Raw genomic sequence first — 144,179 nt, 5'->3', positions numbered from 1 at the left:
TCCTCACAGTTATTAGAAAATTCGGGGTGTGGTTTGGAAATGGTCTGCACATATCTGTGATTAAAGCATGTATTTCTAATTGCTACATTTCAAAATCCTGTACATGTTTGTTTTATGGAGATTGTTGTGAGGGAGTCAGCAGTGACACACATTGGGTGTGTGACTCTCTCTGGAAATGCTTTATATATGAATAATATTGAATTACAAAAAGTTTGAACTAGGCAACTGCAGCCCTTTTGTAGTTTGGTAAAGAAAATATATTCTTGGCTACTTAAGTAAAAAAAAGAATTAGACAGTTTTCACTTTCGTCCAACTTCATTTTTGTTTTAAAAACTTGTGTCGCTAGTTGCCCCAGGGCAGGAAACCACTTTCAATCGTTTTGAAACTGGACTGGAATATCCTGTTTCTTAGGACTGTCTCTGATATTTCCCTTCTCTCAGGATTAGCTGTTCCCCAAGCAAGGTGTGGTGACATCAAATGAGCATCTGAATGTACTGTCAATAAGATTTACGTTCACATTCTGCACATACCACTAGGATAATTATGAGATGCCAGTGGAGACGATCACATTGACATTACCCTTTCCATATAATTTTTTTAATGTCAATTTTATTTTGTTTTCAAGGTGAGCGATGTTAGCACTGGGGAACCAAACGCTTTTTCATTTCAGGTACCTGTACCTACTTTCAGCATCAAGTATTCCCAGATCAGGACTAGCTCAGCCAGCTGCAGAGCGATTGTTCCATGCACTGTCACTCCAGAAAATTGCCTTAGCCCCAACTCAGAGGATCATCCCCTACTGCAGCAGTGTGAAACTTTAAACAATCATACAGCGCAGAAAGAGGCCATTCGGCCCATCGTGCCTGTGCCGGCTCTCTGAAAGAGCTACCAATTAGTCCCACTCCCCTGCTGTTTCCCCATAGCCCTGCAAATTTTTCTTTTTTATGTATGCTTCTATTTCCTTTCCTAGCCAACTTTGCAGCTTTTCTCGAGTGAGATCACCCAATGTGGGTCCCACACCCCGCTAGGAATTTGAGTGATACAGTCAAAGCTCATTTCACTTAGCACCTTTACAGCTGACAGAGATACAAGACTTTCATCCCCTCGGACTGGGCTAGATTAAAACCCAGCTTCTAGGGATGACACAACAATGTTCTGCTCTCTCCCTTTAGGCCTATGTCGTCTTCTGCTTCAAATATTTATCTACTCAACTTCAATGTGTTCATGGATTGCTCCACCCAGACCCCAGGCATGGTCAAATTCCCCCCCCCCCCCAACCACCACCACCAATTTTCCCCCTTTTCTCCCCTCCAATCTCCAATGCAATGACAGAGAACTCCTGCTGAGGTTTGGTTCCACTGATGCTGGCAGTCTTCTGGTACCTGACCCAGTTCAGCCTGGCCACAGAGTGTTAGCAAGTTACTCAACCCTTGGTTCACAACCCTGCCATTGGGATAAACAAGTTGGTTTTAACCATGTAATTGCAGGCAGCCAACGTAAGGAGATTGGTCAGAAGCAGTAAATGTAAATGCCCCTTTAGTCTGCATCAACAACAACTTGCATTTATACAGCACCTTTAACGTAGTAAAACATCCCAAGGTGCTTCACAGGAACGATTATCAGACACCAAGCCACATAAAGAGACATTAAGACAAGTGAGTCACAGAGGTAGGTTTTAAGAAGCGACATAAAGGAGGAGAGAGAGGTAGAGAGTGGAGAAGTTTAGGGAGGGGATTCCAGAGCTTAGGGCCTAGGCAGCTGAAGGCACAACTGCTAATGTGAAACGATGGAAATCGGGGATGCACAAGAGGCCAGAATTGGAGGAACACAGAGATCGTGGAGGGTTGTAGGACCGGAGGAGGTCACAAAGATAGAGAAGGGTGAGGCCATGGAGGGATTTGAACACAAGGGTGAGAATTGTAAAATCGAGGCGTTGCCGGACCAGGAGCCAGTGTAGGTCAGTGAGTACAGGGGTGATGGGTGACCAGGACCTGGTGCGATTTAGGATACGGGCAGCAGAGTTTTGGATGAGTTTTGGCATCGTTAAGTACCGCACTACATGGTGCATTTACAAGCATAGCCAGCAGGGCAGACATCTTGTAAACATTAAAAATAATAATAGATATAAGGGGTGGAAGATTTGTTAGGTGACAAGCTGGAGTACACTACTTTTATATTGTATACCATTGCATTTGCTTTAGTGCAGTAAAATCCTACTAAAACTTGTTAAAGGATATCTAATTCCCTATTCCTGGGCTATACAAAACTTGAAAGTATTGAGATTTATCAGAATTTATGTCAGGGCACAGCTTTAAATTTTCCAATAATGTATATAAAACTGATCAGCAAGTGAACAGAGGGTCATTCCAGGATGTGCCCTTTGAATGAGGTTTAAAGCAAGGCCCTATCTACCTGTTTGGATGATTCAGATGAACTATTTGAAACAGAGCAGGAAGTTCTCCAGGTGTGAGGCCAGCATTCCTCCCAGAAGCAACACCACCACCAAAAAAAAATGTACTTGGTAATTCATCTCATTGCTGTTTGTGTCATATTACTGGTGCAGAATGACTGCTGCATTTGGCTACATTACAGTAGTCAGCACACTTCAAAGTAATTCATTGCAGGAAGTGCTTTGCAACATTTTGACATGATGAAGCACTATATACGAATTCAAGTATTACTTTTTATTCTAGGGTAAATTCACCAATCTCAGTGGCGAATTACAATCAAAGGGAGTGCGGATCAGAATTTTAGCCCTCCCTTCGAACATGGCTGCCTGGTGGGAGTGCAGGATCAGTGAATTTACCCTTATATTCATTTATTACAGAGTGCTAATCGTTCCTTTGCTTGAGCCTCCCAATTTTAATGAAACGTTTTTCCGCAGATGGAACAAAAACTGCTACTGTGCAGCTTGAAGGTTGATTACAAATTATTGTGGTTTCAGTCAAGAAACGGAGAGGAAGCTTTTGACTGGTTGGGAATAGCAGCTGGAGTTTAACTTAACCCAAACAGTTTGAAACAGCATCAGCTTCAGTGGCTGTAGTAAAGGTTTTCCTTGAGCCTGCTGCCCTTGATGAATTAATAACTCCATTCAAAATTCCTGACTGACGTATAACCCTGTAATCTACCATGTAAGGTAAAAAAAATTGAACAGCAATATTGTAACGTATAATCTGCACTGTATCTCAGAACAGGTGAATACCAGTAAAAGTCACATGACAAAGTGTCCTTCAATAGTCCTCCAGGACTCACCTCTCCCCTCCCCCATTCTCCTTTACACATTCCAGTTTTGTCGAGTGTAAGTTTTACATCAGCTTAGCTATGCAAAAGCAATTTAAAATGTGATCAGTATTAACCAGGGAACCTAATTTTCCATCCCTGTTGTTGCCAGCAATTAACATTCAGTGGGCCTAATTGCCTTGGCATTCCTAACGATGATGGAGAGACATTTGCTGAGCCACGTGATACAAGTGGCACAAGTCACATGACTAATGGTATCTGGAGCAGCTGATCAGTGTCAGATCCTGGAATGCAAAGCTGGAGGATGTCATCACTGGTGAAACATGAAGCAGCTCGTGCTGGAGCTGCTGTTTCAGCAGACACACAGAGCAGTCCACAAGGTTTTATATTTACCATGCATGTCAAAACAGCCTCTGTAAATAATCTGCAGTAACAGGAAGGAGATTGAGATGCCATTTCAGGCTGCTTTACGGAGAAAGAGTTTGTACTTCTATCAAGGGCACTGTTTCATTGACACATCAGCAGTAATGATTGAGTTTGGATAACCTTGTTTGCCCTCTGCTAATGTGTAACACGGAGTCAAAATGGAGTGTTTTCCAACTGCATATGATAAGGGTTCTATTATTCAAAAAGAAAACACTGACAAGGACTTTGTTCAGTTCATTCCTTCTAATACTTTAATCCTTTAAGGCTTCCTGTCTGTCATGACTGACAGGTAAAGGTGACAAAAATGGACATGATGACCTCCGTCATAATCTCCCCTGTCCTAATGTTGATGTAATTTGATTTCCAAACATTATGTGTCAATATTTTAGCTCTTAAGAAAGGGAGAAGGAAGATCTCCACTTTGGGTCTAATATATGATGCCTTTTAGAGGGTGAACTTAAAAACCCAGCACTATAAAGGATCCTTTCTTTAGCTCCACAACACATATGATTGCCATTACTTATCTAATGATATAATTCCACTCTAACTGCATTACTGTAAAATTCCTTTTGCAGCAGTCACAAGGGCTATTCCCTGAAGCAATAGAAAAAGAAATGAAAATTAGATGTCAACTTTGGCTCAAAGGTAGCTCTGAGTCAGAAGGTTGTGGGTTCAAGGCCCACTCCAGAGACTTGCGCTCTTAATCTAGGTTGACATTTCAGTGCAGCCCTGAGAAAGTGCAGTAGTGTTGGATATATTGTCTCTCAGATGAGATGATAAAAACAATACCTTATCTGCCCACTCAAGTTTGATGTAAAAGATGCCATGGCACTATTCAAAGAGGAGCAGGTGAAGTGCCCTGGCCAGCATTTATCCCTCAACCAACACCATTAAAAGCAGATCACCTGGTCATTTATCTCATTGCTGTACACATATTGGGTTCCACATTTGCCTACGTAACAACAGTGACTGCACTTCAAAAGTACTTCTTTGGCTGTGAAGCTTTTTGAGATGTCCTGAGATCATGATAGGATCTATATAAATGCAAGTTCTTTCTTTAATTAATTACTTGCCATTAAATAGCATGACGACTGAATTTGCTTTCGCGTTCCCACCAATTCTTTGACTAGGGTGTTCTTTAGCAGGAACTGCTGTTTAATCATTACGGTTTGGATTTTCCTTGATGGTTCAGTGATTTGGCTGAGTCACGCAGAACTGAAGGGTCACAGGTTCAATTCCCAACGTGAGGCTGTGATAGGGGTGCCACAATTGGTGCTGAGCACCTTTGGGTTATGGAGGAGAAAATTAGCCAGAATCGCGGCTCCTAATTCCTATCCGGTGATCCTTTCTAGAAATGTGCACGTCTGGTTATTGGGTGAGGACAGGATCAAGCTCGGCTATGATTCCCCCCTCCCCACATCCCCCTTGCAATGGAATAGCTTCCTGACAAGGCTCACACTTGAGAAATGGTTACTTTGCCAATGGCATCGAAGGGTAACCATGGTCTATGGCTGAACGAGGAGTCAATGCCGTCAGGAAAGGAGGGGAAAAAAGTGATAAGCAAAAGTCTTGATAAAAAGGTGGTCCACATTGGCCGTGGATCTCAGGAAAACTTTCAGCTCCAGACTGAATACTGCTTCAAAGGTGAATGGAACTTCATTGATTTCAAGTTTGCATTTCATAGCACAGCACAGATACTTTTAAGTATGGTATTGAAAACAAATTTACGTGGTGGCTGTCCAGGCTGTAAGCTCTGGAATTCCCTTTCTAAACCTTTCTGCCTCTCTACCTCTCTCCCCTCCTTTAAGATGCTCCTTAAAACCTATCTCTTTGACCAAGCTTTTGGTCACCTGTCTTAATATCTCCTCATGTGGCTTGGTATCAAATTTTGTCTGATAACGCTCCTGTGAAACACCTTGGGACGTTTTACTATGTTAAAGGCACTATATAACAACAACTTGCATTTATATAGCGCCTTTAACGTAGTAAAACTCAAGTTGTTGTTGCTGTTGTAGTGGGGTAGTGAAACCGGCCTAGGCATTCCAGGTTCTTGATCCTATTTATTATCAAGTGACTCCTGCTCTGCAGTTGTCAGGGAATCAGAGTTCAGACTCAGTGGCAGCTCCCCCTCTCCCCCCCCCCCCCCCCCCAGCAGAAGACTCCCTCACCACTCTGGCTCACTCTTGAAGATCAGTTATTTGGGTGATGCATCAGAGGGTAGCGGGTGCCTCTGGAAATGCACCCCAGCATGTGTCAGCATCTTCAAGAGAGTAGTAGGGTCAGGGGAGAAAATCAGAGAGAAATTGGTTTCTAATGACCCCTGTTGAAATTAAACCAAAAGTACAAAATAAATAGTTTTCATTTTTTCTTAACATGGCATAAATAGAATACTCAATGGGAATCTGGCAAATACTATTTGCAACCTCACTGGTGAAGAAAATCTCCATCAATCACTGCAGTTTTCCTCACCAAAAACATTTCAATGCTATTTACCTTCTGCTGCATACAACATGTAGACTACGCACCCCTCAGTATAAACTACAGTACAATTGATTTCCAACTGCTTGGCTGTGGCTTATTAGTAGCACTCTCGCCTCTGAGTCAGAAGGTTGTGGGTTTAATTCCCACTCCAGACGCTTGAGCATATAATCCAGCCTGACACGTCAGTGCAGTACTGACGGAGTGCTGCACTGTTGGATGTGCCGTCTTTCAGATGAGTCGTTAAACCGAGGCCCTGTCTGCCCTTACAGGTGGATGTAAATGATTCCAAGTCACTATTCGAAGAAGTGAAGGGGAGTTCTCCCCAGTGTCCTGGCCAATATTTATCTCTTAACGAAGATCACTAAAACAGATTATCTAATCATTAGCACATTGCTTTTTGTGGGACTTTGCTGTGTGCAAATTGGCTGCCACATTTCCTACATTACAACAGCGACTACACTTCAAAAAATACTCCATCGGCTGTAATCCGCTTTGGGACGTCCTGAGGTCATGAAAAGCGCTATATAAATGCAAGTCTTTCTTTGTTTCTTTAACTTCAGACACAACTGTGATTTTAATAAGAAACACCTCGATCAGAATGTAAAATAAAAACAAAAATGCACAACCAGCTCGTCAGCAACCAGAATAGGTTAACCATTAGAGTGCAGACCCCTTGTCAATTCTGAAATGTTAACCTGGGCTTTTCTCTTTTTAGTTGGTCGTGGACCTGCTGAGTATTCTCAGCATTTGACTTATTTTTATTTCCAATTTTCATCTGTTAGGGTTATTCTTATCTCAATCAGATATTACACGGTATTTATCTTTAACAGCACTTTTTTTGTGGCCTTCTGTTGACCTTGGATAGACAAAGTGATGGTAATATATTCTGAAAGTTGTTAGAGTCTGCAGTTTATTGCTTGCATTTTCCTCTTCACACCACCTCATTTTCAGGCAGGAAATGGGGGACCCTTAATGTTGGATCGCAGCCTATTTTGTTTTCCTCCACCCGATTTCTCGACTCGCGCACACAACGCCAGAAGCACCTGCCCAGAAATGTGCGGAGTTATTTCAATGAGGCGGTAATCACATGGTGATGCCAGTAAGGCCCATTTTCTGTCATTGGTGCCTCACTAACACAGGACATAAATCATGCTCGTGGAAAGTGGGTGACCAGCGTTGCTAGGTGACGGTGTAAAGGCAGAAGTGGATTTAATGTGCTTGTGCAATTTTTAGGAAAGGATTCATAAAATGTTTCTTTCTCAGCTGTTTTTGAGAATTTTTTTTAAAATTCTGTTTCACTCTCGCCAAGAGTTTCACCATCCTCCTTTGTGCGTTCTGCTTTGGTACTCCCATTTTTACACATGTCATAGCAGCGGGTCAAGAGTGGCATAGGCAGAAACCTGGGCGCGGGTTTCTCACCCACATTCTTGGTTAGGTGTGTCCCAGGGAGACTGGAAAAGAGTGGGAGAAAATAACTTGAAAAAAAGAAAGAGTGGGAAAGATGTAAAATTGTTATTAAGAGACTGGAGTTATGGTGAAACCCTTCATAAAATCAAAAGATGGCGATAAGGAAGGTCATTTTGTCCATCTTAGCTCATTCATCCAAAAAGTCCATGGAATCCCCCCATCATGATATCCCAAATATTTCCTAAGCCACTTTATACCGTCGCTTGTTTTGTTCCAATTATAGATGATCAGCATCCTTGATCCCAGCCCTTTGCATTTACACTGGTAAATCCAGCCCGCTTTATCCCACCGTCAGGATCTTAGGTCCAGTTTTTTATGGGTCTACAATCCTGCCACTGGGACGAGAGTCACATTTAGCAACAGAAGGACACTGGTCTCCTGGAAGCCAAACTAAACAGTGTCTATATAGAAATGGTTTGAAATGATTCCAGGGTTCTATGTGTTACATGTGGAACAGGAGTAGGCCATTCAGCCCCTTGAACCTGTTTTGCCATTCTGTTAGATCATGGCTAGAATCATAGAATCTTACAGCACAGAAGGAGGCCATTCAGCCCATCGTGCCTGTGCCGGCTCTTTGAAAGAGCGATCCAATTAGTCCCACTCCCTTGCTCTTTCCCCATAGCCCTGCAAATATATCCAATTCCCTTTTTAAAGTTACTACTGAATCTGCTTCCACCATCCCTTCAGGCAATGCATTCCAGATCATAACAACTCTCTGTAAAAAAAATTCTCCTCATCTCCCCTCTGGTTCTTTTGCCAATTATCTTAAATCTGGGTTATTGACTCTCCTGCCACTGGAAACTGATCTACTCTACCAAAACCCTTCATGATTTTGAACACTTTTTTTGACTCTCCACTTAACCTTCTCTGCTCTAAAGAGAACTATTCCAGCTCTCTAGTCTTTCTACGTAACTGAAGTCCCTCATCCCTGGTACCATTTTAGTAAATCTCTTCTGCACCCTCTCCAAAGCCTTGACATCCTTCCTAAAGTGTGGTGCCTGGAATTGGACACAATACTCCAGTTGAGGCCTAACCAGTGATTTATAAAAATTTAGCATAACTTCCTTGCTTTTGTACTCTATGCCTCTACTTATAAAGCCAAGGATCCCGTAAGTTATTTTAAACAGCCTTCTCAACTTGTCCCGCCACCTTCAAAGATTTGTGTATATAAACACCCAGGTCTCCCTGTTCATGCACCCTCTTTAAAATTGAACCATTTAGTTTTTATTACCTCTCCTTGTTCTTCCTTCCAAAATGCTTCACTTCACACTTCTCTGCGTTAAATTTCATCTGCCATGTGCCTGCCCATTTCACTAGTCTGTCTATGTCCTCCTGAAGTCTGCTACCATCCTCCACACTGTTTCTGAGTTTTGTGTCATCTGCAAACTTTAAAATTATGCCCTGAATACCCAAGTCCAGGTCATTAATATATATCAGTATCTTGAAGTACACCAGGAAAGAAAAAGCATTACATAGAATTGCGTAGACTTTGCAGCACAGAAACAGGCCATGGCTAATCTGTACCTCAACGCCATTGACCTGCCTTTGCTCCATATCCCTTGATGCACTTACCTAACACAAATCTATCAATCTCAGCCGTGAAAATTTCAATTGACCCAGAATCCTCAGCCTTTTTGCAGAGAGAGTTCCGGATTTCCACTTTCTACTGTGTGGAAAAATGCTTCCTGATTTCACTGCTAACTGGCCCAGCTCTAATTTTTGTGTGGTTGGTGAGATAATTGACTGAGCCCAACCTCCCTACTTGTAAACTTTCCAACAGGAGTCGCTGATTAATGATTAGGTAATTGCCGAAATTTAAGGTAATTTGTAAAAGAATCAGCTGGGAGATGAGAAGAAATTTATTTATGCAGCGAGTTGTTATGATCTGGAATGCACTGCCTGAAAGGGCAGTGGAAGCAAATTCAATAATAACTTTCAAAGGGGAATTGGATAAATACTTGAAAAGGAAAAATTTGCTGGGCTATGGGGAAAGAACAAGGGAATGGGAGTAATTGGATCGCTCTTTCAAAGAGCGGCACAGGCACAATGGGCCAAATGGCCTCCTTCTGTGCTGTATCATTCAATGATGTGGAGATGCCGGTGATGGACTGGGGTTGACAATTGTAAACAATTTTACAACACCAAGTTATAGTCCAGCAATTTTATTTTAAATTCACAAGCTTTTGGAGGCTTCCTCCTTCGTCAGGTAAATCATTCAATGATTCTAGGAGTGGGAAACCTGGCTGAATATTGCCCTCCCCAGATCAATGCACAAGTGAGAAAAATGTAATAAAAGAACCTAATTTTCCTCTAACAATAGATGGGGTGAATAATCTTACAATATATCCAAGCTTGGTACCTTCTGTAAATTTCACCTCAGCTTTTGAAAATGCATCATCAGCTTCCCCCATTGGCTCAGCAAGTTTATCCAGCGAGGAGTTGAGCCAAACAAACTGGAAAGGCTTTAGACTCAATTCCTACTTTGTGCTGAATTAACCAATGTCAGTAGAGGCAGTACAATTGAGTGGGGAAATCATAGAATCATAGAACGGTTACAGCACGGAAGGAGGCCATTCGGCCCATTGAGTCCATGCCAGCTCTATGCAAGAGTAATCCAGCTAGTCCCACTCCCCCGCCCTTTCCCCGTAGCCCTCCAAATTTTTTCCTTTCAAGTACTTATCCAGTTCCCTTTTGAAGGCCATGATTGAATCTGCCTCTACCACCCCCTCGGGCAGTGAATTCCAGATCCGAACCACTCGCTGTGTAAAAAGGTTTTTCCTCATGTCACCTTTGGTTCTTTAGCCAATCACCTTAAATCTATTCCCTCTGGTTCTTGACCCTTCCGCCAATGGGAACAGTTTCTCTCTATCAGCCAAATCAGCTATGATTCCATTCTGATCACTGTCCACCAACTAACCAATGTGTTTGTATATGGATGCAATTGGGCAATGCCCCTTATATCCTACCCCACCACCCCCCCCCCATTGTCACTCTGCCAACACTCATTCATAAGGCTAATATATAAAAGTGGTCCCCTAGGTGAGGTATCGGAGAATGGCCGGTGCATGTGGAACCGTACCCTGTGAGGAGACAACATCTTCATAGAATCATAGAATCATAGAAGTTACAACATGGAAACAGGCCCTTCGGCCCAACATGTCCATGTCGCCCAGTTTATACCACTAAGCTAGTCCCAATTGCCTGCACTTGGCCCATATCCCTCGATACCCATCTTCCCCATGTAACTGTCCAAATGCTTTTTAAAAGACAAAATTGTACCCGCCTCTACTACTGCCTCTGGCAGCTCGTTCCAGACACTCACCACCCTTTGAGTGAAAAAATTGCCCCTCTGGATCCTTTTGTATCTCTCCCCTCTCACCTTAAATCTGTGCCCCCTCGTTATAGACTCCCCTACCTTTGGGAAAAGATTTTGACTATCGACCTTATCTATGCCCCTCATTATTTTATAGACTTCTATAAGATCACCCCTTAACCTCCTACTCTCCAGGGAATAAAGTCCCAGTCTGTCTAACCTCTCCCTGTAAGTCAAACCATCAAGTCCCGGTAGCATCCTAGTAAATCTTTTCTGCACTCTTTCTAGTTTAATAATATCCTTTCTATAATAGGGTGACCAGAACTGTACACAGTACTCCAAGTGTGGCCTCACCAATGCCCTGTACAACTTCAACAAGACATCCCAACTCCTGCATTCAATGTTCTGACCAATGAAACCAAGCATGCTGAATGCCTTCTTCACCACCCTATCCACCTGTGACTCCACTTTCAAGGAGCTATGAATCTGTACTCCTAGATCTCTTTGTTCTATAACTCTCCCCAACGCCCTACCATTAACGGAGTAGGTCCTGGCCCGATTCGATCTACCAAAATGCATCACCTCACATTTATCTAAATTAAACTCCATCTGCCATTCATCGGCCCACTGGCCCAATTTATCAAGATCCCGTTGCAATCCTAGATAACCTTCTTCACTGTCCACAATGCCACCAATCTTGGTGTCATCTGCAAACTTACTAACCATGCCTCCTAAATTCTCATCCAAATCATTAATATAAATAACAAATAACAGCGGACCCAGCACCGATCCCTGAGGCACACCGCTGGACACAGGCATCCAGTTTGAAAAACAACCCTCGACAACCACCCTCTGTCTTCTGTCGTCAAGCCAATTTTGTATCCAATTGGCTACCTCACCTTGGATCCCATGAGATTTAACCTTATGTAACAACCTACCATGCGGTACCTTGTCAAATGCTTTGCTGAAGTCCATGTAGACCACGTCTACTGCACAGCCCTCATCTATCTTCTTGGTTACCCCTTCAAAAAACTCAATCAAATTCGTGAGACATGATTTTCCTCTCACAAAACCATGCTGACTGTTCCTAATTAGTCCCTGCCTCTCCAAATGCCTGTAGATCCTGTCCCTCAGAATACCCTCTAACAACTTACCCACTACAGATGTCAGGCTCACTGGTCTGTAGTTCCCAGGCTTTTCCCTGCCGCCCTTCTTAAACAAAGGCACAACATTTGCTACCCTCCAATCTTCAGGCACCTCACCTGTAGCGGTGGATGATTCAAATATCTCTGCTAGGGGACCCGCAATTTCCTCCCTAACCTCCCATAACGTCCTGGGATACATTTCATCAGGTCCCGGAGATTTATCTACCTTGATGCGCGTTAAGACTTCCAGCACCTCCCTCTCTGTAATATGTACACTCCTCAAGAGGAGAGGAGAAAATGGGTGAAAAAAAAAGAAAAATGTATTTCAACACTTTTGCAGATTTCTGAATATTTTATGTGAAATGTTTACATTATTGCTCTCCATTGATCAAATCCAAACAGAGTTGTGCACATCAGAATAAATACCATCTGGTCTGAATAGGAGCAGTTTTTCTTTTCTCGCCTTGAATTTAAAATTCTCATCCTTGTTTTCAAATCCCTCCATGGCCTCGCCCCTCCCTATCTCTGTAACCTCCTCCAGCCCTACAACCCTCCGAGATCTCTGCTCTCCTCCAATTCTGGCTTCTTCCGCATCCCCAGTGCTCCTTAAAACTTACCTCTTTGACCAAGCCTGTCCTAATATCTCCTTCTGTAACTCTGTATAAAATTTTGTTTGATAACGCTCCTGCGAAGTGACTTGGGATTTTTTTCCTACGTTAAAGGCACTATATAAATGCAGGTGGTTGTTGTAATAGGGAAGGTGACATCAGTTCAGATGTTATATTTGTTTAGGCTTGCAAACATTGTACATTGTAGATGTTTGAATAACTAATGAAGCCTTTCATGACATGTGTTACTACTGAGGGTTAGGAAGTATTACTGATGTGTAGGTTCATTTGTGTGATTATCGACCATTCACTGAAAGGATTTAGTTTATGTCAATATGTTATCGACAACAACAATGACTTGCATTTATATAACTTCTTTAACGTAGTAAAACATCCCATGGTGCTTCACAGGAGCGATTATCAAACAAAATTTATGAAACAAGGTGACCAGGGGAAGTAACTCTGTCAGATTTTTCCTTCTCCGAGCCCAGGGATGCTCAAGCTAATTATAATGGCCCACAGCTACCCAGGCTGGCATCAGTCAACTGACAATTGATTGAACTACAACCCACATGGGTGGTCCATATACGCACGAAGCCACCAGAGAGAGCTCCTTTTCAGCTACTGCTATCAGATATAATAGAGAATTTGGCAAAACGATAGGATTTATGCTGCTCAAAAAGGGACAAAATCTGGGAAACCTTTCTCCGATCATTTCACTTGCTTTAAGGTCACCCTGGGAATGTGGGTGGACAGTAAATGCAGCATTCCCTTATAAGGAAAGCACAGCAGTCGCTTCAGTGAAGGTTTGGCTCCTCCTCTGGAAATCTGAACCGTTGTGCAGTATTTGTCATTGTTGATATGGCAACCGGCTGTGCAATCAGCTGACTCCTCTCGTGATCTCACAGGAGAATTTGCCAAACTTGTTTCCATTCTCCTGTCATCAAGTCGATGGAAAATCCATACTGAATTCAGAGTATTTCTGTGACTATTTCATGCTATTCACACCACCCCCTCCCTCCCTCGAGAATTGAAAAGCAGGGAAGTTATGTTAAACTTGTACAGAATCTTGGATAGACCACACTTGGGAGTACTGTGCACGGTTCTGGTCACCATGTATAAAGAATATAGAGGCACTGGAGAAGGTGCAAAAAAGATTTACAAGGATGATACCAGAACTGAGAGGTTATAACTATCAGGATAGACTGAACAGGCTGGGGCTCTTTTCTCTAGAAAAGAGGATGAGGAGTGACCGAATAGAGGTCTTTATGACTATGAAAGGGTTTGATAGGGTAGACGTAGAGAGGATGTTTCCATGTAGGTGAGTCCTAAACTAGAGGTCATAAATATAAGATAGTCACTAATAAATCCAATAAGGAATTCAGGAGAAATATCTTTACCCAGAGAGTGGTTACACTGTGGAACTCACTACCACAAGGAGTAGTTGAGGCGAATAGCATAGATGCATTTAAGGGGAGGCTAGATAAGTACATGAGGGAGAAAGGAATAGAAGGATATGCTGATAGGGTTAGATGAAGAAGGGAGGGAGGAGGCTCGTGTGGAGCAAAAACACCGGCATGGACCAATTGGGCCGAATGGCCTGTTTCTGTGCTGTAAATTGATTGAACTACAACCATCTTCAGCCAGAAGTGCCGAGTGGATGATCCATCTCAGCCTCCTCCCGATATCCCCACCATCACGGAAGCCAGTCTTCGGCCAATTCGATTCACTCCACGAGATATCAAGAAACGGCTGAGTGCACTGGATACAGCAAAGGCTATGGGCCCCGACAACATCCCAGCTGTAGTGCTGAAGTCTTGTGCTCCAGAAATAGCTGCGCCTCTAGCCAAGCTGTTCCAGTACAGCTACAACACTGGCATCCACCCGACAATGTGGAAAATTGCCCAGGTATGTCTTGTCCACAAAAAGCAGGACAAATCCAATCCGGCCAATTACCGCCCCATCAGTCTACTCTCAATCATCAGCAAAGTGATGGAAGGTGTCGTCGACAGTGCTATCAAGCGGCACTTACTCACCAATAACCTGCTCACCGATGCTCAGTTTGGGTTCCGCCAGGACCATTCGGCTCCAGACCTCATTACAGCCTTGGTCCAAACATGGACAAAAGAGCTGAATTCCAGAGGTGAGGTGAGAGTGACTGCCCTTGACATCAAGGCAGCATTTGACCGAGTGTGGCACCAAGGAGCCGTAGTAAAATTGAAGTCAATGGGAATCAGGGGGAAAACTCTCCAGTGGCTGGAGTCATACCTGGCACAATGGAAGATGGTAGTGGTTGTTGGAGGCCAGTCATCTCAGCCCCAGGGCATTGCTGCAGGAGTTCCTCAGGGCAGTGTCCTTGGCCCAACCATCTTCAGCTGCTTCATCAATGACCTTCCCTCCATCATAAGGTCAGAAATGGGGATGTTCGCTGATGACTGCACAGTGTTCAGTTCCATTCGCAACCCCTCAGATAATGAAGCAGTCCGGGCCCGCATGCAGCAAGACCTGGACAACATCCAGGCTTGGGCTCATAAGTGGCAAGTAACATTCGTGCCAGATAAGTGCCAGGCAATGACCATCTCCAACAAGAGAGAGTCTAACCACCTCCCCTTGACATTCAACTGCATTACCATCGCCAAATCCCTCACCATCAACATCCTGGGGGTCACCATTGACCAGAAACTTAACTGGACCAGCCATATAAATACTGTGGCTACGAGAACAGGTCAGAGGCTGGGTATTCTGCGGCGAGTGACTCACCTCCTGACTCCCCAAAGCCTTTCCACTATCTACAAGGCACAAGTCAGTAGTGTGATGGAATACTCTCCACTTGCCTGGATGAGTGCAGCTCCAACAACACTCAAGAAGCTCGACACCATCCAAGATAAAGCAGCCGGCTTGATTGGCACCCCATCCACCACCCTAAACATTCACTCCCTTCACCACCGGCGCACTGTGGCTGCAGTGTGCACCATCCACAGGATGCACTGCAGCCACAGAAGGACAAGGGCAGCAGGCGCATGGGAAAAACACCACCTGCACGTTCCCCTCCAAGTCACACACCATCCCGACTTGGAAATATATCGCCGTTCCTTCATTGTCGCTGGGTCAAAATCCTGGAACTCCCTTCCTAACAGCATTGTGGGAGAACCGTCACCACACGGACTGCAGCGGTTCAAGAAGGCGGCTCACCACCACCTTCTCGAGGGCAATTAGGGATGGGCAATAAATGCCGGCCTTGCCAGCGACGCCCACATCCCGTGAACGAATAAAAAAAAATAAAAATTCTATATAATTCTATTTAATTCTTCTTCCCATGCCCCTCTTTGTACTCACTCACATTGGGATACAGTTCCATGGACTCTGGACACCCTCCAGTAGAGTGTGAGTGCCAGCAGGCTATTTGGTTACAGGGAGCTTCGCAGTCAAGTGCAATTATGACCTCACCTATTTCATTCTGATGATTTTTTTCTTTGAGTTCGTGAATCTATTTTCTGAAAGTCTTGCTACAGCACCAAGTAATGTTTGAGTCATAACTTCCTCCAATTAAACATCAGGAAGACTGAACACATCATTTTTGTTCCCTTGCCACTAATTCTCCAGTCACTCATTCAGGCTAAAACAGCTTGTGTAAAGCATTGGGGTCCTGTTTGACCCAGACCTAAATGTCACATCCTTTCCATCACCAACACTTCTGCAACATCGCCCACCCTCCACCCCTGCCTCAGTCTCTCCACCACTGAAATCCTTATAAGAACATAAGAACATAAGAAATAGGATCAGGAGTAGGCCATCTGGCACCTCAAGCCTCCTCCGTCATTCAACAAGATCATGGCTGATATTCTACCTCAATGCCATTTTCCTGCACTATCCCCATACCCCTTGATGCCTTTAATAGATTCAGTCTGGTGAATCTTCGTTGCACTCCCTCTATGGCAAGTGTATCCTTTCTTAGGTAAGGAGACCAAAATTGTACACAACACTCCAGGTGTGGTCTCACCAATTACCGCCCCATCAGTCTACTCTCAATCATCAGCAAAGTGATGGAAGGTGTCGTCAACAGTGGCACTTACTATCAAGTGGCACTTACTCACCAATAACCTGCTCACCAATGCTCAGTTTGGGTTCCGCCAGGACCACTCAGCTCCAGACCTCATTACAGCCTTGGTCCAAACATGGACAAAAGAGCTGAATTCCAGAGGTGAGGTGAGAGTGACTGCCCTTGACATCAAGGCAGCATTTGACCGAGTGTGGCACCAAGGAGCCCTAGTAACATTGAAGTCAATGGGAATCAGGGGGAAAACTCTCCAGTGGCTGGAGTCATACCTAGCACAAAGGAAGATGGTAGTGGTTGTTGGAGGCCAAGCATCTCAGCCCCAGGGCATTGCTGCAGGAGTCCCTCAGGGCAGTGTCCTAGGCCCAACCATCTTCAGCTGTTTCATCAATGACCTTCCCTCCATCATAAGGTCAGAAATGGGGATGTTCGCTGATGACTGCACAGTGTTCAGTTCCATTCGCAACCCCTCAGATAATGAAGCAGTCCGAGCCCGCATGCAGCAAGACCTGGACAACATCCAGGCTTGGGCTCATAAGTGGCAAGTAACATTCGCGCCAGATAAGTGCCAGGCAATGACCATCTCCAACAAGAGAGAGTCTAACCACCTCCCCTTGACATTCAACAGCATTACCATCGCCGAAACCCCCACCATCAACATCCTGGGGGTCCCATTGACCAGAAACTTAACTGGACCAGCCATATAAATACTGTGGCTATGAGAGCAGGTCAGAGGCTGGGTATTCTGCAGCGAGTGACTTACCTCCTGACTCCCCAAAGCCTTTCCACCATCTACAAGGCACAAGTCAGGAGTGTGATGGAATACTCTCCACTTGCTTGGATGAGTGCAGCTCCAACAACACTCAAGAAGCTCGACACCATCCAAGATAAAGCAGCCGGCTTGATTGGCACCCCATCCACCACCCTAAACATTCACTCCCTTCACCACCGGCGCACTGTGGCTGCAGTGTGTACCATCCACAGGATGCACTGCAGCAACTCGCCAAGGCTTCTTCGACAGCACCTCCCAAACCCGCGACCTCTACCACCTAGAAGGACAAGAGCAGCAGGCACATGGGAACAACACCACCTGCACGTTCCCCTCCAAGTCACACACCATCCCGACTTGGAAATATATCGCCGTTCCTTCATTGTCGCTGGGACAAAATCCTGGAACTCCCTTCCTAACAGCACTGTGGGAGAACCGTCACCACACGGACTGCAGCGGTTCAAGAAGGCGGCTCACCACCACCTTCTCGAGGGCAATTAGGGATGGGCAATAAATGCTGGCCTTGCCAGTGACGCCCACATCCCGTGAACGAATAAAGAAAAACCATACCTATAGAAGCTTTTACATCCGTTTTTATATTTCTCGCTAGTTTACTCTCATATTTTATTTTCCCTTTCTTTATCAATTTCTTGGTCCTTCTTTGCTGAATTCTAAAATGCTCCCAATCCTCAGGCTTTTTTTGGCAACTTAAATGCCTCTTCCTTTGATTTAATATTATCTTTAATTTCTCTTGTTAGCCACGGTTGGACCACTTTTCGTGTTAGGTTTTCATTCCTTAAAGGAATATATATTTGTTGCAAATTATGTATTAATTCTTTAAATGCTAGCCATTGCCTGTCTACCGTCATACCTTTTAATGTAGTTCCCCAATCAATCACAGCCAACTTGCGCCTCATACTTTCGTAGTTTCCTTTGTCACCTCTAGACTCTATTACAGCAATGCTCTCCTGGCTGGCCTCCCCTCCTCCAAGAGCTCCAACTTCTGAAAAATGCAGCCACCTGTGTCCTATCCCGAATGAAGTTCCACTCACTCATCACTTCATTCATTGTCGACCTATACACGGTCTCTCCGCCATGAGTGTATTAAATTTAAACTGCTCATTCTCGTCTTCAAATCCCTGCATGGCCTTGCCCCATCCTCCGTCTGTAATCTCCTCCAGCCTTATTTCTCCCCCCCGCCCTCCTTGCACCCTGAGGTCCTCTGACTCCGGCCTTTTATGCATCATCCTTTCCTTTGCCCTCTCTATGGGCAGCAGAGCCTTCAGCCACCTTGGTTGGCCCTGCCCTCAAGAACACCCTCAATAAAACCCCTTCACCTCTCCACTTCTCTTTAAAACCAACAACTTGCATTTATACAGCACCTTTAATGTAGTAAAAACATCCCAATCATCAAACAAAATTTGACACTGAGCCACATAAACAAATATTAAGAAAGATGACCAAAAGCTTGCAAGGATGTAGGTTTCAATGTGCGACAAGCAGGGAGAGAGGAGGAGGAGAGGTTTAGGGAGGGAATTCCAGAGCTTAGGGCCTGGGCAGCTGAAGGCACAGCTGCCAATGGAGGAACGATTAAAATCGGGGATACGCATAAGGCCAGAATTGGAGGAGCACAGCGATCTCAGAGGGCTGTAGGGCTGGAGGAGGTTCTAGAGAAAGGGAGGGCCGAGGCCATGGAGGGTTTTGAACACTAGGTTGAGAATTTTAAAATCGAGGCGTTGTCGGACCGGGAGCCAATGTAGGTCAGCGAGCACAGGGGTGTTCTAAAAACCTTTTCAAAACATATTTATTTCAAACATTCAGTCACCCCTCCCAATCTCTTCCTGCATGGTTCAGCATCCATTCCCTATCTATTTGTCTTGGGAATTTTTTTATGTTAAAGGTGGTAAAACAAATACAATTTGTTGTTGTTGAAAAGAAATCACTGTTTAATTCTGAGCACTTTGTTTGGGAGCATTTTAAATGTGAGATTATTGTTTGAGAAGCACTATTCGTTTTACCATCCATCTCATAAAGCGGGCAAATTGTGTTAACACCAGCGAGCCCGATGTAAGCGGTAGAGACTGTGTTAGAAAAACTAACCTTAAATTAGAGGCATATTCCAGGGAAGGCTGACTGAAGTTACATTGATAACACTTCCCCATCGACCTGCCAATTCCTAAGGGTTAAAAAGTACCCGAGTTTTATATTTTACTTTTACATCTAGAAGCACCCATCCCATCCACTTATGGGGATGCTTGTAGACATGACAGCATCCTTGTGCTGCAGTACTGTGATACCGAACATTATGCCAGATAGTGTGAATTGCAAATTGTTTTTGAACTCAGTGAACTCAATTTTTATTCTCTATTTTGATCCTTAAGCTTACACAGAAAAGAAAATCGGAGTTCAATGGATGGTGGAGTGAATTGTCACTGATTTTTTAACAATAATAGATCAAAATGTTATGTAAGTTGACTAGTTCCTGTTGATAACAATCGACTGTTCGGTACTAGTAACTGATTTTGATGGTACCATTGTCACCAATCATGTTTTGCCTCAGTTGCTGGAGATCCTGTGTCTGCCGTCAATCATTCAATATAAAGGTGCCTGTAACCTTTCAAACGACATTGGTTTTTTGTTCAGTTAGTGACTGCACGAAAACATTTCGAGGCCTTGCAGGCTTCTTTCCTGCTGTGTTGTTGGTTGTTGCCCACCAGTGGCCATTTCCCTCCATAGCAGCTGTTATTAGAGCCTTACGCATCTCCCTTGCTATGAGTGCGCCACCAGCAGAACACTGGCCGTCATGGCATGCAATCTGACCTTTGTCGGAGTGGCAGCTTCTCCTAGTCAGTCTAAGGCGCCCTCTTCGGGAAGAGATGTTGCTCGCTATTTCGCTCCTGACCCTCCCAAGTGCTTATTTACTCTTTCTTTCTGCTCTGCCACTGATCTCTCCAGCACAGCATTCAGGGGGGAGTCCGACTGAAAGAGGGAAGCGGAGAATAGCCTGTGGGTTGTGAAATACACTGGATGCACCGATTAGTGGGGCGGCAAGGGGAATCCTTAGGATAAAAAGGAAATGGAAAAATCCGTAAATGCTAGAAATCTGAAATAAAACAGAAAGCACTGAAGTGCACAGCAGGAGCATCAAAAAGAGAAAAGACAAGTTAATGTTTTCTGTCGCTTCCTCTTCTGCAGTGTTGACTGCTCAGGTACATTCCCATGGCCACCAGTCACACTCCAGTACTGTGCTGAAGTCGCTATTATTCATTCACAAGTTTTATGGTGCGCGTCGGCATCTACTGGACCTTAAGGACCTGATCCTGTGCTTGCCTAAATGCAACATCTAGCAGGGGTCACTCTTCATCTTCCTAACGCAGAGCTTCTGAGGACAATTTTAGTGCCCCTATCACTTTCCCAGCTGCAGACAGCGAAAGCAGCGTACACTGGGGATTGAAGCCCTCCTGATCTATATGTGTCAGCTGTGGCTCAGTGGGTAGCAATCTGATCTCTGAGTCAGAAGGTTGTGGATTTAAGTCCTACTTGAACACATAATCTAGGCTGATACATTAGCAGTACTGAGGGAGTGCTGCACTGTTGGAGGTGATGTCTTTCGGATGAGATGTTAAACCGAGGCCCTGTCTGCCCTCTCAGTTGGAGTAAAAGATCCCATGGTGCTATTTGACGAAGAGCAGGGGAGTTCTCCCCGATGTCCTGGCCAATATTTATCCCTCAACCAACATCACTATTACAGATTATCTGGTCATTATCTCATTGCTGTTTGTGGGATCTTGCTGTGCGCAAATTGGCTGCCGCATTTCCTACATTACAACAGTGACTAGACTTCAAAAGTATTTCATTGGCTGTAAAGTACTATGGGATGTCCTGATGTCATGAAAGGCACTATATAAATGCAATTCTTTCTTAAAATGGCTCAACTACTCTCAGGTTATCTCAGTGAGCTATTGCAGAAACTGGAAGAACAATTCTTACAATTCTAACTACAGAAGTTTCTAACTTATTCAAAATTAAATGTTTTTGATTTTAGCCCAGGGGTTTCAGAAAAAGAAGCAGAGCAAATACACTTGGTAAAGTGACTTATGTTTCAAATCCTAATCACTGTTGTAAACTTGGAGCTCCTGGATGCACTGTGTTGCCGCAAATCCAATTCTGTGGACAGATACTTGAACAAGCCATAGTGAAGTGGCAAAGTTGAGCATAACTACAGTTGTAGCATTGGAACAGGAGTAGGCCATTCAGCCCCTCGAGCCTGTTTCACCATTCAATTAGGTCATGGTTGATCTGTACCTCAGCTCCATTTACCCGCCTTTGATCCATATCCTTTGATAATAGAAATCTGTCGACCTCAGCCTTGAAAACTTCAATTGTCCCGCACCCACAGCCTTTTGGGGGAAAGAGTTCCAGATTTCCATTACACTTTGTGTGAAAAAGTGCTTCCTGATTTCACTCCTAAATGGCCTAGCTCTAATTTTAAGATTATGTCCCCTTGTTCTTAATTCCCCCACCAGAGGAAGTAAACTCTTCAATTAGATCACCCCTCAACCTTCTAAACTCAAGGGAATACAAACCAACTTTATGCAACCTGTCCTCATAAGTTAACCTTTTAAGTCCTGATATCATTCTGGTGAACCTGCGCTGCACCCCCTCCAAGGCCAATTTATTATTCCTGAGGTGCGGTGTCCAAAACTGAACACGGTACAGTCCCCACTGCATATAGCAGGCACGTTTGTGTTAATGCGATTTGCCTGCTATATGCAGTGGACAGGAAAACCATCTGAATGAAGCTGCCCACTTTCCGACTGCCTTCGTTGTTAACAGTGAAAACAGCTGATTGAAGCTGCCTGAAGCCTCCATCGGCTGTTCACACTGTTAACTGTTAACAGCTCTGGGAGGCAGTCAGAAAGTGGAGATGTCGGGGCAGCTTCAATCAGCTGTTCGCACTGCGTGTAGTGAGAGAAGCTCCCCGCCAGTTCTAGCCGCGATGATCGACAGTTGCAGGCTTCATGCGGTTACTTAAATGAAGGAAGTTCCTTGGCAGTTTCGTTCCTGTTTTGTCTGATTTTCAGCTGCAGGCTGCGTATGGGCAATGAAAGCTGAGAACACAGCAGCAAAACCCAATGTGAATGCTATGGAAGGCAGTTGGAAAATGGAGACTTGGGGCAGCTTCAATCAGGTAAGTACTGAACTGCACAAAATAGTCGGCGCACTTACTACATTATAAGTGGCGCCTTTGTAATTCACTCCTATGGTAACAACAAATGATCAGCGCCTTTCCCCGATATCGGCGGCTGCCCGTGGTAAGTGTGGACGGTGCAAGTGGTGGGGACTGTTCTCCGGGTGGGATCTGATCAAGGCTCTTTGCAACTTCCTCCATTTGTATTCCAGCCCCTTTGAAATAAAGGCCAACACTCCATTAGCTATTTTAATTACTTTTTGTACCTGTGCACTAGCTTTTAGTGATTTGTGTACATAAACACTCAAACATCTTTGCTCCTCCACAGTTCCCAGTGTCTCGCCATTAAGAAAATTTTCTAATTTGTCTTTCTCAGATCCAAAGTGGATGACCTCACACTTCCTCACATTGAACTCCATCTGCCACAGTTTTGACCACTCACTTAATCTGTATATGTACCTTTGTAATTTCCTGCTCCCACCCACACAATTTACCGTGCCTCCTAATTTAGTTTCATCTGCAAACTTGGATTATCCAACTCTCTATTTCTTCATCCAAGTCACTGATACATATGGTGAAAAGCTGAGGCTCCAGTGCAGACTCCTGGGGAAGATCCACTTGTCACATCCCACATACTTAAAGTGAAACTAATGGAAATGTTACAGTTGTCAAGTTACAAAATTGAGTTTCAGTCTCAGTTTTATGCTATATTTTACTTCTCGTCCACAATTTCCTCTCTCCTTTCCTGAAGGTTCTGATTGTTGCTGGGGTACATTTCCAGGGGTGCTCGTGCAGCCTCGTACTTCACCCGAGCGGCCTCTTTTAATGCATGCGCCTATGCATTGAGTGTTGGCAGGCTATGCTACTGTAAGTAAAAATATATATGCTAATATGCCTTTTACTTAAACTGACCTTGTCCTTGAATAAAGGCCGTGAGGCTGTTGGTGCCAAAGTATAATAGCATTATTAAGAAGTTATAACAAGTAGCAAAGATGTTTAAAATACAATAGTACAATTAAGTATGCTGGTTAGATTGATACAACCTGGCTTATTGTTCATGAAACCACAGAGCCCAGAGTGCTCACCGAAGGTCTGATCTATGGACAGTCCAGCCGTGTCCCGAGAATGTTCTGGTTAGTTACCGAAAAACACCTCACTTATATATATTTTAAAGACAATAAGCTCTGTATGTCTGTATAAGCTTTTCATCAATCATCTCCTCTGCCTCAAAAGGGAGGCTATCGGTCTTACTCGCACACTCCCAACATCAATTCCCACAGCCCTTATCTTAACTCCCTTTTGCCTTCCTGCAATGATACCACCATTAAGATGGCCCAGGTGCTAGTTAACCAAAAGGGCTTTCTCTCTCACAAGATCGTGAGAAGCTTGTTTTGATACAAATTGCAAGCCCTTTGTTCACAGCTGACTAATGTGTATTTTACTTTAACATAAGATTTATAATAATGTAGCTTAGGTTTATAATAATATAGAAAGCTTGTTTAGTGCTTTTCTTACAGCTACCATGGAATGCATCACAGTTGAGCATGGTCTTGTCCTCAGCCAACATTCACGTCCATCTCGGCCTCCTCCAGATATCCCCACCGTCACAGAAGCCGGTCTTCAGCCAATTCGATTCACTCCACGTGATATCAAGAAACGGCTGAGTGCACCGGATACAGCAAAGGCTATGGGCCCCGACAATATCCCGGCTGTAGTGCTGAAGACTTGTGCTCCAGCACTAGCCGCGTCTCTAGCCAAACTGTTCCAGTACAGCTACAACACTGGCATCTACCCGACAATGTGGAAAATTGACCAGGTATGTCCTGTCCACAAAAAGCAGGACAAATCCAATCCGGCCAATTACCGCACCGTCAATCTACTCTCAATCATCAGCAAAGTGATGGAAGGTGTTATCGACAGTGCTATCAAGCGGCACTTACTCACCAATTACCTGCTCACCGATGCTCAGCTGGGTTCCGCCAGGACCACTCGGCTCCGGACCTCATTACAGCCTTGGTCCAAACAAGGACAAAAGAGCTGAATTCTAAAGGTGAGGTGAGAATGATTGCCCTTGACATCAAGGCAGCATTTGACCGAGTGTGGCACCAAGGAGCCCTCGTAAAATTGAAGTCAATGGGAATCAGGGGGAAAACTCTCCAGTGGCTGGAGTCATACCTAGCACAAAGGAAGATGGTAGTGGTTGTTGGAGGCCAATCATCTCAGCCCCAGGACATTGCTGCAGGAGTTCCTCAAGGCAGTGTCCTAGGCACCAACCATCTTCAGCTGTTTCATCAATGACCTGCCCTCCATCATAAGGTCAGAAATGGGGATGTTCGCTGATGATTGCACAGTGTTCAGTTCCATTCGCAATCTCTCAGATAATGAAGCTGTCAGTGCCCGCATGGAGCAAGTACTGGACAACATCCAGGCTTGGGCTGATAAGTGGCAAGTAACATTCGCACCAGACAAGTGCCAGGCAATGACCATCTCCAACAAGAGAGAGTCTAACCACCTCCCCTTGACATTCAACAGCATTACCATCGCCGAAACCCCCACCATCAACATCCTGGGGGTCACCATTGACCAGAAACTTAACTGGACCAGCCATATAAATACTGTGGCTACAAGAGCAGGTCAGAGGCTGGGTATTCTGCAGCGAGTGACTCACCTCCTGACTCCCCAAAGCCTTTCCACCATCTACAAGGCACAAGTCAGGAGTGTGGTGGAATACTCTTCACTTGCCTGGATGAGTGTAGCTTCGACAACACTCAAGAAGCTCGATACCATCCAGGACAAAGCAGCCCGCTTGATTGGCACCCCATCCACCACCCTAAACATTCATTCCCTTCATCACCGGCGCACTGTGGCTGCAGTGTGTACCATCCACAGGATGCACTGCAGCAACTTGCCAAGGCTTCTTCGACAGCACCTCCCAAACCCGCAACCTTTACCACCTAGAAGGACAAGAGCAACAGGCACATGGGAACAACACCACCTGCACGTTCCCCTCCAAGTCACACACCATCCCGACTTGGAAATATATCGCCGTTCCTTCATCGTCGCTGGGTCAAAATCCTGGAACTCCCTTCCTAACAGCACTGTGGGAGAACCTTCACCACACGGACTGCAGTGGTTCAAGAAGGCGGCTCACTACCACCTTCTCAAGGGCAATTAGGGATGGGCAATAAATGCTGACCTTGCTAGCGACGCCTACATCCCATGGAACAAATAAAAAAAATTTTCCAGCAGAAGTCATTGGATAGCAATCAGAAGTGGGGATTCTGGCTAATTTTTTTACCCTTTCCTAGCCCAGCAGCACTGAGGCAAGTTGTACTGATCCAGGCTGAGATCAGCTGAGGGGGCAATTACACTGTAGCTGTAACATTGGCGTGAAGTGTAAATGCAGTCTGAATCTGGAGTCGGGGCCTAACATGAGAAAGGGGTGAAGAGGAGTTCGACTTCCTGGAGGAGTTAGCCTTACTTCCCTTCGCTCTGGAGTCATTTTGTGCCTCGCGCCTCATTTACACTACACAAGTTTAGCGCCAGCGAAAAGCTGAGCATTGGCGCAAAGCTGTAATGGATTTGCCCAGATTTATAGTGTGAATGCAGTCAGGGAATCGAACCTGTGACCTTCTGGTGTACAGCGTGATTAATGCTGACCTGGATACTTTCATTTGACTTCACTGATGAATTATGCACCAGTCAATGGAGGTAGCTCACATTTGCCAAAATTGTACCCTAACCAAAAAGAAGCCTGCCAAAGGGCACAGAACTGGCAGTCTTGTGGTGGAATCTGGTTTTGAAGTTACAACTGATTGAAAAGAAAGACTTGAAAGACTTGCATTTGTATAGCACCTTTCATGACCTGATGACTTCCCAAAGTGCTTTGTTCAGCTGCCTCTGCCGCTTCCCTCCCTTCCCCTAGCCCATCAAGCCAAACATCCCCTATGTTGCCCCCTGCCCTAGCCCTGAACTCGCATCTTTCTCTCGTGTCTCTCCTATCTCCCCTCATGCCCTGTCCGAGCTCATCTTGACCATGAGACCAACCTCCTGCTCCCTCGACCCCATTCCCACCAAACTGCTGACCACCCACTTCCCCTCCTGGCCCCCATGTTAGCTGATCTTGTTAACGCTTCCCTCTCCTCAGGTACTGTCCCCTTCCCCTTTAAATCTGCCGTCATCACTCCCCTCCTCAAAAAAAGCACCTTTGACCTCTCGGTAAATGCAAACTACTGCCCCATCTCCAATCTCCCTTTCCTCTCCAAAGTCCTTGAACGTGTTGTCGCCGCCCAAATTCGTGCCCATCTTTCCCGCAACTCCATGTTTGAATCCCTCCAATCAGGTTTCCGCCCCTGCTACAGTACTGAAATGGCCCTTATCAAAATCACAAATTATATCCTATACGACTGTGACTGTGGTAAACCATCCCTCCTCATCCATCTCGACCCATCTGCAGCCTTTGACACGGTTTACCACATCATCCTCCTCCAACACCTCTCCTCTGTCGTCCAGCTAGTCGGGACTGCGTTTGCCTGATTCCATCCTTACTATCCAGTAGTAGCCAGAGAATCACCTGCAATGGCTTTTCTTCCCATTCCTGCTTCATTACCTCTGGAGTTCCCTAGGATCTATCCTTGGCCCCCTCCTGTTTCTCATCTATATGCTACCTCTTGGTAACATCATCCAAAAACACGACATCAGATTCCACATGTATGCTGACGACACTCAGCTCTACCTCATCACCACCTCCCTCAAACCCTCCACTGTCTCTGATTTGACACACTGCTTGTCCGACTGGATGAGCAAAAATTTCCTCCAACTAAATGTTGGGAAGACCGAAGCCATTGACTTTGGTCCCCGTCGCAAACTCCGTTCCCTAGCCACCAATTCCATTCCTCTCCCTGGCCATTGTCTGAGGCTGAACCAGACTGTTCGCAACCTTGGCGTCCTATTTGACCCTGAGATGAGCTTCCGACCTTATATCCGCTCCATCACCAAGACCGCCTACTTCCACCTCCTTAACATTGCCCATCTCCGCCCCTGTCACAGCTCATCTGCTGCTGAAACCCTCATCCAGGCCTTTATTACCTCTAGACTCGACTATTCCAATGTTCTCCTGGTTGGCATCCCATCTTCCACCCTCCATAAACTTGAGCTCATTCAAAACTCTGCTGCCTGTATCCTAACTCATACCAAGTCCCATTCTCCCATCACCCCGTGCTCGCTGATCTACATTGGCTCCCGGTCCGGGAACATCTCAATTTTAAAATTCTCATCCTTGTTTTTAAATCCCTCCATGGTCTCGCCCCTCCCTATCTGTGTAACCTCCTCCAGCCCTACAACCCTTTGAGATCTTTGCGCTCCTCCAATTCTTGTCTCTTGCGCATCCCCGATTTTAATCGCTCCACCATTGGTGGCCGTGCCTACAGCTGCCTAGGCCCTAAGCTCTGGAATTCTCTCCCTAAACCTCTCCACCTCTCTCTCCTCCTTTAAGACGCTCCTTAAAACCTACCTCTTTGACCAAGCTTTTAGTCACCTGCCCTAATACATGGTTTGGTATCAAATTTTGTTTAATAACGCTCCTGTGAAGTGCCTTGGGATGTTTTACCATGTTAAAGGTGCTACATAAATACATATTGTTTACAACCAATGAAGAATTTTTGAAGTGCAGTCACTGTTGTAATGTTGGAAACGTGGCAACCAAGTTGCACACAGCAATGTCCCATAAATAGAAATGAGATAATGACCAGATAATCTGTTTTTAGTGATGTTGGTTGAGGGATAAATATTGGCCAGGACACGGGGAGAACTCCCCTGCTCTTCTTTGAAATAGTGTATGGGATCTTTTACATCCACCTGAGAAGGCAGACGGGGCCTCGATGTACTTTATTTCATAAAATTTAAGGATACACACAGTTCAATGTAGATGTCACAATTACAATTCAGAAACAATACAATAGAGATGATGCACAATACAATTCCATTATTACAATTTAAAACACAGTACATATCTTCTAATACAATACAAGGCAGGATGACCTCACACGGTGGCCTTTCCCCATACAGCCTTTTGCGTAAGCTGCACTTCACATCAGTGCGTCCCGCAGCATGTACTCCTGGACCTTAGAGTGTGCCAGCCAGTGAGAGCAGCACTCCCTCAGTACTGCGCTGGAGCATCAGCTTAGATTTTTTTTTGAGCTCTGCTGAACCCACAACCTTCTGACTCAGAGATGAGAGTGCTACCCACTGACAAAAGGTGAAGAGGTTGAACAAAGCTGAGTTCTGAGGAAGAGTTATACCTGAAATGTTAACTCATCCCCCTCCCTCCCAGATGTTGCCTGACCTACTGAGCGTTTCCTGCAATGTTTTCTCTCCATGAGGTAAGTGGGAAGTGAAACGTTTCAACCAACCGCTGTGGCAGCCAATGATTGTTACGGTTTCCCTTTCTTGGACGAGGCACCGCATAAATTGGACCGAATCTTTTCTCTTTCCACCCACAGTCATGTTCTTTAAAGTGATGTTGTTCGGGCTCCTGTTTGCCGCCGCCGCCGCCTCTCGCATTGCCCAGGACACCAGCTCGCTGTCCCTGCTAGTGCTGGGCGGTCTCTGGTGGCTGCTCGCCCCTCCGGTCGGCGAGGGGAACTTGGACGAGCGAGACCGGGGCAACCAGCAACTACCGGAGAAAACAGAGGACGCGGCGGTGAGTTAAGATGCCTGCGGCTCGGTGCATTGCAAACCGGATCAAAGGGGGGGGGGGCAAGGTTTATATCAAAAGAACTAGACTTATTTCCCCCCCCCTCCCCCCGTCTTCAAAAAACCTATGCTGCCAAAACAAGAGCCAGTTCACTAATACCTTGTCAGTCTCAAGTAGGTCGGTATTGTCTTCAGGCGGAGTGACTATAGGCACCATGCGATTTAGGGTTTAGAGTTAAGGGTTATGGGGTTGGGCTGTTAGTGTGTTAGGGTTGGAAACTTGTCTAAAATCAGTTCAGTTGCTCTCGAGGGGATCTGTACTTCAAGTAGTATTTTTCAGATATTAAAAACAGAAAATGTTGGAAATACACAGCAGGTCAGTAAACATCCATTAAAAGAAAGGGCCGGTTGACATCAGAATTGAAAATTAAAAGCTAAGATTTTGTGTTTTCTTTCCCCAGCAACAACTTGTATTTATATGGCGCCTCTATAACGTAGAAAAACAACCAAAGGCGCTTCATTAGAAGGGCATTCAGACAAAAAAAATGGACGCAGAGCCAAAGAAGGAGATATTAGCAGGGGTGACTAAAAGGTTGATCCAAGAGATGGGTTCCAGGAGGAGAGGGAAGTGGAGAGGTTTAGGGAAGGAATTCCAGAATCTGTGGCGTGGAAGGCTGAAGACACAACCGCCAAAGATGCGGCGAAGGGAGTGGGGGGGATGCACAAGGGGTCAGAGTTGGAGGAATGCAGAGTTTTTGAAGGGGTGTAGAGTTGTAGAAGGTTATAGAGACAGTGAGGGACGAAGCTGTGGAGGGATTTAAACTTGAGCAGTGAAAATTTTAAATTGGAGGCGTTTGGGGAGCAGGAGCCAATGTAGGTCAGCGAGCACAGGGTGATGGATGAGCAAGACATGCTGGGGGATAGGATACAGGCAGCAGAGTTTTAGAAGAGCTGCAGTTTATGCAGGGTGGATGATGGGAGGCTGGCCAGGGGAGCATTGGAATAGTCAAGTCTGGAGATAACAAAAGCATGGCTGAGGAATTTAGCAGCAGATGGGCTGAGGCAGGGGTGGAGATGGGTGCTGTTACAGAGATGGAAGTAGGTGGTTTTTGTGATGCAGTGGGTTTGGGGTCGGAAGCTCAGCTCGGGGTCAAATAGGACACAACATTGCAAACCGTCTGGTTTAACCTGAGACAGTGGTGGGGAGGAGGGGTTGTATCAGTGGTGGGGGCCAAAGACAATACTTTCATCTTTCCAATGTTTAGCTGGTGGAAATTGTGGCTCATCCAGGACTGGATGCCCAACAAGCAGTCCGACAACACACAGGCAGCGCAGGGGTTAAGAGAAGTGGTGGAGAGGTGAGCTGGGTGTTATCCGCCTATATGTGTACCTACCTGACCCCATGTCTTTGGATGGTGATGTCAAGGGGCACCATGTAGATGAGGAAGAGGAGAGGGCAAAGGATAGATCCATGAGGGACTCCAAAGGTAATAGTGCAGGGGCCGGAAAAGAAGGCAATGCTGTAGATGCAATGGCTATGATTAGATAGGTAAGAGTGGAACCAAGCCATTGAGCTGGACAATGGAGGAGAGGCATTGCAGAAGGATGGTGTGGTCAGCCTTGTCAAAGGCTGCAGTGCGGTCAAAAAGATGAGGAGGGATAATGCACCACAGTCATAGTGGATGTCATAGAATTTTACCACACGGAAGGAGCCCTTTGAAAGAGCTGTTCAATTTAGTCCCACATCCCAGCTTTTTCCCCCATAACCTTGCAAATTAGTCCTCTTCAAGTACATGTCCAATTGCCTTTTGAAAGTTCCTATGGAATCTGCTTCCACCACCCGTTCAGGTAGTGTGTTCCAGATCATAACAACCTTCTGTGTCATTGGTGACTTTGATCAGGGCCTTACCAGTGCTGTGGCAGGGGTGGAGAGATTGGAGAGATTCAAACATGGAGTTGTGGGAAAGGTGGCATGGATTTGGTACGCAACATCACATTCAAGGACTTTTTAGAGCAAAGGGAGGTTGGAGACGGGGCAGTAGTTTGCAAGAAAGGTTCGAGGGTGGGTTTCAAATGTAGACGCACTCCTGGAAACCCTTTGTCCTAATTTCTGAACGAGAGAATTGGTTACCCAAAGGGATGCAGTGCTACAGTTGGACAAAATACTTCAGCAACAGAAATAATGAGCTAGTAGGTCAAGAAGTACAAAGATCAAGGACCTACCAAGCATCAGTTCTGAACCCACGCCGTGAATCCAGTTTGTTAACGGTTTGAATTGCCAAACCTGTATTTTTACGAATGATACTGAGAAGGCTAAGTCCTCCACTCCAGGTTACACTGTTTGGCTTGCTTTCTGCTGCAGCGCTTAGTAAACTGAAGGTTTGTTCCTTAACGGCAGTGTGTCTCCTCATTTGTTTCTTTGTCGGGCTCTGGACTGGTTTATTGTTTTGGGTTGTTGCACTCGGTTTTACTGCCTACTCCTCAATTCAAAATTGATTAATTCAAAAAAAAATTAACACTAATTTCCCACTTGTTATTTATAGTGCTTAATTTGAATTATTGGACAATTCAACATTTTTCAGTGCAAGGCATAGATTGCATTTCTCTTTTGGAAAGATGTTATGACTGTTGCCTTTCTCCAGTCTTTTGGAATTGTTTATTCTTCCATATTTTGTTGCACAGATCATGGATAGCTAGGCCAACATTAAGTCAAGGATGGTCAAATTTCTCTTCAGCTCAATATTGGTAAAAGCAAAGCCATCATTTCTGGTTCCTGCTAGCACCATTATGCCACTGACTACAGCTTTATCAATCTCGCTGAGTTGACATTTTTACCTACATCCAGTGAGTTGCCAAGACTGCCTTTCCACCCAGGTGCATAGCCCACTTCTTCCCTACCTCCATTCCTCTACTGCCAAACTCTAATCCACATCCTTATCACCTCGTGGAATTATTTCTTACTTAATGCTGTACTCACTGAAACCTCTTCCTCCACCACTCACAAATTTCAGTTAATGCAGAACTCTGTGGTTTGAGTTTGTTCTTGCCCAAAGTCCCATACGCCTATCCTTGCCAACATCCACTGGTTTCCTGTTCCCTTCATTTTCAAATCCCTCTGCAGCCTCCAACTTTATGTCCCACCTTGCATTTTCACTCCTCTGATTCTGGATTGTTGCTCGTCCTCCTACTTACATAAGAACATAAGAAATAGGAGCAGGAGTAGGCCGTACGGCCCTTCGAGCCTGCTCCGCCATTCAATAAAACCATGGCTGACCTCAGCTCCACTTTCCTGCTCGATCCCCATATCCCTTGATTCCCTTAGAGTCCAAAAATCTATTGATCTCAGCCTTGAATATACTCAAGGACTGAACATCCACAGCCCTCTGGGGTAGAGAATTCCAAAGATTCACAACCCTCTGAGTGAAGAAATTTCTTCTCATCTCAGTCCTAAATGGCCGATCCCTTATCCTGAGACTATGCCCCCTAGTTCTAGACTCTCCAGCCAGAGGAAACAGCCTCTTGGCATCTACCCTGTTAAGCCCTCTCAGAATCTTTTATGTTTCAATGAGATCACCTCTCATTTTTCTAAACTCCAGGGAGTGTAGGCCCATTCTACTCAATCTCTCCTCATAGGACAACCCTCTCCCCTTTTCATCCGCCCCCCACCCCCCCCACCAGAAATCAATCTTTCAGTCACTGCACTCCTGCTCTTAGGATCTCCCCAAAATCCACTTCTTGCCACCTATATGAAATCCTTTTGACAATCTGTCTCTTCAACCGTGCTTTCTGTCCCCACCCTTTATTGTTCCCATCTCCCGCTCAGAGTTAATGCTCTCCTTCTTTTAAAGTACTCTGAGATGTTCCATGTGAGTAGGGCTAAATAAATGCAAATTGTTCTAGTTTAAAGGCTTTTGCCAATACCAACCAGGGGTTAAATCTTACGTTAGCACCCGACAATTTGTGAGTCTTGACTTTCATTTTCTATTTACTGGAAAATTATCCATCTCATTTAGCTGATAATTCCCATGTTCAAATTGTATTCAGTATTTACCACAGCTGAACTATTTGTCTGGCAGAAGTTTAGTAGTTACCCAATTTTCAACCCATTGCAAAATGTTACTATAGTTGCTTTTCTTTTTTTAAACCCTTCCCATTTTAGTATTTTAAGTCTCTCAATGTGACTCCCAGTCTTCACTGGCGAGAGTGGGATTAAAAATTTTCCATGTCACCAATTTTAGCAACTGATGTGGTATGTATTAAGATAACATTGGATCTACCCAACTTTGTTGCAAACATTATTTTTAGAATTCAAGTTATTGCTTCATTGTTTATCAGTGCTCCAGTGGTTTTTTTTTACACTGAACAAAAGCTACATCCTCTTGCTTGATTTTATCTTTTCGTCCTAAATGAATTGCTCTTTTTATCTGTGTTGACAAAGTCACCAGCTTCCGGCCAACTAGCCAATCTAGTTCTTTTGATGTTATGGACTGGGTGAGAAAATGGTCAAAATTCTAGAGAGCATGCACAAACTTTCCGCAAGTAATGTCCACATAAATAGTGAGCAATTTAGCTGGTTTAAAATACCCAAAGGAGTGAAGCAAGGCTGTGTTCTGCTCCAATATTCCTTAATGCAATGTAGGATGCAATTATCAAGATCTCCATAAATGGCACAAGCACAAATTTTAAATTATGAGGCCATTGTCCTACAGTCATGACTTAATTTTGAAGTGTTCCAAATTCACCTATTTTGTACTTATATTAGTTACTGATTTCTGTATCTCCATGAGGTCCCCTTTGTTATTTCCTTTCAAGACCGAAAAGCCTCCAAGTTTCATCATAACTCAGTCCTCTGATGTTAGGGATCAGTCTTGTGATTCTTCTCTGGATCACCACCAGGGCTCAAGTCTTTCCCTGCTGTATTGGAGAGAAAAACTGAACACACTTCTCAAGTTGCAGCCTGAACAGCGCATGACTTCCGTTGACTTGTACTCTACCAAATTAAAATTAGAAAGATTTGGATGAAGAAGGACCTTGGCCCACATGACACCAACCTTGCAGAATACCAACACCACAGCTTTGTAACATCCACTTGAACCGACAGACAGGAAATTGGTTTAACATTGCATCTGAAGGACGGCAATGTAGCAGTTTCTCAGTACAGTACTGGAGTGTCAGCTTAGATTATGCACTTAAGTCTTGGTGTGCAGTTTGAAATTATAATCATCTTATCTAGAGATGAGAGTGTACCAATTGAGTCCAGTTAACGCTGTCAGCTAGTTCACTCTTCTATTTGCTTGTTGATTGCTGTTCCACAGTGATTGGATATGTTAAGTGCTTACTAATAACCCTAGATCTGTTTCAACTTCACATTTAGCCATGAAATGTTTGGTTTCATCTGTTCTGAATGGTTGTCAAACATGGTGCCTTTAGGGCAGGGGTGCATGACCTGTGGCCACGTGCAGCCTGTAAGACCTGGCAATGCCACCCATATATCCCAGGTTACTCCATTCAATTTGCACTTCTAATTCTGTTTTGAAATTCGTGTGCCTGGAGGTTTGGAAAAGGTTGTTCTTAATTCCCTTAAACCCTTATTTAGAACATCAATATCTATTAGTATCAATGATGTGGAGATGCCGGTGATGGACTGGGGTTAACAATTGTAAACAATTTTACAACACCAAGTTATAGTCCAACGATTTCGTTGGACTATAACTTGGTGTTGTAAAATTGTTTACAATTATTAGTGTCAACACCTTGAGATATACATATAATGGGGATTTAGTCTTTGTGTGGTTCCTGAGACTGCATGAGATGTGCTAAATGACCTATGAGGAAAACACTTGGTCACCCTTGCCTTAGGGCATAAGATGAACAAAGATTGTTAATGGCAGAAATGGCTTACTTGAAACACATTTCTAGGATCCACAGGGTTAGAAATGACATACTGCAAAAGGAATTTAGGCTAAGCAAAAATGGTAGTAGATTGAATCTGTTATCCCTCATTCTGCTCGTATGTCACATGATTCAAATATGTAAATAGAGGTGATGACAGATTGTCTAAGATTGTTGTGGCACCCATAAATATAATTATCAGGACCAAGAGAGAAGGACCGTAAAAATGTTGGTTAAATTGTATTAAGAACAGTATTAGGGCAAAGCAGTTTAACTTAATGGATGCAGTACAGTTCCCCTCTGATAGAAGGATTTTGCATAGATTTATTCACTTATGATATTTCCTTTGATCTGATGTTTAAATTCTTGCACTTTCTTTTCTGAAGACTGAAAGAAGAGTTTTAACTTATGTTATCTATATATAGTGGTTTCGAAGTAGTATCGATCAGTTTTTATGGCCTTCACTAGCACTCTTGAATATCAGAATGAGTGGGCATTGTGCAACAGGGTTGCAGAGTCAAGTCACTTCCTTTATTCTGTGTAGTCCCTGCTGAGGCTGACAATTTAACACAACGTAGGTCAGTTAAGATCATTCTAAGAAGCAATTCTGTGTGCTTTTGCAAAATAGATTTCACGAGCGGAATCTTATCTACCCCAAACCTGGCAGCAGGTAAGCCAAGTTAGAGTTGCATAACCCCCTCAAGGGAGAGATAATATGCTGCACTGCAATCTGAAGCTTCCTGCTAGCATTTTAACATTAAATTATAAAGTTTTTGGTTAAGCTTACTAAGATTTTTTTTTGTTGTTGCAGAATTATTACATTTTTTAATATTTCTGGCTAAAATGAAGAAGCAAAATGGTAGCCAATATCAATTTTATGGTACTTGCTGGTTCCTGAATGGTAGCTTTAGATTTTAAAAAAAATTAAGGAATTTGATTGCTCAGTTTTTCTGTTGGTTACTTGTTCCACCTTTTTGACACTTTTGATTTGTTCACATTCAATCAATTGGATATTTGGTCAGCTTAAATAACCAGTCACCTGTTAAAGTTTTTTTTTCAAAATATATGCTTTATTCATAAAATTTGCAACAATATGTACAATACAGTTGTCATATCTCATTCCAAACGTACACAATACAGATTATACAATTTGCAGGTTCCATCAAGTACAGTTCAATGAACACATTGGACATAATTACACTCCGTTCATGACACTCTAGGGTGCCTCATTGCATCACAATCAATACAGGTGATTCATTACAGATTCATTACAGATACATTACATCAATTTGAATTTTACATTCTGCCCGAGGGGTTTTTCCCAGATTTCAGCCCCTCGGTATACAGTGGCGGGAAGGCTCTAAACAGTTGCCTTTCCCCACAGAGCCTTTGCGGCGGCTGCACCCAGCCTCAGTGCGTCCCTGAGCACGTAGTGCTGGACCTTGGAATGTGCCAGTCTGCAACACTCGGTCGAGGACAGCTCCTTGCACTGGAAGACCAGCAAGTTTTGGGCAGACCAAAGGGCGTCTTTCACCGAGTTGATGGTCTTCCAGCAGCAGTTGATGTCCGTCAGTGTGCGTCCCTGGGAACAGCCCGTAGAGCACAGAATCCTGTGTTACGGAACAGCTTGGGACGAACCTGAACAGATACCACTGCATCTCTCTCCAGACCTTCTTTGCAAAGGCACATTCCAGAAGGAGATGGGCGACGGTCTCGTCTCCACCGCAGCCTCCTCGGGGACAGCGTGCTGTGGCGCTGAGACTCCGGGAGTGCATGAAGGATCTGACGGGAAGGGCCCTTCTCACCACCAGCCAAGCTAGGTCTTGGTGCTTGTTTGAAAGCTCTGGCGATGAGGCGTTCTGCCAAATAACATTGACAGTCTGCTCGGGGAACCAACCGACAGGATCCACCATCTCCTTTTCCCACAGGGTCTCGAGGACGTTACGTGCGGATCACTTGCTGATCGCCTTGTGGTCAAAGGTGTTTTTCTGCACAAACTTTTCCATGAAGGACAGGTGGGGCAGAACGGTCCAACTGGACGGAGCGTTCCGTGGCAGCGTGGCCAGGCCCATCCTTCTCAACATCAGGGACAGGTAGAACCTCAGCACGTAGTGACACTTTGTGTTTGCGTACTGAGGGTCTATGCACAACTTGATGCAGCCGCACACAAAGGTGGCCATCAGGATGAGGACAACGTTGGGCACGCCTTTCCCCCCTTTCTCTGGAGATTTGTACATCATGTTCCTGCGGACACGGTCCATTTTTGATCTCCAGATAAAGTGGAAGATGGCTCGGGTGACTGTCGCGGCGCAGGAGCGAGGTATGGGCCAGACCTGCGCCACGTACAGCAACACCGAGAGCACCTTCCACCTGATGACCAGGTTTTTGCCCACAATCGAGAGGGATCATCGATCCCACAGTCCCAGTTTCTGCTTGATCTTGGCAATATGCTCCTCCCAGTTTTTGGTGCGCGCCCCTGATCCAGATCCCCAGCACCTTCAGGTAATCCGACCTGACGGTGAAGGGGAAAAAGGATCGGTCGGTCCAGTTCCCAAAGAACATAGCCTCGCTCTTGCTACGATTTACCCTGGCCCCCGAAGCCAGTTCGAACTGGTCGCAGATGCTCCTCAATCTGCGGACCGACAGCTGATCCGAGCAAAAGACAGCGACGTCGTCCATGTACAGGGAGGCCTTGACCAGAGTGCCTCCGCTGCCTAGGATCGTCACCCCTCTTATGCCCGCATCCCTCCTGATGGATACCAGTCACTCTGGAGGTGTGACATCTTTTGAGGCTGCACTTTCAGGTGCAATACCTTTGAAAGATGTGATGCTACAGATGTAGATGAGGCTCAAAACTTTTAAATATATGGATAGATGCTTTTTATTTTAAAAAGGGATTTTTGGTGAACTTATCAATTACATTTTTCCTATTTAAAACATGCAGTATCTTTTATATAAAAGAAAAAGTGAATTACTTTAGTTCTTAATTTTCCAAAGGGTTATTGGATGGATGGAATAAGCAATTCACAAAGTACTGAAATATTTTGAATGGGAATTAACATCAGCTTCTAGGTTGCTAAGCCTTTGGAATTACTCATTAAACCTCCAGTACATATCGATGATACGGAGTATAACCTTTCGAAGTATCCTGCACATATTAACCACTCCTTATCAGATCATATGCAATATTAGGATTCTAATCTCATAACAAATTTCTACACAGGAAATAAACCAACCCAACAATCATGTGGATGCGACTGATGGAAAAGAGCACAGTTCAACAGTACTTGATCCATCCCTTCGTCAATCCCTAAGAAAAGGTAAATATTCAAAGAATTCAGTAGCATTTGTCGCATGTTAGCTGGTTTATAATACACAGTGAACTGTCTTTCATTTATACCATAGGGATTGTGAGAATCACCAGCCCTTTTAAGTTTTTGTGGTGCGCTTTAAATAGAAAAAATGGCCAACTTGCGTACAACGGAGAAACTGCAAAATAACTCATTTGTGGGCTGGGGTTTCCCATTTCTGTGCCCATCAGCCTGTGATTTTCTGCCCATTAATGTGAATGGGAAGAAATTGTGGGACGGAAATTGCAAAAGTGGAAGTCTCTGATGGTGATATCCAAGGGTGCGAGACGCCAGAACGGATCAGGAACTTACCAATGTCAAAACCTCAATTAGCTGTAATGCATTGCTCACGTTGGTTATTTGTATTCAATTAGATACATCACAAATACTAGTTGAACCAAAGTGAGAAGGTCTTCTGCTTGAAGGTCCCATTTACTGATTCTACTTTACATTGCCAGTGCTGTACTGTTGGTGAAATTAGCTTTAAACGCACACAATTGTTTTTTGCAGTCTCCAAACTCCTTACAATAGAATATTTTAATATAATGTGTACTAGTGGATCTCCCATGTTACTGCTCATAGGGAGCCTGAGGATATGGCGTTTTTTAATGTGTATCTGCCAAGCCCCCATGACAACCCTACCTCCCATTCCCAGCAAAGCCACAGATGAGGGAATTTGCACTATTACCAAAAAGTGCAAATGCTGGAAATTTGAAATAAAAGAAATGAAAATGCACAGCAGGTGCGTTAACCAATGCCAACCCTTTTCAGGCTCTACCATTTGAAGGGTAGGCCCTCTGTTGTCTCAGTGGCAGTGAAGCATTTCCCATCGCAACAGCTTGTGGCTTATCACATTATGCATTTCTCTAAACTGGACTAATAATCCAGAGAACGTGAGATCAATTCCCAAACAGGCAGTTTGAGAATTTGAATTCTGTGAATAAAAAGCTGGTGTCAGTAAAAGTGACCATGAAGCGGTCGGATTGTCATTAAAAACCCAACTGGATCACTAATGTCCTTTAGGGAAGGAAACCTGCCATCTTTACTCGGTCTGGCCTATGGGTGACTTTGGTCCCACACTGTGGTTGACTCTCAACTGCCCTCAGAAGTGGCCTACCAAACCACTCAATGGTATCAAACTGCTACATTGCAATGGTTCGAGAAGGAGGTCTACCACCATCTTCTCAGGGCACCAAGGGTTGGGCACGAATGCCAGCTTTGCCAGTGGTACCCACATCCTGAGAATGAATCGAAAGAAAAACTGTTCCAAATGCTGGTTTTGTGTTTCAGCTCACTTTATGCAACTTCTTGCTTCCTCCAGCTCTTAAAAAGGCATCAATAACCTCTTCTCTGTAATAAGCAGTCAGAACTTAGGGAGAAATCCTTCAATTGCTCCTTGACAAACAGTCACATCAATAATTAAGGTGTATTAAAATGTGTAACTGCCGTTTACCCCTATGAGCAATTTTAAGAAGCATGGGTGGAAGTTAGCGTGTGTTCCATGAATGCTCTTACACAAAATGGCGACATCTTAATGAGTACTTAGTACATGCACTAACTGTCATGCATAGGGCAAATGAACTACTCTACTGTATATTTGTTGCATTTTCTGTTTTACTAGCCAGACTTCCTGATTCTCCTCACTCTCCAGGCTGCTCCGCCTCTAATCCCACTGTTAAGTGCATGCATGTGGCTGTTGGTAATGGACAGAATGGGACATGGCTGTCAGGCATTTATTGTTGAAAAAAAACACACACACATTCTGCACTCTCAGTACCTGGTCTGTGCTACCTTCATCAGCATCCTAATACCAGTGAAAATATAGTACTGTATCTTTATCCATTTATGATGTAAATTACTCTCTATTTGACTATAGTGTCACCCGACACTTCCAAGAAATCATGCTTTGAAAACCTAAGGAGCTTAGCCTACTCCTGACCTGAATTTTCCTCATCGGTGAGGTTCCTGCTGGAACTGGGTTGAGACCAGACTTCTGCCCACCAGCCTAACCCCGTCCTGTTTTCCTGGGTTGGGGGGGGGGTCGTCAATGAAATATTCAGGGCAGGCTGCACTGTGTGTGCCTACTTTTGGGAGTCTGTCACTGGGAGGGGGGTGGAAGGCAGATATTGGAAGAGTCGTTTACCTGATCTTCGCAGTGGGCAGATTTCCAAATCTGGCAAGTTTTAATTGGAGCTGCAGCTGCCTGCTGGAGACCCATGTGCTGGGAGCTGGTGGCGTTGGTATCCAGCTATGACCAGTATAAAAGCAACCATAAATGTCACCTTCCCTTTTCAGCCAGAAGAACTAGTGGTTATCCTGGTGTGGGGCTGGTTGCAGGAATTCCCCAAAAATTACATGTTAAATTTTAAAGATGGCACTTTATGTAAACTGTATAGAAATTTGAACCATGCATTAAAAGTGAGAGAGTCACTTTTTTTAAATGTTTGATTTCCTCCCTAAACCTCTCCACTTCTCTCTCCTCCTTTAAGATGCTCCCTAAAATCTACCTCTTTGACCAAGTTGGTCACCTGTCCTAATATCTCTATGTGGCTCGGTGTCAAATTTTGTTTGATAATCGCTCCTGCGAAGCACCTTGGGATGTTTTACTACATTAAGGGCGCGATATAAATTGTTGATGTTGTTTTAACCAGTCAGCAGGATTTAACCCAGATTGACATGGGCATAGAATGTGTCATCACTGACCAGTCCAAACATGTCTTATCTGCTGCCCATATTTGTTTTGTATTCTCTCACAGTCTTCATCCATGTACAAGACTGCAAGCTTGACTGAACATTGATAATTCACACTGAGCAAATCTTGTGTCTAGTCAGCCAAACCAGAATTCAGGGAGAAGGTTGAGTTACTACTCGACTCCCCGAGTGCATTGAATGTCATTAAACAATGCTGGCAGAAAGTTTCTGTAAAAAACACAAGTACAAGAGCCAACATTCTTATTAGAAAAAATCTCTTTCTGATACTGAAAGTTTTTTTAAGGGACTAGTTAGCTGTTCTAATTATTTAAGATATTATTTAGAGTGTCAGCCATGGCTCAGTGTTAGCACTCTCACCTCTGAGTCAGAAGGTGGTGGGCTCAAGTCCCACTCCAGATGCTTGGGCACAAAATTTAGGCTGTCACTCCAAGTGCAGTACTGAGGGAGTGCTGCGCTGTCGGAGGTGCCGTCTTTTGGATAAGACATTAAACCGAAGCCCTGTCTGCCCTCTGAGGTGGACATAAAAGATCCCACGGCACTATTTCTAAGAAGAGCAGGGGAGTTCTCCCGTGTCCTGGCCAATATTTATCCCTCAACTAACATCACTAAAAAGAGATTATCTGGTCATTATCACATTGCTGTTTGTGGGACCTTGCTGTGTGCAAATTGGCTGCTGTGTTTCCTACATTACAACAGTGACTATACTTGAAAAAATAAAGTACTTAATTGACTGTAAAGCATTTTGGGATGTTCTGATCCATGAAAGACGCTATATAAATGCATGTCTTTCTATTTAATCAGGGGTGTATGCAAATGAAGCAGTGTCAGCTTTTTTGTGTTGTTTCACTCAGTAGTTTGCCACCTGTAAAAGTGATTGATATGATCACTTCAGCCTTGTCTTAGTGTATTACTACTTTTCTTCTAGTGTTCGATTGCAGTTACTCACAGTTCATCTTGTTGTGGTACAATCCGCCTGAGCCCACTGAGGATCAGCCGCTCTACCGTGTCCTGCTTGATGAGTTTAACACGACAGTGGATCACGCAGTCAAGAAAATCAGGAACCTGGACCTCATCAGCATAGAATCAGGATTGATTCGAATCCTTACTGTCCATTTGCGAACTGCTAAGAAGGAAAAGAGGTATGATGTGTGTTTTTTTCTATTAAAAAATCCAGTGGTTAAATAAGAGTAAATCCAACATCACCTACAATTTCACGCCTTTTAATCACTTGTATTCAAAATCCTGCATTTCTGTATTCTTCAGTGATGGGTACTTGTTAGGATTCAGAATCTCCCTCAACATTTCTAACTTGTGTTCACAGCAAATTGGCCATTTCCATTGACACATAGGATGTCCTATGAACCAGAACATGCACCATCTTGTGTACTGTATGAGGAATAGAGTGCCACAGGATTAACAATTACCCCTTAATTACAGTATAATGTTGGTTACTGTAACAAATTTAGGGTCTTTCTCTAGATATTCTCTTGGAAACAGTGGTACTAGTCATTCCTGTAAGCAGTCTGAGTGTCTTGTGTTTAGGGGTGTACCCAAATTACCCGGTATCTAACTATACATTAGAGTAACCCAGAGGTCTAGGCGCCTTGTGATCTGAATGGGAAATTCATGTCTTTCTCATGTGTCCCATATGCCTCTCCAGATTCTTCAAAAGTGGACACCCAATAAGCTGAGGCCAGATAAGAATCATTAGTCACAGCAAGTGAACATTCAGACCAACAGTCATGATTGGATTCACTTAATCCAATCAATACAACTTATCTTTTTGCAATAATACAAAAATTATGAACATGTTACACTTCCCCCACATCAGTAGGTCACCATGCTTGACTTAAACAAAATAACTCCTAACTACTCTCCTGCAAACTCCTTCTGACCCTGGCCAAAGCTTTGCCCCTGCAGTTTCTGTTTAAAAACCTGGCTGACTGCCTATGTCATTGTCTCTGTTTTTATCACCTTATCTTCACAATCAGAAATGTAAGGAATCTTACAACACCAGGTTATAGTCCAACAGTTTTATTTGAAAATCACAAGCTTTCGGAGGCTTTCTCCTTCGTCAGGTGACTCACTACTGGGTGTAAGGTGTTTACTGATTACCGAGACACGCTAATGAATTGCTTATTGTTTAGCCTTTGGGGAAGCAACATTGAAGCTGACCTTATTAGCATTTTAACTGCTTTTTGTCTCTGTGCCTTTTTAAAACATGTGTGAATACACTTTGATTTAAAGCCCCAACATTTAAATATTTTTTTTTCCAAATCCTTTCTGTAGAAAAATTGTCAAGCATTCCAAAATGTGGTAGTAACCCTCCGTGTCCTCTTATGTACTCCGAAAGGCAGTAAATACTACAACGTCATACTGTTGCATTCAGACTAATAGTCAGTTTTATTTATAAGCAAGATCATTACAGACTCTGGTAATATTTTCAAAGCTATAAATTACATTTATGCACAAGGGAATAAAGTACCTTCTTCAGAAGTGCATTTCTTATGATAGGCAAAATTCTTAGAGGAAACTGTCGTTCATAGACTTTCCACAGCAATGTTCCTAAATGGGTGAGACAGCATTTCTGTCTTATTCATGGAGTCCAGCTGTCAATCAGACGGAGCGAAACTGAACTAATAATTGTAGGATAAATCCACAACTTTATGCAATTTTCTGGTTCTTCAAAGAAGGTTCCAAGACAAGGCAATCATACAGCATACTAATGTATAATTGGACACCCATCATCTGGTTCTGGCACCTTCTAAAGCCTCAACCAGGGCAAATTTAACACTCCCACCTCCCCCCTCCCAACCTACCTTGAACTGGTAATTAAGCAGATCAATCAATCTGGCCAGTTTTCCCACTGACATCAGCTTGTCAGTTTGAATTTCAGTAAGGAGACAACTCCAATTGTAATTCTAGTTACAGTATAACATAAAATAGAGACATTTTCCCTGTTTGATGCAGAATGGAAACTTTATTTTCATTACACTGATATGTATTAATGGCATCATAGTAATGTAGTTGGTGTGTTCAGAGGCCAAACAAGTGGCTTCTGATCAGTTCACTTATGTGCGTACTGAATAATCTGACACTTAGGCAAAAATAAACAAGCTCTTGTTTGATTTTTGAGGATTTAACTTGGAGAAAAAGCCCCCTTCCATCCTACAAATTTGTTTCATTAATCTTTATAGTTTGTTTTACCATGTTATAAAAAGGATATAAAGGCACTGGAGAAGGTGCAAAAAAACATTTACAAGGATGATACCAGATCTGAGAGGTTATACCTACCAGGAAAGACTGAACAGGCTGGAACTTTTTTCTCTAGAAAAGAGAAGACTGAAGGGTGACCTGATAGAGGTCTTTAAAATTATGAAAGGTTTTGATAGGGTGGATGTAGCGAAAATATTTCCACTTGTGGGGGCCATAAATATAAGATAAATCTACCAATAAATCCAATAGGGAATTCAGGAGGAACTTATTTACCCAGAGTGTGGTTAGAATGTGGAACTTGTTACCACATGGAGTAATTGAGGCGACTAGCATAGATGCATTTAAGGGGAAGCTAGATAAACATTTGAGGGAGAAAGGTTATGCTGATAGGGTTAGATAAAGAGGGGTGGGAAGGGGCTCGTGTGGAGCAGAAACACCGGCATGGACCAGTTGGGCTGAATGGCCTGTTTCTGTGCCGTAAATTCTATGTAATTCTACGTAACTTTTAAAATGCATTGTTATTTGGGGAGTTTACTGAAGTGTCTACCTAGAACTGTTTTTATAATGCACTTAGTGGTGGGCTAGGACCACTGGCTATGATGCGCGGGACTTCTGAAACCAGCAGCAAATCCAAGGTAAACTTGCTGGATTCATGAAGGCTGGTCATTGGGAAGGTCCATTTTTTACCAGGTCTTCCCAAAGGCCTGGAATTCCTATGGTACTCTGCTAGATCCTGAGCTGAACTGAACTTCAATCATGGTTTCCATCACCAAGACCAATTTCTTCCATTACATGCCTACCTCACTTGCACTGCTATTGAAACCCTCATTCGTCCCATTGTCACCTCAAAGTTTGATTTCACCAGTTCTGTCCTCACCTGCCTACCTAGATTCACCCCATACAAACACCACAGAACTCTGCAGCCTCTATTCTATCTAGCATGAGTTCCTGCCCACCCATCATCCCAATCTTCGACCCCTGCACTCTGCAATATTCTCCCTAAACCTCTTCAGCTCGCTACCTCTCTTCCCTCCTTCAAAAGTCCCCTCCAAAATATAACTTTTCCCCTAAATTCTCTCCTATTTCCTGCTCGTGTCACGCTCGTCCTATAAAGGAAATTGTGACACTTTGACCAGTGAAAGGTGCTGTGTAAACGTTAAGCTCTCCGTTATATTGTACTATTGTTGGTTGGCTCTCAATTACACCTATAATCTGGATACTTAACCAGCATCAGTCTCATAACTGAGTGTAATGTTTGTATGTAGTAACCCAGTCATTCATCGATTGCTGCTTTCCTTCCCTATTTGCTTTATAGGATTGCTTCCAATGGTGGGCTTACCATCATAGGTAAACTTGGTGATGCCAGTGCTATTGAAGGCACCAAGACCTCCCTTAGGTGGTGGATTTCCAGGGTGCTTCTGATTGCCATGTGCTGTTGGCAGTAAATATAAACTGACACCAGTCAGCAGCAGCACGTAGATCAGGTCTGCCATTTGAATTGGCTGTGGGTGGACTGACCATTCAGTTGGCATGGACCAACACTGACGGCAGTTGGGAAGTGCTGACAAAAGTTGCAGATGCGACTGCTCTTTTTTTCTTCTCACCTTTGTTCTTATCCACAATTTCTCCTCTTCCTTCCTCTCCGGCAAGCACTGACTCCTTGCTTGCTGAGGTAGTGGATGATGAGTGCCAATTGCCCTTGGTACCTCACCCAGATGGCTATTATTCATGTGTGAGCCGTGAAGATGACTCAATACCTTTCTGCAGGCTATTTTCCAGCAGGGGCAACACAGCTAGCAGGCATAGTTGGGTAGCAATCAAGAGCAGGAACCATAGCTGAATTTCTCTTCCCTAGCCCAGGGGCACTGAGACCTGCTTTGTTTTGTTCTGTTATTGCATTACATTACATTTTTAGTCAGTATGTTCTAAATCTGAGCAAGCTGTTAGCTCTGGTGAAATACTATTTCTGCATTGAAATTCACCACGTGACTTTGCAAATTACCTGTCCCTTTAATGACATATGTATTAGTTAGTTAAAATCTGCCAAGCTTCCTACAGCTTAGTAAGAACTTCTGATCCTGACCAACTGAAACTGCAGCCTTATTTCTGTATCCATTACCCATTCCGTCATCACTAAGCTTCCTCTGCATGGAGCTCCTTCTCTGCATAGCCCCACCTCAGAGCCCTTTCCTCCTCCCCCATTTCTATTTTGGGAATTATTTGCATACCTTTGGCCTACATACCTGAAGTGTTGCGACCTGCCACATTCAGCCTAAGGTGGCATTTCCTAATTCTGAGACGTGAAGCGGCTCAGAAAAGAGAACTGATGACTGAAGGAATAAAGAAATTTCCCTTAAGTATGTGCCCTGGCTATTATATAAAGTGTTGCCTTTGTAACTACCAATGCTAGTGACACCATATTGCCAATGATTTCTGGAACTGAGGTTCTTGCTTCATTTCTGGCCCAGATCTAGTCAAAGAAATGTGTCTTTTATAAGAATTTGATGCAAGTTATGACATGTGATTGAATCAGTAATAATCTACTTCTCTGTACACATTATTTCTTCTTGTTCATGTACTACAAACCACCTTAAGAGATAAGAAAAGCTTAAAAGAAATTTACAACTTTCAATTGAAATCAAGCCCAGTCATGCAGACCTCTGATTTGCCAAGCAGAAGGTTGTGTATAAGTGGAATTGTATACAGGCAGGAAAGGTGCCAATGCTCAGGTAACTTGTTCCTCAAGCCCACCTGGCTTCTGATTCCATTTGCTCTTGTTAGGTTCACTGTGTCCCCGATTAGCTCATTTGGTAGCACTCTGGCCTCTGGATCAGTAGGTTGTGAGTTCAAGTCACTCTCCAGTACTGGAGCATACAATCTGAACTGACACTTCAGTGTGATACTGAAAAGCACTGGACTGTCTGAGGTGCCAGCATTTGATTGAGATATTAGACTGAGGTTCCGTCTGCCTGTTTCGGTGGTGCAGATGGATCTTAATAGATCCTAGGGCACTGTTTGAAGAAGAGCAGAGAATTCTCCTAGTGTTTCTGCATTCTCATAGAATTATACAGTGCAGAAGGAGGCCATTCGGCCCATTGTACCGATGCCAGCTTTTTTGTAAGAGCTATCTGATTAGTCCCAATCACGTGCTCTTTCCCCATAGCCCAGAAAATTTTTCCTTTTCAAGTATTTATCCAATTCCCTTTTTGAAAGTTACTATTGAATCTTATTCCACCACCAATGCATTCAAGATCGTAACAACTCGCTGCGTAAAAAAAATTCTCCTCATCTCTCCCCCTGGTTCTATTGCCACAAAATGGCCGCTGCATTTGCCTACATAACAATGTCAACTTTTTCTCAATCAGTTATTAAGCGACAGAGCTTTTTCAGCCCCTGTAGTACATGGAGAGGGGTGTAGTCTCATATACTGAATGTGCTCTCTTTGTTTTTGAAGCTAAGGTATGACTGACAACAAAGCATAATGTGTAATGGAAGATGCATATGCACACAGTTTAATCCTCATTCATACTTGGATCCGTTATCATTATATCGTTCACATTCATATACAGTCCCCATTGCCATTATATACTGGGGTTAATCCTATTAATGTATCATGAAAATAAAAAATATGTACCACAGGATGCAGTGCCTGTAGGCACTGAGGGTCTCAATGGGGTAATTCTAAAATATGACTGGGATTTAATGCTAGATTTTCCTTGAGGTATTAAATTAGTTACTTGTAACCAAATGAAATTAAATATTTTAAAAATCTATTTTGAAGTGTTACAAGATAAAATAATTTTTTTTAAAAATAAACAAACTCATAATTATGTATTGTTGTAGAGAGAAGATTTTCCAGACTCGAGATGAGGAGATGTGTTTTCTGAGGAGCACTTCCGAAGCCCTGATTTGCAATCTACTTCCAGGTTCACTATGGAGCGTAAACTGTTACCGACAGTTAATAAAGGAAGTTGTTGCACTGAAAGGCACGTACCAGCACCGGCTGAACTAAAGCCTGAAAGAAACTTAAAATGAGATTATTGTTCATGTGTTTTTTGAAAGTGGACCTTGTTGACCTAAAAACTCTGCAATTAAGTGAACTCAGCAAAACTTACTATTAATTGTTGATCATCTTAAAACAATTTTTTGAGCTTTTCATTTTAGCTGTGTCTATAATGTTCTATTATTTCCATTTTGCCATAGCTGCTTTTATATTGTGCTTAGCTAAGTACTGACACACAACCTGAGAGTAAACTTGTCGGATTGACTGGGAGTTGCTGCTGGCTGCACGAGATCCACACCCCTTTAAGTCCAATATAGTGCCATAAGTAGAGTCTGTTATATGCTATGGGATGATGCAGATCAAATGCTAATAACCATACCAGCACATAATGGGAATTGTTATGCATATATTAACTTGGTATTTGGTCAAAATCTCTTTATAATGGGTTGAGTCAAATTTTCATAGAAGCTTCTTAGAATAGGATAACTGTGACTTGAGCGAAATGCAAATGACTGCTCTTTTCAACAGCCTACCAACTGAGCTCGATAACATGTGCTGTGTGTTTTCTGGAACTTGTTTAGATGTCGAATTGAGAGACATTGGAGTTAGAACTGGCGTATTTTTAAAGTTTGAATTCTAAATTGTAGAGAATAATAGAGATTGTTGCTATAAGATGTCGGAGGAGAAATGTCCTGGGGAAAAATGCACGAGTATCTGGACATAGGAATCAGGGCAGGACTAGGCTTAGTGGTGGTGCCCCCTATGGTTGAATAGTCAAGCAGATTTCACTGTCCAGGCTCACATGTGAAGCATAGGTGAGATAATAGAGACCAGGCAGTGTCTGTGGAACTGCACTCCAACATGAGTCAGCACATTCAGGAGAGGAGGGGAGAAAACTGGGGAAGAAACTATAGGCTCTTAAAAATGTAGTAATATTGCATACGAAGCATTATTAATTTAAAAATGTATTCATATTGCATGTGATGCATTGAAAATAGTGAGGTAAAGAAACATTTATTGTCAAGCATTCATTCGTTTCCTACTGTTCACCCTCCCAACAGTTTTGGAGGAAGTGATAAATAAGATTTGTGACGCAGACTTTATCAATCAGGCGTTGATCGAATTTTTGGATAAAGACTTGCCTGCAACTATAGAAAAGGAGGTCATTCCAGATGTTCCCCCTAAAACTGAGAAGAACGCTGAAATCATTACGTAAGTAGAGACTTTGTAATACAAGATGCAGTTTCTATCTTCCTCCCTCCAGAACCAAAAGCATTTGTTTTTAGTGAGGTCTCCTCGAATTCTGCCCTAAGCTGCTCCTCTCGTTCTCTAGCGCTGCATCTAATAGTTTTTTTTTGCCCATTTTTTCTGCTCCTCTTCTCATGAAGACGTTTGCCCCGATATTTCTCTCTCGCTCCATTTTCAGGCATCACTGAGAGCAAAAGGTGATAGGGGGTGGGTGCATCGGCCTGTCATACCAGGTCTCCGGCCCCTTTGTGTTGCCCTGAGGCCCCGGGCCTGCACCTATAACAGGCACAGGACAAACACAGCCATGGAGGTGAGATGGGAAGTGGCATCCCTGGCTTTCCTACCCCAGTTTCATCACTGTGCAAAAAGAAGGGTGCCCAATTTGAGGGGCACCCCAAGAAGTTAGCGTTGTACCTTTATGATCCTCTGATCTGAGGGGGCTAGAAAGCAAAGCAAGGAAGGCCTGAACAGGTAAATCATACCTTCTTTTGCAGCACCCCTCCAAACATCAGCTCAACAGCAGCCAGAAGGCCTGGAACCTGATGTCCAGTCTCTCAGCTGCCAGTTACTCGGGCCTGTAGCTGTGCCTAAGTTCCCGCCCCTGTTTCCAGGCATAATACCACGATAGGGGGCTGGGGGTGCGACCCGGAGGCCGACCCACCAAATCTGGGGCACTCTGAAGCCTCGGCAGGCACAATACGCTTTGTGCAAGTTGTGCCTGTTCAGTTGCCCGGGCAAAGGAGCAGGAGGAATATCGGCTCCATTGACTTTTTGCTGGGGTATGTTACCAGGCGTACCAGGTGCCCTCCAACACCTAACTGAAGTGGCCATTTTCTTACTTGTGAGCCAAGATAACAGGGGGGTAATTTTAACCTAACCTACCGGGCAGGAAACCCACGAGATCGGGTGGAACGCTGGTTTTAACCCCATCCAATATTGCTCCCCACTGACTTCAATCGAGAGTGAAATCAGGCAGGGTGTAAAACCAGCATTGCACCCGATCTCGCCAATTTCCCAGTGGGTGAGTTAGGTTAAAATTGGCCCCAACCTGTCAGCAGACTTTTCAAATGCAGGGTGGGGGTGGGGGGGCATCTCTTCTTTGAAATAGTGCCGTGGGATCTTTAACATCTCATCCAAAAGATGGATTCAATCATTATTGTGTTGGTGCTTGAGACATTTTGGAGAAGTTGTTTCGGATTGCTTAACACTTCTGCCTGCAAGGTTGAGACTTTCATTGTTCTGCTCTTGCAGTGAATGTTATATTTCCAATGGGAAAATGAAAAAGAAATCAAAAAAAACAAATGGTGAGTGATTCTCCTAAGACACTGCTTTGTGAAATGTTTTTAACGCTTTGACCTGTTGTGCATCTTGTAATCAGATGATCTATTTTGGCTCGTTATTTCAATTCTCCTCTACTTTCTGGAGTAATGGAAGTCACTGGCAAAGGCCCAGTACACACACGACAACCACTTCTGTGCTGTAAAATTCTATGCTTCTATATTAACTTTCAAATGATCTTTTACTTGATTTGGGGGGGTGGGGGTTGTACCCAAGTTGGGAGAGCTGCCCCACAGACTATTTAAGCAAAAGCCTTATGGAATCATATCTAATCAGCCAACATTCCAGTCTCCTCCATTACTATCCCTGAGTATATCCTGTCCCACTGGCAGGGCAGAGGTAGGAATGCAATGGTATGCAGTCAGGTGGGAGTTACCCTGGGAGTCCTCAAAATTGACTCTGGACACGATGGAAGTCTTCAGATCAAACAGGGTCAAGGAAACCTCCTGCTGATGACCACCTAAAGCATCACCTCAACTGATGAATCAGTACTCCTCTATGTTGGACAGCACTTGGGAAAAACTCAGGGAAGCAAGGGCAGAGAATCACTCTGATTGGGGGACTTCAATGTCCACCACCAACAGTGGCTCGGTAGTACTGCAACTGACCAAGCTGGTCAAATCCTGAATGATATAGCTGCCAGACTGGGCCTGTGTCAAGTGATGAGGAACCAACAAGATGAGTAACCTACTTGACCTCATCCTTGCCAACCCACCTGTTGCAGACACTTCTGTCCACGATAACATTAGTAGAAGTGACCACTGCGCAACCTTGTAAAGACAAAGTCTCATCTCCATCATGAGGATGCCCTCCATTGTGTAATGAGGGGCTACCACTGTACTAAGTGAGACAGACCAAAGACAGATCTAGCTGCCTATAATTGGGCATCATGAGGCGCTGCGGGCCATCAGCAGCAGCAGAATTGTATACCACCACATTCTGCAGCAGCAGCAACAACAACAACTTGCATTTATACAGCGCCTGTAACATAGACAAATGTCCCAAGGTACTTCACAGAGGCGGAATCAGACGAAAATGGAACCAAGGAGGGGTGACCAAAAGCCTAGTCAAAGGGGTGGATTTTAAGGAGGGTTTTAAAGGAGGAGAGGAAAGTTGAGAGATGGAGGGGTTTACAGAGGGAATTCCAGAGCATGAGGCTTAGACGGCTGAAGACACGGCCACCTGTTAACCTTACAGTCCAGCACATATCTCATTCTTTGATCACTATCAAACCAGGAGGCTCCATGAACATCCCCATCCTCAACTGTGATTAAGGCTGAGTTGTTTTCAAGCGTCTTCAGCCAAAAGTGCCAAGTGGATGATCTTACTTGGCCTCCTTCCAAGCTCCCATTATCATAGTTGCCAGTGTAAAGCCAATGCATTGCACTCTACATGACATTAAAGTGGCTGAATTCACTGGACACAGCAAAGGCTGTGGGCCATGACAACAACCCAGCGGTATTGCTGAAAAACCACATACTAGAGGTAGTGACTCCTCTATTTAAGGCATCAAGGCAGCATTCATAGAATCATAGAAAGTTACGGCACAGAAGGAGGCCATTCAGCCCATCGTGTCCATGCTGGCCGAAAACGAGCTATCCAGCTTAATCCCACTTTCCAGCACTTCAATAAGACCATAAGAGATAGGAGCAGGAGTAGGCCATTCGGCCCCTTGAGCCTGCTCCGCCATTTAATGAGATCATGGCTGATCTGATTTTTACCTCAACTCCACTTTCCCGCCCTTTCCCCATAACCTTTGACTCCCTTGCTGATCAAAAATTTGTCTAACTCAGCCTTGAATGTATTCAATGACTCAGCCTCCACAGCTTTTTGGGGTAAAGAATTCCAAAGATTCACGACCCTCTGGGAGAAGAAATTCCTCTTAATTTCCATCTTAAACAGGCGACCCCTTAATCTGAGACTATGCCCCCTAGTTTTAGATTCCCCCATGAGGGGTAACATCCTCTCAGCAAGTACCCTATCGTGTTCCCTCAGAATCTTGTATGTTTCAATAAGATCTCCTCTCATTCTTCTAAACTCCAATAACTATAGACCCAACCTGTTCAATCTTTCCTCATAAGGCAACCCTTCCATACCCGGAATCAACCTACTGAACCTTCTCTGAACTGCCTCCAATGCAAGTATGTCCTTCCTTAAATAAGGGCACCAGAACTGTACGCAGTACTCCAGGTGTGGTCTCACCAGCACCCTGTACAGTTGTAGCATGACGTCCCTGCTTTTATACTCCATCCCCCTAGAAATAAAGGCCAATATTCCGTTTGCCTTCCGGATTACCTTTCTGGATTCAAGTGCACATCCAAGTACTTTTTAAATGAGTTGAGGGTTTCTGCCTCTACCACTCTTTCAGGCAGTGAGTTCCAGACCCCCACTACCCTCTGGGTGAAAAAACTTCTCCTCAGCTCCCCTCTAATCCTTCTACCAATTACTTTAAATCTATGTCCCCTGGTCACGGATCCCTCTGCCATGTATGTCACCAAGGAGCCATAACAAAACTTGAGACTTCAAAGTGAAAACCCTCCAGTGGCTGGTGTCATGCCTGATACAAAGGAGGATGGTTGTCAGAGGCTACTCCATAGCCCCAGGATATCGCTGTAGGAGTTCCTCAAGAGAGTATCCTTGGCCAACAAACCTCTGCTTCATTACTGAACTTCCCTCCATCAAAAGGTAAGTGGTTGAGCTGTTCATTGACAGTTCCACAGTATTCAGCTAGATCCACAACTCCTCTGATAATGAAGCAACCCATGCCAGTAAACAGCAGGATAACATCCAGGCTTGGGCTGACCAGTGGCATGTAACATTTGTGCTACATAAGCACCAGGTGATGACCATGTCAAACAAGAGAATCCCAACCATCTGCCTTTGATCTTCAATGGCACCATCATTGCTGAGTACCTCACCACCAACATCTTGAGGTTTACCATTGACCAGAAGCTTAAATAGACCCGCCATATCAACAACATGGCTCCAACAGCAGAGCAGAAGCTCACCTCCTGACCCCTCAAAGCTGATCCATGACCTACAAGGTTCAAGTCAGGAGTGTGATAGAATACTCACCACTCGCCTCGATGGGTTCAGTTGCAACAATACTCGAAAAGCTTGACACCATCCAGTACAGAAGAATTTGTGTCCCTGCCACCGGCTTAATGTCCAATCCCTTCACTATCAGTGCACTTTGGTTGTGGTGTGTACTATCTATAGGATGCACTGCAGCAATTCATCAAAGTTGCTTTGACAGCACCTCCCTCCCCTGTGACCTCTACCACCGAGAAGGACAAAAGCAACAATGTTGTGGGAACACCGTCACCTCCAAGTTCACTTCCAAGAGACAAACCATTCTGACCTGGACATACATCGCTGATCCTTCATCATGTCTGCGTCAAAATCCCGGAATTTCCTAACAACACCATTATGGAAGCAGCATCATCATCACAACGACTTTAGTGGTTCAAAGGGAAGGCCCACCACCTCCAGGGCAACCAGGAATGGGCAGTAAATATGACCTTGCCATTGTTATCCACATCCTGAGAACAAATTAAGAAAAACTTGATAATCCACGAAAACCCAGTATGGTTTTTGTCTTGGCCACCCCACTAGTGATTAACTCGAATATGTTATGCGCTTGGGGAAGTTAATTGTTAAATAGTTCATTGATTTTTTTTGGTCATCGCTTTAGCCATCTTCAAACCTTTGACAGAGTCTGGCACCATGAACTTATAAACAAGTAACCATCATGTGATCTTATCCAAAAGCTATGTCCATGGCTATCTAGTTTACACTCACATTGATCTGTGTGTGCTGACCCTCTGATTATGCCATTAATTCATGGGTTCCCCTGGGCTCTGTGTTCTCTCCCACTCTGTTCTGCTCTATATCAATGACCTTCTCAGCTTCTTTTTCAACCCTATCAACTCTTTTGCTGATGATTCCTCTATATATCCACCAATTCCCTTCAGATTGTATGCTCTCAATACCCACCAGCTTCACTTCTCTCTCTACATCTTGATCTTCTCCATGCCCTTTGGGACAATGGAAATCTTGTCAGTTTCTTTGTGTCTCCCGCAAGTTAATTCAACTCCAGTTGCACTGTACTGTTCTCCTCAGATGGAGATGTTCTTGTTGTAGTGTGGAATTGTTCAGTGGTTTTATTGCCGTCTTGTTTTGACTGGAGTATTTGTTCTGTTCAAGTACCCCGCAAGTTTCAAAAATATTTCAAAAAGATCTTCAAGAAATCCAAAAAGAGGGAGGATCCTGAAGTTGATTCAACAGTAGACGGCACAGATGAAATTGATGGACAATTTAGATGCCTTTCTTATTCCGACGCGTTGTATTTGGAGAACAGAGTTGATGATTCTGCTGATGAAGAGCATTTAATTTCCTCCGATGAGGTCTGTTGGAAATCCTTTTTAAAGTAATTATAGAGTCCATGTCTATTTTAAACATTGGCTGTACACAACAATGAACAACAAGAAAACCATTGTTTTGTTTGACTAGACTTTGAAATGGGGAATGGCACCATTTGAAAGTATTTCAATTTAGAAATTAAAAAATTTGTCCTGCAAGGTGTTCCTGTTGGGGGTGGGTCTGTGTCAAAATTAAATGTCTTGGAAGGGCCCCAACTTTATCCATTGTTCCTTTGGAAAGAAGGGAAAGGCTCCTTGCCACGTTTTTAACCAGGATGATGGTTTACTTTCAGTGACCATTCTCCACATTGCAAAGCAATTGTACTATTTCTGATTTCCTTCCCTCTCCACCACGGAGAATGAACGCCTCACTATTACTGGAGAGAATCGTTCAAGAAAGCTTGGCACTATTTGCCACCACCAGCAACTTCAGTGTTCTACAAAGCTTTAATGTGGCCAATATTCCAGCCCTAGTTGCACCCAAGGTGCAGAAAACGCATCACTTGCTGCTAGACTCGGTAAAGTCCAAAAGCCATGCAAAGCAGCGTACTCAACGAGAATGGCTTTACCCAACATCAGAGAAGCTGTCAGCCCCATAAAGATGCACAGAGCAGCATTGCAAGAGTTATTGCTGCTGCTTAAACCAGATGACCTAGGTCTATACTAGAAACACGATAATACAAAATACCAATGGCAAAGCTTCACACCACCTCTACAGACATTCCCAGACAGTGTTGTGATTGAGAACTCTGTCTCTAGACACCTGTAAGTTTAAATGCAGAGTTAATCACTTGCTGAGCTAAGGTTGTAGAAACATGAATTCATTTATGGGAAATCTCTGATTTACCTGTTGGTACTCCAGAAAAATTTCCAAATCATCCAATGATCCCAGTAACCAGCAGGGTGTGAATTTCAAAGTACCTGTCCTTGTCATAGTTACATTTGGTTTCACCTTATGTTATCTAATACACAAAACAAATTCAGTTCGGCGGATAGATGAAAACAGTTGAAGCTTGCTGATCAGCAGTGCTGAGTGGATTCACATAATGGCTAATCCCAAACATCTTATTGGAGATAAGCAAGTATTCCATTCCTGGTTTTACCATAGGAACAGGAGTAGGCCATTCAGCCCCTCGAGCACGTTCCGCCATTCATTTAGATCATGGCTGAACTGTATCTTAACTCCATCTACCTGCTGTGGTTCCGTAACCCTTAATACCCTTGCCTAACAAAAATCTGTCAATCTCAGTTTTGAAATTTTCAATTGACCCCCAGCCTCAACAGCTTTTGGGGGGAGAGTTTCAGATTTCCACTACCCTTTGTGTGAAGAAGTGTTTCCTGACATCACCCCTGAATGGCATAGCTCTCATTTTAAGCTTATGCCCCCTTGTTCTGGGCTCTCCCACCAGAGGAAATGGTTTCTCTCTGTCTAGCCTATTAACTCCTTTAATCATCTTAAACACTTTGTGACCCTTGAATTCTAATTAAGACGTATTCCCTTATCTTTGTTGGTCTACCCACCAACTACCAACTTTGGCGGAGAGGATGGCCTTTGTCTTTCTGACCTTGTATCCACGTGCTAGGAGGTAGCCGAGAGTGACCTCGGAAAACTCCATCCTATTTATATGCCTTCCTGCGGTGAAGTGCGTGACCTCTGTTTAGCATTCCTCATGATGATGCAGCTCAGGTCACTCACTGCGCTCGTGATGTTGTGTTCAGCATGTTGGTACTTCAACAGGCTGTGACACTAGGCCATCCACACCAATTTGTGGTTGACACCCTCTCCCCTGTTGCGCTGATTAGATTTATTTTAGCCACTATCAGTGTGATGGGTTTTTTCCTTCCCCTAAATAAACTAGTAGTGATTGTTTTTTGTTATCTATCTCAACACAAACTAAAGGATTCGTCTTCAACAGATTAAATGGACAAGTACTGTGCGTGGCAATCATATCTTCACATAAATGTTTATGGTGTTGTATATTTTCATTTTAGATAAGTAAATGGGCAGAACGAACTGTTCCTGCTTCATCACTAAGAAATTGTAAGATCACCATTTCAGAGGTATGATATTAATTGGTATCTTGAACACAGTATCTTTCATGAAGACTGCACCTACCTGTGGTTGTTTGACAGCTTCATCCTTTTTCTGTTGTAATATCAAAGAATCACTGTCATTTTCTAAAATTCTTTATCCTCGAAGGAATGGTGTGTCAGTGCTGTGGAGTAGAGCAATTTCCTACTTTAGGCACCTAATGTGAGGTACAGTATTGCATAGTCAGATGCAGCATGAAGCATGCTCTGCTATTGATGATGTCCTTATCCAGACCTCAATGCAGCAACTTGCCCCCTACTTCACCAGTGCAAATTTTAATATTTCGCACCTTAGCCATCTTTAAGGATATAGTTGCACTGGAGAAGGTGCAAAAAAGATTTACAAGGATGATACCAGAACTGAGAGGTTATAACAACAGGAAAGACTGAACAGGCTGGGGATCTTTTCTCTAGAAAAGAGATGGCTGAGGAGTGACCTAATTATGAAGGGGTTTGATAAGGTAGACGTAGAGAAGATATTTCCAGTTGTGGGGGAGTCCAAAATATATGATAGTCACTAATAAATCTAATAAAGATTTCAGGAGAAACTTCTTTACCCAGAGAGTGGTTAGAATGTGTTACTTGCTACCGCAAGGAATAGTTGAGGCGACTAGCATAGATACATTAAGGGGAAGCTAGATAAACACATGAGGGAGAAAGGAATAGAAAGATATGCTGATAGGTTTAGATGAAGGAGGGTGGGAGGAGGCTCGTGTGGAGCATAAACACCGGCATAGTCCAATTGGGCCGTATGGCCTTTTTCTGGGCTGTAAATTCTATGTAATTCTTTGTAATCTCAGTGAGATTGTGAATTTGTGGTGTTTTGATCCACAGACTTGTACCCACTAGGAAGTTGGTTGTACTGTCAAAATTCACTTTGTCTCCTTTTGCTTGCAATAAAGGTCCATTTCACCAGCCTGCATTGAATTCAAACTCAGGTTCCAGAAGTGAAAATTTAGTGTTAAATAACATTCTCCATAATCAGCTTATCAGTTGTTACTGTGCCTCCAGTATGGTTCCATTTCATTTGTCCTAAAAAAAAATAAAGGAAATTCTGAGCCATTTTAGTGTTTAATGTAAGAAATTGATTTAGTATGAAAATATAATTCCTTTTGGCAGTGGCAAGTATGCAAAATAATGTTGGGAGAAATTTCCTCCGGCTCTCTAATGGGATAATGAAAAAAATATTTTCTTCCCCAATTCTTCAAAGGCACAGTTTCTTCATGCCTTTTGCTTGTCTAATCAACAACTTTCACCCTTAATCCTTCTTTATCTATAGACATTCTTATCATTATTATCTCTTCTGAAAGAACTTGCATTTATATCGCAACTTTCACATCCCCAGGATGTCCCAAAGTGTTTCACAGCCAACGAATTATTGTGAAGTGCAGTCAATGTTAGGCAAATGCAACAGCCAAATTTTGCACAGCAAGGCCCACATAGAGATAACTGACCAGTTAATTTTATTTTGTGTTGATAATTGAGGGGTAAATGTTGGCCAAGATACTGGGAGAACTCCCCTACTCTTCTTCAAATAGTGATATGGGATCTTTTGCATCCACTTGAACAGCACAAGGTCTCAGATTAATGTTTCATCTAATCCCAAATGGAACTCCCACATCTTCTCCATAGTTAAAGATGTTACCATGAAGCTGCTTCCTCTTTCTTATCAAACATGTCTGTGCCCCTCAACAACTCTTAACTCTCCATAAAGCCCAAGTTCGTCCATCTCTTGACTGCTGCTCCCATGTCAATGGGGACTCTGAACACATCTCTTGCATTCCTGGAGATGATGCAAGAAAAAAGCTTGCTTTCTGATCACTGATCCCCCCCCCTCTCACCTCTAGCTTCTAACCGCTCTCCCTCTTTTACAACCTTTCTTTTGCTTTAATCAGTACTACTGCGGTTGGTGCTCCTCTGAACTTTCCTCCTAAATGTTCTTCTGAACTTCAAATATGCTCATCAACACCCTTTTCTCCTCCATCCTCCTCCGACGCCTCTCCTCTGTCGGCCAGCTGGATGGGACCGCGCTCGCCTGGTTCCATTCTTCTATATCCAGTCGTAACCAGCGAATCACCTGCAATGGCTTCTTTTCCCGCTCCCACACGGTTACCTTTGGAGCCCCCAAGGATCTATCCTTGGCCCCCTCCCATTTCTCATCTACATGCTGCCCCTTGGTGACATCATCCGAAAGCACGATGTCAGATTCCACATGTATGCTGACGACACCCAGATCTACCTAACAACCACCTTCCTTGACCCCTCCACTGTCTCTCATTTGTCACATTGCTTGTCGACACCCAGTACTGAATGAGTAATAACGTCCTCCAACTAAATATTGGGAAGGCCGAAGCCATTGTCTTTGATCCCCGCTGCAAACTCCGTTCCCTAGCCACCGACTCCATCACTCTCCCTGGCCACTGTCTGAGGCTGAACCAGACCGTTCACAACCTTGGTGTCCTATTTGACCCTGAGATGAGCTTCCGACCACATATCTGCTCCATCACCAAGACCGCCTACTTCCACCTTTGTAACATCACCTGTCTCCACCCCTGCCTCAGCTCATCTGCTGCTGAAACCCTCATCCAGGCCTTTGTTAGCTCCAGACTGGACTATTCCAATGCTCTCCTGGCTGGCCTCCCATCTTCCACACTTCATAACCTTGAGCTCATTCAAAACTCTGCTGCCCGTATCCTAACTCGCACCAAGTCCCATTCTGCTTCACCCCTGTGCTCGCTGACCTACATTGGCTCCCGGTCCAGGAACGCCTCGATTTTAAAATTCTCATCCTTGTATTCAAATCCCTACATGGTCTCGCCCCTCCCTATCTCTGTAACCTCCTCCAGCCCTACAACCCTCTGAGATCTCTGCGCTCCTCCAATTCTTGCCTCTTGCACATCCCCGATTTTAATCGCTCCACCATTGGCGGCCGTACCTTCAGCTGCCTAGGTTCTAAGCTCTGGAATTCCCTCCCTAGGCCCCTCCGCCACTCTACCTCTCTCTCCTCCCTTAAGTTGCTCCTTAAAACCTACCTCTTTCCTAATACCTCCTTATGTGGCTTGATGTGAAATTTTGTTTGATAATATTCCTTGGGACGTTTTATTACGTTAAAGGCGCTATATAAATGCAAGTTGCTGTTGTTGTATATCCACGTCGTGTTGAGATCAGGACTGATCCCACAATATCCTATTCTAAATTGTCTTTTCCCAGGACCTTAAAACTTTAATACCTTGCCTCCCTCAGTCTTTCTTTACTTTTCCCGGTATCCTGGCCAGTATTTATCCCGCAACATTACTAAAAAACAGATTATTCGGTCATTGTCACATTGCTGTTTGTGGGACCTTGCTGTGCGCAAATCGGCTGCTGCGTTTCCTACATTACAACAGTGACTATGCTTCAAAAATACTTCATTGTTTGTGAAGCGCTTTGGGACATTCTGAGGTCATGAAAGGCGCTATATAAATGCAAGTCTTTCTTTCACTAGGCTCTTCAATATTTAAAAGGTGTGTTCCTTTCATTGAGCTGCTGAGAAGGGATCGAGGGGAAGGGATATCTTGGAGACATTGAAAGAGCAGGAGGAGGGAATCTTGGGTACTGGGCAGACAAATCTGGTTGAGTTCACTTTTTAAGAATAACTTGTTAAATAAAAAAACCTTATTGTATTGAAAAACTGCTTTGGTAATACTGTATAATTTCACTGTATGATTCCATGTGTTTTAAAGACCTGCGGGGGAGTGCTGACCTACACATGTTGGGTAAGGCTTCACTGGCCTCAGTGGCATTTTGTACTTCACGTAAGTGGTTATTCTTCACGTGTGAGCCTAGACAGCAAGTGTCTGCAGATTATTTGATTGTGCGGAGGTATCACAGCTAAGATAATCCTGTCCTTAACCAATATTACCATTGAAGAGTGGGAGCCCTGGCTGATTTATTTTTGGGGTGGGTGAGAGCATTTTTGAGATGATAATGTTATTCTTTTTGCAGATATCTTGGGATGAAATGGAGGATCCGTCTTGTACAATAGATGTAGAAGATCTCAAAGTTGCGGAGGATTGCTGGTCTGTTCACAGAAAATTCCATGAATTTCAGGACCTTCAGAAAGAGCTTAATAAGGTAACAAGCTTGTGTACAAAACTTAAGAGAGTAGATCATTTTATTTTCAGAGAAAATCTAATTAAAACTCATAAATGTTGTGGTAGATACAAGCCCTGTGAATTTTTCCCCTTCAAGTATTTATCAAATTCCCTTTTGAAAGTTGTTATTGAATCCTCTTCTATCATCCTTTCAGATCGTGCATTCCAGATTTTGTGTTTTTTTAAAAAAAAATCATTTGCAGTCACTCCATTCTAAATTATGTTCTCTTTCTCCATAATTATACTTTCTGTGCTCATCAAGGTAAGGCTTGTTTTAAGGCTGTCCAAGCCAGGAGAGCATCATATTCCAGGTCCAGCTGCGAGGGTGCATTCACACTCCCACTGCAAAGTGGCTTCAGCAGTACTGCAGCTATTGTGTAACTTGCAGCCTGAATCTGGAGTTGGAGCCTGATCTAACAGCAGAGTGGGATTCCCTGGAGGATGAGGTCTCATCAGTCAGTTTGGGCATTCACACCCAATTTATGCTCCAATTTTAGCGCCAGTGCAACACTGTTTCAGCTTCACACTGATGATAAACTTATGGGGGGTAAATCTTTGTCTTCAGCACTGGGGTGGTAATCTGGCGGACCAATTCTAATCACCCACCCGTACGGAATGGAAATTGGATGGGTCCTATAATGGGTGGTATTCCGCTCGGCCAGATTACTGCCCATGTAGTGAAGATGAAAATTTGTCCCACGCAGTGTGAATGCACTCTCTCTACCCCAACATTGTGGTTTGACTTTAGATTCAGGTGAGTTCCCCTGTTGTGGCAGTGCGAATTTAGTTCCCGCACTAGCCTATGGTCTTTTGAGTTGTGGACCAATTGCTCACTAGGAATTCTTAAATTGAATCCGTACAGTTTTCTTGCGGCTGTCAGAGACTTTCATTGCATTTGTTTGGCCTGCAATTGAACCCATGTTGCAGAATTGAAAGGATAATGTTCTGACCTATTGTCCCACCAAATCCGTTGTTTATGTTTTTCAGACATTAAGCTCTTTTGTTGAAGCAAAGCTCTCATCAGTCAATGGGATGTCACCTGACCAGATCAACAATGAATTCAAGGAAGACGTTAAACGTCAACTGACTGTGTTTTTAGAGGTTAGAGAACCAAATACGTTCAGTGATCCTCTGATTCTGTGTGACGCAGATCACTTAAATGAATATCTGGTATGAACCGTCTGCTTACAAGAATAGTCTTGTTGCACAAACCTTTTTTTAATGACTCAATTTTCCAGATTGTTTCAGTCATGAATAGCTTATTTGAAGTGGTAGAGGTGTATTGAAATGACTGCTTGATTAATATTAATTAAATGAAATACAACAGAGTCCAATATTGTGAGATACTTTCACATTTTAAAACTCCAGCTATTGCCAATCACTGTCTTTTGCTTCTGGCCGCAGTTGGCAATGTAAAGCTGCTTTAATGTTGCCATCATTTTAATTCAGATTCCGGGAGACTGGTGTCTTTGAGCCAGCTCTCTTATCCTGGTGGTAGACCTGCAGACCCACAACAAACTGAGATAAGGGAACCAGATTCAGTAGCGTGAACGGTGGGCATCTGCTAATGGATGCTGGTCTCCTAGAATCTGAATTAAAGCGGTGGTAATGTTAAAAACAACTTGCTATGCTTTTACCTTTTAATGCCTCTGTAGTTCTGATCAAGGAGAGTGGCATCTGTGTGCCCACTTCTAATGCTTGTATTGCTAAATCCAAAACCAGAATCATAGACCCATAAAAAAGTTGATCCCTTCTCTCGCTGATTGATCCTTTTTGCTGATCCTAGCTTCTACCTGAAGGTGTTGCTTTAAGACGCTCCTTAAAACCTATCTCTTTGATCAAGCTTTTGGTCACCTGTCATAATAGCTCCTTATGTGGCTCGGTGTCAAATTTTGTTTGACAACGCTCCTGTGATGCGCCTTGGGACATTTTACTTCATTAAAGGCGCTATATAAATGCAAGTTGTTGGTGTTCCAGGAGTAGACACTGTCTGGTGTTGGGTGCAGTTATTCCTGATCTGACAATAACTGGAAAAAACTCTCGAGTCTGAAATACATGCCCATTGCATAATGACAGAGTCCACTCCTAAAAGAGTTCACTCCTCCTTAAACAAAGTAACAGCTTTGAATGAAGTAGGAGCTGGGACCCCCAGTGATGAGTTTTCAGGGAGTTAGGAACGGCAGCGTGGAGCATCTTAGGGAGCAGAGCAGCAAAGACTCCATGGAGGAGTTTGAACCCATAGTTTGAGAACCATTCCCTTAGACCATCCCGCTCTTGGCAGGAACCAGAGTTTGTGATACAAGTGGCTAATGGGAGCCAGGTAACAGAATTTCCCTCTTCTATTCCTCTTCCCTTTGCTCCCTTCCAAAAGAAGCAGTCCATTGGTGACTGCAACGTATAACTTCCATACAAAATGAGTAGGCTGTCTCTTCACATGAATGTTGCCCTGTAGGAACAAGTCAGTTACTTTGTTGTAATCTGCTTCTTCACTTCTACTCAAGTTCTACAGTATGGAAGGCAGTCTGTCTTATTGGGAAGCCCTTCCATAGTAAAAACATTTAAAATACATAATTAAACCTGGTGCTTTTTCTCTTGCAGATGCTGGTGTCCGAAGAGTCCATTTTGTGTAATGACATTGTACTTAACTTCTTCTCGCCAAATGATCAAATTCGAGAATACTGGGGGTTGTTAACATCTCTGTTCACAGAGGATGATGAGGTACGTGCACACGATGCTCGGAGTTGTTTCTCTTTATGTTCTGAACCAGGTTTATTGTGTGAACAAGTTAAAAAAATGTTTTAAAAAGACTTAAACTGCAGCTACAGTTCTTATTTGTGTGCCATGAAAATCAATAGTTCTGGCTTTATGTTTATTATTGCCACTATTGCAATCGATACCTTTTCTCATGCTTATTGTAAACGATCCCTTCCACAGACTGGTTCGCCCTTCCTATGATGTAATCTTATTGGGCATCTCTGGGGTGAACAATTAACTAGTTATGCTGCTGATTTACCTCACTGAATCTAAAATGCAGAGCCTTGTACTCTCAGATTCTCTTCGCTAGATGGACAAATAGTACTCTGACAGACCACACATCGTGGGCTGTAAACTATGAATCAGATTTGTTAAGATTTAGCATTAGACAGGAGCAAGAGTAAACACAGATTTTGCTAGATTAGAGAAATAGAATTTAAACTACTCAATGATAACAATTGCTTCAAAATTTCAATAGCTCCTCTTAATTTGCCCTACATGTCCATGAGGAAAAGTTTGTCTGTGAAATCAGTTTTCTAGGTTGTTTTCCACCAGCCCACCTCATTCAGCCTGATGGGAAAAGATTCACCCATGATCCTAGTTATGGGGCAATAGTTATATCCACTTTGCTTCAAATCCCAAATGGAAATTAAGGACTATCAAATGGTATCCTTGACAATTAGTCAAAACATGTGATGATATGCAGACTACCATCCGCAAAACAGCAAGTACCACAAAACCAAGCAATCAAATTCTCAAATAATTTCTGCACACTAATTTTGACTGCAATTTTTCAACACAAGGATAAGTACATACAAGAGAGGCTATTTGGCCCATCTAGCTCCTCAGAAGGTTACAATCCCCATCACAACATCTGCACCTTGAATGATTCCAGAGCTTTTGTTTCTACGAGCCTCCCTGGAAGACCGTTCCAGATACTGATCACACTTTGTGGAAGAAAGTTCTTCTTGACATCAATCCTGAACTTGCTTTTTACCTGCAGTTCTGGTTTAACTTAAGTGCTTAGGTGTAACCTTTTCTATTCTACTTTATTATCTCTTATATCTTTTAACCCACCTCAAAGAGGCTCCCACCTGTTTCCAGCGGCAACGCTGATGGGCCTTGGGCGCGAAGTCCGGGGGTAAGTTTAATTTGGTCACTTTGGTCTTGCTACTATCCTGTTCCTGCTGAAAAACAGGCCAGTAAAGATATCAAGATACTTTGGGATAGCTTCTGTCCCACTCACTATATTGATAACAGCCCTGGCCAAAATTGCAAATAATATTCTTTGTGATTATGGCCAATGTACTCTTTCCTTGTACTCCTTTACCTTTCCCACACTATTCAACATGGTCACCTATGCTATCCTCCCCCATCACCTCTCCTTTGTTGCCTGGCTTTATGGGAATTCCCTTACGTTGTGCTATCAATGAATAGTACTTTATTTTTTTAATTAACTTCAATATAGTGCCAGCCTATCACCGAACTCCCATGCACTCACAAGATAATTACGAGTGAGGAAGGTCATTTGATCCATCTTAGTTCATCCATCCAGAAGGACCCTTAAGCCCCATCATTGTACCATTCTGTTGCATCTTAAATTATTCATAGAATCAGACAGCACAGCTGTTCCAGCTCTCTGAAAGAGCTACCAATTAGTCCCACTGCCCTGCTCTTTCCTCATAGTCCTGCAAATTTTTCCTTTTTAAGTATAGATCCAATTCCCTTTTGAAAGTTACTTTTGAAGCTGCTTCCACCACCCTTTCAGACAATGCATTCTAGATCATAACAACTCGCTGTGTAAAAAAAAAATCTCCTCATCTCCCCTCTGGTTCTTTTGCCAATTATCTTAAATCTGTGTCCTCTGGTTACTGACCCTCCGACCTGTAGAAACAGGTTCTCCCTATTTACCCTCATAATTTTGAACACCTCTATTAAATCTCCCCATAACCCTCTTTGCTCTAAGGAGAACAATCCCAGCTTCTCCAGTCTCTCCACATACCTGATAATCTAGGGTTTTTACCTCTACCACTCTATCCAGGGGTCCAATCCATCTATTGATCACTCTGTGTGAAGAAAAACTTTCTGATATTAATCCTAAATTTACCTTTTACTAGTTTGAACATGAACCCTTATACTGCTCTCTCATTTATATTTAAAGTAAGTTTCTGGATTTACCTCTTTCCATACCATTTAATTTCTTATATTCTATATCATCTCTCTGATGCCTCCTTGCAAGGGTGAAAAGCTCAAGTTCCTCCAGTCTTCCTTCATGACTTAGACATTTGACACTGGGCTTCAGCATTGTAGCTCTTCTCTAAACTGCCTCCAGCGCTACAACATTTTCTATGTGTCTTGGTGACCATTCAACTCAGTCATTTACCCTAATGCAAAACAACAGCAACAATAACAACTTGTGGCCCGTAGATGAGGAAGAGGATGGGGCTGAAGATAGATCCTTGGGGAACTCCAGAGGTTATGTTGCGGGGCGGGAAGAGAAGCCATTGCAGGAGATGCTCTGGCTAAGACTGGATAGGTAAGAGTAGAACGGAACAGAGGACAGTGAGGAGATGAAGTGAGAGAGCCCAAAGGTAAAGACTTTGATGCTGCAGAGCTGGAGATGCCTGCTTATATTAATATTCAAGGTTTCTGTAAAAGAAAGTGTAAAATCTTTATTAGACTCGGTGCATGATAATTTCAGTGTACTGATTTTTCACATATCTGTTGTATATCACAGGAATCCTATGCAGGCAGTGACACTTCTGAGGACCTATGTGACCTGGATGTAGATGATGTGGGAGGAGAAGTCGAGCCTCCAGGAACTAATCCAGAAAACAGGGAGACCCAGGCCTGGGAGTCTGTGGAATTTCAAACTTTTGAAAAATGCGAGTCAGATAAATATTTAGGCTTCAGAACCATTTCTGGAACTGAAAATCCAGTTGCAGCCGATTTACACCTAAACTGTGTGGATGGCCGTAAGAGAAGAAAGTGTGCTCCTCAGAAAAAGATTGAAAGAACTGCAGAGCAGCCAGAATGCATCTCAAGCCAACTTTGTGAACTCTTGGGAGAAATAATTTGTGCAGGTGAATTTTTTTTCTGAAGCAGAACTGCATTAATTTTCTAAATTTTTCTAAAATTGATTTAACAATTCATGGCTCTCCCCATAACACTATTTGTTCATGCTCACTTTTCCATACCATGTATTGCCATCATACCTTTATATGCGTGAAGTATCTAAGGATAGTATGGCTCAGGGTTAACTTTTTTTTAATTTGTTCATGGGACGTGGGCGTCGATGGCAAGGCCATCATTTATTGCCCATCCCTAATTGCCCTTGAGAAGGTGGTGGTGAGCCGCCGCCTTGAACCGCTGCAGTCCGTGTGGTGAAGGTTCGCCCATTGTGCCGTTAGGTAGGGAGTTCCAGGATTTTGACCCAGCGACGATGAAGGAACGGCGATATATTTCCAAGTCGGGATGGTGTGTGACTTGGAGGGGAACGTGCAGGTGGTGTTGTTCCCATGTGCCTGCTGCCCTTGTTCTAGGTGGTAGAGGTTTCGGGTTTGGGAGGTGCTGTTGAAGAAGCCTTGGCGAGTTGCTGTAGTGCATCCTGTAGGTGGTACACACTGCAGCCACGGTGAAGGGAATGAATGTTTAGGATGGTGGATGGGGTGCCAATCAAGCGGGCTGCTTTGTCCTGGATGGTGTCGAGCTTCTTGAGTGTTGTCGGAGCTGCACTCATCCAGGCAAGTGGAGAGTATTCCATCACACTCCTGACTTGTGCATTGTAGATGTTGGAAAGGATTTGGAGAGTCAGGAGGTGAGTCACTTGATGCAGAATACCCAGCCTCTGACCTGCTCTTGTAGCCACAGTATTTGTGGCTGGTCCAGTTAAGTTTCTGGTCAATGGTGACCCCCAGGATGTTGATGGTGGGGGATTCGGCGATGGTAATGTCGTTGAACGTTAAGGGGAGGTGGTTAGGCTCTCTCTTGTTGGAGATGGTCATTGTCTGGCGTGAATGTTATTTGCCACTTATCAGCCCAAGCCTGGATGTTGTCCAGGTCCTGCTGCATGCGGGCACGTACAGCTTCATTATCTGAGGGGTTGCGAATGGAACTGAACACTGTGCGATCATCAGTGAACATCCTCATTTCTGACCTTTTGATGGAGGCAAGCTCAATAATGAAGCAGCTGAAGATGGTTGGGCCAAGGACACTGCCCTGAGGAACTCCTGCAGCAATGTCCTGGGGCTGAAATGATTGGCCTCCAACAACCACTACCATCTTCCTTTGTGCTAGGTATGACTCCAGCCACTGGAGAGTTTTCCCCCGATTCCCATTGACTTCAATTTTACTAGGGCTTCTTGATGCCACACTTGGTCAAATGCTGCCTTGATGTCAAGGGCAGTCACTCTCACCTCACCTCTGGAATTCAGCTCTTTTGTCCATGTTTGGACCAAGGCTGTAATGAGGTCTGGAGCCGAGTGGTCCTGGCGGAACCCAAACTGAGCATTGGAAGGCAGGTTATTGGTGAGTAAGTGCCGCTTGATGGCACTGTTGACGACACCTTCCATCACTTTGCTGATGATTGAGAGTAGACTGATGGGGTGGTAATTGGTCGGATTGGATTTGTCCTGCTTTTTGTGGACAGGACAGAGCTGGGCAATTTTCCACATTGTCGGATAAATGCCAGTGTTGTAGCTGTACTGGAACAGCTTGGCTAGAGGCACAGCTAGTTCTGGAGCACAAGTCTTCAGCACTACAGCCTGGATATGGTCGGGGCCAAAGCCTTTGCTGTATCCAGTGCACTCAGCTGTTTCTTGATATCATGTGGTTGCCTACTGTACATTCATAACCTCTCTGTTATGACTGACAGATTGCATAGATAAGGCTAAAATCATTAATCGAGTTTATTACAAGAGAATTTTTTGTGAAATTTGTTTGTTCTCAGGATGTGGGTGAAGCTGGTGGTGGACTTTCTTGAACTGTTGCAGTCCTTGTTATGGTGCTATCATGATGGTGTTAGGTGGGGAATTCCGTGATTTTAACCTAGTGACAGTTAATTAAAGATGTGGAGATGCCGGTGATGGACTGGGGTTGACAATTGTAAACAATTTTACAACACCAAGTTATAGTCCAGCAATTTTATTTTAAATTCACAAGCTTTCGGAGACTTCCTCCTTCCTCAGGTAAATGTTCAGGTGATACGTGCCCAAGTCAGGTGATACGTGCCCAAGTCAGGATGGTGTGTGACTTGGAGGTGATGATGTTCCCATGACATTGCTGCTCTTGTCCTTCATGGTGGTAGAGGTTGCAGGGCTGTCAGGTGCTAGTGAAGTAAGCTTGGTGAGTTGCTGCAGTTTATATAGTAGATTGTGTATGCGGCAGCCACAGTGTGCCAGTGGTGATGAGGGTGGATATTGAGTATAGTGGCGAGGGACCAATCAAGTTGACTATTCTGTTCTGAATGATGGCAAGCTTCTTAAGTGTTGCTGAAACTGCATTCATCCAGATGAGTGATGAGTGTTCCAAAACACTCTTGACTTCAGCCTTGTCAATAGTAGAGAGGTTTTGAGGGTTCAGGAGGTGATATGCTAATTGCAGAATGCCCAGGTCGGCTTGCTCTTGTAGCCATGGTGTTGCTATGGCTGATCCCATGGCACTATTTCCAAAAAGAGCAGGGGAATTCTTCCCGGTGTCCTGGCCAATAGTTAACCTTCAATCAACATCTAAAAACAGATTATCTGGTCATTACCTCATTGCTGTTTGTGGGATCTTGCTGTGCGCAAATTGGCTGCTGCATTTCCTACATTACAACAGTGACTACACTTCAAAAGTACTTCATTGGCTGTAAAGTGCTTTGGGATGTTCTGAGGTTGTGAAAGGCGCGATAGAAATTCAAGTCTGTCTGTCTGTCTTTTCCTTTTCTTTCTTTTTGACGAAGGAACTAATGCCAGGAATCATATTGGCACAACAAAATATGTGTATGCCCCAAAGAATCTTCAGCCAATAACTGGCCCCTCTACAAATAATTTTTTTGACATTTGATTGTACTAGTAAAACTAGCTCCACAACTAGGATGAGGAATCAAGGAGCAGCTGCGTTTACAATGTAATATCTCTGTGGTCAGTTCCTTTGTTGTGAGGAAGAAACATGTCCCACAGTTTGCTCACCATATATTCCTGCAACAAATTCTGTGAGACTGCAACTAAACAATCGGCTTTCTTTTCTATCCCAAAGGCAGTGACTCGGAAAGCTGGGGTGATATTCGGGCAGCCGTAGCCCTCTAGAAAGCCCTCACCCAAGAGGCTGTTCCGCAAGTGAGCATAGATCGTGCTTGTCAACAGGCTGCAGAACTATTAGGGGCAACACAGCCAAACCTGATCCTGCCCTTGTCTGATGCCCATACATGCATTTTCCAGTAGGGATCAATGGACAGTGATCCAGAATTCTAATTTGATCATTACCAGGTTAAAATGGTTGCTAATTGAATTAGTTTTGTCAAATGGAATGTTTCCCCTCTTAAAGAGTATTTCCAGGATAAGATCCTACCTTGGAGTATCCCAGACTGCGCATTCATAAAATGCAACTTTATATTCAAACTTATTTCAAAATGAAGTACAAAGATTAAAAAGCCAACTGCAGATTGGAGTCAGTGCCTTGACCCTTCAGAGGTTAGATGTTCAGACATGACCTCCCAGCATTTGCCATTCAGTTACTGCTTTTAATGGGGGTCGCACTTGTGCGGGGGAAGGGGAGAGAAGGAGATTCTGGGAGACTGAGGACCAACATTACACCTGAGGATTCACCCTCGAAGCCCTTTGGTAGAGCCATACTCTGGAGTATATTCTTTTTATCAATCAATGGTTAGTTCAAAAAATTTCAGACACTTTGGAATAGTTCACTGCCACATTTAGTTGACTGCTATTTCAACCAACTCTTCTCAACATGTAAATCACATGTTTATCACATATTGATGTTAAAGCAACTGTATCTGTGGAGGGATGAATGCCAAGATGTGTGTGGGGGGGAAAAAACTCTACTGGTTTGTCAAATTGCGGTAGTTGGTTTTATTTAGTTAAAGGTATACAATCTCTCCCTCTTTCCTCTCTATAGTGATCTCACTGGGCCCCCTGTAGTTTTGAGAATGGGTGGGTGTCCTCTCATGGTCCCTTTTAATGCCGTTGTTCAGGTGGAAAATGTCGGCCACTGGTGGCTACTTTTTCTCCTTGCCTATCCCCACCAACAGCATCTTGCAGATAAAATTGGGAACTTGGTAGTACTGGTGAAATGAACCTGCACCCTACCTTTCTGTCACGTTATATAATGGCGTTCTGCTGTGGCTCCTTTCACATTACATATTACATAGAAATACATGGAATTTACAGCACAGAAACAGGCCATTCGGCCCAACTGGAGTATGCTGGTGTTTATGCTCCATATGAGCCTCCTCCTACCCTACTTCACCTACCCCATTTAGCATAACCTACTATTCCTTTCTCCCTCATGTACTTATCTAGCTTCCCCGAGGAATTTATTAGTGACTATCTTATGGCTCTTTAAAATTGATAGGGTGGACATAAAGAAAATGTTTCCACTTGTGGGGGAGTCCTAAATTATGAAATTGGGAACTTGGTAGTACTGGTGAACTGAACCTGCGCCCTACCTTTCTGGCATATTATATATTGGCGTTCTGCTGTGGCGTTCACCAGTGGAGACATTGTTACATTACTTATGATAGAAGAGCACAGTTTGAACAATATTTGATCTGGAATGCATTGCTTGAAAGGGCGGTGGAAGCAGATTCAATAGTAACTTTCAAAAGGGAATTGGATAAATACTTGAAAAGGAATAATTTGCAGGGCTATGGGGAAAGAGCAGGGGAGTGGGACTAATTGGATAGCTCTTTCAAAGAGCTGGCACAGGCAAAATGGGCTGAATGGCCTCCTTCTGTGTTGTATGATTCTATGACTAACTACGCTTAATGTATCAGCCTATTTGTGATATAATTGCATGAATGTATCTCCCAGACATTTTAGTGATAAATGTTTCTTTCCATTGCAGAGAGTAGCAATGTCAACAGAACAATTCTACTATTGGTAAAATCTTTCCTGCAAAAGTAAGTGGCTTATAATTAACGTATTTAAAAGTTGGACAACACTAGGTTCTAGTTAATACTGACGTAAACAAAATATTTCAAAATGCAGACTCTCATAGTTCACTGAATTCTGGTTCACACTCGAAACTCGAAAACAGCTCAATCTACTTCCATTAGCTATTGAAATTGAGTAATTTGCTTGCATCACCAAATCTGTTTACCAGTACCACACCTGATTTTTTTTATATATATAAAAAGAAAACCTTCCAATTCCCTTCTAATTGCTACCATACATTAGCTTATCTTTAAAAGGCATGACTGCACTCAAAGGCTTCACTCCGGTAGTACAGTAGTACAGTCATTTCAACAATGCTGTATTAAAATTCCTGATATTCCTTTGGTCTTCCCTTTTTGTTTTAGAAGTGCACATGTCCTTTTGCTATTTAAGGTAATCTCCACGAGCTTTAATACTTTGTTATCTGACGGCTCATGGGTTTCCTTTACTCCAAAATTGAGTCTATCCACTTAGTTGCCTCCGACTACGCCACAATACTCTGTAGCTTTTCAGCTATCACTGCCTTAGCGCTCATCTCTTCAATTAAACCCACCACCTGCTCCGTTAACCCTACCTCCACCCCCCCACCCAACTCCCCACGATCCGTTTGCTGACTACTTAGATACCCCTCCATGGCCCAATGCTCTCTCACCTGCTCACTTTCCTCAGGCACTGTTTTCTCACTTCTCCTTCAAAAACAGCTGTCATCACCCCCTCCATTAGAAAGCCTACCTTTGACACCTTTGTCCTCTTCAACCACTATTCCATCTCCAACCTCTATTTCCTCTCTCAAATTCCAGAATATGTCATTGTCACCTAACTCCACACCCATCAGTCCCTGGACAAAGTCACCAATAACATTCTGACCTCCTTGACACGGTTGACCACACCAAAAAAAAACCTCCAGATACTTTGGAATAGTTGCTAGCTAATTTAACCAACTCTTCTCAACATGTAAATCGCATGTTTCCAACAAAAGAAAATTGATTTTGAGGGATATTTACCATTCCTTGTTCCCTATTAACCTGGTTTAAAAAAAAACAAAGATTAATTAGGGCTTAATTTTCTACCTATTGGTTATGAATGCATGGAAAGTCTAGCCCTGAGTGGCCTCTATGCTGTGTGACTCAGTGATTCACCGTGTTAGAGCACCAATGTGCTGTGGCAGCTAACAAATTTGTGCTTGCAAATCCTTTGATGGTGTGTGTCCGCTCTCAGTCACGGTATGCCCCAAAGGAGGCTGGACACTTCCTAACAGGGAGAAAGAAAAATCAAAATCAGATCATTCTCCATATCACCTTGCAAGCAGATAAAATGAGAAATGACCTTGGAAAATGCAAAAAGGTCTCTGACTTCAGAGTACAATACAGCAATTTAATTCTATCCAAATGTAATTCCAAGGCAAAAATCTATTGAGCTATAAAATGATATTGATGATTTGAATTCAGTGTTCCAATATTGGAATAGAGGTTGGAACTGTGCAATTGAAGTTCTGCTCTAGTTTCGATGGTCTATATTTGATTAACTGTTGCATTTTAACAATAACATTAGGATTCATGTCAATTTCTTCAGGAAAAAACAAATTTGAAATAATCAAGCTTAATATTTTCATTCAAAATAAGAAATGAAAACCCTTTGTGTTTGGTTTACAAAGTCATTTCTGTTGTGTAGCTTTAAACATATGTCGGAAATTATTTTTTGGGGATTCTTGAATTAAACTAACATAACTCTGTTATTGTTGGTGCATTTTAAATGTAAACGCTAGGTTGATTGTGAGATGTGTCTTCGTACACTAGTTATACCAAATTAACTATTCCCTGATTAGTGGAAGCTGATTGACTAAAGCCCCTATAATAGAGCAGATTAAAACATCTGTATGCTAATCAAAGTTGTTACATGCAGAGACAAAAGCTAACCAAATGTTCAAAGTATCCAAACTCCTATATGTGTTGGAACACTTAAATAATGTACTATACCTCTCAACACAAAATGTATCTGTTCTTTTGTTGATTGAACTGTAGCGGTGATATACCCGTTTTAGAACCATAGGACCATAGAAAAGATACAGCACAGAAGGGGGCCATTCGGCCAATCGTGTCCGCGCTGGCTCGAAGAACAACCAGGTGCCCATTCTAATCCCACCTTCCAGCACCCGGTCCGTAGCCCTGCAGCTTACAGCACTTTAGGTACAGGTCCAGGTACTTTTTAAAAGAGTTGAGGGTCCCTGCCTCTACCACCAACACGGGCAGCGAATTCCATACACCCACCACCCTCTGGGTAAAAAAGTTTTTCCTCATGTCCCCTCTAATCCTTCCGCCAATCAGCTTAAATCTATGTCCACTTGTTCTTGAACTCTCCGCTAGGGGAAACAGGTACTTCCTGTCTACTCTATCTAGGACCCTCATAATTTTGTACACCTTAATCAAGTTTCCCCTCAGCCTCCTCTGCTCCAAGAAAAACAACCCCAGCCTATCCAATCTCTCCTTGTAGCTGCAATTTTCAAGCCCTGGCAACATTCTTGTAAATCTTCTCTGCACTTTCTCCAGAGCAATTACGTCCTTCCTGTAATGTGCTGACCAGAACTGCACACAAAACCTTACCAGCGTTTTATACAGTTCCATCACTACATCCCTGCTTTTGTATTCTATACTCGGCTAATAACGGAGAGCATTCTGTATGCCTTCTTCACAACTTTATCGACCTGTACTGCCACCTTCAGGGAGCTGTGCACATGCACTCCAAGGTGAGAGTCTCTCACTTCCTCTACCCCTCTCAATATATTCCCATTTACTGCGTATACCCTTTTACTGTTTGCCCTCCCTAAGTGCATTACCTCACACTTCTCTGGGTTGAACTCCATTTGCCACTTTTCCACCCACTCCACCAACCCATTGATATCTTCTTGGAGTTTACAGCTATCCTCTTCACTATCAACTACACACCCAATTTTTGTGTTGTCTGCAAATTTGCCAATCATGCCCCCTGCATTCAAGTCCAAATCATTAATATATACCACAAACAGCAAGGGACCCAACACTGAGCCCTGTGGCACACCACTGGAAACGGATTTCCATTTGCAAAGACATCCATCAACTTTTACCCTTTGTTTCCTGTTATCAAGCCAATTTTGGATCCAATTCGCCACATTTCCCTGTATCCCATGGGCTTTTACCTTTCTGACCAGTCTGCCATGTGGGACCTTGTCAAATGCCTTCCTAAAATCCATGTAGACAACACCCACTGCACTACCTTCACCAGTCCTCTTGTCACTTCCTCAAAGAATTCAATCAGATTTGTAAGGCATGACCTTCCCTGAACAAATCCATGCTGACTATCCCAGATTAAACCATGCCTTTCCAAGTGACAGTTTATCCTATCTCTCAGTATTGATTCTAATAATTTGCCCACCACCGAGGTAAGACTGACTGGCCTATAATTGTTCGGCCTTTCCCTCGTACTCTTTTTAAACAATGGTACTACATTTGCAGTCTTCCAGTCCTCCGGTACCTCCCCTGTATCTAGTGAGGATTGGAAAATGATCCTCAGAGCATCCGCTATTTCCTCTCTGGCTTCCTTCAATAGCCTAGGAAACAATCCATCCGGCCCTGGTGACTTATCAACTTTCAAGGATTCCAGTCCCTCTAGTACTTCCTCTCTCATTACGTTTACCTTATCCAATATTTCACACCTCTCCTCTTTAATTACTATGTCCGAATCATCCCTTTCCTTTGTGAATACGGAGACAAAATATTCATTTAAAACCCTACCCACGTCCTCTGCTTCTACATACAAGTTACCCTTATCATCCCTGATAGGTCCCACCATTTCCTTAGCTATCCTCTTGTTCTTAATGTACTGATAAAACATCTTGGGGTTTTCTTTAATCTTACTAGCTAATATTTTTTCATGCCCTCTCTTTGCTTTCCTTATTTCCTTTTTTACGTAATCCCTGTACTTTCTATACTCCTGTAGGCTTTCTGCAGTATTTAGTTTTCTGTGACAGTCATAAGCTTTCTTTTTCTGCTTTATCTTGCCCCGTATACTTCTAGACAACCAGGGGGCTCTAGATTTGGCAGTGCCACCCTTTTTCTTTGAGGGGACGTGTCTGCATTGTACCCGTAGAATTTCACTTTTTAGTGCCTCCCACTGGCTTGCCACTGATTTCTCCTCAAGTAGCTGTGTCCAGTCCATTTCTGCCAAATCACCTCTTAGTTCTGTAAAATTTGCCTTCCACCAATTTAAAACATTTACTCCTGATTTAACTCTGTCCTTTTCCATAATAATGCTAAAACTAACTGAATTGTGGTCACTATCCCCAATATGGTCACCCACTGTCACTTCACCCACTTGCCCATCTTCATTTCCCAGGACTAAATCTAGAATTGCACCCCCTCTTGTTGGGCTTGTCACGTACTGGCTACAAAAGGTCTCCTGGACACCGATCAAGAATTTTGCTCTCTCTGTGTCCCTCACACTGTTTGAATCCCAGTTGATGTTAGGGTAGTTGAAGTCCCCTACTATTATTGCCCTCTTATTTTTGCACTCAGAAATTTGCCTACATATTTGTTCTTCTATCTCCCTTTCACTATTTGGGGATCTATAGTACACTCCTAGTAGTGAGACTGCCCCTTTTTTTATTTCTTAACTCAACCCATATGGCCTCGATTGATGATCCATTTAGCATATCATCCTTTCTCACAACTGTAATTGATTCTTTAACCAACAATGCTACCCCCCCCCCCTCCTTTTTTATCACCCACTCTATCCTGCCTGAAAACTCTATATCCAGGGATATTGAGCTGCCAATTATCCCCCTCTTTAAACCAGGTTTCCGTTATAGCAATGATATCATGCTGCCATGTGTCTATCTGTGCCCTTAGCTCATCTGCTTTGTTTGTAATACTCCTTACATTGAAGTATATACCTTTTACCCCGTCAAATTCCTGTGCTGAACACTATTTAACCTTTGCTTCTTTTGCCTTCCTGAGTCGCTAACTATGTTACTAACTGCTTTTCTACTTCCCGTTTCCTGGTCTGAATTTGTCCTATCCGTGCCTGCCCTTTGGTTCCCATCCCCCTGTCATACAAAACCCTCCCCAACAGAACTAGCAAATGCCCCCGTGAAGATATTGGTCCCGGTTTTGCCCTGATTCTTTTTGGAATGAGTTACATTTTGATGCTTAGAATTGTATTTCTTTTATAGGTATCTTCAGAAAAAGCTCGACCAGTTCTTCAATAAAGAACAGATGACTATATGCATAGACCGTCTAAGAGAGACTTTGTGGCCTAATGGGAAGCCTGCAGAGCCACCTCCAAATAGGACAAATGAAGAAAAAGCCTTTGCTAAAGAAAGAGCTGAAGAATTACTGCAGAACAGAGTTTCAGGTAAAGCTCAGTGATAAAGAATTTTATTTTCTTTCAGTCATCGGGAGTCATGGGTGGGCTCAGTCATCAGGGAGGGGTCGGGGGTCATCGCGGAGAGTGGTCAGAGATCGTGTTTGGGGGGGGTCGGATATTATGTGGGGAGGGTCAGAGATCAGGTGGGGGGGGGTCGGAGACTATGTGGGGGTCGGTCGATCACGTTTGTAGGATTGCTGCAGGTAGGCTTGTTGGACCTGAGGGAAGCACTCCTGCTCCTCAGGGCCCACAAGCTGTACTATAAAGGCACTTACCTGCTGTTTCGGGCCTTCTCGCCTCCTCTCACGTGGCGTGAAGTAGAAGGCCCGGGAATCCCGGCCTCCAGGGGTTAAAAACAAAAAAATCTGTAAAAATCGAGGCCTGCAGCCTCCTTGAAAGCTTTTAATGACCGACCCGCCTCCTGAGAACGGGTTGGTTGCTCGTCCCGCCTCCGTTAAAATCGGAAGTGGGTGGGTTGGGGGCGGGTTTTAGATTTTTTAAAATTATCACTGCCCCCGCCTGCAACCCACCCATTTTTCCCAGTTAAAATCATGCCCTATATCTCCCAATACCTCTCATAACCTTCTATCAAATTTTCACCAGGTGCTTATCAACTCTGATACACAGCCCCCACCACCTCTCGTGACAGTCCATTCCATACATTCACCACCCTCTGTATGAAGTAGATAAATCTAAGCTGACTTTTCACCCTCCCTCATCTAAGTTGGAGGCTACGCCCTCTAATAGTAGAATCTGTAACTATGTTAAACATTTTAGTTTTTATCTTGTCAATGAACCGATTAACTTTCTGATTCAGAGGCAAGAGTGCTACAATTGAACCAAGCTGACACTTGGATTCTCTAAGTGTTCTTGGCGTTGGAAGCAATCCTGTAGATTTAGCGATGGACTCCAAAATTCTACCAGCTCGATATAGCCCTAGTTGTTAAACTTAGAAAATACATCTCCGTGCTTGTGAATTTCCCTAATAATGTTCACTGAGGCAATTGTGATTCAGAGCTTGTCATGTTCTTTGGAGTTCACATATAAATAAAAGCCTCTGAATAATTGTCCTTCGTTGATACAGATTATTTGTGAGAAACAAAAACCCATGAAAGATGTTTGGATAAGCATGAAGTTGCTGAATGTCATTTATGACTTCTGGCTGATTTCTGTATGCTTATTAACTGGTTTGAAGTTTAGTTAGTTGCTGAAATTTCTGGCAATAGGTTCACATTGGAAATTGTGATATTTCAATTTTGGGTGCCATCTTTGGACAAAGGAATGCTTAAAAATGTAAGCAATTAAGCCAAGTAGCATTTCTAAATGGAATTGGTTAGCGAATAATACATATTCATCAATGAGACAGCTTCCAAGTACAATGTGGACAATAATTAGTTGCCTTTATATAGGGTGAGAATTATGCTAGTGATGTCAGCTCTTGATATTTGAGGAGTTGGACAACACCAGGTTATAGTCCAACAGCTTTATTTGAAATCACAAGCTTTCGGAGCTTTCCTCCTTCATCACCCTAATTTCCAGCTGCTTTTCTCTGCAGGCCGGGACATTCTGCAATCCATCAGACCTGATTTGTCTGGTTACAATATAGCACTTCAATTTTTTTTAACCTCACCGTTTAGGTCACACTGTAAGCTTCAGCAGCTTAAATTTACTCGCCAATAATTTCCACGCAGGTTCTCCCACCGTAAATTGGCATAAATGGTCGTTTACGCTGTAACTCTGTGGTTTCTGCAGAAGTTACCGAAGGAAATTGGGCAATCGCCATAGAAATGCTGCCCCCCTCAGGTGGACGTAAGAGACCCCATGACGCAATTCGAAGAAGAGCAGTGCGTTCTCCCCGGTTCCCTGACCAATATTTGTCCCTCAACCAATATTACTAAAACAGCTTATCTGGTCATTATGTCGTTGCTGTTTGTGGGACTGTTTTTATGCAAATGATCTCCCACATTTCCTTCATTACAACAGTGACTACACTTCAAGTCTTTAATTGGCTGTATAGCGCTTTGGGACATCCTGAGGTCGTGAAAGACGCTATATAAATGCAAGTTTTTTTTTATCAAAGTAAGGAAAACTGCTTGCTTGGCTCAGTTGGTGGTACTCTTGCCTTTGCATTAGAACCACTATCTAGGCTGACACTCCAATGCAGTACTGAGGAAGAGGTGCCATCCATTGACTGAAATGTGAAGCCAGCCTGTCTGTGTCTCTGAGCTCAGGTCTTTCCCTTAGAGAAGTAGCTGTGTGACCTTGGGTTTTAACCCCTCACATTCTGTTTGTAGCAATACAATAAAATATTTGTTTAAAAACTCAGCACAGATCATTTTTGTCACATGCTCACTGCCCTAACCTGCTAAACTATTGGCGAATGTTAATTGTATAATGTGATTTATATCAATTAGTGTTAATTGTATTCAGGTGGTGTGTGTCAATTGGGGACTGTCTTGTATCCTTTTTATATGAGAGCTTATCTAGGGTGTGGTGTGTGTGTAAGGTGTATCTCTGTGAATAAAGGCTTGGAAGCAACTGAAGATCAGGCTCTAGTGTTCTATCCTTCACCACCTGGCTATCCAGTCCACCAGATACCAGTTTCTAGTCAGAAGCAAAATACTGCGGATGCTGGAAATCTGAAATAAAAACAGAAAATGTTGGAAATACTCAGCAAGTCAGGCAGCATCTGTGGGGAAAGAAACAGAATTAATGTTTCAGGTCAAAGACCTTTAGTCAGAACTGTTCTGATGAAAGATCTTCAACCTGAAACATTAACCCTGTTTCTTTCCCCACAGGTGCTGCCTGACTTGCTGAGTATTTCCATCATTTTCCGTTTTTATTCCAGTTTCTATAACTGATTCGTATTAACAGTTAAAATTCTTAAATTGTCGATGCAGCCCAGTGACCCCTGATTATTGGATGGACCCGTTGCATTGCTGTGTGGTGGGATGTAAGTTTTTCCCTCAGTCTTCCCCATATTGCTCCCTCTGTCTAGGAAGAATGGACGTTTATGGGAGAGTCGAGCATTGGCAAAAGGCTGAGAAATGCTCTTCAGCCAGTTATTATATGCTGATTGATTTATCATCTCCCTGTCTTTTTGGTCAGGGGAATAATCGTGTTGCCTGGAGTGTTGTGGACAGGTGTCACTGAAAGTTTGAACACTAATATGCTTTTATTTTACTAACCTTGGGAACTGATTGGCAGAGCACACTGGCCTTTCACTTCTGCAGCCTGGGTTCAAATCCAACCCGGACAAGTGGGATGAAAGTCTCTGTTGACTGTAAGGATTGTAGGCAAAATTAGTTCCTAAGTTAGTTACCACACCGTCATTAATTGGTGCAAAATTGCAGTCTCATTTGGAAAGGTCAGGGTACATTTTCCTGAGGGTTAGAGCTGAGGCACATTAGTCAGGGCAGTGTGAAGGGAACTTTGCTCTGCAATTGGCTGTGCTATACCTGACTAGAGGGTGCTGGATGCTGACAGTGAAAACACAATTGGGTGGTGGGTGTAGAGTGTTCTATATCTCATGACAAAATCCCCCCCTCACAAAAAAGTGTCATCCATTATTACGAGCCCGTTGAGGTCATGAATTTACAGAAGGTATTTTGTGTGACCGAAATCCTGGATTTTGGATCCTGGAAAGGACATTCAGTTCCTGGAAATTTCAATAGCATCATTTTCAGAGGCACTCTGTCAATTTACAGTGATAATTAACCATTACTGTGGACTCAATCTGTTTACCAATCTCCTTACAATTACTGTTCTTTCCCAGCAGTGATCTCCTTGTTGCATGGCCTTCACTGGCCTGTTTGAATTGTTGAACTCTATGTATGTGTTTTTTTTAACAAAAATATTTTTAAAATGAAAGTTTGAAATATGTGACTTTTTTTCTTTTTAAGTTTAGGACAACAGTTGACATTTACCATGTTTTGTTTATTTCAGCTTTACCGCCTTTTCTTTTAAATAAAAAGGCAAATGCCAGAACTTTGTTTGCCATATTTCAAGATGCAGAAACCAATAAGAGACTTGTATATGTAAGTACCACAAAATGTTCTAAAGTTTCTTGTACAACATGTAGTTTTCGACTGGGACAAAATTTGATTGTCAGCCATGGCTGTTACATCACTTTCGTCTCTGAGTCAGAAGGTTGTGGGTTCAAGTCCCACTGCAGAGACTTAAGCACATAATCCAGGCTGACACTTCCAATGCAGTACTGAGAGTGCGCTGCACTGTCGGAGGTGCCATCTTTCTTATGAGACGTTGAACCAAGGCCCCATCTGCCCTGTCAGGTGGGTATAAAAGATCCAATGACACTGTTCGAAGAAGTGCAGGGGAGTTCTCCCGATGTCCTGGCCAACATTTATCTCTCAACCAACACTACTATGAACAGATTATCTGCTAATTTTTTCTCATTGCTGTTTGTGGGATCTTGCTGTGCACAAATTGGCTGCCGCGTTTCCTACATTACAACAGTGACTACACTTCAAAAGTATTTCATTGGCTGGAAAGCGCTTTGGGATGTCCTGAAGTCATGAAAAGTGCTATAAAAATGGAAGTCCTTTCTTCCCTTCTTTCTTTCGAGTAACACCATCTAATGCGTTCTCCTTTGTGATCATATTTTCTCTCGATTCAAAAATATATTGTATTCTTGAATTGAAAATCAATGACCCAGGAGGCATTGCAAAGTATAACTGAGGTCAATCTCTCAATCCTTTACAACTTGGCTCAATTAAAGTGTAAAGTTTTTGAATCTACGTAGATTGAATGGGGTAACAAGTGCAGATCAGGTTGGGGAGGGGATTGGGAATACTTTAAGGAGAACAGCAGCCCAAGGCAGAAACGTAGAGATGTAAGGATGGATGAGTGTTGTTTAAGATTTACTTGTGTAGGTTGGGAAGTATGTGTACAGAGCTTTCTCTTAGGAGATTAATGATTGAGTGCTATCTGTAATAGTGTTGATTATGCATAGTCTTACAGAAGTATCAGAATTAAAAGTTTAACATTTCTTATGTTAATATGGGATGAGAGGGTTGTCCTATGAGGAGAGATTGAGTAGAATGGGCTTATAATCTCTGGAGTTTAGAAGAATGAGAGGTGATCGCATTGAAAGGTATAATATTCTTAGAGGGCTTGGCAGGGTAAATGCGGCAAGAATGTTTCGCCTGGCTGGAGAGTCTGGAACTGGGGGGGCATAGTCTCAGGATAAGGGGTCGGCCATTTAGGACTGAGATGAGGAGGAATTTCTTCACTCAGAGGATGGTTAATCTTTGGAATTCTCTACTTCAAAGGGCTGTGGATGCTCAGTTGTTGTGTATATTCAAGGCTGAGATTGATAGATTTTTGGACTCTAAGGGAATCAAGGGATATGGGGATCGGGCAGGAAAGTGGAGTTGAGGTTGGCCATGATCTTATTGAATAGCAGAGCAGGCTCGAGGGGCCATATGGCCTACTCCTGCTCCTATTTATTATGTTCTTAATATAAGAATGTTTAGAAAGAAAAGATTGTTGGGTCTCAACCCATCTTTCCCTTTTTCCTGGTACAACCCTCACTCTAACCCTCAAATATTCAAATGCTCTATGGCACATCTTGAGCCCTGTTCAGACCATAGGAAGCCATCTGTTGAATAGGATTCGATTTTTATCTTTAATCTTTTTCACTCAATTGAGTCTCCATGATTATGACCTGCTGTCTCCCTGGTGTTATTGTGATTGTCATTTGGACTTGGGGGTTTCATAGGCTATCCCCAAGATGCATTTATTATAGCATCACACACTAACATTTATTCTTCAAAAATCAGCTTATAAAGTTGCTTTGTATAAAGTGTCTTGCTTAAAAGTGCTATTGGTCAGTCCCAGGGTCAGTTAACATGCTTTAATTAGGACATGACAAAATAAAATAAAGGGGACATTAATTCATTTTGTATTTCTGTTCTGTCGTAAAGATGTAGGTTAATCAGATGGGTTTTTTTGTGTGTTTTTATACAGAACGTGCTGGTGTTTCTGTTGTTTGAACTCATCCCTGGGATAAAGGTTTCTTGGAATGGTGATGTAATGCCTTGTTTGAAAAATTTAGATGTCGATGAGTTAAATGATAAACCACTATAAGAACAAATGAAATAGAAAAACACCTGGATCAAACAATAATATCCATAAACAATGCCAAAAATTAGAAATGTACTTGGCGAAAGCTATCCTGCGACTGCATCGTTTCCTCTTCTCCATCTGATCGGTAGACGATGAAGGCAGTGAAATGCTTGTGGGAGCCGCAATGTTTTTTGCAGTCCTTTTCCATCAATGAATCTACTTCTGTGGCATTGTCAGATATTGATTGTTAAACCTTGTACTTTAAAGGTCAATTATATTTCAGGATTACCTGCCACTACTACTTCCCCAACATTTGCAGGTTATCCGCAAATGCTTCAAAGTTACACAAGGGATTGGACATTTACTGCAGTGTGAAGTCATCAAGCCAGTGAACTTGCCTGGTTCATTCAAGTCCACTATATATACAGAGAATCCTGTGTACCTCTGATTTCTGCTCTGTGTGGAAGTTGTTGGTGGATTGAAAGTGATCTCTTTCCGGAGACTCTTGTCTGGTCTGATGTTGCAGTGGCTCTGATCTGAACTTGCAAGTAATTCCCATTGGTTTGCTTCCTGGATTTTATTATGCTATTCTTGTACTCCTGAAAGCAATCTTTCCCTTGGACAAATCATTGACTACAACTGGAGACCAGTTGAATTTCATTCTCCCCACCATCACATTTCTGGTTCTGCCTTTTCACTCCACCATGTATACAGAGAATACTGTGTGCCTTTGAAGGGCCATCGGCCTGAAACGTTAACTCTGTTTCTCTTTCCACGGATGCTGTCTGACCTGCTGAGTGTATTCCAGCATCTTCTGTATTAATTTCTGCCTTTTTACTGTTGTGCGAACAGCGGCTGCTTGTGTCAGAAAAAAGTCCTTTTTTCTACCTCCTTCTCGGCTCTTGCTTCCTGCTCCCAATTTCCTTCTCCCCACCGTTGGTGGCCGTGCCTTCAGCTGCCTAGGCCCTAAGGTCTGGAATTCCCTCCCTAAATCTCGCCGCTTCTCTAACTCTCTCTCCTTTTAAGACGCTCCTTAAAACCGACCTCTTTGACCAAGCTTTTGGTCACCTGCCCTAATATCCCCTCTTCTAGCTCGGTGTCAAATTTTATCTGATTACCACCCCTGTGAAGTGTCCTGGGACATTTTACTACGTTAAAAGCGCTACGTAAATGAAAGTTGCTCATACAAAACACACAAGGGCAGAAGCAGAAAAGTGAGGCTTTGAAGACACTTTTCAGTCACTAATCTGTCCAAAAAATGAGTTGTTTTCAGGACTGCCTTCCCAAAGAAGAATGGAAGAAAAAGAATGGTATGGTTCAAACTGGTAGCCATTAGAAACAGAGTTCGGTACAAATCTGTAGAGCTACCCTATCATTAATGATGATCATCCAGAAAACGTTCTTAATCCATTGAGGAATTGCACAGACATGGAAGGGGTGCAGTGTTACAGAATGTAATTGAGCAGATCAAACGATACGCAGAATCAGTATACTTTGACATCTACTCGCACCCATAAGATAAACTCAGCTGCTGCTGTATTCTGTCAAAGTAAGTATTGTGGAAATATGGATATGTGTCAGTATGTATCAAATTTTGTCTGATAACGCACCTGTGAAGTGCCTTGGGACATTTAACTACGCTAAAGGTGCTATATGTTGTTGTTGTTGTTGTTAGCAGATTCCTAATCCCCATCACTTCTGGGTTTATTTTTTAAACTCTAATAATATATTACCAAGATAATATTTACTGCCTAGAGATGAACTACGAGGAGCTCCATGTTTAAGGTAGTAGAAATGGTGCGTTTCAAGTGAATTGACATTTAGCAGAGATTTGCTTGTATGTCATATATTGTCAGTCCTTGAAATCGTGTACTACCTGCAGGTCAGACAGAACCTTTATCAAACTTCAGATACTGTGAAGTTAATTTCTGCAATTTTATTTGTAATATTTTATTAGTACATGTGCTTACTTAAAACATTTAACATTTTAATTGTATTTGTCAAACATGCTGCCTCTTTTAGCTAATGTGCTTTTCAGTTTGGTTCAGCGGTAGCCCTCTCATCTCTGACTCAGAAGGTTGTGGGTTCTAGTCCCACTCCAGAGACTTGAGTACATAATCTAGGCTGACACTCCGGTGCAGTACTGAGGGAGTGCTGTACTGTCTTTCAGATTAGACGTTAAACCAAGACTCTGTCTACCCTCTCGGGTGGACGTAAAAGATCCCACGGCATTATTCGAAGAAGAGCAGGAAGTTCTCCCGGTGTCCTGGCCAATATTTATCCCTCAACCAACATCACTAAAACCAGATTATCTGGTCATATATCTCATTGCTGTTTGTGGGACCTTGCTGTGCACAAATTGGCTGCCGCGTCTCCCTACATTACAACAGTGATGACACTTCAAAAGTACTTCATTGCCTGTAAAGCGCTTTGGGACGTACTGAGATTGTGAAAGGCGCTATATAAATGCAAGTTCTTTCTTTCAATTTGTAACTTTTAAAAAATTAGTAGCTTAGCACAACTTTATTGAATAGGGTGGGATAACAAACGTGTTACCTTTCCCTTTTTCAGTTATTGCATTGCTGCATCCACAGAATATATAAATAAAGAGACCTAAAATGTGTTGTAAATCATACTCTTAGATGAAAATATTAATGGTGATTCACTGAAGAGGAATCTTTTTTTTAAGTTGTCACTGTATCCTACTAGTTGATCTCACTGCTCAGTAGTCTTTAAGGAGTGGTGGCAGCATTCAAAAGAACAGCTCTATTGCCATTGTCATAAAGTACAAGCCTCAGTAAACTCAGTTAGATTGGGCTTGGCTTTGATGTCTTACCAATACTCACTGTCCAGGCTCAGATATAGAATGGCCATCTAGGTGGGGAACTGGAATGCTGTTGTGGCTCACGGCACTGCACACCAGCAAATGTCATCCCTTCAGGTTCACGAGAGAAGGAACAAAAGCTAATAGCTTATTTTTGTATTGATACCTTCCTTCAAATGAAGTAAAACCATGCTGAAAGCCTAATGCCCGCGCCATCCTTTCCAAGTCTGTGACTCCAATCCCACGGCAACATGGTTGACTCTTAATTGCCCTCTGAAGTGGCCTAGCTCAGTTGTATCGAAAAACCGCTAGCAGCAGTTCAAGAAGGAGGCCCGCCACTACCTTCTCAGGGCAACTAGGGGATGGGCAATAAATGCTGGCCTTTCAATTTCAACACCTACATCCCGAAAATGATTTTGTTTTTAAATATCGCAATTTTGGGATTTATGCTACACTGTTCTTTTGTCAAGCTGATCTCCGAACTGCAGTATTGGGATCCTGGTGTCACCCTGACCTTGACTGTGATAGGATAGACAAGTTGCTCACACCTGGTGGTTTTTACATTTAAACTTCACACTGGCTGCATTGTAATTGCAGTCGGTCCTCATAGAATGTCGCTACATTAGATGAATGTGTTAAATAGCAGGATACACTTTGTATTATAACATCTTTCATATCACTACTTTTCTAGCAATTTTGTCCAGGAAATTCCAGCGGCGCAGTCTCTGGAATCAGGTGATTTTCTAACCCCAGAGAACAAGTCCAACACTATACACTCGTGTTAGTTGGCAAGAGTTCAGGTGGTAATGTAATTGGACAGTGGATATGAGGGGGGTAATATTCACTTTGGGTACAGTCGGAAAATTGTCAGTAGTGGATGGTTATAGACCCCGCCCGAGTTTCCGTTCCGTTGACTTCAATCGGGCGGGGTGTATAAGGGCGGCCGATCCGCCACCACTAATTTTACCCCACCGCCAAAAGTGAAAATCAGCCCCGAGATCCCTTGGTTAATGCACTGCACTTTCCCCATCAACACTTGCCCGGTCCGTACCCAGTTTGGATTTTGGATGACACTCACTGGCCAGTTAAGGTAAATACAACTTCCAGTTTTTGACCACAGTTCTTGTGACTTAAAACCTCCTCAAGCCTTACTATGGAATGCTGGTGAAAGGATCCACATCTAAAGTCTGTATCTGGAGAGGTGAGGTATGGAGTTTGAAATTCTAATTTGGCCAATTAAATTCCTCACGAGCGCATCTTCTCTCAACACATGGTTGTGACACAGGAAATATCTATTTCAATATAGTTGGCACTTTTTTTTTGTTGCATTTTTTATAACATTTGGGATCAAAAAGCATTCTTTTTTTTAACTGAATTCAAATTCTGCCGCAGTGGGATTTGAACTCACTTTCTCTGGATTATTAGTCCAGTAACATAACACTACTCTACCGTACCCCTTTACATTGTTGGATCATGCGTTTGTCAAACCATTTGTTCACAACCACTCTCCCATGAAGATAGCGCCCATTTTAATGAAAAAAGTCTGTAGTTCACTGATGGCTGGAGCCATCAGAACTAATTTGAATTAATATGTGCAGGAGTTTTGACTGTTCTGACCTCGGAGAATCTAAGCAGTGATCACAAGGCAAAATAATGGATTTTTGTTTTCAATCTTTTCCCGTTCTGTTCAAAAGCAACTGAATGTAGTCTTATTAATGGGAGTATCCAGCCACCAAATGGACAAGAGCTCTGTTCAGCTCCAGACAGATCAGGTAACCTAGATTTATGTCATATGATCTTTTGCAGGACTATAATTGCCCTCATTTAGAGGGACAATGTTAATTCAACTTGTGCAACATCAAAGATCAGTTGTGAGTCCTGCTTGGGCAGTCCTTTATCAGGGTTTGTTCTTGACGTCCCAAGTGACATGACACACATTCCGTGTGCAATCTAAGAACCCTTTTGTGCCCCGATTTTAATTTCTGATTGCATATCTAGAATCAAAAATTAAACTGAATCTCCAAATACCGATTGCCTTTCTTTTATAGCAGCAACACTGATACAGTTTTAAGAAGGATTTGTTTAAGGTTCTTGTCATACAGTAGCAGTCATTTTTATGGCTTATTTGTAAGTGCAAATATTGTGTGTAAAAATAAATAAATGAGCTACACAAAATATTCAAGTACATTGTTTATTTTTAAAGCAATATTTAACGTTGCACTGATCAAGGTGAGTGATCTCCATACTGTGGGGGGAAAATATTGTTCACTTTTGATATCTAGAGCATTATTTTTACATGGAACCGGGAAGGAAATGGGGGGAAGATAACCGGAAGTTAAGTTGGCGAGTCACAATCTGCGATCGCAACCTTATTGAGGGCAATAAATTTTACTTCTGGGTTTCGCGCCTGGCGGCCACCCTGATTAACGGGCAGCGGGGGGAGGGCTGTGGAGGCCATCGCGGGCCGGGAGTGATCAGATCGCCAGAAGACTGGAGGACGTCGATAGAAGATCGGAGGTCGGGAGGGGTCAGACGTCTGGAGGGGTCTCAGCCATCGGAGGTTGGTGGGGGTGTGGGGGTTGGCCGATCGCGGGGGTCCGATCGCTCCAGGTGAGCTTGTTAGGCCTGGATGAAGCACTCCTGCTCATCCTGGCCCACAAGCAGTGCAATAAAGGCACTCACCTCATGGATCCGGCCCTTCTCACCTTCTTTCACCTGACCTGAATCAGAAGCGATGGGAAACCTGAACAGTTACAGTTAAATTCATTTTACATTTCTAATACACAAAAAATTAAGTGCCTCAATTATCGCCGGTGTTAAGTAGGACGAGACATACAGGTTTCTCTTGCAAGCGCATCCTAACACACCTGGGTTAAACCCGGATGTTGGAGCCGGGATGCAGTCCCGCTGAACAAGTCAACTGTTTTTACTACCCACCTGCCCCCAGCCAACCGTTCTTGGGACTTAAAATTACCCCCCTTGTGTCAGCATCAAACACTCCTAGGTCATTTGTAACATGAGTTAGATTCAGGGTAATAGTTCCTCTACTGTACCCCAGCAATGGACAACAACCCAAGTCTCCTACTGTACCGGTTTGATATTCTTCCTGCTTTTATTTAAGTGAGAATGATGATTAAGTGCCAATGAGCACTAAATTATTAGGTGCTTTTGCGTTGTGGACTGATTCCTGTTAAAAGTTGAATTGTGACTGCTCAGCTATGTTTCACTTGGGAGCCTTTCAGGCACTAGAGTGAGGAAGGGGGCTTTTATCCCATCAATCAGGCCCCAGAGGTGAAGGTACAGTGACTAATTTAATGTAGCCATCCAGTGACTGATGTGGGAATTTATGCAATAGGTGGTTCAATAATTTGTACATAAAATAGAACACAGGATGATAATGAAGCATTGTTATCTCATGTATGTGGAATATGAAATTTATTCCATATGCATTAGACAAATTGACCAGAGCTATTTTCCCCATTAAAATATGCAAATACCACTAAAATAAGATAAAACAAACCTTTCTACCAAGGCCAAGTCCTAATAATGATGGTCTCTCTCTCAATCTTTCACTCTCTCCCAGTACCATTTGACAGCTATTTTTTAAGCATTCTAGGATCTAGAGTGTTACTGCATTTCACTCTGCATTATGTACAATTCACTACCCCCACCCACCCCCCCAATCAATTTGTGGCATATCAGTTTTTCTAATAATTAACTAGATCATACAAGTCCTACATATATGTCTGTAGAAATTGAACGTAATATATAAAAATGGTTACCCCATTAATGACTGCACTCGTTAAGTAAACATATATAACACATGCAGTCTTCACTCATGAAATAAGCACTGAATTCACTTCAAATGCAGTATCATATACTTGTGTAACAAAGTATGCCATTTATGACAAATATGTGATAACATTGTGACCAGAATTACACTGTTACTGGTGTTCGTGCTTTCTCTTAAACTAACTCTGTAGGGGCTAATAGGAGTGAGATCAGTCTCTGAATGCTGAGCCAAGCAGGAATCTGTAAGAAAGGAGTGTTATTGAGCGGTAATGGATGCTAGCTAGTCTGGGTGTAGAAGGGGAGTGTAAGGAGTGAATGGCTCTCTCTCTAATAAATATCGAAGGGAGATGGGGAAGTGAAGGCCAGGACTGACAGCTATGGTCACTTATGTAAAGAGACCAATGACCAAAGAACAGTAGGAGTATACATGTGCGTTTGGGGGAAGGGAGTAGTAATGTCACTTGGTTTAGTGATGTATCAGGCAAACGTACCCACGTACTAACCACACATAGATGGAAGACGCTTACGTAGTGACGTTACGTTGGGGAAACTTAATTTACCCTATAAAGATACAGCGCACCTGTGCCCCTCGGACTTTTACCTAGTCTTGCTTAAGCCAGTATGAGCAGTCAAGATGGCATGCTTACTGGACCTGATGAGTCCGTTGCCAATGAGTAATTCTTGGTACCACTCTCAAGGACACTGCATGTAATGGGTTATATCAATGGTTTGATCAATAAATGTTATTAATCAGACATGTCAGTATTTCCTGGTCCTCAAACTTGTATTAAAGGAAAGGATAAATGACTGTCCTATAAACCCAACAAATTTTTTTAAAAACTTTTTTTTCCAGCTACTGTACATGCCATTGCTGAAAGATCAAAATGCATGTTTGCTTCTCCACAGAACAGCTTAACTGTACTCTCGCCATACTCCTTCCATGGCATGACTTCTGGTTCAAGTAGCTTTACACTACTGACATTAGACAATGATGAGATGATACTATAAAGAACTATTGTAAACAATTTTACAACACCAAGTTATAGTCCAGCAAAATTGCTGGACTATAACTTGGTGTTGTAAAATTGTTTACAATTGTCAACCCCAGTCCATCACCGGCATCTCCACATTATAAAGAACTAAGGGGAGATGCTGCTTTATCATGGGGCCTTATGAAGACCGCTTTGTGCTGCTGCTGCCCCGTGTAAATTTAAAATAAAGGACAAAGGTAAGCAATGTGAGATAATTGAATATATTTTACAAATTTAATAATTCACACCAAGTTCTTCCTTTTGAGATTCTTCCTTTTCATGACACATTAATGATTTATTCACTGGATTAAAAGTCACTTTGAAAGACCTGGGGTACCTTATTCTTATGTATAAACTATAATTTAACAAAAGCATCCTATCTGAATCTAACCTGTGTCTGCTGTTATGTAATAAAAAGGGTTACCAAACCAAATTAAATTCCTTTCTTCTCCCTTGCAATGAAGTTCTCCATTGTCGCCCATTGCTCCACCTAGTGGTTCAGTTGAAAATAATTATGACCTCACTTCTGAAGGCATGGAAGCTTAAACACAAATGAGTTGGATTCAAACATCGCAACTGTCTGGTTTGGGAGCTTGATACTCTACAGCTGGAGCAGTGCGTTGCCTGGCAGTGCATAAAAAATTCTATTTTTGTTCATCATCCATGATCTGACTTACTTTGTCAGGAAACTGGGTCATGTCCCCCCACTATGTCACTACTGTCAGGAGGTCTGTAGACAACTACCAGAGCCTTGCATCCTTTGCTGCTCCTTATCTCTACCCTTAGTATTTCCAATGCTTGATCACCCTTATTGAAATCCCTTCTTTCTAGTGCTGTAATTGTGCTTTATTCAATATTGCAACTACCCTCCTTTCCCAATTTCTAAGGATCCTTTAGTCTGGAATATTTAGTTCACAGTCATGCCCATTTTGTGGCCAGGTTTTTGTAATGGTTATTACATCATACCTTTTAAACTGAATTTGTGCTTCTAACTCACTTGTTTTATTTCTTATGCTACATGCATTCATGTACAGAACTTTTATTTGGGTAATTATCCTCACCTTCCCAAAGGTCCTACTGTTCTTTTTCTCACACTTTTTGACCTACTGTGTGGATTTTCCCCTCCGACCCACCTAACTAGTTTAAATAATTCACCACTGCCATATTTACCCTTTCTGCAAGGATAAGGGCACGTCTCTGGTCGGCCTCCCATCCTTCGTAAACTTCAGCTCATCCAAATCCCTGCTGCCCGTATCCTAACCCGCACCAGGTCCTGCTCACCTATCAATCATGTACTAGCTGACCTACATTACTTGCTGCACAACCAATGTCTCAATTTAAAATGCTCAACCTCGTGTTCTGATCTTTTCATGGTCTTGCCCCTCCCTATCCATGTAACCTCCTACAACCCTACAGTCTTCTGAGAACTGTGTTCATCCAACTCTGGCCTATGTATTCCCCACTCCCTTCACCTCATCATTGGCAGCCATACTTTCAGGTGTCTAGGGTCTAGCTCTGGAATTCCCTCTCTTAACTTATCTGCCTCTCCACCTCAGCCTCCTCATTTAAGACCCTCCTTAAAACATATCTCTTTGATCAAACGTTTAGTCCTTCTTTAGCTCTGTATTAATTTTTGTCTGATTACGCATATGTGAAGCACATTGGAACATTTTCCTACATTAGAGGCTTTATATAAATGCAAGTTGTTGTAATTGTAAGAACTACAGCCAAAACAAGAGATGAATAGCAGGTAGCCAAGGAAATGCTTTCTGCACACAAACTTTGGCATTCTTTGGTTAAATTTTTTTTGAAAAAGCTAGTGACCAAACTTAGCATGATTTTCCTATTTTCCTGCATTTTCTGCTGAATATGGTAAGCCTGACCAGAAGTTTTTGTACCCTCTTGTGCCTCAAAATCTCAACAGAAGTGGTTGTAAATACTCTAGTACACCGCATTTGTGCTAAGTTTACCTATCCCCTCAAAACTGTGGTCTTTTCAAAATAACTTTTTTCTTCTCTGCCCATTGATCCTATGAAGAAACTCCTGATCTTCATCTATCTCCCCCAAATAGCCTTACAGAGGGTAGAAACTCAATGTGTCAAATTGTGAACATGATATATTCCCAACACTGAAGCACAGATGATCCACAACTAGGAGCTGAATTCCAGAGGTGAGGTGAGAATGACCACTCTTGACACCAAGGCAGCATTTGACCGAGTGTGGCATCAAGGAGCCCTAGTAAAATTGAAGTCAATGGGAGTCAGGGGGAAAACTCTCCGTTGGCTGGATTCATACCTAGCACAAAGGAAGATGGTAGTTGTTGTTGTTGGAGGTCAATCATCTCAGCCCCAGGACATTGCTGCAGAAGTTCCTTAGGGTAGTGTCCTAGGCCCAATCGTCTTCAGCTGCTTCATCAATGACCTTCCCTCCATCATAAGATCAGAAGTGGGGATATTTGCTGATGATTGCACAGTATTCAGGTCCATTCGTAACCCCTCAGATAATGAAACAGTCCATGCCCGCATGCAGCAAGATCTGGACCACATCCAGGCTTGGGCTGATAAGTGGCATGTAACATTCGTGCCACACAAGTGCCAGGCAATGACCATCCCCAACAAGAGAAAGTATAACCACCTCCCCTTGACATTCAATAGCATTATCATTGCTGAATTCCCACCATCAACATCCTGGGGGTCACCGTTGACCAGAAATTTAACTGGACCAGCCACATAAATACTATGGCTACAAGAGCAGGTCAGAGGCTGGGTATTCTATGGCGAGTGATTCATCTCCTGACTCCCCAAAGCCTTTCCAGCATCTACAAGGCACAAGTCAGGGGTGTGATGGAATACTCTCCACTCGCCTGGATGAGTGCAGCTCCAACAACACTCAAGAAGCTCGACACCATCCAGGACAAAGCAGCCCGCTTGATTGGCACCCCATCCACACCTTAAACATTCACTGCCTCCACCACCGGCGCATCGTGGCTGCAGTGTGTACCATCTACAAGATGCACTGTAGCAACTCGCCAAGGATTCTTTGACAGCACCTCCAAAACCCGTGACCTCTACCACCTAGAAAGACAAGGGCAGCAGGCGAATGGGAACACCACCACCTGCACCTTCCCCTCCAAGTCACACACCATCCTAACTTGGAAATATATCGCCATTCCTTCATCGTCGCTGGGTCAAAATGCTGGAACTCCCTGTGGGAGTACCTTCACAACACGAACTGCAGCGGTTCAAGAAGGCGGCTTATCAACATCTTCTCAAAGGCAATTAGGGATTGGCGATAAATGCTGGCCTTGCCAACGACACCTATATCCCATGAATGAATTAAAAACAAATTCAGGGTTTGTTGGAGATATTCTTGGTGCCCTCCAAGGAATTTCTGATGACATAAAACCCTAAAATCAGTGCTTGTGAAAAACATAATGGCAAACTCCTCATGCACAAATGGTGTTTCTTTTAGATTCTGCCACTTTGTTACTTTACTCTGCTTCTCATTTCTCATTACTAATTATATGTTATTTTATTGCGCTTTGATTTGACAGTGTTATGACTAGTTATTTGCATCCTGTATTTTTATTTGCCTAATATTTGCTACCTGTAGGGCGGGAGGAGGCTCATGTGGAGCATAAACACCAGCAGAGACCAATTGGGCTGAATGGCCTATTTCTGTGCTATAATTTCTATGTAATGTCCTTGTCCCATTTTCAGTAACAAGTAATCCTGTTTTGGGTATCTCCTCAGTCCACTGCATCTAAGTTTCATAAGGTTTCTTGTGCTACATTGCAGACAGGAGCAACTGATGTGCCTAATATATTTTGGGTTTAAATGATTAAAAAAAAACCATTCAGTTTCTTACGAGCATTTTTAACCCATTTATACGAATGGAAAGAGAACTCCATGAGAATATGCACTCAGTCCCACTCAGTTAATCAACAAATGCCTCCTCACACAGAGAGGGCCTCACAAGTGATTTAGGACGGGTTTGTCCAAACTTAGATTTCTAAAATATGCACCTAGTGAAATCAGAATATATCCAAGCCAGGAAATTCCTGTGACTGAACATACTGCCAGAATGATACCAGGATAAAAAGGTTAAATTATGAGGACAGGTTGCATAGACTAGGCCTGTATTCTTTGAGTATAGAAGATTAAGGGGTGATCTAATTGAGGTGTTTAAGATGATTAAAGGATTCGATAGGATAGATAGGGAGAAACTACTTCCTCTGGTGGGGGGAGTCCAGAACGAGGGGGCATAACCTTAAAATTAAAGCTAGGTCATTCAGGAGCGCTGTCAGGAAACACTTCTGGAAATCTGGGACTCTTCCCCCATAAAGCTGTTGAGGCTCTAGGACAATTGAAAATTTAAAAACTGAGATTGATAGATTTTTGTTAAGTAAGGGTATTAAGGGATATGGAGTTGAGATACTCTGACACATAAGGGAGGGGGGAGGAATATCTGGATAGTTTACTCCAGAGCACAGTCACACCAAGTAGAAAAATACAGATACAAGAAGAGGAGTGTGTGACTGACAGTCAGTAGGGCAGCAGGAATCAAGTGGAGGCAGGGAAGGAGAAACTGCAGAAACTGTACCTGTGCACTAACTTTTAGTAATTTGTGTAATACGGGCACCCAAATCACTTTGCTCCTCCAGTTTCTAGCCTCTCAAAAATATTCCAATTTGTCTTTCTTGGTTCCAAAATGGACGACCCCATGCTTCTCCCCACACTGAACTCCATCTGCCACAGATTTGCCCACTCACTTAGTCTGTCTATGTCCCTTTGTAACTTTCTGCTCCCATCGACACAACTTACTGTGCCTCATAACTTAGTGTCATCCACAAACTTGGATATACAATTCTATTTTTTCATCCAAGTCATTGATATGTATGGTGAAAATCCCCAGTACAGATCCCTGGGGAACACCACCTGACGCATCCTGCCAGTCAGAGTACACTCCCGTTATCCCTACACTCTGTCTCTTACCTCCTAACCAAATACCAACCCATGTCACAAGGTTACCTCCAATTCCTTGCGCTTTTATTTTTGCGAATAATCTCCTGTGCGGAACCTTATCAAATACCTTCTGGAGTTTATATAACATCCATAGACACTCCTCTGGCCATATGTTCATGATCTCCTCAAAAAATTGAACTAGATTAGTCAGACATGACCTACCCTTCACAAACCCTTCACTCTCTTTGATCAGCTCATAATTGTTCAAGACCTAAAACTTTAGTAAGACCACAGTTGGAGTACTATGAGCAGTTTTGGGTTCCACACATAGGAAAGATGTTGAGGTTAAGGGGCACAGCACAGATTCACTAGGATGCTGCCTGGTATCAGGAAACACAAATACAAAGAAAGACATTAAAAATTGGGACTGTTTTCATTAAAACAGAGGAGATTAACGGGTGATTTGATAGTGTTTAACATTATGAAGGGATGGGACAGAGTAGATAGAAACAGACTGTTTCCAGTGATTGAGAGGTGTAGAGTGAGGGGACATAGATATAAGATTAAATATAGCATGAGCAACCTTTTTACAGAGAGGGTTGTGAGGCTGTGAAATGCACTACTTAGTGATTGAAGCAGCAATCATGTCAACATTCAAGAATAAGTTAGATAGGTGGTTGAAAAAAGGGAAATAAAGGGATATGGGAATTGGGTGGGTATATGGTATGAGGATAAATACCATCATGGACTGGTTGAGCCAAATGGGCCTGTTTCTGTGTTGTAATTTCTATGTAAAATCTACTCTGTCCTTGAAGATAGATTCCATTAACTTTCCCACATCTAACATTAAACTGACAGGTCTGTAGTTTCCTGGTTTCTCCCTCCCTTCTTAAATAAAGGAGTAAAATTTACAATTTTCCAATCCAAAGGCGCTATTCCCGAATCTAGAGAGCTTTGGAAAATTATGACTACTGAATCTGCAATTTCCTCACCTTTTTTTTTAATACCCTGGGGTGGAAACCATGAGGTCCTGGAGATTTGTTTATCTTAAATCCCATCATTTTCTCCATTATCATTTTAAAAATTACATTGAAAGCACCAAGTAACCTTCCCCCCTTGACTTATTTTTGGGTTCCCTTGTGCCACTAATATTATGTCCTAGGAACATAGGAACAGGAGTAGCCCATTCAGCCCCTCGTGCCTGCTCTGCCATTTGATAAGATCATGGCTGATCTGTGATCTAACTCCATATACCTGCCTTTGGCCCATATCCCTTAATACCTTTGATTGCCAAAAAGCTATCTATCTCAGATTTAAATTTAGCAATTGAGCTAGTATCAATTGCCGTTTGCAGAAGAGAGTTCCAAACTTCTACCACCCTTTGTGTGTAGAAATATTTCCTAATCTCATTCCTGAAAGGTCTGGCTCTAATTTTTAGACTGTGCCCCCTACTCCTAGAATCTCCAACCAGCGGAAATAGTTTCTCTCTATCCACCCTATCCATTCCCTTTAATATCTTATAAACTTCGATCAGATCACCCCTTAACCTTTGAAACTCCAGAGACTACAACCCCAATTTGTATAATCTCTCCTCGTAACTTAACCCTTGAAGTCCGGGTATCATTCTAGTAAACCTACGCTGCACTCCCTCCAAAGCCAATATGTCCTTCCAAAGGTGCGGTGCCCAGAATTGCTCACAGTACTCCAGGTGCGGTCTAACCAGGGTTTTGTATAGCTGCAGCATAACTTCTGCCCCCTTGTACTTCAGTCCTCTAGATATAAAGGCCAGCATTCCATTAGCCTTCTTGATTATTTTCTGCACCTGTTCATGACACTTCAATGATCTATGTACCTGAACCCCTAAGTCCCTTTGGACATCCACTGTTTTTAACATTTTACCATTTAGAAAGTACCCTGTTCTATCCTTTTTTGATCCAAAGTGGATGACCTCACATTTGTCCACATTGAATTCCATTTGCCACAGTTTTGCCCATTCACCTAATCTATCAATATCGCTTTGTAATTTTATGTTCTCATCTACACTGCTTACAATGCCACCAATCTTTGTGTCATCGGCAAACTTAGATATGAGACTTTCTATGCCTTCATCTAAGTCGTTAATAAATATTGTGAATAATTGAGGCCCCAAGACAGATCCCTGCGGGACTCCACTAGTCACATCCTGCCAATGTGAGTACCTACCCATTATCCCTACTCTCTGTCGCCTTTCGCTCAGCCAACTTCCTAACCAAGTCCGTACTTTTCCCTCGATTCCATGGGCTTCTATCTTAGCTAACAGTCTCTTATGTGGGACCTTATCAAATGCCTTCTGGAAGTCCATATAAATAACATTCATTGACATTCCCCTGTCCACTACTTTAGTCACCTCTTCAAAAAATTCAATCAGGTTTGTCAGGCACGACCTACCTTTCACAAATCCATGCTGGCTCTCTCTGATTAACTGAAAATTCTCGAGGTGTTCAGTCACCCTATCCTAAATTATAGACTATAATGTTAGAGGTTATTCTGAAGAAGCATATTGTGAGACATCTAGAAAAGTATGAAGTCATCAGGAGAAGTCTACACAGCTTTACAGGGGTGAAGATCGTGCTTGACAAACATGTTAGAATTCTCTGAGATGATATCAGAGCTTATGGTTAAAGGGAACTCTGTGAACATTGGTTATCTAGACTTCAGCAAGGCTTTTGATACAGTACCACATAAGAAGTTGGTCCATAAGACAAAAAAGTATGGAATAGGTGGGCAGTTATTGAAGTGGATTGGTAACTGGCAGCTTCAAAGGAAACAGAGGGTGGTTGTGCATGGACTTGTGTCAGAGTGATGGGAAGTGATTAGTGGATGCTCCAAGGATCAGTAATGGGACCTTTGCTATTCACATTGTAAATAAATAATTGGGAAGTGAGGATAGACACACAAATTTGCTGATGATACCAAGGTTGAGAGAGTGGTGATCCAGTGCAGAGGGAGCTAAATAGATTGGGAGGTTAGCTTGGAGAACTGGCAAATAAAATTAAATGATGTCCAAAATGACGTGATTAGGGAAGAATAAACATTGGAACCATAAACTAAGTGTCGTTCATCTACAGGATATGGCACAGGGAAAGGAGTTGGGTTGTTGGTGGCAGAGCATCTGCCAGTGTGACACCGCAGTAGATAAGGCAAATAGAATCTTGGGCTATATAGCAAATGGAATAGAACACAAATCACAGGATGTGATACTGAGGCTATACACTTCAAAAGTAATTAATTGGTGGTGAAGTGCTTTGGGACAACCGAAGAATATGAAATGTGTTATAGATGCTTTATCTATAAGCAATTTCTTTTTAACAGGATGCAGGTTACGAACATACGAAATTGACGGGCATGAAAAGACCAGCTGGTCCATCAAGCCTGCCCCACTCCATGATGGCTGGACCATCGTGGCCACATTACAGGAAGGACAATATGGCACTGGAAAAGGTACAGCAAAGGGCTAACCATTTGGCATCAGACACCTGAGCTACAAGGAGCGGCTAAAGAAGCTGAATTTGTTTACACTAGGGAAGATAAGACTGAGATCTTATTGAGGTAGTCAAGATCCTTAAGGGTATAGACATGTTGAACCCTAAGAAACTGTTTACCGTGGTCCTGTGAACAAGGGGTCATGGATGAACCTCAGGGAGGATAGATGAATGGATTTCATATGGAATGCAGTCATATTCGGGTGAGTGGAGTTGGGGCCTGTGGATATATTTTTCTTCTCTCTCTCCTTCCCTGTTGTGTTTGGAATAGACTGCCCAAAGATATCAAGGATGGAGGCTCTAAAAATCCCACTCGGCCCTGACTCCACAAGGTCTGCCGAGGAGGCTCAAGCTTGTGGAGCAATCCCATCCGATCTGACCCCCGTTCAGATAGAATTTCTCATTGGCGCAAAGCCCCAAAACCTCCCTTGGGGGCTTGCGCCTCACAACTTGAGCCGTCTCTTCGAAATCCTCTCCCTGCCATTCCACTCTGTACCACCTTGCCCTCCGGCGGAGGTCCCAATGGAGGGGTCTCTACAGGGGAGTCCTCACCTGCACCATTGGGGATAGAGTGTTGCACGGAGCAGTCCCCACAAACCGGCTGCTAAGCCGTTTTACAGACTCCCAGGCTGCTTGTAATTTCTGCGGTCTGGAGGAGTCCCTTTTCCAGATTTACACTGAGTGTAAGAGCTTGCAGCACCTGTTTCAATATTTAAAGGGGCTGCTCCTCAAGTTCTGGTTGCACTTCAGTTCCACGCTCCTGATCTTTGGTCACCCAGTGAGGAGGGAGGATGGGCAAGTCAGAGCACCTCCTCATGGGTCTGCTCCTGGCTCTGGCCACCTGCCTCTCTTCCGTGGCACGCTCTGTACCCGGGTTGCCCTGGAAAAGGAGCATGCGGTGTCTGCCGGTATGCTTGAGGCTTTCCGCGACCGGTGGGCTCCGCAGGGACTGGAGTGCATAATCGACACAGAGAATAAAAATTATTATTTAATTGGGTTTCTTTTTAATTGATGTCGGGATGACATGGGTGGCCCCAGTGTCATCAAAAAATGGGACACATTTTTAATTGTAAACAATTTTCCCTTTTTAATTGTAAACAATTTTACAACACCAAGTTATAGTCCAGCAATTTTATTTTAAATTCACAAGCTTTCGGAGGCTACCTCCTTCCTCAGGTGAACGATGTGGAAGGAGGTAGCCTCCGAAAGCTTGTGAATTTAAAATAAAATTGCTGGACTATAACTTGGTGTTGTAAAATTGTTTACAATTGTCAACCCCAGTCCATCACCGGCATCTCCCTTTTTAAGGGGCTTAAACCAAAAAAAGACATCGAGGCTGATATCAATAATTTTAAGAGAAAGCTTTTGATGAAAAAGAATCAGTTTAGGAATATAGGTACTGAACTGTGTATTCTCCTTTTGATGAAGGATTTACAACTGAAATGTCATAGCTTTTTTCCCCCCTCTTTATAGATACTGATTGATCTGTTGTGTACTTTCAGTATTTCCTGTCTTATTCTGTTTCTTTTAATGGACTGAAAAGGTCTCTTGTGGATCTGCACATTCCTACGTCCCCAATTAAATCATTTAACATCATTATGGCTTGTGCATTATTTTATAGGGAAGGATGGTGGAGTGCCCCCCTCGCCCCCCTCCAAAAAAAATTACCAAGTTCTTGATTTCAAATTTGAAACATGGAGTTGTTACTGACACACACACAAGGTTAAAACAGGAAGCAGCATCAGCTGGTTTGAAAGCATGATCCGGCTTAGTGGCCTTTGCAAATCCAGCACACTCTCGACCACTAGGCGAGGTTAGCAGATTTGTTAACGTTGCAGTCGGATAAACAAGGGGTTTCTTTTTCCCCGAATCCGAAGGCAGCGATTGGCGATTGTGAAAGGCCCCTGGGGCAGGTAGGATGACGAAATGTTTGTCAAGTCCCATCGTTCGCTCACGTGACCATCAATAATTGGCCCAACTGAAGCTGCGATTCCAGCAAGGGAGGGAGGGAGGGTGGGGGTGATGACAATAGTCTCGTAACAATCAAAGCGGCGTATGACTATATTCACAAAACGCCTGAAGTGGCTTTAACAAAACAGTCATCGCTTGTGTGACTTATGTATTTGTCAGGCATGTGATTCAGACAGGTTGAAAGTAAATGTTACTTTAACCCTCTTTCCCCCCCCCCCTCCTCTTGAGGTGGAATGGTCCATGGAATCCTCGCAGAGCCGGGCTGCGCGGATCGAACGCTCAGTAACAATATTCTTTGATACGTGTCGAGGGCGAGTGTTGCAAACGTTCCCAATTCCTTCCGCTCTTTATGTCCCTTTATTAATCCGCAAGCACCGGGAGAGATGTCCACCCCAGCACGGAGGCGCCTAATGAGGGACTTTAAACGGTAGGGGAGCCAGGAGGAGGAGAAGGGGTGGAATTTCCTCTCTTCTAACAGCGACTTAATATGGCGCTGCTTTGAATTTTAAATATGGAAACGCAGCGGGCCGGTGGGGCTTTGATCAGGGCGATGTGTCACTTTGGCGCCGCGTGTGAGAGAGAGAGTGATCTTAATCCCCGCTCCTCTTGATTTCAGGTTGCAGGAGGATCCTCCAGCCGGCGTGAGCGGAGCGCCCTCGGAAAACAACATCATGGTTTGGAATGCAGTCATATTCGGGTGAGTGGAGTTGGGGCCTGTGGATATTTTTTTTCTTCTCTCTCTCCTTCCCTGTTAGGCAATGTTTCCGTGCGTCGATCGTCACCTACTCAGGAAAGACATCTTTCCCGGGCGAGTAGCTAAGCTGATGGGGCGACGTATTATAAAGACATTTATATATTTTTTAAATATATATATTTTACTATTTCAAATCTGGATGGCTCAGAATATAGTGAAACGTACAGTAACTGATCCTGTTTGAAGTGTTCTACCTGTTAGACTAATACATCCCGGTTCACTTGTTCTACCTTTTTAAGTAGAGATGCGAGGGATCACTCGTATAATTGTAACGCTGCTTTCCTTTTTCCTCCCCTATACAGGCCGGAGGGAACCCCTTTTGAAGATGGTAAGTCAGTGACCTGAAGAAAATGAAAGTCAAAGATGCTTGGCCAATACAACGTTATCTAGGCGTCTAGTAAAAGACGTTCCTTTTCAGTCCATGTGTTGGGGAGTGAGGGAGGGGGTGGGGTGGGACCACGTAAAAGGAGGAAGTGTTGCTTGCAGTTCTGATCTAATACTAATGACATGGGGGAGAAAGCTTGTGCAGTGACAATTTAAAGTATAATAAACCAAAGGTTTTTTTTAAAAACAGCTAAGCCTCCTGTTTAGAAGAGTGATGTTACATTACTTGCCTCAATTCAGATGCAGATCACTCCCTTTTTCAAATAAAACCAGTGCTAAACACCTACTTTTGGATTGTGTGTAGCAGCTTCCTGATTTAGGTGGAAGGTGAAGAGGAAGTAGTTTTACTTTCAAATGGTAGGTGTTTTAAAAACTATCCTAATGAAATTAGTAAATAGTGAGAAATGATCTTGGCTCAGAAGATCAAGATGTAGAATCAATTTGGGTGGAGGTGAGAAATCACTGGTGGGAGTAGTCTGTAGGCCCCTTAACAGAAGCTACACTGTAGGGCAAAATATAAATCAAGAAATAATGGGTCTTGTAAAAAAAAAAGTAATGCAATAATCATGGGTGATTTTAACTTTCATATCGATTGGACAAATCAAATTGGCAAAAGTAACCCTGAGGATGAGTTCATAGTGTACATTCGGAACTGTTTCCTAGAATACATTGTGGAACCAACCAGGGAATGGGCCATTTTAGATTTGGTAATCCCTTAGGAAACAGTGATCATAATATGACAGAATTTCACATCCAGTTTGAGAGTGAGGATCTTGGCTCTGAAACTACTGTATTAAATCTAAATAAGGGCAATTACAATGGCATGAGGACAGAGTTGGCTAAAGTGGACTGGGAAAACAGATTAGAAGGTATGACTGTGAATAAGCAGTGGCAGACATTTTAAAAAGATACTTTGACTCTCAACAAAAATATATCCCAGTAAGGAGGAAAGACTCCATGAGAAGGGTGTACCAACCATGGCTAGCAAAGGAAGTTAAAGATGGTATCAAGCTAAAAGAAAAGGTATACAATGTGACAAAGATTAGTGGTAAGCCTGAAGATTGGGAAAACTTTAGAAACTAGCAAAGGAGGACTAAAACAAATAAGAGGGAGAAAACAGATTGAGAGTAAACTAGCAAGAAATATAAAAACTGACCGAGCTTTTACAAGTGTATAAAAAAGGAAGAGAGTAGCTGAAGTAAGTACAGGTCCCTTAGAGGATGAGACTCGGGGAATAATGATGGAAAACAAGGAAATGGCAGAGGCATTGAACAGATATTTTGTATCTGTCTTCACAGTAGAAGACACTAAAAGTATACCAATAATAGTAGATAATCAAGGGGCAAAGAGGAGGGTGGATCTAAAAACAATCACTATCACTTGAGAAAAAGTACTAGACAAACTAATGGGTGTAAAAGCTGACAAGTCCCCTGGACCTGATGGCTTGCATCTGAGGGTCTTAAAAGAAGTGGCTACAGAGATAGTGGATGCATTGGTTGTAATCTTCCAAAATTCACTAGATTCTGGAAAGGTCCCAGTGGATTGGAAAACTGCAAATGTAATGCCTTATTCAAGAAAGGAGGGAGACAGAAAGCAGGTAACTATAAGCCAATTTGCCTAACATCTGTCATTGGGAAAATGCTAGAATCAATTATTAAGGAAGTAGTAGCAGGACAATTAGAGACTCAAAATAAAATCAAGGAGAATCCACGTGGTTTTATGAAAGAGAAATCGTGTTTGACAAATTTATTAGAATTCCTTGAGGAAGTAACGAGCAGGGTGGATAAAGGGGAACCAATAGATGTAGGTGTATTTGGATTTCCAAAAGGCATTTGATAAAGTGCCACATAAAAAGTTACTGCACAAGGTAAGAATTCATGGTGTTGGGGGTAATATATTAGCATGGATAGAGGATTGGCTAACTAGCAAAACAGAGTCAGGATAAAGGGGTCATTTTCAGGATGGCAATCTGTAACTAGTGGGATGCTGCAGGGATCAGTGCTGGGGCCTCAACTATTTACAATCAATATCAATGACTTGGATGAAGGAAGCGAGTGTACTGTGGCCAGATTTGCTGCTGATACAAGGATAGGTGGAAAAGTAAGTTGTGAGGAGGACACAGTGTCTGCAAAGGGATATAGATAGGTTAAGCGAGTGGGTAAAAATTTGGCAGATGGAGTATAATGTGGGAAAATGTGAAGTCATCCACCTTGGTAGGAAGAATAAAAAAGCAAAATATTATAAATGGAGAAAGACTACAGAATGCTGCGGTACAGAGGGGTTTGATGTCCTCGTACATGAAATGCAAAAAGTTAGCATACAGGTGCAGCAGATAATTGGGAAGGCAAATGGAATATTGGCCTTTATTTCAAAGGGGATGGTGTATAAAAGCTACAATTCTACAGGGTGCTGGTGAGACCACACCTAGAGTACTGCGTACAGCTTTGGTCCCTTTGTTTTAAGGAAGGATATACTTGTGTTGGAGGCGGTTCAGAGAAGGTTCACTAGGTTGATCCCGGGTATGGAAGGGTTGGACCTATACTCACTGGAGTTTAGAAGAATGAGAGGAGATCTTATTGAATCAAGATTCTGAGGGAGCTTGACAGGGTAAATGCTGAGAGGATATTTCACGTCATGGGGGAATCTAGAACTAGGGGGCATAGTCTTAGAATAAGGGATTGCCCATTTAAGATGGAGATGAGGAGAAATTTCTTCTGAGGGTTGTGTACCTTTGGAATTCTTTGCCCCAAAGAGGCTGAGTCATTGACATATTCAAGGCTGAGTTAGACAAATTTTTGTTCAATAAGGGAGTCAAAGGATATGGGGAACTGGCGGGGAAAGTGGAGTTGAGGCCAGAATCAGATCAGCCACGATCTCATTGGATGGCGGAGCAGGCTCGAAGGGCCAAATGGCCTACTCCTGCTCCTATCATGTTCTTTGAGCATAGTATTGTGTGGAAACCTTGGGTTTTGGCTGTGATTCTCCAGATTGGGCAATACTGAGCAGAAGTTGGGGGTTTTTAAATTCCCCCTTGCCATTTAGAAAACAAAGGGGTGAAGGCTGGTGGCACCTAATTACTAATCATCCATCTTTCGGATGAGACATTAAACTTGAGGTCCTGTCTGCCCTCTCTGGTGGAGAGGCACTTTTCAGAGCAAGTCTGCTGTCCTGGGCCAATATTTAACCCAACATCACTAAAACATTATCTGGTCATTTATCTCATTGCTGTTTGTGGGATCGTGCTGTGTGCAAATTAGCTGCAGTGTTTTCTACATTCCAACAGTGACTACACTTCAAAAGTACTTAATTGGCTGGAAAGCGCTTTGGGATGTCCTGAGGTTGTAAACAGTGCTATATTTGTGCAAATCTTTTTCTTGTACCTCCATTTAAATCAACAGTGACAGAGGCCTGGAGCAGAGAACCATATAGTAGTGTGGTACCTGAGGGAAAATACAAAAGTGTTATTTTTGACCATTGTAATTCAGGATGTGGGCCGCTAATCTTGGCCAAAGATTAAAGTGGTGAGCTGGGCAGAGATGCCAGAGTATAATCCTGATTTTTTTTTTTTACTGCATCATTCTGCAAATTTTGAAATTTGATATCAACATATGTGCTGTGATGCAGAGCACGGTAAATTTGGCAGTACTGTTTGTGTGTAAGTTTTTCTTATTCATATTCACCAATTTGAGTTCAGGTAAGAATATGTGTAAATGTTTGTTTTAAACTCTAATCAGGAGCCAGCTGATCATGTGAGGGGAGCTGGATAGAGAGTGAAACTATTTTATTCACAGTGAAATCTCTGGTTTGCAACAATTTGATAAAATAGTCATCTTCAGGCTTTGATTCAGATGTAAATATATCTGAATAGGTTATGATATTCCAATAGATGAACCAGAATGAATGTGTCTTAAAATTTGAGTCCACATTTGACGAGAGCAGTGTTACCGTCTGACCTTTTGTCAAGGGCCACTCAGAAATGTGGCAATACACTGTGCTAAAGATAATGGAACCTGTTTTTGCACCTATAGTTCACATGATGAGCTCCAGGTTTTAGTTATGCCACTGTGGGTAGTTGCCAAATGGAGGCCAGGCACCTCTACACAGAAAGACGAATGATACACTATAGAACCAATAGTCATTTTTTTCTTCCATTGGTCTTTTTTCACATGTTGCATGGAGTCTGGGATAGCCCTGCATTACTGTGGCTTTCACTTGCCTCCTTTCACTGAAGAACAGGAAAATGAGGGTTAACAGCACTTGCTACCAGCTTTTCAGCATCCTGCAGGCAATGAAGCCTACTGAGAGCTGGAAAGTTACTGCAATTGGCTTCTGGGCTGGATTATGAGAACTGAATATGTACTTGAAAAGGAAAAATTTGCAGGGGAGTGGGACTAATTGTAAATAATTCTTCCAAAGAACAGGCACGGTGGGCTGAATGGCCACCACCTATGCTGTAAGATTCTATGAGTATCACTAGATGGGAGGCAGGAATTTTTTTCTCTTCTCCTGAAGGCAGATTCTTAACTATGGGTGCTGGCAGTCTTCGGTACATTGGGTCATATACAAAAAAGGAATGATTCTGTCAAAGTAGTGAATGTTGGCAAGCTACTTGAATAGAGAGGCACTACCGCTGAGTCAGATTCCAAACCTCACCCAACACCCACAGAGGCACTTTTCCACACAGTCACTAAGCAGATATTAGTGGGGGGGGGGGGGGGGGAAACTTGGCATTTTGGCTTTTTATTTGTGCTCCCCCTCATCTTCCTAGCCAAGAGGTCTTAAGTAATTTTAGAGTGCTACCCTGACTGAGATCAGCTAACTCAGTAAAACTTGGGGCTCAAACCTTGGACCTGTATTCCAGGGCCATGGGAGTGCTGGTTTTAACTTTGTGACCTGTGTCTCCACGTTAGTTTGTAGGCTGAATCAAGGAAGGATAATGCTCACTATAAAAACTGGCACACCGACCAACTACCAGAATTGGTCTAATTTCAATTCATTTGCTGCTCGAGTATTTACACCAGTGTTTCATTGTTAGATGTGATGGTGAACAGGTTTCTTCTTTTCTCCATTGTTTCCTGAACGTCGACCATTTCCCTGATGAAAAGTAGAGGCGGGGGTTTGTTCTTTGCTCTTTACCATCACATACAGGTGCCCCCCTAGTGAATCGTTTTTCTTCCTGTGGGAATATCAGATCAGCCATGATCTTATTGAATGGCGGAGCAGGCTCGAGGGGCCGATTGGCCTACTCCTGCTCCTATTTCTTATGTTCCTCCTAATATGTTTGGCATGTCTCTGAGATCAGGAAACGTGTTACATTTCTGCACGTCAAACTACAGGATTTTTTAAAGTTGTAGATCAGCAAAATGTTACATACAACTTCTACTCAATATAACACCAGTAATTGAACTCTGTTTCTTTAAAACACTTTTTCTGTCATTCCAGGTACCTTTAAACTCACAATAGAATTCACAGAAGAATACCCAAACAAGCCACCAACAGTTAGATTTGTTTCAAAAATGTTTCACCCAAATGGTATGTGAATAAGTTGCTGGTGTTTATTTGAATTAATTTAGTTCAGCTGCACTGTAATAAATTGTCAGGCGATAGAGAAAACTAATGTAGTAGTGGTGTACCTTGTACTTGAGGATGATGATGCCAACAATGAAGGAAGCTCACAGTAGACAGATGCGTGCAGGCTGATACGTGACATTGTCTACCCCAAGCCCCTCATAGCCACGTTCTCTGGGAGAGGGGTTCTCCTGTTGATGCCTCTGATGTTGCTGATCCTTTTGTCAGGTGTCTTGTCTCCACACTGGCACGGCATTGTAGCACAAAGCCTCCCGTCCTTCTCTCGCTTCAGCCAAGGTTTCCCGCGAGTCAACGACCAAGTGAATCTTCACTGTGTCCTTGTAGTGCCTTTGTTGTCTGCCCTGTTTTCTTCTGCCAGCCACTAGTTCTTCATAAAGGATCTGCTTCAGCAACTGTACATTGTTCATCCTAACATGACCAGCCCAACGGAGCTGAGCATTGATTATCATAACCTCAATGCTGGTGCTGTGAACATGTCTGCTTTTAGAGAAAATGAATGTATTTTCTGGAAAAATAACCATGTTTTTTTACTTGAATTTTGACATCAGGGTGAAGAATGCTCATGCTGGAGAATGGAATACCTTCCATTTCATGCACCCAGTGTCTGCATCAAGCACCTCCCCAGATTAAATGTAGAATAAAACTCCCTGTAAGTTGCTTGATCGGGCATGGTGCAGTTAGTTGTAAAGTGCATCTCCCCCTATTGCACCAGTGAGACATTCTTCCATTTCCCACATCCTGTGGGATGAAGGACAGTTTTGTGCTGTGGGCCTGTGCCCACTGACTAGATTGAGACTGCCCAAACATGTCCCACTAAGAGCAGATGGAGGAGACATTTTGTCTCAAGAATGTAGACTAGATTTAAACCCAGGTCCCAGAGTTGAAAGGTCACTGTCTTAAGCCCCTGCCCCTCCAGCATGTATGGAAATAAGCACAACCAACAAGCCTGACCTTGAGACAGCATATTTTTTGCAGCCCATCTCCTATAGTTTATACACCACCTGGAAGGTGGAAAGAAACAGTAGTATGGAGTAACACACACCTGCTATTTGGGAGATCAGAGAAACAAAGTACTATCTGGAGGAAACAAACCAGTCAAGAGAATGACTAAGATGTCAATTTTAAAAAAAAGTCCTAAAACAAAATAAACAATAAGAGCAGTAACCACCCCCAGTCCCTGTAATAGAGCTTGTGGCCAGCTCGTATTGACCTGTTAGTTCCATCAGTACTGAATGCTACAGACAACAGTACAACTTGGTAAGAATGTGACCAAAAATTTTATGTCGGACATGTTTTTTAGAATATGCTTTTAAAGGGATGTGGTAACTTTTTTTTTGCATATTTGTGATGGGTGACCCTTAACCATATCTATTTATGTACCATTCCTAAAATGGAAAATGCAGTAATCTCGCTTGATCCCTATTGTGATTATTTCATTTGTGCCAGTCTCTGGGGATGTTGGTGGACTTCAGGGTCAAGTTCAAGAGCAAAATAATGTTCTGAACAATGACCTGAACTTTCCAGCCCATGAAACTCTAATCCAAGTGGACAAACTTCAAACGACAGATGGGTTTTGATGTCTTCAGTTCTGTTGCCAAAATAGATTTTTGCATTTAATGTCTAGTAAAAGGGATGTTGTCATTCCAGATTCAAGACTAAACTGTATCTCATGTTGGCAGCAAACATTGCTGACAGGTGTTTTCGTGTGTGTATATATATGTATATATGTGTGTGTGTGTGTGTATATATATATATATATATATATATATATATATATATATATATAGTTTTAATTTCAGAAGCTTCTAATTTTGAATTTATGAAGCACTCAAATAACATTTAATGGTTGCCATAGTGTAAAGAATGAAGTATTATGAATCAATTACCGTAGAATATTTTTTATATTAATGTGTTGTACTTTCTGTAGTCTATGCAGATGGCAGTATATGTCTGGATATACTGCAGAATCGCTGGAGTCCAACTTATGATGTGTCTTCAATCTTAACATCTATACAGGTAATTGTACCGTGCATATTTTTTAAGTTGCCCCTTTACTCTATCTAGCGTTATACCGTCTGGCTTTCCCTAACCAAAATGGCACTGTGGAGGCCTGCTCCCATCTCCCATGCTTTTCTCAATGATCTATAGCTGGCCATTTTGAGGTACACAAGATACTCTCTTCCACCCCCCCCCCCCCCCCACAGCACTTTGCCTTGGGTGTATCTGCCTCAGCTTGCCAGCTCACACTGTCCTGATTGAGACTGGAACTTACTGTGTGGTGAAATTGCAGAAACAAATGCATGTGGTAACATTGTGGGACAACGTGCCTGAATTTAGTTACCCAGTGCTGTTCAGTTTTTAGAAGAGAAATTATTTCTCAGCTCTGCTGAAGGTGCTGCTCGTTGAGGTATGGGCCTACAGCCATTGGCAACCATTGGGGGTACCCCACTCCAATGGCCATTCTTCATGTGTGCAGATATAGAGTAAAACTGAATCTGTCCTACCCGACATCCACACATTGCTATGCAGTGAGCCTAATGGGAATCAGTAGCAGGAATCCTGGTTGGTTCCCTCCTCCTTGTCCTTTTCTCTTTATCTCTCTTTTTCCCTCCCCCCCCCCCCCCCCCCCCCCCCAAAACTACTACTACCACCACCACCACCCCATGAATCAAGGAACTGAGGCAAACTGGAGTATCCAGATATTACATAAAAAGTTCTATACATAAACAGGCCGTTCAGCTCAATAAGTCAATGTTGTTTATCCTCCCCACAAACAGCAGGCCCAGTTCCAAGTGTTCACCCTGTTTCGATATCCCTTTGTTCCCCTTTCCTTCTACCACTTACCTAACCTGTTTTTAAATGTTGATAGGGATATGGTCTCTGTTTCAACCACAATCTCAGTTGAGGCTGTGGAGTTAATCTGACTGCACAGACTGAGGTTTAATCCTGGCACCTTCTGGTCTGCGTGGTATACTTCTGTACTGGCCAATGCCCTCACCCACTAGGCCATCAGGAAATGTGCCCTGTAGCTTTTATTCACCCCCCCCCCCCCCCCCCCACAAGAGTAAACAATACAGTTGCTACCATTAATGTGTTCTCAACATTTAAAACATTTTGTCCAGAAGAAGAAGTGACCTGTGTTTTTTATAGAAATTACTGCACCATAGGAGACTTTGACTTCTCACGCTTATGTTGATGCTAGGTCTTCAACTCGAGCTATCTAGTCCAATTCCATTTCCCTGCCCTTTCCCCATATTCACAAACCTGCCAGCAAATCATACTGATACCTGAGATTCCATCTCCTGAGGACGGACACTTGGGCTTATGATCTCTCCAACTAAAACTGAGGATTAGAAGCACTCAATGCTGCTTAAATTACATCTCTCGGGAATAAAATTGTTTTTTGAAAAGAAAAATTGTTGTGGTCAAAGGTTTTTTTTGTCAAGGTGCAGTGTGTAAGGGGAAATAGCTACTTTGAAGAAATAGATGAATTTGATGTTGCCATTATAATTGGATTGAAACTGCCAATGTCGGGCATTTGAAGAGAGCCAGGTCCTTTTTTGTGTATTTTCCCAAATTTGTTCTGATGCCGGAGAAATTTGAGTTCATTATCTTTCAACCTCCATGTACAAATGAACTAGAAAGGGGAGAGATAATTGATAAAACTAACGAAACTTAGAGAGGATAACACCCCTGGTCCGGATGGATAAATGGGAATAGTGCTAGAGGATTGGTGGACACTAATGTTGTTCCCATATTTAAAAAGGGAGATAGAACAAGTCCAGGGAACTATAGACCAATTAGCTTAACGTCGGCGATTGGAAAGATAATGGAATCTTTACTCAAAGATGTAATAGAAAAACATCTAGAAAACAAAAATATAATAGCACAGATTTCAGAAGGGAAAGTCATGCTTGACCAACTGTATTGAATTCTTTTGAAGAGGTAACAGAGTAGACAAGAATAATGCCATAGATATAATTTATTTGGATTTTCAAAAGGCCCTTGATAAGGTACCACGTTGTAGACTCATGAATGAGGTCAGAGCATATGGAGTCAGGGGGCATGTAGCAGAATGGATAGCAACTTGGTTACAAAACAGAAAACTAAGAGTTAAGGATAGCTAATCATACTGGCAAAAGGTGGGAAGTGGTGTTCCACAGGGATCGTTGCAGGGACCACTGTTCACAATTCACTAACTATTTGGATTCGGGAATCGGAAGTACAATTTCAAAATTTGTGGACGACACCAAATTTGGGGGGGTGGGGGTGTAGTTAATACAAAGGAGGAATGTCAAAATGCAAAATTAATAAACTTGCAGAATTGGCAAATGAATTTCAATATAGAAAAGTGTGAGGTGGTAGGAAGAATAAGGAGGCTACATACTGCTTCGATAATAAGTCTGAAAGGGATAGAGGAGCAAAGGGATCGAGGGGTACGGATACAGATCAATAAAAGTAGTGATGCAGGTTAATAAGGCCATTTTTTTTTAAAAAGGCAAACTAAGCACTGGGGTTCATTTCTAGAGAGAGAGAATTGAAAAGCAGACAAGTTATGTTAAACTTGTACAGAACCTTGGTTAGATCACACTTGGAGTATTGTGCACAGTTCTGGTATACACTTCTATTATAGAAAGGATATAGAGGCATTGCAGAGAGTGCAAAAAAGATTCACAAGCATGATACCAGAACTGAGAGGATATACTTATCAGGAAAGGCTGAGCAGGCTGAGGCTCTTTTCTCTAGTAAAAGAGAAGGCTAAGGGGTGACCTGATAGAGGTCTTTAAGATAAATGAAAGAGTTTGATAGGATAGATTTGGAGAAAATGTTTTCACTTGTGGGAGAGTCCAAAACTGGAAATTATTAATACAAAATAGTCGCTAATAAATCCAATAGGGAATTCAGGAGAAACTTCTTTACCCAAAGAGTGTTAAGAATGTGGAATGTGCTACTGCAAGGATTAGTTGAGGCCTCGAGCATAGATGCATTTAAGGGAAAGCTAGATAATCCCGAGAGACAAAGGAATAGTATATCCGGATAGGGTTAGATAAAGTAGGGAGAGAAGAGGTTTGTCTGGAGCATAAACGCCAGCATAGACCAGTTGGGCCGAATGGTCTGTTTCTTTGCTGTAGTTACAGTGTAACTTGATGTAAGATTTGGAAAACCACTAGAACCTTAATTTTGAGTTTGATGCCAATTCAGGAACCACATTGGTTATATGGTCTTTGCCAAAACTTGCTGTAAGCGAGGCCTCATTCAAGAAGCAAACTTCAACTTCAGAAAGGAAGACCAAGCATTTATATTTTTTTTTATTATTCGTTCATGGGATGTGGGCGTCGCTGGCGAGGCCGGCATTTATTGCCCATCCCTAATTGCCCTTGAGAAGGTGGTGGTGAACCGCTGCAGTCCGTGTGGTGAAGGTTCTCCCACAGTGCTGTTAGGAAGGGAGATCCAGGATTTTGACCCAGCGACAATGAAGGAACGGCAATATATTTCAAGTCGGGATGGTGTGTGACTTGGAGGGGAACGTGCAGGTGGTGGTGTTCCCATGTGCCTGCTGCCCTTGTCCTTCTAGGTGGTAGAGGTCGCGGGTTTGGGAGGTGTTTTCGAAGAAGTCTTGGCGAGTTGCTGCAGTGCATCCTGTGGATGGTACACACTGCAGCCACAGTGCACTGGTGGTAAAGGGAGTGAATGTTTAGGGTGGTGGATGGGGTGCCAGTCAAGCGGGCTGCTTTGTCCTGGATGGTGTTGAGCTTCTTGAGTGTTGTTGGAGCTGCACTCATCCAGGCAAGTGGAGAGTATTCCATCACACTCCTGACTTGTGCCTTGTAGATGGTGGAAAGGCTTTGGGGAGTCAGGAGGTGAGTCACTCGCCGCAGAATACCCAGCCTCTGACCTGCTCTTGTAGCCACAGTATTTATATGGCAGGTCCAGTTAAGTTTCTGGTCAATGGTGACCCTCAGGATGTTGATGGTGGGGGATTCGGTGATGATAATGTCGTTGAATGTCAAGGGGAGGTGGTTAGACTCTCTTGTTGGAGATGGTCATTGCTTGGCACTTGTCTGGCACGAATGTTACTTGCCACTTATGAGCCCAAGCCTGGATGTTGTCCTGGTCTTGCTGCATGCGGGCTCGGACTGCGTCATTATTTGAGGGGTTGCGAATGGAACTGAGCACTGCAATCATCAGCACACATCTCCATTTCTGACCTTATGATGGAGGGAAGGTCCTTGATGAAGCAGCTGAAGATGGTTGGGCCCAGGACACTGCCCTGAGGAACTCCTGCAGCAATGCCCTGGGGCTGAGATGATTGGCCTCCAACAATCACTACCATCTTCCTTTGTGCTAGGTATGACTCCAGCCACTGGAGAAATTTCCCCCTGATTCCCATTGACTCCAATTTTACTAGGGCTCCTTGGTGCCACACTCAGTCAAATGCTGCCTTGATGTCAAGGGCAGTCACTCTCACCTCCCCATCTGGAATTCAGCTCTTTTGTCCATGTTTGGACCAAGGCTGTAATGAGGTCTGGAGCCGACTGGTCCTTGCGGAACCCAAACTGAGCATCGGTGAGCAGGTAAGTACCGCTTGATAGCACTGTCGTCGACACCTTCCATCACTTTGCTGATGATTGAGAGTATTGCTGATGGGGCGGTAATTAGCTGGATTGGATTTGTCCTGCTTTTTGTGGCCAGGATATACCTGGGCAATTTTCCACATTGTCGGGTAGATGCCGGTGTTGTAGCTGTACTGGAACAGCTTGGCTAGAGGCGCGGCTAGTTCTGGAGCACAAGTCTTCAGCACTACAGCCGGGATGTTGTCGGGGCCCATAGCCTTTGCTGTATCCAGTGCACTCGGCCGTTTTTTGGTATCACGTGGAGTGAATCGAATTGGCTGAAGACTGGCTTCTGTGATGGTGGGGATATCGGGAGGAGGCCGAGATGGATCATCCACTCGGCACTTCTGGCTGAAGATGGTTGCAAACGCTTCAGCCTTGTCTTTTGCACTCACTTGCTGGACTCTGCCATCATTGAGGATGGGGATGTTTACAGAGCCTCCTTCTCCCGTTAGTTGTTTAATTGTCCACCACCATTCACGACTGGATGTGGCAGGACTGCAGAGCTTTGATCTGATCCGTTGGTTGTGGAATTGCTTAGCTCTGTCTATAGCATGTTGCTTCTGCTGTTTAGTATTCCTGTAGTCCTGAGTTGTAGCTTCACCAGGTTGGCACCTGATCACAGTCTCTGGATGTTTCAAAACAATCTGTCTAATTAATTTTTTTTGTGTAGTCAAACATGGCAACCAACTCGTGTATACTTGTCCCACAATCAGCAAATGAAATTAATGATCAGTTAAACTGTTGTTGGTGGTTAAGGGGGGAATGTTGTCTAGGATTTGAGAGAAACTCCTTGTTTTTCTTTGGTGCCATGGGATCTTTTGCTTCTACCTGAGCAGACAGACGGGGACCTCAGTTTAACATCTCATCTGAAAGACTGCCCCTTCAACAATGCAACACTCCTTCAAAACTGTACTGAAATGTCAGCCTAGACTGCGTACTCAAATCCCAGGGTGGTGGCTGAAGCCACAATGTTTCGGCTCAGGTGCAAGAGTGCTGCCAAGCTAATTCTTCAGTGTCTTGCCAGCAGATAAACACTTAAGAAAAATATTAAAGGGAATGGGGAAAGAACAAGGAAATAGGATTAGAGTAGACAACTTCCAATGTAAAACTAGATTAAGCATGATAGGTTGAATGGCCTCCTGTGTCGTTTCTATGACCAGGCACAGTTTTTTTTCCCCCTGAGCTGAGGGATGTTTATACTGGAGAGTAGAACACTGTCCATTTGAGGCAGCCATTGTCATTATCCCGGGTCAGGTATAGCACAGCCTGATGCAGATTAAAGCGCTCTGTGCTGTCCCAACAATGTATCTCAACCCCAACCTCAAAAGAGCGACACTATTGCACAAGTGTGACATTTTTCACTTCACACCAGCAAGACTGTGGCCTCCGAATGAGATTGCCAGTTTGTGTTCAATTGAGGACAATTTTTCAGGTTGCAAGCCATGCCCACTAGGAACACACGAGACTATTGAAATTCATTTCAGATGGATCCTTTATCCCATTAGTCTTGGCCGAGCCCAGGCACCCAGAGGTGAAAGGCCAGTGTCTAATCCACTGTGCTACCCAGCCCCCAGCCAGTGGTTAAGACTAAGCCAGGCAGTTGTCCTAACCACAGCAGTTATTGTAATCCAGGCCAGTATACTGATGCTGGTTGAAACTAAAATGCATTTTGTGGCATTCTTCCCTCTACTTGTCAAAACTACAAGGACTGCTTCAGAAGCTGTTCCGATAAACACAATGGTAAGTTGGCCACCGAGCATCTGTCTTCGAAACTCAGCCCAGAAATTGCTAGGGAAGTAACGATGAGTTCACAGCGCTCACCATTATTAGTCCGTTTTTTAAAAAAAACAGCAACTTGTGGCAAGGAAGAGATACGCCGTGAGATGCGAATCGCCACAAATTGCTGGACAATTTGTGCTGCTCTGCCGTTTGCCTCTCAAAAACGGGAGCTCACCCTCAATCTCCCCGTTGACATTCATTGTGTGTCAAGAAATTGCTGGATTTGCGCGGTAAATAGGAATTAATCTCGCTGCAGCCATTTAGGGCTGGTAATTCATGTCGCAATGACATGGGAACAGGAGTAGGCCATTCAGCTGCTCAAGCCTGTTCTGCCATTCAGTGAGATCGTGGCTGATCTGTATAATAATTCCATCCACCTGCCTTGGCCCCATAATCCCTTAATACCCTAGGCTAGCAAAAATCTGTTGATCTCAGATTTAAAATGATTAATTGAGCTAGCATCTACTGCTTTTTGTGAGAGTGTTTTCCACATTACTACTACCACCCTTTGCATGAAGTGTTTCCTAACTTCTCTCCTGAATGGTCTGGTTCTGATTTTAAGGTTATGTCCCCTTGTGCTATACACCCCCACTAAAGAGAAACTTTTTCCACTATCTACCCTATCAATTCCATCTAAAATCCTAAAAATCTCAATCAAATCATCTCTTAACCTTCTGTATTCCAGGGAATACAAGCCCAGTTTATGTAATCTCTCCTCATAATGTAACCCTTGGAGCCCTGGTAATATTCTGGTGAATCTGCGCTGCACTCCTTCCAAGGTCAATATATCCTTTCTGGGGTATGATGCCACAGGTGCATCTGTTGGCTTGCTCAAGTAGACATTCTTCACGTGAACAGACACGGTGGAAAGATTATTCACCCACAGGGGACATTACAGCTGTTCCTTGATTTGTCCTCACTTGAAGTCCACTTACTGCTGGATAGTGGTCAGAAGTGACTGGCAGACTTTACCCTACTCCCAAGCCAAGGGCATTGAGACTGGCTAATTGACCTCAGGTAGAGCAGTGGTTGAAAAGTTGCAGCTAATTTGACATGGATCATTGATTGAACCTGTGTGCTTTTGGCCTGTTTGGCTCACCTACTCCAGGCCTCAACTATTTCAGTCATTGGGGAATACAGCCTGAGATACTATTTGACAACTTGGCTCTACACAAGGCCAGCTTAACTAGTAAGGATTTCTCCTTCTGTTATAGTTAGTTAGCAGCAGTGAAGCATTACCACAAGATTTATGCTGAGTAGGAAGAATTTGTGTGCATTTGCGTGAGGATAACATGCAATCCTCTAGTGCAGTGCACTACTGTCCTGGATTACTGTCAGCTTGCAATTGAGGTTTATCACAAAGATTCAGGTCTTGTGAAAGGCCTTTGTCTGTGAATGATCAGTTTCAAGAATGGTGCCTGGGAAATGAAGCCATTGCACAGGAAGTACTGTATGTAGGATTTGAATCATGTTCAGAACAAGGGGACATGACCTTTAAAATTAGAACAAGGCCGTTCAGGGATGATGGCAGGAAGCACTTCACACAAAGTGTAGTGGAAATCTGGAACACTCTCCCCTTAAAAAGCTGTCGAGGCTGGGTGAATTGAAAATTTCACAACTGAGATTGACAGGTTTTTGTTAGGCAAGGGTATTGAGGGTTACGGAACCAAGTTTGGATGGGGTGGAGTTGAGATGCAGGTCAGCCATGATATTATCGAATGGCGGAGCAGGCTCGAGAGGCTGAATGGCCTATTCCTGCTCCATGTTTAGTACAGGCTGTATCGCATGTGTTTGAACCAATGGTTTTCTTGAAGTTTGTTACTGCAAGACGCCCACTTAATGAGCTTTGTGTTCTGGTGATTGAATCCTCCTTGTATTGTTTGGAAATCATCAGACTACAATACATACTGTCATAAGTGTATTGAGTTTCATTTTTGTTGCTGAAAGTTTACCCACTGCGTGTCCAATATGACTGTTTATGGTGCCAGATTCTCTTGTCCTGTTTTCCATTTGTTGTGGATGACTGCCTATTCATTTGTATATGGAGATTGAGAACTTAATGGAGGGAAAGCCACACCCAAAGGTAGGTAATTTTGATACTGCCACTTTTTAAATTTTAAATGGAAATTGTAAGAAGATTTTTTTTTTAATATAGCTGCAAATGATTGTGCTGCAGTTGTTCAGTTTGTTTTGTTTGTTTCCATAGTCTTTACTGGATGAGCCAAATCCGAATAGCCCAGCCAACAGTCAGGCCGCACAGCTGTACCAGGAGAACAAACGGGAATATGAAAAGCGGGTATCTGCAATAGTGGAACAGAGCTGGCGGGATTGTTGACCCTGCCTAGTGCCTACGAACACTGTCAGGCCATGAGAATCATGAAGCATTTGAGTCCTTCTCGTTCTAGCATCATCGCATTATTTTGCAAGCTAAACTGCTACAACGCTGCCACCCGTTTGAAGCCTTTTTCCCTGGACGTTGAGTCAAAACACATGTTGAAGTGCATGCACTGTACCTGGGGCACTTGCCAAGGAATTTTTAATTTCACTTTCATCTATGGTCATCCACCTTTCCTGATGGCCTTTCATAGTCTGTCTGGGCAGTATCAGGCACATAATAAAGGTGCGCTGTAACACACACAGTGTCATTTGGATTGCATATTTGGTGCAGCTTTTATGTATAGCCCAGTGAATGGATTTTTCTAGGTTGGGAGACACTGCTGTAGCACTGATCTGCCCTGACCAAAATCCACCATAACGGTGAGAAGTCTAACTATAAATTGCCAGTGGGTCAATGTCACTTCAGATGTGTGCCTCTTCTCTGAAGCCAGCACTGTAGTTCTTGACCAAAAGAACTCTACTAGAAGGTGCTAGTCTATATATTTAAAAAAAAATCAATTTTTTGAACTTTTTGAAAAAATGTCCGGGGTACTGGAGCTTAGCAGGGTGGTCACTCTTGTGACTGTGTTTCTAGTTCTCTGTAGTTCTGTTGTGAGTGTAGGTGGGTATGTGTGGGTGTGTGTGTGTGTGAGCTGTTGCTGCATGCTTTGTTTTTCTTTCCTCTGAATTAAATGAAGTGCTTTTCACTTTATCAAGAATTACAGCCATCAATAATCCCATTAGTTATATTAGACCAAACTTGTATATTCGGATACCTAATGCAGTGATGTGGGATATGGGAAGAGACCCTGTAACTTGTATTGTCTGATGTTCTGAAGTACTTTTTTTTTCTGCACATTAGTCTTTTGAAGTGACAGTATAACTTTGCACTATAGTAACCCATGTAAGAAACTGTACATTTTCTCACTACTTGTAAATAAAACTGTAACCTTAATGTGTCTTGTGTGACTAAACATTAGCTTACTGACCTGATCAGCAAGCTTCCATTTTAATAATTGAAGCTCACAATTGTAAAATATGTAACTGAAGGGTTTGAGTGTTGAAGCTGCAGACTTAACAAAGGGTTGTGCTCTTGAAGTTTAAATGTCCCTAACAGATTGCATTTCAGCCTGTACCTTGGTCTGACCTGTTTTATTTGAGATCTAGTGGGTAGTTTATAGTTGTACTTACGAGTGGTTACATTGGTGCTTAGTTCATACGTCTGGTAATTATGCCAATTATAAAGGAACTTGAAAGCCTCTCATACTAAGTATGGTCATTGCTGTTTGGAAATGACCACTGCCTATATCATTTTTAACCTTGGACTAGACTTTTATGTAACTGGCAGAAAATGGGTTCAGAAGCAATGTTTTCTTTTTCCTATCTAATTACAAATTTGGGTAATAGGAGGGTTGTATCTGTGTTTCAGATCATTAAAATACTAAATCCCATATTCCAGTAGGGAACAAACTATTGCCTATAGGCCACTCAAGTGTATTCTATTAACTTGCACTTGAACAACAGATATAATGTGAGGATTTACAGGGTATGAAAATTCTTGAGGCCATTTCACAAATGATGTGGTTATGATCATATAAGTTCCAGCTGGATCAAACTAAAATTGGTTTCATTAATTTTGAGGGGGGGGAAATCCTTCAATCCTTAAAAGTGGATATTGGGTGAGAACAGGAACAGGTAGCTGATGTCCACACAGTCAAATAGTCAACCCATACCCAATTTTTGGGCTCACATGAAGAATAGCTACTGAGATGAAGTACAAGAGGGCTGTGTGTTCCCTGGGACAGGGTGAGATGGGGTGGTGGGGGGGGGGGGGGGTGGTGACAGCTGTTGAGGGTATAATTTGGTAAAACTATTTCCCTGATTTGTAACAAAACTATACTGAGAGGTGTCTCTGGACTATAGCACTGCCATAGGCTCACCTAACACCATGCATCACTACTTTCATTGCATGATCCTCTTGGTGGTATTACTTAAATTCCACATGTGGCTGTGCATAGCTACTCATTTTTTAAATATGAACTTGGGAGTAGCTGCCCATTCTTTACTGCTGACCGCAAGTGGAGGTGGGTTTATACTGTTTGGGACCCACACTATAGCACACCTGCCAGTTTAAGGCTATGTTATCCAGCAAGTTGAATAGTTTTGAGATATGGAAAAACATAAAACACATTTATCATGTAGCTGGACAGCTTCAATAGTGTAACTGCACAGAAATATGTATCATTCAACCCACCCAGTCTGTCAGCGTTTACCTGCCCTGCAAGCAAATAGTTCTAATAACCTGCACCTGACCAGTTCCCAATGTTTGCTAAATTTGTACAATACTTTAATTTGTGGGATTGCCCTCTTCTGTAGAGGGTCAGTTTCCTGCAGAATTGGAGCCTAGGCAGCAAAAAGAAATCCACTTCAATAAACAGGCACTGGAATCATTGCTTGGAGTAGCAGAAAGGAGAAAAAAAAAATTTGGGGGAGGACTGGCCACACTCCAGAATCACCTGGTGTAGGAGGAAATTGCTGAAAGGGTGAATCTAGTCTTCTAGTCCTGCAGAACCTGGCAGGATGCGAGAAAGAAAATGGCAGATGTCAAAACGGCTGCTAAGGTAAGTCAACACTACAAGAAACAAAATACTGTGGCTGCTGGTGAAATAAAATAAAAGCAAAATGCTGGAAACACTCAGCAAGTCAGGTAGCATTTGTGGAGCGAGAAAGGGATTAAAGTTTCCCCTGCTGAGTGTTTCTAGCATTTTGTTTGTAACTTGTAACAAAAGTGGGTAACAAAACAAAATTAATTCATTCACTCATTGGGCAGATCATAAGTCTTTCTGACTCGGAATAAACGTGTTCCATAGTTAAAAGATTAAATATTACAAATTCGCACTCCTGGTGTGAGAACTTCGCCCATTGGAGCACATATCGGAACTTTGGGTACAGATCATCAGCCCCCACAGAATTTTCCATCCGTTAAGACGAATGGGCAGCAAGTCCTGTGGGGACCAGCTAACCTTTCCATCTAAACTTTTGAAGTGTGCTGCTGGCCGGGGAAGCTTTGCATTCGGAGTGTAAATTTGTAAAATCACGACTAGGATAGCCTCAAGATTTCTACTGAAATCATGGACGAGCTGCTAAAGAAAAATTAAAGCACAATTGATATTAGTGTTGCGTACCTAAGCACTGTGCACTAACCTTCAAATGTTTAAAATAAAAGGAAGGCATCATTAACGATGAGGTTTGTTAATGTCTGAAGAGCGTGTCACAAGAATTCAGCTTTTCCTTTCAACATTGAATCCAAATGATGCAACAGTCAATCATGGCCACATTTAACATATTAGTATCAATGTGCCAAAGGAAAAAAAAGCACACCAAACCATTGCATTTCTTGTGTGACATTCAGCACTCAAATTGATCACATTACTACCATGACCAGATCTCTATATCCTATTAAAGAATTTTACAGCACAGGCCATTCAGACCCTCACACCTGTACCATCTCTCTGAAATAGTTTAGTCCCATTCGCCTGCCTTTTTAACTATTTCTTCAAATATTTATCCATTTCCCTTTAATAAGCTATTATGAATTCTCCTCCCACCACTGTTGCATGCCCTAAACCATCTGCTTAAAAAAAAATACGGTGATGATCTTAAATGTATGCCCTTGAGTTACTGACTCACTGACCAATGGAAATAGTCTGTCCCTATTTATCGAAACCCTTCATATATACCGCAAAGTGTTCTTTCCAGACAGAGCCCCAGTTTGGAAAGATGGGTATGTACTTCAATTGGAAGGAAGTGACTACTGGTGTCCCACATCTATTCACTATATTTATTAATGGGTTAGATAACACAATAGAGAGCCATATATCCAAGTTTACCGACGATAGATTAGTGATTAGTACTGCTGGGTACCTTTCACGCTTCCAGTGGACATTGCACGAGTATTTCACAAACCCTACTGTGCTTAGCTAGCTGATCTCGGCGACAGTAGGTCTCTGCCAGGTATTGCACTGCAGCATGGGTCACTGGATAGTGACCAGTATTGCACTTCTGGTCACTATCCAGTGACCCATGCTGCAAGTGCATGTATGTGGACATTGCCTGACTATTAGAATCAGGCATGACTATGATACATCCTGTAGTTAATGGTTTGCTGACACTCACTGTCAAGGCTCGTACATTGAGATTTGGGTAAAAGTACCAGAGGGTGATCTGTGCCTATGGAACTATATCCCAGCAAGGAATCAACAGTTTCAAGAAAAAAGGAAAGGAAAAAGAGAAAAAAAAACTTTACACACCTACTGGCAATTTAAATTCTAGTGACATGGAGTCACTATTTAAAACATTCAATAACTAATGGGTGAAATGGTGGGGCCAAAATGGCACAGTGAGTGACAAAAAAATGAATAGTCGAATCTCTTAACTTCATGAGTTCTTGAGTATAGAGAATGGATTAATTGTGAACAGCATATAATTGATACACTAAGGATAGCTCAGGGAAAATGCTACAATAGTGCTTGTAACAGCTGTTAGTAAGAAGATTTAAGCCACACCTGATCAGTCTCACCCTGTGTTTTAGGAACCATAGCATCATCATGGAGCCTTGGGAACCACAGTAATTATGTTGTCTGAACTGTGTATCCAGCCACTATATTTTATACTTATTACAATTGCAAGAACAGCAGATTGGAAAAAAAAACACACAAATCAAGTGAGGGGTAACTGGGAGATGCTGAATACAGGGGTAAAAAATGGACTAGGATAGCTGCAGACTTGACTGCAGTTTCCATGAAAGTCAAGCTATAATGGGCTAAACTGTTTTTCTGCCCTTACTTCTTATGCTCTAAAAATACTGTTTTTCAAAGACAGAACACATATGAGATACTTAAAATAAAACAGAAATGATAATGGTTATCATAAGAGTTTGAAATTTGTTCTACTTTCTATCAACAGATGAAGAGGAATTACATTTATATGAATCAATGTATATATTGTTAATATTGAATACAATATATAATTTCACCAGATTTGTATTGTACATAATGCATATAAAAGCAAATAAAAAGTGCATGTTTTAATTACACATCCTCTCGCGCAGTTGCTCACAGTGACAGGGGCCCTAAATGCTAAAGATATTGCTTTTCTGAGCTGAGATTTCCAGAGATAGGTAAGTAGAAGTTGGAGTTAAGAGCAATGATAGATTAGAATATTCCTTTGTGTTTACTCTTTCAGCTCAGATGTAGAAAATGGGTCGCTTGGCAAATGATGAGGTAGCATTGAAACTTATTTAGCGTCACAGTTTTTTTTAAAATTTGCTCTCGGGGTGTGGGAGATCCTTACAAGGCTGAATTTATTACCTATGCCTAGTTACACTGAGAATAGCTGCAGTATTTGTGTTGATGGTGCTCCCACAATGGTGCTAGATAGGGAATTCTAGCATTTTGACCCATCGATGATGAAGAAACGTCAATATATCTCCAATTCACAATGATGTGCCACTTAGGAGGGCAACTTTGAGGTGATGGTGTTCCCATGACGTTGCTGTTCTTGTCCTTCTTGGTGGTAGAGGTCATGAGGCTGTCGATGGTGGACATTCAATTCAGTGGCAGGAATGCCAATCAAGTGGACCCTTATGTTGTTAATGGTATCAATCTTCTTGAGTGTTGTTGCATGGTTAGATAGCACCTGAATATTAATTGAGTGCAAACCCTTTCTCTTCATGTAGTTATTACAGGGTTATTATTGTGAGTTCTGATGCCCACATGGGTGCCACCCACTTTCAAGGAAATCCAGTCACCTGGTGAAAGCTCTGTGCCCTGTTCCACTGATGCTTCCACAAGGAAAATGATAAAGGTGTCATTGCCCTTGTAAACACAGAGTTTGTCATTGCTTGATACACGTGTGCACTGCAGTCTGCTTAATGTGGCAGATATCCCCTGCAGTGGCTTGGAAAGATCCAGTTGCATGAAAGCATCACTGTTCCAGAGTTTCCCTGTTCCAGATATAGTCTGCAGGTATTCTGCAGCAGATAGCATAACTGACAACCTCCTGTGAAGTAGAGGCAGTCTCAACAGGTTTCCTGTCATGTCCAGGTACATGTGGAGTGATCTGTAGGATGTATTGGTGCAGATAAATGCTTCAGGTGTAACTGCACCCACACATGAACTTATCTTTCCCATTTAAATCATGTGTGCTATGGGAACCCCAAAAGGAATTCCAACCCTAAAACTTAGTATGGTGCTAATTAAACAGCAGCAACATCTGAATAATGAAGAAAGGCAATGGTAGAAAAATAACCTAAAAATGGTAAACTGCCTTGCAAAACTAATTAATGCAGGGACCAAAATTCAGCAAAGTATAATTGCAAACATAGAACAACAAACACCGACTTGAACAATAATCTCCCTTTTAGAAGCCTTCATAAGCAGGCTAGGCCCCAGGATTTCTGATGCACCAGTTTACTATGGGTGAGGTGGGTGTTGTGGGTAGAGTCTTGCCTTAAGAGTTGCGAAATTTGGTGTGGGACTTACAATTTTACTAAATACACAATGTTATTAAGGTTTGCGCTTGTCTATAGGGTAGCCTCATTTTATCCCCTGAAATTGTGCATCACAAAATGTGGCGTGCAGTAATTGGCCACCCCGTATCTAACTCCAGCAAGTCTCCGTTTCCGTGGTGGAACTTCGCAAGATCTACCGTCTGCTAGTTTATCGCATTCGCACAAATACCTAATCTTTTGGTGAAAGCACTAGCAGCAATAATATTTTATAGCAACCACTTCAAGTTAATAAATGATTCAGAACAAAGTACAAATGATATAAAAATACCTACAAAACTTTCCGAATTGGAGTTTCCAAATGGCGGGCAGGCAAAAGGCTGCAGTTGGCAGCCAAGCAGATAATGCTTCCAAGATGCAGAAGAGAATCTATTGAAATGTGTACCTAAAATAGAAATGCACTATACAGGATGATATAACAGACCACTGTTCTTGCAAAGAGAAAGACAACAGCAGAAAAAGAACCTACGATGTTTGCAGATGAATCATTGGAATCCCACCCCAAAGGTGCATGGAAGGCCCTAGTGCCTGACTAGGTATCAGTCAGAACTTTATCCATGCAAAGATAAAAACTGCAGCTGTAGCACTTCAACCTACCAATAGCAAACCTCCCTCAAATTATTCTTTAAATTATTTTTATCTGCTTCCAAATCTTTTTGTATCATGTAGTAATCTGAACCCAGAGTGTGGGGTGCTTTTCTGGCTCAGGCCTCTACTAAATCTGCTCTACTGCGAGCCTCTAGACAGCGTGCAAGAGCCGACTGGCACTCCAGGGTATCCTCCTTGTGGCGAAGAACTTTGGCAGTGAATTCTGTCGTTGTAGGGGGTCCCTAGCTGTAGAAGCCTTATGCAGCTCTAATTTATCTTTTCATTCTTGCTTGCAGCACACTGATCAGCTGTTTAGGGGTTTGAGAAGCAGAGGAACAACTTATACAGGGCACGGAGCAGCTGTCCAGGGGCCCAGAGCTGAAGCAACTCTCAAAATGTAGAGATTCAGCTCTTCAGAGCTCGAACAGTAGAGCAGCATCTTAGACAGCATACTAATCAGTTTTTATCGGGCCAGGGAGTGGAGGGGCATTTCATACGGCACACTGATCAGCTGTTCAGAGATTCTGAGAACAGAGAAGCAACTTATACATTGCATTGACTAATTATTCAGCGGTTTGGGGAGTACAGAAGAATGAGTGTCCATTGGAGAAAAAGGCAGATTGGGGAGGGCCAGGGGTCCTGCATTTAAACTACGCAAGAGTAGGTATAGGCTTGATAGGCATTTCCTCTTTTCCCAGAGTGTAGTGAGCCTCTGGAATACGTTGCCGGCTTGTGCGGTGTGCACTGACTCTCTGCACACCTTCAAAGGGGGGGGGGGGGGGGGGAGGCTGAACCAGTTCTTGCCTGGGTCATAGATCACATCACATACACAGTAAGTGGTTCAACATTTAACGCAAGTGCAGTCAATGTGATCTCCTGAACTGATTTTGACTGTCTAAGGGGGGCGGAGAGGAATTTTCTAGATTTTCCCCTCCCTTATTGGCCCTGGTTATTTGCCTCTCCCGGGAGATTACATGGCTGTTGGGGGGCAAAGGCAGGAAGTGTCGAGCCATGATGATCCTGAGCGTGGGGCAGGCTTGATGGTCTTTTCCTGCCCTTTACTTTCATATGTTCATAGGTAGAGATCACTAGAGGAAAGGCGATTCTAGAGATCACTGGAATAACAAAAAAAAAGCACCAGGAACAGTGGGAGAAACAGAGATACAGGCAACAGGGTTTTGGATGAGCTGAAGTTTATGGGAGGGTGGAGGACGGGAGCCTGACCAGGAGAGCTTTGGAATAGTTGAGTATGGAGGTGACAAAGTCACGGACGAGGTTTTCAGCAGCAGATGGGGTGAGGCGGGCAATGTAACGGAGAGCATGTGGACTCAGATAGGACACAGAGGTTGCAAACAGGCTGGTTCAACCTAAGACAGGGGCCGAGGTGGTGGATGGATTTAAAAGGGAACTTGACCAAGTTCTTGAGAGAAAAGGGCATTTCTAATAATGGGAGTGGGGTGGGTAAATTGCTAGTTGTTTGCAATTATAAGGATGTACCATTCTCTGGATGGATGCTATCAGTCTCCTGTTGCTTGCTTGATTGCTTTAGGGATTCAGAGAGGAATTTCCCAGAGATTTTCTACATTTGCTGCTGTTTTTATTTGCTTCTCCCAGAAAACTGAATGGTTGGGGGGGAGGGGGGGGGGGAAGTGACTGGTGCATGCAACTTCATACACCATTATCTGGCTGGGATGAGCTGATGGTCTTTTCTTGCCTCCCTTTTCATGTGCTGTGGCAGGAAAATACTACTGTATCAGCCAAACTGAGGCTTGTGTTCTGACAACAGTGGTGAGTTAGGTTCAAAGCTGTTGGCTACGAGTCATTTGCTAATTAGACCACGTGAATGTTGCCTTGAATAAAGTGATTGATTTGCACAGGATTGAGTAGGAGAAAAAAAATCCACATGCAACAGGATTAAGACAATTATGCCCCCTGATTCTGGTCCTCATTGACTTCATTAAGCTGTGCTAGGTGTATTTTTTTTATTGGTTCAATGTTTTCAGTAAAAAGATGCAAACAGAGACAAATCCAATTCCTATATTGCTGATTCTAGCAAAATAAAAGGCATTGCAAGTTGTTTTTTTTTTAAAAAAAGGGTGTACCCTATTTCATACTCACGCCAACATTTTGGCTAAAAATTAGGGGAAAGTAGGAAGTTGATTCCCATCTCTTACCCAGTTCTCAGAATAGAATGGGGATTTACCATCAGGTTTTTAAAGTTTTACATATGGATAATGGTATGAGCTGAACCAAACTGTTGCTTTTTAAATTTATGTAACCATTCAAGATAATTACAAATTCATTAAAACTATCACTTCTATGTAATCAGATTACATAGAAATTAATTTCATACAAATGTCAGAGTTTATCAATAACCGTGCAGATTTTCTTACCTCCTTTATCTTCCCAGTTATATAAACACGAATATGAGTTCTGCAGGAATATAAAAGATACTGGATTGGAACAAGACACACTTTTCAAAGTTTGGTAGGTCTATACCCCACTTTTAACATAACTGGCCCTAAAATTCTGAATAAACCAATGTAACGAAGATGCCTGACAAGAATACTGGTGAATGCTCTCAGCAAGACTGAAATGGGAAAAATTCATTCCGTTTGTATCAGTCGTTCATTTCAACAGATTTGGCTGCAAATTTCCAGTTAGTGATCATCCTGTGTTTACACAGAAACATTTAGAGTCTCATGTTTTACAAGTCTCTGCACTATTTCTACAGATATGAATGTACATAAGAAAATATGAAAATGGCAAAAGAGACCATCAAGCCCCCTCCATCCAGACACCACTGACCCACCCCCAACCACAAATTCCCCAGAACATGTGAACATTATGTAAACATAATGCTATACACTGATCCTGATCAATTTCTGTGCCTCAGATAAGCCAGACACCAAAGTAAGAAGATATGTAAGTGGAGTTTGTGTACAGACTTAAACAGTTATACAAAATCTTCTGCAACTTCCAATAATTTAGAGATCCGAGACAACAGACCATTACAAATCCTAAGGACAACCTGATCAGAAGTTCATAAGGAGTGTCCATTCTTTTTTGGTTTCTACTCAAAACCGAAGCACAAAAGAAAAAATCTGATGAGAACAAAGCTATGGATGTCAAATACTGAACGCTCCACTGACAATAGCTGAATTAGAAGTGCGTCAATTTATTACTGAATTCACCTTTAATAAAACTATAATTGCATTTTTAATTTAAAACTCAAGTAAACAACTTGTCAGTAAGTCAATAGCTTCTATCCTTCATACTACTAGACTTACACTTAAAGCATTATGTATTGCAAGAAGTTTGACTCCAATCTACCCTTTAGTGACTAATCACAGATTAATTTTATTCCCCATTGATTTTTAAAAATTTTTATTTTAAAACCCACCTTATAAATATTTCTAACTTAATTCGTTTTTTAAAAATTCGTTCATGGGATGTTGGGGGTCGCTGGCAAGGCCAGCATTTATTGCCCATCCCTAATTGCCCTTGAGGTGGTGGTGGTGAGCCACCTTCTTGAACCTCTGCAGTCCACATAGTGAAGGTTCTCCCACAGTGCTGTTAGGTAGGGAGTTCCAGGATTTTGACTCAGCGACGATGGAGGAACGGCGATATATTTCCAAGTCGGGATGGTGTGTGACTTGGAGGGGAACGTGTAGGTGGTGTTATTCCCACGTGCCTGCTGCCCTTGTCCTTCTAGGTGGTAGAGGTTGCGGGTTTGGGAGGTACTGTCGAAGAAGCCTTGGCGAGTTGCTGCAGTGCATCAGTTACCAAATAAATTGATTAAATTCAGTAAACTGTCTTTCAGATAAGACATTAAACTAGGTCCTGATTACCTGCTCACGTGGATGTAAAAGATCCTTTGGCACTAATTGTAGAAAAGTAGGGAGTTCTTCTAGTGTCCCAGTCAACATTCTTTGCTCAACCAACTACACCAAAAACAGACGTGTCATTCGATAAGTTCTTGTTTCTGGGACTTTGCGGTGTGCAATATGGCTACCTCTTTTATCTACATAACAGTGACTGCACCTCAAAAGTAATCCACCAGCTGTAAAGCATTTTGGGATGTCCCAATGAGATTGGTAAAATGCTATATAAATGCACGTTTGTTCTTTCTTCACATTAATATAGATTTACTGTTTATATATAAACTGCAGTTGATTCTTTGCTATGTATGCATTCCTTCCACGAGAGGGAGATATGGAGTATTTCCCATATCCAGGTCATAAAAACTGTTCCAACAGGTGAATTTATTCTTTGTCTGATTCCATTACAACAGTGGCGACTTCAAAAGTACTTCATTGGTTGTAAAGCGCTTTGGGATGTGAAAGGTGCTACGTAAGTGCAAGTTTGCTCTTTCTTGTTTGATTCAATTGGTTCTCGAGTACATCATTCAAATAGATTACCCCAATTTCCTTCTGTTCTGAAAATTCATATACACATGATCGCTTTTACACCATACATATTAATGACTTGGATGAAGGCAGAGAGTTGCATTTCCAAGGTTGCTGATGACACTAAGTTAGAAGGCACAGTTGTGCAAATGGGAGCAGGAAGTTGCAAAGGGGCATAGACAGACTAAGTAAATGGGCAAAACTAAGGCAGCTGGAGTTCACCGAGGGGAACTGTGAAGTCATCCACTTTGGATCTGAGAAATATTTTCTTAATGGAGAGAGACTAGGGAGTTGTGGAGGAGCAATGAGATTTAGATGTCTATGTACACAAATCAGTAAAAGGTAGTGCACAGGTACAAAAAGTGATCAAAAAGGCTAATGGAATGTTGGCCTTTATCTCAAGGGGGTTGGAATTCAAAAGTGAAGCGATGCTTCAGATGTACAGAGCCTGGTCAGCCCCCAATTGGAGTATTGCAGAGTTTTGGGCACCAAACCTCAGGAAAGATATACTGGCTTTGGAAGAGATACAACACAATTCATCAGGGCTTAAAGGGTTAAATTATGAGGACAGATTGCATAAACTTAGCTTGTATTTCCATGAATTTAGAAGGTTGAGGGTTGATCTAATTGAGGTGCAATTCCCACCGCTTATAGCAGGCGCATTCGTGTGAAAGTGATTGTCCTGCAAAATGCGACGGCCAGTATAACATGGTAGCGTCAATAAAATTAAAAATCATTTCAGTTGTAGTGCCAAACATTTTTTGGAAACTTCCCAGTGGCACAGTAGGTTTTGTATACTAATACGTTGAGCCATGGAGTGGATATCTTTGACAAAGAACTGTAACCTAGAGCACTCACGCTGGCTTGCTCCACAGACAAGTGCACAGTAAATAATCAAACAACCTGCAGAGAACAGAGGACACAATGACCCAGGAAAATAAGGGTCTATGAGTCAGCCATCGGATCAAGTGGGTCGCGTCACCCAAACTTAACGTGGGGGAGCAGTTCAGCACGTCTACAACCAGGTCTCTGTACTACAGTGGAGCTCAGCTGGTAAATAATCTTCACAAAGAGCAGCCCAACACATGAAAATATTACCACAAAAATAACCCAATAAATGTGAGTCTGTTGGGAAGCAGAAATTGATCCTTTTAAATTTAACGTGAAAAATTGAGTAAGCTTTCAGCCCAAAAAACAAACGGAGCACTTAAGACGCTATAACCAGCAACCGTCGTGTTTAACTAACTTGATAGAGGTTTTTTTGATGAGGTAACAGAGAGGGTCGATGTGGTGTATATGGACTTCCAAAAGGTATTTGATAAAATGCTGCATAATAGGCTTGTCATCAAGATTGAAGCCCATGGAATAAAGGGGACTGCAGTAGCATGGATACAAAATTGGCTAAGTAACAGGAAGCAGAGAGTAGCATTGAACTGTTGTTTCTCACTGGACTGGAGGGAGGTGTACAGTGGTGTTCCCCAGGGGTCGGTACTAGAACCACTGCTTTTCTTGATATATATTAATGACTTGGACTTGGGTGTACAGGGCACAATTTCCAAATTTGCAGATGACACAAAACTTGGAAGTGTAGTGAACAATGATAGACTTCAAGAGGTTATAGACAGGCTGGTAGAATGGGTGGAGACATGGCAGATGAAATTTAATGCAGAAAAATGCGAAGTAATACATTTTGGTTGGAAGAACGAGGAGAGGCAATATAACTTTGAGGGCACAATTCTGAAAAGGGTACAAGAGAGATCTGTGGGTATGTGTGCACAAATCGTTGAAAGTGGCAGGGCAGATTGAGAAAGCTGTTAAAAAAGCATACGGGATCCTGGGCTTTATAAACAGAGGCATAGCGTACAAAAGCACGGAAGTCTTGATGAACCTTTATAAAACACTGGTTCGACCACAACTGCAGTACTGTGCCCAGTTCTGGGCACCGCATTTTAGGAAAGATGTGAAGGCCTTAGAGAGGGTGCAGAAAAGATTTACTAGAATGATTCCAGGGATGAGGGACATCAGTTATGTGGATAGACTGGAGAAGCTGGGGTGGTTCTCCTTGGAACAGAGACGGTTGCGAGGAGATTTGATAAGAGGTATTCAAAATCATGAAGGATCTAGACAGAATAGAGAGAAACTGTTCCCATTGGCGAAAGGGTCAAAAACCAGAGGACATAGATTTCAGCAAAAGAATCAAAGGTGACATGAGGAAGAACTTTTTTTTTTTACAGTGAGTGGTTAGGATCAGGAATGCACTGCCAGGGAGGGTGGTGGAGGCAGATTCAATTGTGGCTTTCAAAAGGGAACTGCATAAGTACTTGAAAGGAAAAAAATTGCAGGGCTATGCAGATAGAGCAGGGGAGTGGGACTAGCTGGATTGTTCTTGCATAGAGCCGGCATGGACTGGATGGGCCAAGTGGCCTCCTTCCGCCTGTAATCTATGATTCTAACTTTAAATTAACATTAATGCAAATAGCTAATGGTTATCGCTTTTTGGTCGATATAAACAACTGCCTGTTTTAAACGTGGATGTTTTAAGCGGTGGAGTCTGTATTTAAAATGATTAAGGGGTAGATACAGAGAAACTATTTCATCTGTGGGGTATCAGGAACAAGGGGGCACAATCTTAAAATTAGAGCTAGGCCATTTAGAAGTGAAATCAGGAAGCATTGTTTAACACCAAGGGTAGTGGAAATCTGGAAGCTGCTCCTCCAAAAGGCTGTAAATACTGGGTGAATTGCAATTTTCAAGACTGAGATTGATAGATTTTTTTTGGGTAAGGATATCAAGGTTTATGGAACAACGGTGGGTAAATGGAGTTGAGGTACAAATCAGCCGTGATCTAATTGAATGGAGGAACAAGCTCGAGGGGCTGAATGGCCTACTCCTGATCCTAGGCAGAATCTTACATTTAAGAAAAAGCTTTCCAAACTGATGGGGTAGAACAGTGAGCTTGAGACAAGCAGAAGACTTTGCTATAATTTAATATTTCTTTGCATTTCCCTTGTGTTACTTGAGTGTACATTGTTACTATATTCTTTCTGAATGATCAATTTTTGGTGACAGGGCTTGCAAGGTCACCGTCAGCTTCTTTCTCCCACTTAGGTGATCAACAGTTCCAAGGAGAACATTCCTCAAATTAAAGTTCAGATTTTGGGCCTGTATAATTTTCACATTTCCTCAACTGCCTGACTTATTGAAAAGAATTCTTCTGAGTTTATCCTATCTGTATCTTATTTTCCTACATCAAATTTTGTCTTTCGTACCTGCCTCAGTTTCACCTGCATCTCTTAACTAATCTCCTCACTTCCCCCACCATCTGTAATATGCTTTCCTTCCTTCATTTCTTCTAATAGGCCTTCACCCTTTTCCTGCCCCTCCTTGGTCCCAGCTGTTATCTAATGCCGGCTGCATTGACAACACGCTAGCTGCTACTACTAGTGGCCTTCCACAATCCCACAATTTGCATTAAGTAGCGCTTGTCAGTGACACATCACAATTTAAATCTTGACCGCTTCAGTTGGTCTCTGAAATAAGGAGTAATTTCCTATTTTGGCACGAAGTATCAGCGTTGGTTCCGAGGAAAGTTGCTTTTATTCTGCCCTAATATTGCACCTTACCCCCACTACGAGAAGAGCACCTTTACTTCATCAATGTGAAAATTCCATTTACCATTCCAGCCATCTTGTGGCCTCATTGAGCGAGGGAAGTTTGTTATCATCCACTCTCCTCACCTAATTTTCAAAGAAATACAACAGGTAAATTCACCACGGGCCAGACAGAGGCATGGAACATAGTGGGCAATTATAAAGAGATCAAATCAAGAGGAGATCAAATTCCAAAATCAGCTGCAGTTTCAGTCCAACCACCTGGATAACATTATCTACAGGAGGCATGGTTAATAAAGTCGCAAGTAGTGTTTGTAGAATCTGTTTTGATTTTAAGTTACATGGTAAACAAAGTTCTCCTGATCTACACAATAGTTGACTAAGTGAGCTTGCATGGTTCATTTGTCCTAACTGTTTTGTGTATTTGAACTCTCCACTAGAGTTGCGAAAAACAGAGCAGTAACTGTAAATATGCATACAGGTGGTTCTGGACCAATCAGGGATACCACCAAGCATATCACAGTAAGAAAGGAGTGGGAGGTGCAGTTTAACATTTTTTAAAAAGGTAATCCTGATAAGTGTCCTTATTGAACTCCTTTAACAGTTTTCACAGCAAATGGGTAAAATCGAAATGCTGACAGAACTCCACCTAATAAAAACAGAATTTGACTAATTCAGTCACTATAAACCAGTCCAGAGTTGGAGGAATTCAGAGTTCTCGGAGGGTTGCAGGAGGTTACAGAGATAGGGAAGGGCGAGGCCATGGAGGAATTTAAACACTAGGGTGAGAATTTGAAACTACAAGACCCTTGTTGAGTTAGACAAAGAATTCAGTACTAAATTTGATGAATAGATTTGGGCCACAAAATCGTATCACTGGATTAAGACAACCTAGAAACGTATTTTTCCATTGGACCCTTTTTGCCAGCAGAAATGTTTCATTAATCAGGGCTAGGTACAAAGTCAAGAAAGCAATCTTTATTCCCCATCTCACATGAAGGAAAAGCAAATATTCCCCTTGAAATAAATACAGTTTAACTGATCATAAATGGGGCATCAGTAAGAGTGCAACAATTAAACTCAGCACCTCTGGGCTTAGTGGGGGAAATTAGTTGTTTCCTACTGCTGATCGCTAGCCAGTAACTCCTCAACTGGTAATTATGTGTGAGATCATTGGGTGTAGTATCAGGCTCAGCTGTAATGGCCCTCAGTATCAAAAAGTCTGCTGGCACTTATACATGAAGAGTGTTATGGGGAGGGCTGCTGGCACCTGTGGAGCCCACACTCTCCGTTTTATTAACCAGTATCGACCCTGATGGTCTAGTGGATAAAGCATCATCCACTGAAATACTAAGCCAGAAGGTCCCAGGTTCAATTCCTGGCCTGTGCTAAATTAGCTGATCTCTGCAGATCAGCAGTTGGATCACTACAAATGACTCGAGAGGGGAGAAGGGGGGGGGGAAATTACCTTGATCACTGTCAAGTGACCCTCACTGGAATTGCACGAGTGCTGATGTCAGCCAAGAACAGGATTGGGCTTGCCTGTCCTCCCTTCACGGTCAAATAGGCTACTGATACTCACTGTTAGGCTCACACAGAATGGCTGGACAAGGTGCCATAGGGCTGCTGGTATCTATGGATCCAAACCCCAAGAATAAACACCTTAAGCGCCATCTGGAGAGAAGGGGGAGAAAGGGAAGAACAGGGGAGAGAAAACAGTACATACTCAGCATGAATATCCCAAACAGCAAATATCACCAATTCAGTTTGATGTGATTTTGTTTCTTTTAAAAAAAACAAAAATTTAGAACATCTTTACATGATATTTCCAATATCCAGAGCAGAGGAAATATAATTTATATCTATCCATTTACTTTTCAAAGTAGGTTGAAATAAACTCTCATTCTCAAATTTCCAAAAGCACACAGTGCAGGTTCGTATTGCCTGGATGATGAGAAACAAAACAATCCTTCGTTACATTCTTCTTTGTTTGTCCGATTCCATACTGAATTAATTCAGAGAGTTTATTAGCATTGGCTAACAGTTACTATCAGATACATAATGAGCAATGCAAAGTTAGTTCACTATTTCCAAGTAAAAGTCTTCATTAAAAAATATTTTATTCCAGTCAAAAAAAATTAAGGTATTCCGTAACCCCATTTTAGTACACCAAAAAATACAATAACTAGAATCTGAATCCTTTCACTGATTTTTAATGTTGAATTTACACCTTAATGTTCCCTCAAAGCCAAAGTCACCCAGTAAGCAGACTGGCATCCTGCACACCTTATAGTGCAATGCTGCTTTGACTCAGATGCCAGCTGATGAACTTCTAGGGAAAGAGGTATTTGACCACACCAGTGTTACATAATGGGAATCTCAGCAGAGTGTCCTAGTACAGAACTAAATGTACATTATGATTAACAGGTCAGAATCTAATCCTTCATCAACAAATAATCCCAACACACACTATACTGTCCTTAAAATAGTGATAATTCCACCTCGGGCATTGTACATTTACACTGTATAGGCCACAAAAGTTTGAGGTTCCAATCTTGGTCCATTCTGAGTCAGTTGACCTCATTCAGGGCTGCAGCAAGGCACTAGAATTGGCCTCCGCATCCTGGGTTAGGGAGGGAACTTGGCCGGGGCGGGGGGGTGAAGGAAAGAGATGTCACTCCTGAGCTCTTTCCAGCAACTCCTGCTGGCAAGTGCGTCTATGTATGCATCAGGTGAGGACAGTATTGGGCTGGCTGCAATATCCACTACATTTGAAGAGCATATTGACACTCACCGTCTAGGCCTCACCTTAAGAGTGAGCAGTTCAACAGGATACTGACGGTGCCCCAACACTACTGAAATCGAATTCCACCAAGGAGGAGGAGGAGGAGATGGGGAGGGGGCAAAGAATGCTGTCTGAATGCCAAACAGGATACAGGCAGTTAAGTGACAGTTGCTATAAAAATAGTTAAATTATTTACAGTTTAAATATTGCACTGTGGAACAATGAAAATGGAAAAATACAACTTTCTGTTCCAAATGTCATTCATTTTACAAACAATTTTCTGTTAGTCCAACTTTCTAGTGATTAGGGACTAGTATGGAAGAAGAAAGCTTAGGTCTCAACTACATTTTATTCCATCCGGTAGGGGAGGTGGTGATGAGAATCAAAAAACTAGTGCAACACGTACTGCTCAACAAATACCCCCATTTAAAACAAATAATGGTATTAAGAGATACACACTAACTTCAAGATCAACCGTCATAATTTAACGGATTTCACCCCTTTCCTCTTAATTGAGATGAACCACATCAAAACAGTTGTTAGTTCACTAGTAATTTCAACAGTGGCAGTTTATTACCATTTTTTGTAAATAACACAAGACAGTTATTTTTATACAAGGAAAAAGGTGATGCAGAAATACTGACAGTTCATTTTGGATGCCTTGTTTTGAACATCTACCCCACTGATGACAATTTCAAAACTGTAAATAATAGATGTAAATAAACTTCTATTGCAATTGAGAAACCATTTACAATAACTGAATTCAGATTACTGGGCAAAAAGTCTCGCTTCTGAAGAAAACTGCACATAAATAAAAAGGAAAAATTGGGCGGAGTTCTGCATCAATTTGAACAACCCGGCACTACCAATTCAAATCGGCCAACCTGTCCTTCCTGTGCAAGCTGGTTCATAATATCATCTATACGTACTTTTCTGCTCACAACCAAATAGCGCTCCTTTCCTTTTCCGTAGGATTTGCTCTTGAGACCATATTTGGCAGCCATTTGATGGATTTGCATTCGTTCTTCATTGGTCAGCTCTTTGGAAAAGGTCAGCTCCTCCTGCTTTTCTGAGCGGGCATAATTTTTGATAAGATCTTCTATATCTCGTTTGTTTAATTTAGAACCACTCTTGCTCATCTCTAAACCCAGGCCCTCCCTCTTGAACTGTTCTTTTACCATGATTGGCTCTGCAATACCCTCACCCTCCTTCCCTAAACCTCCCCCCTTCCAACCCATTTTTCGTAAAAGCTGATTGCCAATGTTGTCTTCTGTGATCTTTTGTTTAAGAGCTTCTTCTGCTGATCGTCCGAGAATTGCACTTCGAGAGATGGCTGCATCAGTGTTTCCTGGCTTGCTTGATTTTACAACTGGCTGCGTTTGCCTCAGTGCATCCAAAGCTTTCTCTGCCGCTGTATGCTTCACCAACTTCTTGGTTCCATAAGCCTCAGCAATAAAATGGTCTTCTATAAAAACACGGCACTGCCAAACTTGACTGGCCGTCAGCTGAAACTTGTAATCCACGGTCATTCTGTTGAATTGAGCTGAGTTGTTCAGAATGCATACAGCATTTTTTGCAGTCTCTAAAATGACAAAATCCTTCCAGTGCTTCTTTTTGAGTTCCCTTGAATGTCGATTGCTCTGCCTATTTGTTTCATTTCCTTTATTGGCTGTATCTTTGCTTGGTATTTTCTCGTCCGGTTTTTTGAGAGCAGGAGGAATGTCATTTCGAGGCGTGTTTTTCTCACACAATATTAAGTCGTCAATGAAATTGCTTTTACACTTGCGCTTCACAACCTGAACCGTCACATCTTTAAGGAACAACTTTAAGGCTTGCTCGGAAGCCCTATCTCGAGCTCCAATTTTGCTGCCGGCATAGCCTGTAGACAAGTAAACACCCTGACACCTCAACTCACAGGCATAGCCATCTGTCAAGACTTTCTTGTTTCTTGGTACATCAGCTGGAGGTATCTCCTTCAGTGAGACGTAGAAATACTGAGGGTTTGTTTTACATGTCTGAATGCAGCTGCTTAGCACGTCACTATGGTTCAGCTGGTTACTGAAGCCTCCAATAGCATTAAGCTTCCTTGACACAGATATCTGGAGCATATTAAAGAAATTCTGACGGCTCTTTATTGCAGATGCAGAAAACCCACCAGATGAAGACGCCTTGCTTGATAAAGGCTGCAGAGGTTCAGGAAGTACAGACTTACTGGCATTTTTCTTGGAAGATTTTCTACCCTTTGACCGCTTGGTCTGTGTGAAGCCCAGGCCCTTGTAGCCCTGTTTATTGCCAACTGGGGTCTTAGAAAAATCCGGTCCTCTCATAGTTGGATAAAGTTCTGACGGATTGGAATGATAAGCCTCATATTTTGCAGAATAGTTCTGTTGTATTTTAGACATGTAAGTGCTTAAACAGCTTATCCCTTTAATGCAGTTTCCACTTTTGCTTTCATTTGCATCCTTGAAGATGCTTTTGTACAAGGAGTCGTAATCAAATGTAGCAGAATTCTGAGAAGAGGCAGGAAGCAGTGGGCCATTTGAATTTTTGCCAGATTTGTTCATTTTTGAGGTGGAATGGGATTCTGTTTTCACCGAGTTCTCCTCAGTTTTAATCTGGGAATTTAATGGTAGATCATCTAAATCTGCCCACCTTCGTGGCTTGTCTGATTGATTTGGCTCTTTCTTCACGTCATCATCCTTGGTGCTGCTACTAACAAATGCAACTGGCTCAAATCGAAATGTAGGGCGGAATAAAGGAGGTTTCCGCTTTGCAGTTGGATTTTCACCTGAGACGGTGGACAGAGAGAGAGAGTGAGAGTGTGTTAGGTAGTATTTTCTAAACATTGCCTATCTTACATATCGACATGTTATTGCTTTTACTTTTAAGGAATTCAATTTGAAAACTTCAGCAATATGTGGCCCCAAGTATTGCTTGCTCTTTTGCTGATCTTCCAATGTTCATGCAATGGTAGGTAAAATCTCCATAACTTAAAGTAGTTCCCAACTCAACAGCTGGGGGTGAAGAAAGAATCTGTTAGGATAGTCCTGTTGGGGTCTCTTTCTAGGCTTCTTTTTCTGCAGTCAAATTGCATGTGCCCGTTTCAATACCATCTTTAGAATAAGGCTCCTAACTGCTTTTATTTGCTACATCACATGGAGATGCAATGAGATACCTCTGTAAGGAGCAACATCTCAATTTCATAGAGCTAAAATAAACACTTATCTTGATAGTTGAACAGTTCAAGTTAACCTTTCCATCACTAAAAGTGTTAGTTGTTAAACCTAAACAAACATTGGCAAAGTTACTTGCTGCATAATATATTTCCTCATTCAGCATACTATTGCAATTATCAGGCACACACAGGTTTAGATCTCAACTCCTAGAGCACGCTCTTCTAGGCCTTTCTGATGTTTTTAAATTTACATTTTCTGAAATTCATGAATGCCAGATACTGTAAATACACAGACACAAAACCACTTTAATATCTACAGAATCCACGTTTCTCAAAAGCCTAATTAATACATGCACTGAATATCAGGAGTCGACGCATTATTACATAATAGATACTGAAGCATTGATGTCACCATTTTGATCATTAGCAAGATTTAAACATAGGTTAACTGAACTATGCTCTGGAAACCGAAAATTGTGTGAAAATTCTACACATACCTAATATTTTACTGGCAAAATACATTGCTGAAATCTTTACATATAAACTGTTACAATGACCATGCACCAAGATGGAAATGGACAATGCTGTAGAATAAGATTTAGCCCTTATCACAAGTTTGAACACAGAGAATAGGGGAAGAAATATAAAATTTTAATACCTAAACATTTTAAACATATTTGAGGGATCAATTACATTCAAAAGATTTCACTTTGGGGATGTACTATTAAATAATTCCAAAAGCAGCATTTTTAGTTATTTAAAAAAAAACACATTGTGGCAAAAATAACTTTGTCTTGTCTACATTAAATTAAAAGAAATAAGAACAGGAACTGGGGTCTGGTGTAAGTTACAAAACACTTTATTCACCTCTGGGGTAAAAACAGCTCAGACTGACCAGAAGAATATCTTCTCTCTCCAAACTATAGGAATGTTACATTTTCAAACCAGTTCTTAGTGGGTGTGTGCCCATGAAACAAAACTGCCCATAATTTGGCACAAATTGGCAAATTTATTCAAGACTACAATAATCGCTCCTATTTGAAACAAATATCATACTGGTTTAATTGGACTTGCTTTTCTGAGATTGAGGATATTGGTGCAGAGCAGATGGAGCTTTACTCTGCAGCTCTGAGCTCTATCCAACCTGGGAGGCTTCATGCAGTTACGGAGTATAAAATGAGAGAATATTCAATTCCCCAGCACTGACACACATCCACAGATATAACATTAAATAGAAGAGATTTAGAACAGATAGCAGGAGAAACTTATTTTTAAACAGGGTGTTATGAGGCTGTGGAGTGCACTACTAGAGTTAGTGATTAAAGCAGAGAACATGTCAATGTTTAAGAATAGGTTAGATGAGTGGTTGAAGAAAAGGAAAATAAAGGGATATTGGGAAAAAAGCGGGCACACGGGTAGGACTATACTCGAGTGGAGGATAAACACAGATCGGTTGGGTTGAACTGTCTGTTTCCGTGTTGTAATTTCTATGTAACTGTATGTAAAAAGGTGACAGAGAATTCTTCACTTACCATTGTCAGAATTGGATCTTTTGTTGGTTGTGCTTCCAGGAACTAACTCACATGATCTTATGTCACCAACATCAATACCATCTGCCATTCGAAAGACCCTTTCTAAAAGGTCTGGGCTGTATCTATTAGTAAAAACAAACATATCCATATGCATCACTTTTGTTACATATCTGATAATTATACTGCAATATTAAACCGATTAATACAGTTGATTACAATAAACCTAAAATCATTACATACATGGTATACTGATACATATGGTTAACTATGCATTCCTTCTTGATAAACAAATTCTTTGCTTTGGCCCATCTCTTTCCGCCACCAATGCATCACACGGTCTTCAGGTGATTGGGTGAGACACTGCAGGTACAAGTTAATGCTTAATCAATCAGAAGGTATAGTCAAGATGTGAGAAAGGCATTTATACAACGCCTTTCACGTCCTCAGGACATCTCAAAGCTCTTTACAACCAATGGGCTACTTTTGAATTGTAGTCACAGTTGTTACATAGGCAAACACCGCAGCCAATTTCTGCACTGCAAAGCCCCACAAAAAGTAGATGAACAAATGACCAGATAATCTGTTTTGGGTTGCTTGAGGGAGGATACCAGGTGAACTCGCTGCTCATCAGCAAATAGTGCCACAAGATCTTTTACGTCCACCCGAGCTGGCAGTCAAGGGCTTGGTTTAACATCACATCCAAAAGACTTTGACAATGTCATACACACTCGGTACTGCACTTACGCATCAGCCTAGATTATGTGCTCAAGTCCGTTATGGCTTGTACCCACAAAATTCTTACAGTAACAACTAAGCTGAGCTGATACTTAAAAAAAAAACAAAATAAATCAAACAATTTTGAATTTAAAAACCATGAATGGACTTGCACCTAAGTTTTTAATCTTTTACTACAGAAGACCCTATCCTCATTAAAATTTGATCTACAGTACTGACTAGGTTCTAATTTATAGAAAAGGTATATACGGCCCCAGTTATCAACAAACAAGTCTTGTTAATTTAATAAGATTCCCACCTGTGTAGACCACGATTTGATTTTAATGTGTGAATGTGATTTTAAAAAAAACAAAACAATTTACACCCTATTTGTAACAAATCCTACTTTGTGCTCCTCTAATTCTCCCCCACCACCCGTTGCATCTTCCTGGGCAAGATACCCACACTAAATTCATTAATACCAAAAAGTGAGAGCAGCCTGAGGCTGTCCAACATCTACTCTGTTACTGTAAGGAAGTGCCAAGTCTCTGCTCTACATCTCCTTACAGAACATATATGCAATCAGGAACTCATAGGAACAGGCGTAGGCCATTCAGCCTCTCAAGCCTGTTCCGCCATTCAATGGGATCATGGCTGATCTGTATCTTAACTCCATATCCCTTAATAACCTTGGCTAGCAAAAATCTATCGATATCAGATTTAAAATTATTAATTGAGCTAGCAGCTACTGCTTTTTGTGGGAGAGTGTTTCATCCCTTGCATGAAGAAGTGTTTCCTAACTTCTCTCCTGAATGGCCTGGCTCTGATTTTAAGGTTATGTCCCCTGGTCCTAGACTCCCCCACCAGCAGAAAAAGTTTCTCTATCTACCCAATCAATTCCTTTCAAATTCCTTAAAACCTCAATCAAATCACGCCTTAACCTTCTATATTCCAGGGAATACAAGCCTAGTTTGTGTAATCTTTCCTCATAATCTAACCCATGGAGTCCTGTAACA

At 42.6% G+C, this 144,179-nt stretch overlaps 4 protein-coding genes and 1 long non-coding RNA gene across 5 annotated transcripts in view; 4 read left to right on the top strand and 1 right to left on the bottom strand.

Moving 5' to 3' along the window:
- Nucleotides 1–28,857: 28,857 nt before the first annotated feature.
- On the top strand, nt 28,858–49,616 carry si:rp71-46j2.7 (sorting nexin-25). The gene is made up of 5 exons (XM_067997257.1): nt 28,858–29,074; nt 29,195–29,394; nt 38,503–38,599; nt 42,267–42,480; nt 48,401–49,616. The coding sequence occupies exons 2-5, from the start codon at nt 29,197–29,199 to the stop codon at nt 48,567–48,569; spliced, it is 678 nt and encodes a 225-aa protein (XP_067853358.1). The 5' UTR covers nt 28,858–29,074; nt 29,195–29,196; the 3' UTR covers nt 48,570–49,616.
- Nucleotides 49,234–89,164, top strand: LOC137332817 (sorting nexin-25-like). The gene is made up of 13 exons (XM_067996750.1): nt 49,234–49,270; nt 49,622–49,772; nt 51,060–51,112; nt 55,353–55,552; nt 57,560–57,628; nt 61,643–61,771; nt 62,779–62,892; nt 64,390–64,509; nt 67,283–67,628; nt 72,607–72,661; nt 77,899–78,080; nt 82,038–82,129; nt 84,081–89,164. The coding sequence occupies exons 1-13, from the start codon at nt 49,234–49,236 to the stop codon at nt 84,198–84,200; spliced, it is 1,668 nt and encodes a 555-aa protein (XP_067852851.1). The 3' UTR covers nt 84,201–89,164.
- Nucleotides 89,165–102,367: 13,203 nt separating this feature from the next.
- Nucleotides 102,368–120,736, top strand: ube2a (ubiquitin-conjugating enzyme E2A (RAD6 homolog)). Its single transcript, XM_067997256.1, has 6 exons — nt 102,368–102,709; nt 102,899–102,979; nt 103,339–103,364; nt 108,863–108,952; nt 110,937–111,025; nt 119,612–120,736. Exons 1-6 carry the CDS (start codon nt 102,666–102,668, stop codon nt 119,738–119,740), a joined length of 459 nt encoding a protein of 152 aa, XP_067853357.1. The 5' UTR covers nt 102,368–102,665; the 3' UTR covers nt 119,741–120,736.
- Nucleotides 120,737–121,602: 866 nt separating this feature from the next.
- On the top strand, nt 121,603–124,707 carry LOC137333111 (uncharacterized). The gene is made up of 2 exons (XR_010965797.1): nt 121,603–123,795; nt 123,875–124,707. It is a non-coding gene; the product is annotated as an uncharacterized lncRNA (long non-coding RNA).
- Nucleotides 124,708–137,154: 12,447 nt separating this feature from the next.
- Nucleotides 137,155–144,179, bottom strand: part of nkrf (NFKB repressing factor) — a 12,560-nt gene continuing 5,535 nt past the window's right edge. The window contains exons 2-3 of the mRNA XM_067997255.1: nt 142,450–142,571; nt 137,155–140,530 (exon numbers count right to left, since the gene is read on the bottom strand). Coding sequence (XP_067853356.1) covers nt 138,585–140,530; nt 142,450–142,571 — 2,068 coding nt within the window. The 3' untranslated portion in view covers nt 137,155–138,584. The remainder of the gene's footprint in view (nt 140,531–142,449; nt 142,572–144,179) is intronic.

This window comes from Heptranchias perlo, chromosome 15, assembly GCF_035084215.1.
Source record: "Heptranchias perlo isolate sHepPer1 chromosome 15, sHepPer1.hap1, whole genome shotgun sequence".
In the NCBI taxonomy this organism is placed as follows: domain Eukaryota; kingdom Metazoa; phylum Chordata; class Chondrichthyes; order Hexanchiformes; family Hexanchidae; genus Heptranchias; species Heptranchias perlo.
This window is presented reverse-complemented; position numbering and strand designations above follow the sequence as displayed.

What these genes read in the sequence shown, in the direction of transcription:
- si:rp71-46j2.7 (XM_067997257.1), top strand. Translation starts at nt 29,197, where the DNA reads ATGTTCTTTAAAGTGATGTTGTTCGGGCTCCTGTTTGCCGCCGCCGCC. An exon ending in TCGTCAATCCCTAAGAAAAG is followed by an intron (nt 38,600 to 42,266) that starts GTAAATATTCAA and finishes CTTTTCTTCTAG; the next exon opens with TGTTCGATTGCAGTTACTCA. An exon ending in ACTGCTAAGAAGGAAAAGAG is followed by an intron (nt 42,481 to 48,400) that starts GTATGATGTGTG and finishes GTATTGTTGTAG; the next exon opens with AGAGAAGATTTTCCAGACTC.
- LOC137332817 (XM_067996750.1), top strand. Translation starts at nt 49,234, where the DNA reads ATGTCGGAGGAGAAATGTCCTGGGGAAAAATGCACGA. An exon ending in GTAAGATCACCATTTCAGAG is followed by an intron (nt 57,629 to 61,642) that starts GTATGATATTAA and finishes TTCTTTTTGCAG; the next exon opens with ATATCTTGGGATGAAATGGA. An exon ending in ACTGCAGAACAGAGTTTCAG is followed by an intron (nt 78,081 to 82,037) that starts GTAAAGCTCAGT and finishes TGTTTATTTCAG; the next exon opens with CTTTACCGCCTTTTCTTTTA.
- ube2a (XM_067997256.1), top strand. Translation starts at nt 102,666, where the DNA reads ATGTCCACCCCAGCACGGAGGCGCCTAATGAGGGACTTTAAACG. An exon ending in TGGAATGCAGTCATATTCGG is followed by an intron (nt 102,980 to 103,338) that starts GTGAGTGGAGTT and finishes TCCCCTATACAG; the next exon opens with GCCGGAGGGAACCCCTTTTG. An exon ending in AAAAATGTTTCACCCAAATG is followed by an intron (nt 108,953 to 110,936) that starts GTATGTGAATAA and finishes TACTTTCTGTAG; the next exon opens with TCTATGCAGATGGCAGTATA.